Source organism: Talpa europaea, assembly GCF_964194135.1.
Source record: "Talpa europaea genome assembly, chromosome: X".
Lineage (NCBI taxonomy): Eukaryota > Metazoa > Chordata > Mammalia > Eulipotyphla > Talpidae > Talpa > Talpa europaea.
In genome coordinates this window covers 23,918,828-24,043,067 of record NC_140081.1, presented here as the reverse complement: position 1 = coordinate 24,043,067, position 124,240 = coordinate 23,918,828, and the positions used below count along the sequence as shown (strand labels likewise).

At 42.5% G+C, this 124,240-nt stretch overlaps 1 protein-coding gene across 1 annotated transcript; it reads right to left on the bottom strand.

The window, feature by feature from the left end:
• Positions 1–2,989: 2,989 nt before the first annotated feature.
• Positions 2,990–118,298, bottom strand: TSPAN7 (tetraspanin 7; the record flags this gene model as incomplete). Its single annotated transcript, XM_084258048.1, has 7 exons — positions 2,990–3,058; positions 6,814–6,897; positions 12,028–12,183; positions 13,594–13,689; positions 16,205–16,279; positions 20,195–20,383; positions 118,218–118,298. 7 exons carry the CDS (start codon positions 118,296–118,298, stop codon positions 2,990–2,992), a joined length of 750 nt encoding a protein of 249 aa, XP_084114174.1.
• Positions 118,299–124,240: the final 5,942 nt, after the last annotated feature.

Here is a 124,240-nt window from a genome sequence, read left to right as displayed (position 1 = left end):
GTTGGCGAGGGTGTGGAGAAAAAGGAACTCTTCTGCACTGTTGGTGGGAGTGCAAACTGGTCCAACCACTGTGGAAAGCTGTGTGGAGATTTCTGGACCTACTAAACATAGAGCTTCCATATGATCCAGCAATTCCACTCCTAGGTATTTACCCAAAGGACACAGAAACATCAATTCCAAAGAGCACCTGCACCCCTATGTTTATAGCAGCACTGTTTACAATAGCTAAGCTTTGGAAACAACCCAAATGCCCAAAAATAGATGACTGGATCAAGAAGATGTGGTACATATATACCATGGAATATTACTCAGCATTCAAAAAAGATAAACACATGCAATTTGCAGCAACATGGATGGCGCTGGAAGGGATCATGCTCAGCGAAATAAGCCAAAAAGAAAAAGAAAAATACCGGATGGTCTCACTCATAGCAGGAATCTAGAAAACTTAAATAAGGGACCAGGAAAATGAATAACTATAAGATAGTGAAAATCAAAATCAACAAAAAACTATGAACCAGAGACACTTTTAGGGGGGCGGGAGGGGAGGGATTGGGGTCAGAATGGGGGGGCTGCAATTGTATGGGGAATATAACAATAAAATTTATTTAAAAAAAAAAAAATAAAATCTATGCAAAAAAAAAAAAAAAATAAAAGCAAACTCAGGAAAGAAAAAAAAAAAAAAAAAGAGTTTACAGAAAAGTTTCATTTTAAATGAAAATTTTAAATGAAACTTTGAAAAGTTGAACTGCATGTGCAGCCATCAAAGAGATCTCCTTAATTCTCTAAAAATGTTAACCTTTGAAGAGGGATTACCTGAAGGGTTGGGGCAGTGCCTTTTGTAAGCCTTTTAGGGTTTACCCTACGCAGAGTTCAGGCTAATAAACGCATGAGCTGGAACACCCTCTCCAGCCTATTACAGGTCACTCTACAGAGAAGAGGGAGCCTCTTAGATACATTTGGGACAGATCAAAACATGCTTTTACTAGTTTTTTTTTTAAGGCTGATTCATTAAGAAGGAAAAAATAGGTGGCAGATAATACCTACCTCACCTATTGCTAAAATGCTCTTTAAATCAAGTGTGAAGCATCCTACTTTAGTAGACTGGGGCCCTGGGATGACTGAATGGTATATGATGTCATATCTTCTCTACGTTCAGTTTATTGAATGCAGAGAAGAGGAATACATACTCATTTCCTTTTCTATGATATCTAGACTTAAAAAAAAAACTACTGGAATCTTTCTCCCTTTGGCTTGAAATAAAATGAAGGTTCTATTTTTGCAGCCAACTATAGATCTTGTTCATGATAAAAGAGTCAAGTCTCTGAAATGTCTGTAAAAAAAAAACCTAACCCTTCTGTTTTTTTTTTTTTTAAGATTTTATTTATTTATGCATACAAGAACTGGGGTGTAGGCCAGAGGTGTGGGGGTTGAGATGATTCACCAGAGACAGAGTGGGGAGCAGAACATGCAGATCTACTGAAATATACTGCTGAGGGGAGCAGAGGGCTAGACTGGAGAGGTCTGCTGCACCATGTGGATTGGCTCCCTGGCCAGGATTGAACTCAAGCTGCCATGTTAGCTTGATAGCACTGAGACTTTAACTCCTGTGCCACCAGGGAGACCCCTAACCCTTCAGTTTTTACACTGGCTGGTGCTTGTTTTGGTGGGGTGAGAGCAGGTATGCGGGTGTCAGTGTGTAAAATAACCCACCTCCAGGCCCCTGTAGAATAAGATGAACTAGAAATATGTGAATAAAAACTTACACAATAACCAAAGAACAAAACCAGGACACACGATCTGTAATGATTCTATTTATTAATACATGTATCACAAATGTTCACAATATCAATGCATTCTTGTTGGCATGCTAGACAGAGGCATTATTTTTAAAGATCTTTTGAAATTATTTCGACTTCTGTTCCCCCTTCACACTCATTTTTAAATCGATTTGATGAGGTCCTCGATGTCTGTAATGTCATTGCAAGGAAAAAATACAGAAAGAAGAAAATAACACAAAAGCAATTAATTGGGGAAAAAATAGAACTAATAGTGCCTGAACAGGAAGCAACGGTACAGCTTTGTAACAGGATTATATAGGTTTCAACTGAGAGGTACGGGTGCACTAAGGTGGCTAAACACACCTAGGCAGGTAACGATAACGAGCAAGGTCACCTCAAGCTAACAATTTCCTCGATGCATGACACATGCTTTGTGTTCCTCATGGACAATTACTGTTGTACCTCTTCACATGTCCCAGGCAGCCTGAAGAAGGTAGGAAAGAGCCTTAGTAAAGGGAAAAGCAAACCAAAGGAGATTAAGCGGAAAACAGATAGCTATCTGCTTATCTACATCAAGGGGTGTAGCATTTTATCAATCAGGATGAAGGGCTAACTGGAGCCTCCCACACTACATGCAAGGCCCAGAGGGGCCAGTGATGGTGTGATAACCAGTCACCTACAATGAGCTGCGGTTGGACCAGGTACAGATGGAGGAGCTGGCACGCACAAGGCCAAGGGCGGGGTCCACTAGGACTAGATGCAGGGGGCCTGGCTACACGCTGGCACAACGGGGCTTCACAAAATGTAATGCTACACATGATGTGGATTGAAAGTTGGAGCAGAGATGGTGTGGGGGTGTCAGTTGCACTTGGGGGGCTTTAGGGGGAGCGGGGCAGGTGTATTATGTACTGCGCTCTAAAATTCTTTGGAAGTCTTTCAAAGATTGCTGCAGTTGTTTTTTCACACAGGTCTCTTATTCTGTCGTTCTTGAAAGACTAAGAGAAAAATGAAAACATGTCAGAGATTCATCATTAATAAGGGCTTAAAATAAGGTAACAAGCTGAAGAGAACATTAATTTCCCACAGCTCTTCCCCAGGCCCAGAGAAATGAGGTTTCCACACATGGACCAACACAACCAAGATCAGATTCACCACGTGAATGATAATCTGTGCCCCCAAGGAGAAGCTCCCCATGGCCGCTCACCTTCTCCTTACACCATCTCGTACTGGTTGGCCGTGATGAACCGCGACAGACAGCAGGCCAGTAGCATGCCGATGAGCTGTTGCCAGGGCAGAAAAGGAAAATGAGTCTTCAGTCACTGAGCTACATCCCTCTTTGATGCGCCCCTGTCCTGGTCATGTTTGACCACGAGGCTATCTGAGCAAATATGAAGAAAGGGTGCGCCAGAAAAAGTTCCAGCCCGATTTCAACTGTGGGATTTATGACTTAGGGAGCAGCCTAACTGCTGATGCAGGCCAACTGGAGGGTTCTAGTTCTAGCTTGTTCTGGCCATTTAAAAACCACTTTTGACACAGTGGTCTTAAAATCTGTTCATGTTCCGAGAGGAATGAAAACACGAAATACCAGAGAATTTAGCAAACTCTTAAAAAAAATGTCCCAAATTAGTTGAAAGCTCAATATAGTATGAGAAGCTGTTGGGATGCAATTTTGGGGCACCCCCAGAAAAGAGCTGGAGGTCTGGGCAATGGCCAGCATGGGTAACAAGTGATCCTGGGGCTCGGCGGATCACGAGTCAGAAAGGACTCCAAAAGGTGGAAAGGGGCAGTGAGAGAGAGGCCTTGTCAGCAAAGCAGTAGGTGAGAAAGGTGACAGGCAAAGGCGACCCCCCCCCCCCCGTGGTGATCCTGGGAGGTAAACGTGGTCCAGGCCCTGATTCGTGAGCAACAGAGAGAGGACAACAAACAGCTGTAAAGGGAATTTTCTTGATAAGACAGTGAAAAGCAACAAGTCAAAAATTGAGGCCCTTATAATACCTGTGCAGATTTTATGTTAATGACTTAACTGGGAAATTCAATAAAGCTTTTGTGTCTTTGGGAGAGTGCTAAGGAATTCAATTGGAAATGAAACTGTATAAATGCTATTAGGGATCTTCACAGACGATACTAGAGGAATAAGTAAATAGTTCCCTTAGTCTTATTTCGCCACCTCTCATTAAGGCGATCAACAGCGTTGTGCAGCCTGCTTATAGAAAAGGTAAACAAGTCCCCTCAAGGGCGCGGAAGAGAATTCTTGACCCATAATGGATCATACCAGTCTGCAGGGCTGAGGGCCAGGAGATGGATGGATAGCAAGAGAGTCTGTATTTTTGAATGAATACCCTTTTCCTTCCAATACTGCTGACTGAAACCCTTGCATTATAAAGGCACAAAATGAGTTTGCTTTAGGTACTACCAGAATTAAGATCGAGGGTGATCTTTGGCCTAAACGTTTAATACAGCACACCAGGGAGCAGGTCAGAATTGTCATTCTGGATCTTTAGTAACCACCCAGGCTCAGGCAAGTCACTTCATCTTCCTCTTCTAGAAAATAGCCCTAGGTCAATATGACTGACTCATCCTCATCAGCCAGCACTTACTGAGTTTTACTATCACACTGGTCCTGAAAGTTTTGAACACATGTAATTAAAGCTCTGGCTCCAGGTCAATGACCAGGATCAGTAGGGCTGGTTCCTCCTGAACCAGCATTGGGTCAGTGGCCTCTGCTGTTCTAGGGAGGCCCTTGAGCTACTGGCATCTGGAAGTCAACTTGAGCTTCCAGGGACCTGGAGGCTGCAGGCGGCATTAAAGCTGCAGTTCCTAGCATATCTGGCTAGTAAAAGCCATCCTCGGCTCTTCCTCTGCCAGTCCCACACTGAGCATGGCTGGCCTCGGGCCACTGTCCCATGACACCTATCCAGTCACGTGGGAGAACAGTACCACCTCCATGATGCCACCAGGCTGTGCTTGGTTTTCTGATGCCATCAATGAAGTGATACCTTGATGGGACCTAATCTCTCTGCAGTGGGTTTCTGTTTAGGGGTTCTTGGAGATCAACACTCCTCTATCACTGCCTCCAGAGGGTCACAGAGCAAACTCAACAATCCCCACATAGAAATTGATGCTCATCAGGCCAGATAACCATTCATCTAAGTGTAAATCCCTTCAGAAGGATGCAAGAGAGAAGTAGAGGGGAGATGTCAACAGATATTTTATGACTCAGTTCACCTCGCTGATGAAAACAGGATTGTCCCCCACTCCCTCATGGCCACATGGAAACAGTCTTCAACAATAAGCTATTGCATCTGTGAGATTTCAGACTCTTTAAGGCTCTCTTCTCTCCAAACAGAGTATCGCATCATGTCTCTTTATGGGACAGTGACAGCCATGCTGGGAGATCTCAATAGTCCTTCCTCAGAGGGGACAGTCTCCTGGAACACCAAGCACTGTGACATGCCTGTGGGTGCTCCCCTGACACTGCACGTACACGTGGAAAGTGAACCATGTGTGAGAGCTGTCAAGTGCATCCTGCACATGTGCATAGGACAAGCGATCCAGGATGCTCCAAAATGCCCCCTGGATGTGACAGGTCACTGAAGTGTCATTACTGAAATATAAATGCACCCAGAATAAAGGTCAGGCCATCAATGCTTTTTAGCTATTTCTGGAAACTGGGTTTATTGTCACTGTTTGTGACACCCTCTGATTTGACTGTGTTGGTGTGTTGAGGGTTTCAGTTGGTTCATGAGCTGCAAGAAACGAATCTGGTAAAAGAATTTTGAAATTACCACAAGAAATACACACTCAAGTTGGCTGAGTCCAAGGCTCTTGTAAGATGAAACATCACCCAGGTTTTTGTAACTGCTCAGAAAGAAAAGATTTTCATCCTCTCTTAAAGTTAAGGTTAAGCACTTTATTTACAAAAGCTACCAGGCTAATGCCTATTCATCTTGATCCAAGTGACACACAGTTACGTTCATTTTGTGGTAATTCAATAAGCTGTAAACTTAGAATTTATGCGCTTTTCTCTACATGCCATATTTCAATTAAAAAAGTTTTAGGAAGAAACTTGAAGAACATTAAAGTGCATCCACATTACTCAGTAGGAAGGAAAGAGGTGCAGGGGGAGCAAAAAAGTTAATTCTAGCCCGAGAGAGCCAATGAAGAATTCAGGCAGGGAAAATTAGAGCCTCCAAAACATTACTGAGATAACAAAATTGGGCTTTGTTGGAAAACAATCTGTTGGTCTTAAAAAGTTGTGAGTTAGACATACATATTTGTTATTTTTTATATATTCTTTGTTATTATATATAAGCATAGATGCCAATCTTTTTACCCACAGCAACTTTATAGCCAAGATATAGCATTTGGTTAGGGTATCAGAAGCCCAAGGAAAAGTAAACTGCCTGGCAGAGTGGGAAAATTTTTAGATTAAGCTTATTATGCTTCATTTTAAGAAGTGTGTCACTCCTTTAATTTGCATACTTCCTCCTTTGTTTTTGTAGAGGCTGGGTGGAGATAAAGCGATATAAAAGGTAATAGACAAAATAAACAAAAATTTGTTATCCTATTAAGAAACAGAAGAGTCAAACCTAGAGATTAAAATAATGATCGCAAGATGAAGTTTGCTAAATTTCCAGGGCGGGTTCTCACGCATAACCCACAGGAACTAAGAAAACAGTCAGCCCAGAAAAGCCATCCCCACCAATCCAGATCAGCCATTTAATATTTGGAGTTGTTTATGCTCCAATTAAACCAGCACTTTGTTCAGTTAACCTCCATCTGACCTACAGAAGAAGCAAGTTGTTTTTCTGGAGCTAGTCATTAGTTGAACTGTAACCAATATTCCCTTGATGGCAAAACTTCATTTAAGTTGAAAAAGGGAAATCAATAAACAGATGACCTGAGGACTAACGAGCAGGGAGCTCTGACCCCATCCATCAGGCCTCCCCAAGGCACAGGGGGGCGGGCAGGGAATCTGGAGGGCAGGAAAGGAGAGCTGGAGGCCGGGAAAGGACGGCACAGTCACGCGGGCTACCTGGGAGAATGCGATTCCAAAAGCCACTCCAGCGATGATTCCCATGTTAGTCTCCATGAAACTGGTCACCAGGTCATAACAACCCTGGAAACAGAGAGAGAACAGTCTCGGAGATGTGTTTTACTCAGGACAGACTGGGCTGTGTCCACTTGCACCCACATGCATTCCAACCTTAATTCAGCAAATACCTTAGGAACTTGCTAGCCTTCTTTGCCAACTTAAAATGAAAAATTTCAATAAGAAAGTATAGAGGGGGGCCTCCCCTGGTGGCGCAGCGGTTGAGCGCTAGGCTGCGAGGCTTCCCGCAGCCTCTGCAGCACCGGTTTGTTCCTCGGCCGCTGGCAAGGGTTCCCCCGCCCTCCCCCCCAAAAAAAGAAAGTATAGAGGGTAGTAGGATGAATTCCTAAGTGACACTTCCTCTGACATCACAATTAACATATGACCAATCTTATTTCATTTAAATCTCCCCAGCTCCCTTCCCGTGGCTGGATTATGTTAAAGCAAATCCTCGATATGTACTTTCACCTTACAGGTGTTTCAGTATTAAATTTAGCAAGAAATCTATAGGCTCTGGGAAGCAAACATTGCAGAGACACAGAAGTGGACCTGCACAGCTGAAAAGACATTCCCCACCCTTGAACTGGACGACTCAGCATCATAAACATAGTGACCAGCATTTTTTGGACAGCAAATGACAAAAACTTTGATAAATAATGTAGAATCATCTGAATAGAGAGGTGTTTGAATACTCGCCAAGTTCATTGAGTTCTAGATTCTTTCTAAGGAAACCATTATTTTTTTTAATAGGGAAAACCAATGAACTAGAGTAATCTTTCCCACTAACGTACTATTGGATCTCGAATATGTCACTTCCTCTTTCTAGATGTCAACAGCTTAATCCATAAAAGGAAATGAATTTACCTTTAACATACTATGAAATCTCCAAATGTTGAGAGGAGAAATTCATTCTCCAAATGTTGTGATTAAAACCAACACCAATTTTACCAACTGTAATGTTAGTTTGTTATGTCATTCACCTTTCCTTAAAGACAGGTGATCTTTAAAAGAAATAATCTGGTCAGTGTTCAAAAAGGTTGTTAAACAAGTTTTTAGTTGTTTTTTATTCTGGATTACATCTTATCCATGTAATTCGGGTAGGAAACAATAAATTTGGTGCATCACCCATGATGCAAACTCTCCCTGTTAAATATATGACTCAACCTAGGCTTCTGAATTGATGTATTCAGCTTTGGTAGACACGTTGTTTTCTAGCTTTCCAAAAAAAAAACAAAACAAAAAACTTCAACTTGAATGCATAAAGTCTAAATAAAAAAAATCAAGACATTAATTTCAGAGAAGGTAAAGACTCTTATTTATCAAAAAAAAGGCACATTAAAGTGTAACAATATCTGAAGAACCACCACCAAAAAGTGTCTCCCATCATTAAAGTCAAAATGTAATGTTTCTCATAAGGTGGGGAAATTCTGCCAGTGCTGTGTCTTCTGATAAGTGATATTTTATGCATTCAGTCTGTTTGCAGAGGAAAAGGCACATTAACTTAGCAGCAGTGCTTTGACACATGTTTTCAATGCAGTGGACAAACGAGTCTCCTTAGTTACCTGATAGAAATTTGAAGGCCAGGATGGGGGTGGAAAAGGAAATACATTATTGTGCTTGGAGAATTTTGGAATTTGATTTTCTCTTTATAGTAGAAGTTTGCTTGCTGATTTCCTTTTGACTGGTGAAACTACATATCACACTATTCTTCAAAAGGTAGTGAAGGGGGAGCAGTATGAATTCAGAAGAAGTTAAAGGGAGAAGAGAAGAGGATATTCTCATTTTTTTCCAAATGGTAGAGTTAAGATAGCATTTTACTGTGCCTGCCATGATTGAAGTCAAGTCATGTGTTGCTTCATGACATTTTGGTCAATGACAGACCACACACGATGGTGGCCCAGTGGGCGAGCCCATCCACCATATACCATCTGCCGGCTCTACCAGGCGGGTTCATGTGATTACACTGACATTCTCATGACAACAAAAATCACCTCAGGACACATATTCCCTGCATTAAGTGACGCATGGCTGCACCTTCTCCCACAGTGAATGGTAGGGTGAAGGAAAGACATTCAGAACACATGATGTTAAGACGAGCTCAAAATACAAAAACACAAACCCAGTAATAAAAATCAGAAAGAAGTGAGGTGGGCTGTTTTCTTATGCTGCAAAATGCCTGCCTGGCATAGGTTTGTGTTCCTGTGCACTTTAACTCAATATGTGAGCTGAATAAATTTTTTGAACTTTGATTTTTAATCTACTGTCTGAGATTTCAGAGTCAATCATATTATTTTTGATAAGAGCACCCTGACCAGTAACAGAAATCAGAAAAACTAAGTAGTTACCTGGTAGAAGCACAATGGGCCAGATCATTCTCTCTAAATCTTGCTCTTCAAAGTGAGGTTTTTCCATGAGCAGCAACAGCAGCATTCAGGATTTTGTTAGAAATGCAGAATATTGACCTACTAAAGTCACAATCTGCCTAATCTCTGGGTTACCTGTTTTATTGAATAGTAATGAACATGAACAAGATCTCGGGAAGCTTTACATGCTCATTATAGTTTGAGAAGTCCTTTATAGACAAAGAGTCCCCCCCATTACTTTTGACTCCAAATAAGAAAGCAAATTAATGAATCATAGCAGTAAGACTGTTACTTAAAATGAGAAGATGAAAGGGATTTAGCTTCTTTGTTGTTTAAATAATCCAAGACCAAGGCTGAAATAAAAGATTTCTAGTTCTGGATTTTTCTCTATTAGACTCAATGTGGACCCACAAGCATGGACCTGTACTGCAAGAACAGCTTTATACTGTACTCCCAGGCCAGGTTTGCAGTCCACCTAAGTTCTCCACTAAGCTGTGATTGTATCAGTCTACAACAACCTCTTCTAATTTCCTAAAATAAAAGCCTGGTTGTCAGGTGTGTGATAAATCAACAGAGATCTGCTAAGTGTCCTAAGAAGCGACCAGAAACAGAACAGGTAATTTGCTTACCCTTTTGACACATATAAATGGACATGGTCACCAATGTAAAAAATCTTCAATACTAGGAGTAGATAGTTGGTCCCAAGAAGGTTCTGGGAAAACACATCTCAGTAACTGCCAACCAGCTATCCCTTCTTCTTGCCCTTGCCCTTAAAAACTGTCAAGCAATTTCTAAGGAGTAGAAGTTCAGTCAATGCTACTAGCCAAATGAAGCTGTAGATATCCCATCATCCTACCAATAAAATCTAAAACAAAACAATAAATATCCTGCTTGGCTCTTCTTACTTCCTCCTGTTCTCTCTCAGTTATTTGTATAAGTCAGTGTTTAGGCCTACAGGTATGAGCCAAGGGTCATGTTTCTGTGCCATTAGAGAATAGAGTTGAAGACATCAAAACATATGCAGAGATTTAGAAGCCATTTATTCTATATAACAGGATTCCATGTAACTAAAATGTGGCCATAGTTATGCTTTCTGGGGAGGGAGCCGGGGGGTGGGGGGTGGCAGGGGAGCTAAAAGACACAGTGGGGGACAGTAGAACACCAACTTCACCATTGTGACGTTTACCTAACAGTTAACATTCAACGTTACAATTAATATTTCTCATGCCCTTACTGTGCGCCAGGCACTGCACTTTAGATGTTTTATGACATTTAATCCTCTTATCAACCCTAAGGGGCAGGAACTGGAAAATGTAGAATAACTTGATCAAGATCACACGAGCAGCAAATGGATGAACCAGAATTTCAACTGGAGTCTGACTCCAGACGCTGTTGTCCTGACCTCTAGATTCTCACTGTTTAAACAGAGAAGTATGGGTATCAAGCTTTCATCAACCATTTATGGTTGCTGCTTCTCCAAATGGCTGCCTGAGGGTCTGTTACCCAATGCCTCAATACCATAAGGCCCTTCTTGTCTTTTACGAATTGGACCATCTAACACAGGCTAGGTATATGCTTGGCACTCCAAAAAATAGCATAGTGACATGTAGGGGCACTCAGTGGGGGATGTCCAGGAAGAAAGCAGAAGCCACCTTAAACTAATAAGGGCTGAAGGACACTCTAACTTGGGGTTCACATAAAAATTCCAGTAGGAACTGATGTCCTCTTAGTTGGACAAGAAGTTGTCAATACTGAGCATCTTACCTCACCACACCAATGGACAAAATAATAAACTCAGGAAGACAAAAAGAGTTTCTAGAAGGGCAGTAATGCCTTGCGGTGTTTATGCTACAAATACCAAAATGAAATGAGAGAAATACAGAAAGAATCTTTTGCATTCTAATCTTGAGAGAATGGTTCTCTTCTCTCTATGAATTATTCAACAGTTGGCCCAGACTACATAGAAATGTGAAGACCTGAGAAGAATAGAATTTTATCTTAGGAAGAAAATTTACCCAGTGGCTGCATAACCACAGGTAAATTCAATAGTACATTTGGCGTCCCCTCCCTTTTGTTTTGCCAAAGGATATTTTCTGTCTGGGGGTGTCTGTAAATGTTTAAGAATCTAGACAGCTTCACACGCACATGTAGCATGTCTTCATCACAGTCTCTGTAAAGTGGGATACAAGACCGCTTCCCTTTTCTCTACTGGAATTTCATTTCCCTCATTTCTACTATGTACTAACTTTCACATTTCTGTTAGCCAATTTTTTCCCTCTCCAATTTCTTTGGGTTGTAGGATGTTGACAGTGAGTTGAACTGTGTGATTTCTTTTCCGGCAGCACTGAACTTCCTAAAATAAAGGCCACCCTCTTAGCAAAGGCAGATGCTGTCTATCAACTCTACTCCCCCTTCTTGCTAAGAACTGGCACCCAGCAGTGAATAATGTCATGTTTAGAAGTAGATTAAGCCAGAGAAAGACACCCAGAAAGAAGAAAGTCAACATTTTCTCTCTGACAGAAGCAGCAGAGTTAACAGGAATCACTCACTAAACCTTCTTAACTATGCCCGGTCAATTCTAAGGCAGAAGGTACAAGGCCCAGCTGAGACACAGCTTTCTCCCTCACTGGTGGGCAGCCTCCCGTGCCTCAGGCAATAAAGGACCACAAAGGAGTGCCCCTGACTCCCTCCTAGATTCCCACTTCTAACTTGCTTTTCATAATTTCACAGAAACAAAGAAAGCCCTCCCACCACCTCTCCCATAACCCCATCAGAGCTGAGAAAAAGCAAGTACCTTCTGGTTCACTTTGGTGGCAGCCACGGTCAGATTGTGTAGATCCTGGGGATTGCAATCAGTGTCATTCATGCAGCAACTTGGGGGGATGCCGTGCTCCAGGAAGTAGGGGCTGGTGCTCCAGTTGGTGTAGTTCTGCACACCACAGCAGCTCAGCTGTGAACAGGGAAAGGAAAAAAATCAAAGCAAGACAGATCTAAGACACTGCGGTCCCATTCACTGCCCTGCAACTTTTAAAAGAGAGACACCGGCCAAGCCCCTACGTCAACACGCATAGATTTAGTGAGTAAAGATGAGCTAAAACTCCACGAACTATTACACTCACTGCGAAGCCCTTCCAAACTCACAGAAGGAAGGGAGTCCTTGAATACATATTGTGTTGGCTTTCCTACCACCTCCACCAAGCAAAGCAGCGCTTCTCTGTCCTGGCTAAGCATCAAAATCATTTGGGTGAGTTGGGTGCTGTTAACAATGTTGACGCAGAGATCTACTATATTGGGATTGTCAGAGACGGGGGCCAAGGCAAATATGATTTTCCAAAGGTCTTTGCAGAAGCTATACTAATAAGTAAATAAACAGATTTTTTGGTGGGGGTGGGGTGGGGGATGCACATAGAGGAAGAGAGAGCTTGTGTTGGGCCACAGCAGCCCAGCTGCCTGGCTTTGTAGACCAAATTTTACTTGGACACAGCTCTGCCTATGGTTTACATGTTGTGTGTGGCTGCTTTCCAGCTTCAACACAGAGCTGAGTAGTAATGATGGGGACTACCTGGCCCTCAAAGCCTAAAATAAGTTACTATATGACTCTTCAGCAAAGATTTGTCAACCAATGACCTAGAGAATATTAAAGTGGGGCAAAAATATGATTAAGTGACTAAGAAAAAGGTAGACAGTTGTTTGCTCTATTCTTGCAACTTTTCTATACAAGTTTAAAATTTTATCAAAATGAATTACCAAAGAAATAAAAGCACCACTTGGGAAGTAAGCACGAAACAAGAACAAACACCTCCAACAGCAAACCTCCCCTGTGGATCCTGAACAATCAGGCTAGGCCATCAGTACGTGCCGCTCTGTTTTCCTCATTCCTTTGCAAAGCTCCAGGCAGGCTGGGCCACTCCACACTGGGGGAATTTCTTCTACACCTACCCTGCACCCCTACGATACTGTCCAGGGCAGGGAACACAACTCACCTGAGCTCACCCAATCGAAAACACCACTGCCAGAATGCCAGTCTTGGGGAATGGTCTTGCAGTAAGGCTGACATATTCTCACTGCCTGCCTCCTTCCAAGAGTTCAGATTTTTAAGGGCAAACCTGTTCACTGGGCTGCTCACAAGTTTACTGATGAAAGGCGCACTGCAGGCACTGGTCCTTGTTGACAATGATTACCTGCATCAGTGTACCTGGACAGGTGCCTGCTGTCCGACTCTTGGAAAAGGAGCTGGACCAAGACTTGGGGGATGGTAATCGACAGACCAATGCTACCAGCCCACCCTCACTGACAGCCCACATGTCCAAGGTCAGACCCTCGCAGGCACTTGGCAGCTGATCTCCTTCCCCGGACTTACGCTGCGCTGCACATGATCCACCGCCCGGCTCCGCTCATCATTGCCATTGTAGTTCTGCATGGCATCCGAGTAAGTCCTCAGGAAGGTGTTCTTGATCTAGGGAAGACAAGGAAGAAATGCTTCTGGCCCTCTGCAGCCCAAATGAAACTGGTTTCATATCAACTTCAACCCCAAAATAGCCTCTTCTGAAAGTCTCTGAATCAATATAGGTCAGGGAGGGCAAGATCTTTTGTTCTGAGACAAAAGAGCTCACAGAACTGACCAAGAAGCTTTCTATTAGTTCAGCAATTAAAGAAATGATCCCCCTCACGCCCACTCCAGAGGACGCCTGCCTTGTGACCAACTCAAGTGGTGAGTCAGCTTTTGAGAGGGTGGTGAGCTGCCAAAACTCAGGCCTGGGATTTCTAGGTATTTTCTTCCAATTTATTGATGCCCATCTGTCTTCTGATAATTTTTGCTGCCATCACTCAGGAGAATATTAAATGGCAGGTCATTGGGGATAGGAAGACTGGTGTTTTGGCCAGAAACAGATCCCTATTCAGGCTGGAACAAAACCAACTTTCAGGTACCTGTCTTCAATGAGGTGTAATGAAGAGGCTAAGGGCAACAGGCTTTTCTTGTTAATAAGTGGTTAACAAAGCCCTTTCTACTTCTGCGTAGAGCTAATTTGGCCCTGGGTTAACTTTCAAGCTCTGATCCCCTGGAAATCTGCTGAAGGTAGAGTGTCAGATGTGTTAGCAGGAAACCCTGCTTGCAAACTGCCCTGATTGGGGAAAGGCCACAGAGAGGACAGCATATGACATGGTGGGGAACTTAGGGTGAAGTATGACAGCGCCCGTGACGAGGCATGTTCCTTGCTGAAATACTGGACACTGGGTCCATGGGACAGTTCCATGAAGTAAAGAGACACTAATTACAAGGGTCTTCAAAGCCAAGGTGGCTATAGCACCCAGTTATGTCGTCCTTTTTCACTGCACCTGCGCTATCTCTCAGGGGTGCACGGGAGCACATGGAATGGACCCGGGCCCACTGCGAGGACTCTCCCTGAAGAAACAAGCCTGCTGATGCCTGGCAGTGAGCTGGGCTTCCTTTACTCTCTCTCTCTGAGTAAAAGTGCTAAGTGTGACCCAGTGTCCTTATGTGTGGTGACTGTTCAGCCAAAGTCAAGACCAGTATGGATTGTCAGAGTAGCCTTGAACTTGAACCCCATTCCACCAGTGCGCTAAGTCTTTCAGATGAGAAGAGGTGAGGTGCATGAGTATGTACCCTGAGTCATCACGAGAAAACCCCCGATGAGGAGCCTGTCACAGCCACACATGGGAGGTCAGTGGGCAAGCGCTCGGGTGGGAATGAGCCAGACTGCTCTTAGGGTTCACAGAGGATTGGGCTCTAGGGCTGTCAAGGCCATGACTTTGGGTTTCACCTCACCTCAAGAATAAAAACGGGGCATTTAATTCCAGACAGCAGCACCTCTATGGAATGGGTTCTAGAAGTCAGCTTTGGCATCTGAGATACCACCTCTGGAAAAGGGGAAAAGCAGGGCACTAGGGAGAGAGGGCAGACAGCACCCAAGGCCAGCTCCCGGGGAACTTTACTTGGCCAAGCAACAAGCAGGGACTGGGAGAGAGGACGCCACAGTAAGGCTCTCGCTCAGCCCATTCCCACAGTCCCCTGCTACCGTGCTCCTCTGTAACACGTGCATGTCTACTCTGGCATTGCTGCTACTGCAAGGGTACACTCAGACATTTGGGGGAGGGGAGATGCAATCAGAACTTTATTGTAGGGCAGACACTTGGGGACCTGACACCAATATACACATCTGAGAGGTGATATCGCGGAGGCTACTGGCCACGGGAGAGTGACCTGTGACCACAGGAGTAGATGTCCATACAGAGCAGCTACCGCACCCTTCCATGGAAGGATGGCCACACGTGTCACAGGGCAGCTGTCCGTGTCCTGGAAACGAGCCATGTGGCTCACAGAACACAACCCAAAATTATTTCCCTCCAGTTTTTTAAATCAAGAATTTTTACATGTAAATTAAAACAAAATGCTGTAGGGATTTGCGCTCATAACGGGCTTCGTTCCTTTTCCCTCAATACTGCACAAAGCAACAGGGGTCCTCATTACTGGGGGGTGAATTTTACCCCTGGGCAGTGGTGGTGGGGTTAGGGGGAGCCAACAGGGGCTCCAGGGAGGAGAGAAGAGAGCACAGGTGACTTTGTGCCTTGGGGCCACAATTAATTTGGCTGGCCTTTGCAGTCTCAGAAATCTTGCCCTACAGACACACACCCATATCTTGCTGAAGCGGCTATTTCAAAAGGAGTATTTCATCTCTATTGAAGGTCACTGCTTTCAGACAAGATGGGGAATCATTTTATGCAACAGCTATATAAAGAAAGAGAAGATCACCAACTAAGGTTTCAAGTTTTGCCAAATGCCGGCATGGAGAATGGTTTTGGCCTTCCAGCTCCTGTTTCAAGACATTTCGAAAACATCAATACCAGTGCAGATGCGAGCGAACCTATATGCAAGCTTTACACATGTCCAGGGGTTTCCAAGATCCTCCTCCCAAAGACCCCAAGTGAGTCCTCCATTTGTGTATACGCACCTCATGACGGAACACGAACCCCGAGATGCCAGCTACAAGCTCAGCCAGGAACACCAGGGACAGAAACATGGCATACTGAAAATCAAGGGAACAAGGACAAAATCAGGGATGTCAGGATGAAGCAGAGTGCGTCTTCAGGGCAGAGGACTAGTGACAAATCCTCACACTCCCTAGAATAAGTTAAGAAGAATTTAGAAGTTTTACCCACATGAGTCTTGACCTAGGAATGTGTTTGTTTAGTATTCGTAAGCATGTTGGGGCACAAGTGCCGAGCAGAAACCAACAAGAGCCTAGCATCGTGCCTGGCTGCTCAGCTCAAGCAGAGAAATCTGGAAGGGCTTTTTGCAGCTAAGACACCTGCTATATTTGGCATCCTTTAGAATCCTTAAGCTGGAAAGTAATGCCAGGGGACATTGCCCTGCCCTTCCTACCACCTTCCCGGTGACGGCCACCCGGGATCTGCAAGCTCACTCCTCCCCAGCCCACCCCTCGCAGCATATTCAGTGCTCAGAGGGTTCCAAGTGTGTGAAAGACTTCCTGTCCCCTAGCCAGGCAGCCTCCCCACCTCCACTCCGTGGTGATGGCTTTGCTTTCAGGAGATACCAGAACCAGCCTAACTGCTCTGCCGCTCAAGACCCTTCATCTCTGTGCGAACATGGCATGGCCATGCTGTGAGCCTGCTGCTTCTCTTCATCCCAGCAGACCACTTCAGTTTCCTCAAGTGCATCTCCTTCCTTGGGAAGGATCTTCCCAAAGACCAGGATGAGCACGGTTGACACTGTCTCTCACTGTGGAGGTCACGCTTCGATATGGCACTGGCAGTGGTGACCGGGGGCTGCTCACCTGTCTTGTTCTGCTCACTACCTGCATGTGACAGCCTTTCAAAATGCAAGCACACAGCACTCGTAACTAATGTGTGCAAGCACCTAAAATGCTTAGAATTTCGTACTCATTTCATGATTCCTGGACATTTCAAGTTGATTTTGTGCGTGTGCGGGCATGGGCATGCCCAAGTTCAGGTATCTAACCTGGCACATGTGAGACATTAAGGGTTTCCATGTTTGTAACTTTGAAAAGCAGATAAAAGAAAAGTGAAGTGATTCTTTGCCGACAAGACATGATTCATGATCTGCTGCTTCTCATCTCAAAGTGAAATACAACAGTCCTGAACATTTGCAATACCCGAGATAATGTTCTGGGATCTGTATAAACTGCATGTGGCTGGATTACTGACTTGTAATGTGAACATATGTCTTGCAAACATATGCTCATGGGATCATAAGTTATTGTTCTCAGCTGGTGACACATATATTAAAAGGAGGAAACACCGGCTTTAAATGCCAGTTGCATTTGGAATATTAATAAAAGCCTCTATACCCACATTTAACGCTCAGCCACTAAAATATCAAACATACAATTACGAGCAGGATTCCCCACATATGACACGTGTCTCTCTGCTTGGTACAAAATACAATCAGAAGCACACTGTAGCGAAAGCCTCACACCAGGCATTGACCCTCCCAGAACGTCCTGTGGGAAAGAACTGTCAGGAAGCAGGTGGATAAAAGGGCATCTGACTTTGTGTGAAGTCCTCCCAGGTTTGCCTTGTCTAGGTTTGCCTCCCAGACCCAGCCTTGTCCTGGACTAACAGTAAAGACGCAGCTTCTCTAGTTCTCTACAAAGTAGAAAGAATTGCTTTCAGTGGTATTGTAATTAATGAAGTTAAATGAGAACTGTAAAATTCCAGACTGACACTGAATCAAAAGGCTTCTTCTGTCAGCAGGCAGATCAGCAGCTTCCTGTCTCTGGGATGTTCCCTCCTTCCAGGAGCTTCCAGAGACAGTTGCTTCTCCTTCAGAAGGCCTCGGCCAAAGGTCTACTGAAAGAGATTGTTCTAAATATAGATGGTTGGGCTTAAGTTTTTGCCAAATGAAAATACTGTAGTAGAAATAGTCCTGGCTTTGGAAAGAGATATCCGCTAGTTTCAATCCCAGCTCCCCACTCTCGGACTGTGTGAACCTGGGCACACTGATTTAACCTCTGGGTCTTTATCATGTCGCATGAAAATATAATGTGCTCTTCCCAGTGGTGATGAGGCATAAGGAAAACTTAGTATGCACCCTGGAGAGTATCTAGTGGGTAAAAGGAACCAAGTGATAGCTTTTAAAAGACTGAAATCAAAACAACCCCCCCAATTCTCTATTCCCCAAAATATTCACCTACTAGCAAGCCAGCAAGTGTTAGAAGGAGAACAAGGCAGCGTGGAGTGAAACCACCTGCAGAGAGAACTCGCACTGCTCACCCACACAGTCTGTTTATGGCTTTACACTTGGCTATGGGGTAACTCTGTCCAAAAAACAAATCCAGGGCTTTTTGAGGGGTAGATTGGGTAAGAGTTTGGACTAACATTTTAGTTAACGAACATGAGGGGCTTGTCTGTGGCTTCATGAGAACGTCTCTCTTCCATCCCTCTCTTCGGTTACAGTATTTGGGTTGCAATGAACCTTCGTTATTTAGTCCAATACTATTCTTTCATCTTTGGACAGAAGCCCAAAGATGTCATATCCTTGCCACTAAGGACTGGAGTCAGTTGGTGTCATGGCCAGGTCTCTCCCTTCACATTTGGACAGATTTTTTGGCCCTTTTTCTTTTCTATGCCTCTGAACCTGATTCTCCCCTTGCTACTCATTGTATAAAGTCAGAGGTTGTCAGCGCTGGTTGTACAAGAGAAGCCCCTGGAGAGCTTCTAGGAAATGTGACGCCAGGGCCTCACCACCATAGATTCAATTGTCTGGAAGTGGAGCCCTGGCAAAAGTGTTCTTCAGAAGCTGCCCAGGTGATCTAAGTATGCGTCCAGAGTTGAGCACATGGCACTAGACCAAAACAAACCCTAGTCTAAAAAGACTAGAAGGTGGACCCAAGGTGCTAGCATAGACACCCTGTGATGACGGCAGTCAAAAGGCCTCGAAATGCCCTCACTATGGCTTTTCCATCAACCTGGAAGGATCACTGGTGGCCACAGGGAGCAGCTTCCTGCCTAGTCTGCAGGGCAGGAAGTGGCCAAAACCAGCACTAATCCCATGAGGTTACCAATGAAGACTGACCACTGCCAGTTGGGAAGGAGCAAGCCCCCCTCACACCTCTGTCACTAGATGGTACTTAAAGTTAGCACAACCTGGAACTAAACAAGGACAGGCCGCACAACACTGAGAGAATCTCTGCATCTCCCTTTCACGGGACGAGACGTCTGAAACAAATCCTTTTCAAACAAAATTTTCTTTTGAGCACAGGCCCATGCTAATTTTTAAAAATAAAATAGAGCATTGAGCAGGTCATCTACCAAAAAGTGAAAACCACAGTAATGGCTTCGACAGCCGGCTGACCTTTGATTCTCATGGCAGGGGTAGCTGGCCTAGTAAAGGCCTGGTAGAGTGAAGTGCTAAGTCTCGGCACCGCATCTACCCTCTCTTGAGCAGGGGAGGATCTGCCTTAGCTCAAGTCCCTTAGCCCCGGGAGTGCAGGTTTAGAGAACAGCACGCACATGCGTCCGAGCACGGCCAGGTTCAAGGAGGAAAAAGCATTGGTCCAATGAGAACCTGGAGACAAAGGGCCGTGCACATCCAGGACGCGGCCTTGCTCACTACAGTTGCACATCACGTGCTTGAGGAGATTTCTGAGTTCAAAACTGGAACAGGGCATTTGCCATGAGGCTATAAATGGCCTGCTGGAACCGTCAGCCACCGCTTTGTCATCGTCTGCCTCAAGGGACCAGGACTGGATATTTTATGTGTGCCAGGCTGTGTCTGGGATTGTTTTTCTCTCTGGGGGATGAAGGGGTGGATTAGGTAAGACGGCAGACTAAATTTAGAGTCAGTGACTATTAAGGTTTTCTCTGTGGCTTCAAGAAGGACCACTTCACTTTTATGTAACTTATATTTTTTTTTTATAAAAATGAACTGAAAATGCAGTTTTATGTTGCAACATACTCACCAGTTTCAGCATCCATGGGCTACCGCGGCACGTAGCAAAGCATCCAAACAGGCCAAAGACGACGATGGTGGTGCCAGTTCCGATGAGCACATAGGGAGCATTTGTGGAGTTCTCGGCAATGAGCGAGATATAGGTGCCCAGAGTGAGTTTGCCCCAGACTCCAACGGCCAGCAGGATCACGCCAGTGATCTGAAAAAGGGAGAGGGAAGTGTGAAACGGCTGCAGATGGAGGTGAGAATCAACCCAGAGCCAACGCGACCAGAATCTGAAGCTCCAAGTCTCCGTGAGCACGATGGCACTTGCGTATCGGAGGCCATTCACTAAAACCATCCAGTAGGAAAAGCACTTTGGTTTTCCACAATGAGATCGGTCCCTGACTCAATTCCATACGCGGTTCCAACATGAAGTGAAGTCGATTCAACACTGCCCGCCACCCTCTTCAACGGCACCTGTACAGGGTATCTCAGGGATATCTTACATGATGTTTTAAAGAACAAGGGGATTTTCTTTGACCGTTATCACAAAGAGCCTATAAAAGCAAAACATTGTAACTACTTTTGAATCCCTATTGATGCAGAGTCTTTGGAACACACTTTATTCAATTAAGACTGTGGAAGGATCTGAATAGTTCCTGGAGTTAGCTGTTAGGTGATTTGTCAGATCCCACTGACCAGTCAGACAAAGTCCCCAGACGAAGTCCCCGCCGTAGCATGTCTAAACTTCAGAAGCTCGTACCAATCAGGCCCTTACTTCAGGGGTTAGATCTGGGGCTACAGCTATTCCATGATGTCCTGTCCACCCTCTACTGCCCCTACATCCCCTGTAGCAATAGCTGCTGAAACCGGGGGTTGATGTTTATCTCTCTCTCTCTCTCCAGCTGGTCTCCTTCATTTTACCACTAGCTTAGTAAGTCATTCCACTGACAGCCCTCTGAGTGCTCTGAAGCCTGGGTGCACAAGGGAACACTTCCCCAACTGTGGCCCGCCCTCTCACTCAATGCCCCGTACCAAATGCCTCAGCACCTGTCTAGTCCACCCATTTAAGTGAGGGGGCAAGATGAGCAACCAGAGAAAACCAGTATGGGGCCAATCCATACCCACCCCACCACAGTTTCCCCTGCCAATCAACACAGTGGTCCTTAACCTCTGTCAGTGAACTCCAGCAAATACCTGCTACGCCATGAATGAAAGGCTAGGCAGTGAAGAGGCCTAAGCCTCTCTCCTTTACACTTTGAAAACTCCTGCCATTTGCAGTCATCTGGCTGCACCATCACATTTTTTCTCTATGCAAGAAGAAGAATGGGCCCTGCACTTTTCCCCATAGCAGGCGAGAGTGGATTCCACCTATTGGGGGGAGGCGCCCATGGAAACAAAAGCCCCACCTGGTAGCCTCTCTACTTTGTAGAGCCATCGCCAAGATAGATAATTAGAGGCTTCAAATCAGAAAAACATCAAGGAACCAGCGTTTTTATAAGGCAAAGGTGAATGGATATGATGCAGTCTTGAGATTACTTGATTACTTTTTAAGATTAATTTTATTTATTTATGCATTCAAGAACTAGGGTATAGGCCAGAGGGGGGGGGGGGCGGGAGAGGAGAGAGGATTCACCCGAGACAGAGTGGGGAGCACAACAGGCAGATCTACTGAAACACACTGCTGAGGGGAGCAGTGGGTGAGACAGGAAAGGTCTGCTGCACCATGTGGGTAGCTCCCTGGCAGGGGATTGCACCTGTGCTTCAGTGACTGCGGATAGCTTCATAGTGCTGAGACTTAACCCCTTGTGCCACCAGGGAGGCCCTTGAGTTGAGTTTTTGATGCTAGTATTTGGGAGAGGCTGGCCCAGTAGAAGTCAACTACCTTAGAAAAGGGCCAATGGGGGTGACCTTAGTGAGTTGAGAAAAGCCAAGAACACAGATCTTGCCCAGAGTTCTGTGTCCTCTGCTGACACCTGCTGGTTGCTAAAGAAAGTACCTCCTCCCAATGGAAACAAAATGCATTCCAGCCACTGAAACCAAAATGTCAGAATCAACTCTCCACTCATTAGGGGTAAGAGCATAGTGAACATATGGTAGAAAGCACAGTTCCTGGACAATCATTGTGCCAAGCGCAGTGCCAGGCACAGAATAAATGCTGACTGCATTATGTTATAGCATTCATTGACCAAAAAAAAAAAATTCTTTGAATGCAAAAATTCTCTGGTTCTCAAATCTTTATTTTGTGAAATAGAGACTTTCCAATGCCAAGTACTTATGAATCTCCTTTATCAGGTAAACACTGTGAGGCTACTTCAAATGAAACCAGAAACAAATGTCCCCCTTTAATCCCCACCTTAGCATCCATCTAAAGCTATAAATACATGATGTGACTGTACTGAACAAAATAAAAAAAAAAATCAGTTAAACCAGTCATAATTTAGGCTGAATATAATTCTCATCTAGAGACTTGCAATTTCATGCAATTGCCACCAAAGATTCGGAAGCCCTTCACGGATACAGTGAGCAGGTGCAGCCCAGGTCACACGAGGGCCTGTAGTATTGGGATACGGTCGCCTTAATGAAAATGGCCCAGGTGGAAGAGTCTGATGTTATTGCACTTCTGTGACCAATGATTTCATGAAGTTCAGTCACTACCATAACAAATACCACATTCAGTATGTCAGAGTCAACATAGATCTGATTTGAAGGCAAACAGTATTAAAACATTTGTATCCCTTCTCTCTTTTCAAAAAAGTTTCTACTAATGCAACCATTGCTTTGTATATGAAGCCTCTCCTCGTGTCATGCACAAAGCCTATAATAGTAATTTGTTAAAATATTCATATAATACACATGAAATTTTTTTGCATAAAGACTTTCTGCTGACTTCAGTGGTGCTTCTTAAAGAGTGCCAGTGGGCACAAGCCAACACAACACTGTGGGCACAAGATGGCATGGGAGAAGCATCATGTTGTATCTTGACTTTGACCAAGTCAGTCATCCTCTAAGGAACTCCTCCTCTGAATGAGGTGGGGACTAGTAGAAAGGCCCCTCCCAGCACCCAGCTAGGAATCTAAGAACCCCAAGAGTAAATGCCTTCTCTACTGCCACCCTTCTCATATTCAAGCATTGCTCTTAGACCAGCTCTGGTTTGGAAGCTCAAGCTCCACATATGCAAAGGCCTCCTGCATGCACCACGTCCACCCCGCAGCCTCATCTCCCTCACGCAACAGAGTCCCAGGAACACCGAGCTCTGCTCTGCGTTCCTCCCATACTTCACTGCTTCTCAATCTTTGCTCCTGATGACCCTCTTCCCTAGAAATCCTACCCTTCCTATCACTCCCTGTCTACATCCTAAATTCTTAGGGTACACTGTACCGACTCCTCCCAGCCTCCTTAAACAGAAATTACTCTATGATATGCCACCACCATACTGCACACTCTCCCTCACCCCACAAATGCACATCCAGGACTGCGGTCCCCTTGGGGGCAGCAGACAGCGCATGAATGAATGGATAAGCAGCCAATTGGAGAGGTAAGGAGGGGAATGAAGTTTCATGTTAGCTACACACCGGTGAGGCCCTCTGAACCCTTCTAAGAAATTATCAGAAATCTGAACAGATTTGGTCAGCTGGGGAAACAATGCTCTATGCAAAGAAAAGATTAATAGGCAAAGGAGCAAAAGCCTGGGCTGCCGTGTTCCTGAGGTGGGTGGAACCATATTGGGGAGTAGAAGTGGTGGTGGGCTTGGGGTGAGTGTCAAAATAACACCCATTGAATGAATGGGTTACAGAGCCATAAGGTATAATAAACTAGAGCTCTCTTACTTTTTTCCTACCATACTGATGCTTCTTGCCAAGGACAACATACAAATACAAGTCCCAGTTGGCCATATATTTTTCTCGGTTCCTGTCAACACCCACACACACTCACCCATTCACATACCTTTACAAGCACCCACAGGGTGAAAAGCAAGGGCCAAGTTCTCAAGATACCTGTCTTCTGCTCTGGGGTGTAATGAGTGTGTTTGGAATTCAAAGCAGTGTTTTGTATGAACCCCACAGAGCTCTCAAATTATGAAATCCACCCATGTGACACTGAATAGGTGTCCTTCTCATGAAAGTTTTGCTTCATTCTCAGAAGAATCAGATAATAAGCAGCTTCCAGAGGGGCTGAGGAGGTGACAGGTCAGAGCCCACAGAGAAACCACATGAGTAGCCTGGGGAAGGCAGTGCCACCACCGCCTTCCAGGCTCCCACATCCACCACAAGCCACGAGGACAGCCCAGCACCGCGAGCGCTGGCCAGGCCGAGGCTCTCTTAGCATTATTCCCAGCATCTCATGGCCCCTCAACGTTTCCGTATGCTTGCCACTCAAAACACACAGGGAGCAGCAAAAGACCTTCAGCTACTACTAACTCAGGCTTGAGAATGAGGCCGAAAAACCATCTGAAAAGGTAGATGAGAATCTGAAAAACTTCTGTGTGATAGTCCACATTACTTTAAAAATACACTGGGAAAAAAAAAAAGCTACAGGCAGACTTGGCAATATATCAAGGGGGGTGGGGATACCCTGGAAGGAACACACTGAGGTTCACAGTGCCTAGATTGGTTCTTGGAAAATGCCTCCTCAAGTGAAATGTCTAAGGAAACCAGGTCATCTGAATAACATCAGCGTCACCCGGGATTTCTTTATTCTTGCTCACGTTATAATGAAATGATGTTGAACAAAACAATGTTATTCAAGGAGGACCAGCTGTATTTGCACCCTAAAGTGGACACTGGGAGAGCAGACTGCAGAGACGAATGATTTCCCTTGCTCCTGCCAGCTCAAGCCAGTTTATGCAAGGAGTCTCCCTACTGTCTGGGCCACATCCTGATTCTTCGAGGGGAGCTAGGGATGGGGGCTTCCTTCTCTCACAGGCCCAGAGCCACTTCACTTAAGCCCACCCCCTTCCCTGCACGCAGACCCCAGACCTTCTGGTTAAACTCAAGTCCACAAAAGGTTGGGCCGGCATGGGTCTCACAGAGTAAAGTCCATATATTCTTCTAATGCATGAAATGCTAAATATGAACTTGTGTCATTAAAATAACGTGCATGTGTTCATAGAGTGGGTGGGGCTCACGAACCATGTATTAGTGCAAGAAGCAAGACAGTAGAAAGTGGAGTTCTAGAAGCCCAGGCTACCTAAAAGACACCCTTCTAAGGAGTCCTATGGGATAAAAAGCACAGCCTCTCAAACCAACTGAAAGAGACACAGGGAAGAAACCGTGGCTAGAGAGCATTTTAGGTGAAAACCACCATTCAGTCATCCCAGATGTCTGCAGGTGAATTCACTCTCAGTGGCCACCCAGCAAGGTATTGTTAAATGTTCATCCTCCACTCCAAATGATTCTAGAACCCAGAAAGAAATGCATAACTCACACTCTGTACACATCAAGAATTAATAGTTGGATTTAAAAACAAAAAGTAGCCAAACTAGGTGTTCAGCCTACTCTTGGTGCACTGGGAGGCTTAGCGACTGCAGGGCAGGTGTCCACACGGCGTCCCAACCTGACTCTGTAAAGGCAGATAAAGTAGCCAGAAAGGCCAAGAAATCAGCCGTTTCCATAGCGTCATGGTCCACCGCAGTCTTCACCATGCAGTGAAACAGCTGAGCATTTCCTAGAAATGGCTCCCGGAAGGCTGCAGTCCAGTAAACAGAGCCTCCTGCTCCAGATGACTTCCAGATGTAGCCACCAGCTGGCATTTTCTTGACTTAGTTCCTCATCTGTGAAAGGACAGCACCGGCCCTGGTAACACCCACAGGAGCTCCTCCAGTGCTGAAGTTGATGTTTCCTTGAATGACCCAGTACTCCTCAGGGGGGCTAAGATCGAGCCCAGCTCTTAGCCAGAATGCAGACATGCTGCTCAGCAGCATTTCCCAAGGGCCTGTGCTGGCTGGGCTGTGTACTAGGTGTGGGGGGAGGGTAGGGGAGGCTTCTAGCTGGGATGTGGCTCAAGCCGGTGGATGGCTGGAGACCGAAGAACATTTCATGTACTAGAGGCCAAAAGTGGTGAAAATGGGACAATAGGGTGACCATATTTTCTGAATTAAAAAACAGGTATGAACATGATGGAGACATTTGAAATAGGCCTGACAGGAAATCAGGGCCACCAGCTGCTAAATTTGTAATAAAGAGCACTTTTGTTAGATAGCCTTTTCTACTTGAATAGCTAAACCCCTTCGGATGAGGCCCAAGCAGTTCTACCTTATATGTAATTCCATTATTCAAACCAATAGGGCCATGGGAAATTTCCAAACAAATTATTAGGGATTCTGTATATCCCACTAGGAAATGAGAAAGAATGTGCAGTTCTGAGTGTATTTATTGTTTCCTCTACATTGCTCCAAGAGATTCTGGACTTTGGGTGTCTTCCTCCTTAAAAAACAAATCTCCAGAGCCTCCCTGGTGGCCTAGAGGTTAAGTCTTAGTGCTATCATTGTGAGAGCCTAAGTTCAATCCCCAGCCAGGAAGCTAACCCACATGGCGCAGCAGACCTCTCCTGTCTCACCCACTGCTCCCCTCAGCAGTGTATTTCAGTAGATCCACCTGTTCTGCTCCCCACTCTGTCTCTGGTGAATCCTCTCACCTCCCGCACTTCTGGCCTGTACCCCAGTTCTTCTACAAAATAAATAATTTTTAAAAATCTCCAAAGAAAGGCTGCTGATGCAAAAAGAACTTCACTCTGTGCTTGCTAGCACATTGGAAAATGTTCCATTTCATTAGGGAGAAATTTAAAGGGCTCCTAAATCTAAGTCTCTTGACCTTACTTTTTATTTATAAGTACTGTTGAGTTCTCCTTGAAAATATTTCAAACAAGACCTAGGTTTTTGATTTACACTAATAGGCAGTGTCTTACCTCAAATTCAAGTCTCCATCAGCAAGAGAACAGAAGTTGTGAGCAAAACAGAGGTTAAGATGGTCTGTGTGTGACGCTCACTCTTCAGTGTCCCTGATGGCCCAGATATATAAATAGACAGCATATAGGTGACTGTCGAGTAGGAATTGGGGCCAGCAAAGCCACTTATGAGGAGATTTATATACTCAGAAATCAGAACCAGCTGTGGTGTTTAAAGGGACAGAAATTCAGTGTTTGGGGGATTCCCTCTGTCACATCTCCTCCCTGAAGTTGATTGCACTCCCCAAGTTGATTGCACTCATATTTAAAATCTGTTGGCCCAGTTAACACAAAGGCAGGTGAGCTCCAGGAGTGCCAACAGCCTAGGTGTCATTAGCAAGTGCCGACCAACACCAAGGCAAAGAGCTGTGTCCTGGGCAAAGCCATGTCCCTGCTTCCATTCCTCAGGTGTCCGAGGACTGGAGCAGCCCTGTGACAAGACGGATCAAATTCCACAGTAATAAGAAAAGCTATCTTAAGAGAAGATCATTGTCAGTGTAAGCTTATAAACAAGAGCCACAATTATATTATTAATGCGTGTTGACAGAAAGTTTCTGCTGACCACACATGTACCCTGTCCTGTATTGTTAATTGTGTGTATATCAAGATTTGAAGAGTCTTGTGGGAGAAAATAGGACCCTTTTCTTTCTTGGTATCCACCAAAGCCTCACCCACATCCTGTGTCTGCTTTTCCAAGACATGTCGTTCAGACATTGTGTTCTGATACCCATTTAAGCAGAACCGCGGCTTGTCTGAGTATCAGTCCCAATTTTTTTAATTTTATATATTTTTGACATCATTTTTCATTTTTGCACAATGTATGCTTTTTCATCTTGGTTATAATCCCCATACAATTCCCACCCCCCTTATTTTGACCATAATCCCTCCTACCTCCCCACCCCATAGTGTATCTCTGGCTTATAGTTGCTTGTTGATTTTGATTTTTACTTTATTATAATTAGATGACTGAATCAAAAAGATGTGGTACATATACACAATGGAATACTACTCAGCAATCAAAAAATATAAACTCATGCAATTTGCAGCAACATGGATGGAGCTGGAAGGGATCATGCTCAGCAAAATAAGCCAGAAAGAAAAAGAAAAATACCGGATGGTCTCACTTATAGCAGGAATTTGGAAAACCTAAATAAGGGATCAGTCCCAATTTTTAAATTTGCAATTCAGACATGGTGCCCCCAGGGGACACGCAAAGGCAGCAGCGACTATGGGGATGATTTCTCCTTCACATTCAGCCCCCTGGCAGTGGCCATGTCCTCAGTGGGAATGAGCCTGGATAAACTAGCCCTGAAAGTTACTTCATAAGGGTGAACCCAAATGCCAATCTGCCACTGAGCAACATCTGGTCCTCTCTTGCTCGTAATTATGTTCTGAGCAGACTTCTTTTCTGTAGCGTTCCATACTTTTCAAGAGGGAAAATTTTCTTTCCAGGGTTTCTACATAGCATTGTTGTCTTCAAAATATCAACACAGAACATTGTCCAACCTCATACATACTACCTCATACATACATGTGTTCCATGTAAATAGGGAGAAGATAGAATGCAGAGGTGAAGACCCCCTGCGGGCCTGTGTGCTACTGGGCAGGTTCTCTACGGATTCGTGCAGACGGATAAAGGAGAGTCCTGGACCCGCAGGCTATTGCAGGCTTTTAATGATGTTTCTATACCATTTGTAATGAGGCAACCAGGTACAGGGCAGGCAGGGGAGCTGGGAGGCTGATAGGCCTCCCAGTCCCCCATGAATACATACTCTCTCTGAACTCTCTGGCCCTGTCTCGTTGGCCTCTCCACTGTTCTCCCCCGCTTTCCTCTGCCACACTTATAGCCTGTCTCTCAGCTCAGGTGTGCCCATTTCCATATGCGCACACCATGCTCCAGGTGTCTGCCATCAGGCATGCAAACCCCAAGCCAACACTCCCAAGGCCGCCTGTATTCAAGGCCATAGATGATAGCCCCAGAGGCTAATGGCGCAAAAGTCTGAGCTATCTTCATTTACCCTACACTGGCTTTGTGTTGATGCGGGCTGAGAGGGTGTGGTGGCCTGGTGAAGTCATGCTTCCTACCATTAAATGAGTACGATGACACTGTGGAAGACAGCACGTGTATAGAATTCCACACCAGGTTCTTTCACAGTGAGCCCATTTTCTCCTTTCCGTGGTCCTAACTTTCTCCTGAGACTTAAGGAGGAAAAAAAAAACCACTCCTGCTAGTGACTTAATCACCTTTCCTCTCAACATTCAAATATCCATTCTATACATTTAGTATACACTTAATATTACAGTATTGCAGGAAAAAATTCATTTTCAAGTAACACATGTCCTTGGTCAACAGAAACCAGTTTCAGAAAAGCTGAGAGAGGACACTCTGCCATCTTTACCACCACCTGGGCCATCTCTCCCATCTCCTCCTGCCTCTGGCCTTGTCCTTGCCTAAGTGCAATAATATCACTCCTTGGCTCCAAACTTCCCCCATGTTTCACTTCTCAGAGAGAAAGCCTGTGCTGATCCCCTGGTCTGCAAGGTCCCACCTGACCTGCCCCCTCACCAGTTCCTCTGATGTGACCTCCAGCATTGCTCGCCTTTCTTGCTCTGCTCCTGCCTCAGGAACTTTGTACCTGCTCTTCCCTCTGCCTGGGCTTCAGGGATCTCTCATTTCTGCAGGTCTCTGCTCCTCCTTCCCTCAATAACCTACTTAAAGTTTTTTAGAACCCTGCTTTCCAACATTACTTACTACCTTCGCTGCTTTCCTTTCCCCACTGCACTTACCACTTTTGAACACTATGTCTATGCTTGCTTAGTCTGCCTCTCAAAACGAATACAAGCTCCATGAGGGCAGGAATTTTGACTGGTTTTATCAACGTATGCCCAGGACCAAGAAAAATGCCTGCTCATAGCAGGTGCTCAGTCAACATTTGTTAAGTGATGGAATACAGGATGGTGAGTAAGTATAAGCTTCGGAGGCCGTGAGATCCACCATCACCAGCACCGTGCTAAGGAGGCCAAATAGGGAGCCCAACTCTTGGAAACATCAGGTAGTTGCACTCAGATGAAAATCTGTTCTTTGGCTAATTTGCTTCTAATCTGGCACATGGCTTCATAAAGGTCTCCTTTTGACCACAAGAGGGACTAAATGAGAGCGCATGAGAACAGTTTTGGCTAATCCATCATCACTAATGGAACCATAATTCAAAGTTCTGACATCCCCTAACTCTGTGAGGTCTGTAATTGATGGTTAGGACTCAGTGCCTATACCAGCAAGATTTCTGTTTCTCTCTAAAAAAAAAAAAAATGTAAAATCCGGAAGGGGATGCTTTCTGAGTGCTGGGTACTATGCTAAGTGCTTTGGTGCTTTGTGTAGCTCAGTTCTTTTAATAACCCTATGAAACTTGCCTGAGGCCATCACCTCTAAGTGGTAGAATAGGTACTCAAAGCCCTGGACCTCAACCACTTCCCTCCCATAGCATCCTCTTAAGTAGCCTGCTGTGGAGAAGGTTCTTTCTCCCCAACCCTCTACTCTGAGCCGTTCTATTAAGAACAGCTCAGAAGTCAGTATCATCCATTCTGGCACTGATTTGTCCCTAAAATAACCCTAGGAATTTGGCAACCACAATTCAAAAACTAAAATCTGCAGGTATGATCACTAGTTCACTTATTTGGAAACGCTATTATGTCTCTGCTTTTGAGCAGGCAAATCTAGAGAAATGGAACCCAGTTCCATTTGATACAGCTACAGCTTCATACTCTAGAGACCAGGGTGGGGAATAAACTGGAAATGTTAATGACCCCCAATGAGGCTCATATTTATGCAAAGACCCATCTGAAAAGTCAGTAAGTTTGACATACAAGAGAAAACCGTATTTCCACCAAGTATATTCAGGAAAAACTTAAGGGAACTAAGATACTGTGGGTTGGACCCTGAAAAGAGAAACAAGAGGCCACAGCTGAAATAAATAGAACACACTATGCTGCTGTGGAATCATTTGACTTTCAAAGTAGCTTCACCCCAAAGTAACAGGCTGCATCTCTGGCTAGGGCAGTGGGGGTGGGAATGGGGTGTTTGCCCACCCCGAAACGGAAAAGGGGGATGGGATCCATTCTTCCCAAACTAAGGGTATACTCTGGAAACACAGTTAATTGTGTATGTGCTTGGGATAAATGCTGGTTTTTAAACAGCAATGCCCTCCTTACATGCTCTGTCACTTTAACTCTTAATCTCTGTTTTGCAAGGGAAAAACATGTTTTGAAAACCGAAGCTTTAATGGGTTCATCAACTCGCTCAAAAGCACAAAGCTAGTAAGTAGTACACCCAGGTAAAATTCATCTCTGTCCAAACTGACAGCATTTTACCTGGTCATCATGGTTCTCTGCACTGTGAGCAGCACCCCACAGCTCCTGGAGCCCAGTGATCTTGGCCCAACTCAGCCCCATCTCTGGCCCTCTCCCCCATGTAGGTGAGTGATGTAAAGTGAGGCTGGCTTTCTTTAGACTCTGCGCTTCCTAAGAGAGGGTTATAAGGAAACCAGCGTTATTCTGAACCAATTTCATGATGAGGTTTTTTTGTTTGTTTGTTTGTTTGTTTTTGTGGTGTCTAACAGTCAATACACAGGAAATATGAGAAGAGGCAGGGGTGGGAAGAGATGGGCTCTACAGACAGAACCTGGGAGCACTGGTCCCCTTTTTTCCTGGGGACGTCTCCTGTGGGGCATGCTCCAATTTATCACCAGGGTTGTGTTCCAAATGATTACTTGTACATTATTTGTTTGGAAGGTAGAATGCATTCTCTTTTGGAAACGTTGTTAGACATGGTGGCTGTGTTTCTAGGGCAATCCTCAGAAATCTATATTTAAGCCAGTACTGGGGAAAGTTAGAAGGAAACAGATTTTTGGCTCAGTACAAGGAAGAACTTTCTAATAATAGGCTTTGTGCAAAGTGGAGTGGGAAGTGTGACAACAGACGGTAAAGACCTTTCTGGGCATTCCCAGAGTCTCCGGAGGCAACCACGGGACAGAAGTCCCACGGCTGGGTGGTAAGTGAGCAGGAAAGGCAGAATTGCATCAATTCTGAAAACTCATTTTGATCCTGACTGTGGTCCTGGAAGTCATGTTTTTCCCAGCCAATTACCTCCCTGGAATTTCATACATGCTGAATAGGAGTTCTCGCAATACAGGAACCAGGAAAACCATTTTCCCAGACTCCCAATTTTATTTCCTTTAATCTCTAAAAGAAAATGATCAGCCTCATAATTTTGTGAAACAAAGGAAAATAGAAATACCTGTTCAGTGTAATGAGGTTGCAACTAAAATGAACTATGTTCTTTAAAGGGGGATAGTGTAACACCTCTATTTTCCCCAGGCAAATACCTATCATTCCTTAGTTAGCCTCAGAAACCCTGGTTGACCTTCAGAATCGGTGGAGCCATGCAGTGTTGTAAACCAACGTTACCTCAATAAAGATAATTTAAAAAAAAGGATCTGTGGTGGCAGCTGGAGATAAACATACAAAAGCTCCAGAGGCATACTTTTCAGGTACAAAGATTCTGTCAAAAACGTGACATACACTGGAAGCAAAAAGAGACAGTGTCAAGTAAGGTGCTATTAGTAATGGTATATTGCACCAGAAATGATATGCCGCTTTAGAAGCGCTATGTAATTAGTTCTTGGTTATGGTTATGGAGGCAAACACAGCTCAACTTTTTACTGGAGATGACAGCTGCCCTGCCCACTCCCCCTCCACTGCCCCCCCATCATTGCCCAGCCACGCCTGCCCTTAAAGCGCAAATAAAATGCCCTTCCTGCCAAGAGGTCTTTCCTGACATGCCAAGGCACCTACCATGTCATCCCTCTCTGAATGTGCTTAGAGTTTTTCACATCTCTCTTAGGACTGACATTTTACTTTGTGTCCTGGGCCTTTGGGAACACCTAACTGCATCCCCTGTCGCCCATGCCCTAAAAACAGGTAGGTCCCGTGTGGGACTGTGTTGTTAAAGCTACATATCCTATGGCATCTAGTGCTCGCTGTTAACGAAATGTAGTCAGAAAGAACACTTTGATACATCCAGGCTCCCCCAGGACACACCAAGGGCACCACACTTCAGTGCCTGGGGCTGCTGAGAGGGCAATGCAATAGAAGAGGTGGTTCGGGTGGCTGATGGGTCAAAAGGGCTGGAGACACCAACCATCCATTGTAGAAGCTTTTAAGCAGCCGCATTGCTTCCACCATGTACTTAGAAACAAATATGACTGCTGTGGCCAGTTTAGAAGTTCTGGAAAGCACAACTTGGTCATCAGGTCCATCCCACTCAGAGGCCACTAACATAAGTCTCCTCCTTCCCTGAAAGTCACCACCAACTGCTAGGCCTTTTGGCAGACACTGACAGTGCTTGCTCAGTGTGACCAGCCTCCCACTACTCTTTGGAGAAGGCCACAGAAGGGACCGGAACGACCGCCCTCCCTGTGCTCCACACAAGTCAATGACCAAGGACATGTTTTCTTGAGCACGGAGGAAGCCACGGATGTTACTCTATGTTTGTGCTCAAAGCCAAGAGCTGTTTGAAGAGCCAGCGCACACGGTGAGTGACGGAGGCCACAGACTGCATGACCTGCTAGCAAGGGGGACTGGAGAGCGCTGTGGGGGATATTCTCTTTTTAAAAATAGACTTTATATTTTAGTGCAGGTTTAGGTTCACGGCAAAACTGAAAGGAAGGTACAGATATTTCCCATCCACCCCCTGTCCCCTACACGGCACAGCATCCCCAAAATCAACATTCTGCACTAGAGTGGTACCGTTGTGCCAACTGATAAACTGACACTGACACATCATCATCAACCCCAGCACAGAGCTTACATTAAGGTTCAGGCCTGCTGTCCTAATGTCCAGGCGTATGGGCAAATGTATACTATAGTAACATGTATCCACTTTATGGTATAAAGAAGACTTTCATTGCCTTAAACTGTCTGGGCTTCTTCTTCACTCCCTCCAGACTGGCCCCTGGCAGTCACTATTTTGTTTTTGTCTCCATAGTTTTGCTTTTCCAGGACATCATGGAGCTGGAATTATACAGTCTACAACGTTTTCAGATAAATTCCTTTCTCTTAGAAACATGAAGCTTTTCTGTTTCCTCTACATGGGTATATTCTGACCTCTGAAATCACTAGGGATTGAGCCTTTAGCTAAGTTATTTGTTTGGCCTGTGTTGTTCAGTCAGGAAATACTGTAACCAAGGACCACCTGGCCAGAGGGAAAAGCCACCCTAAGTGAAACGGGGGTTTCCAGAGGCCAAAAGCAAACTTGGGAGGCAGCCCAAGCAGCTGGGAAGGCCAGGGGCAGGGGCAGCCACCCTTTCCTCCCCTGTAACCAGGGCTCTGGGATGCACTTCTCTGGCCTGCCCTCAACATTCTCCTCCATCTGTGCAGACTGGCTCCCCCGACACCGTGACAAAGCCTCCTGCCCAAGCACCTCCCAACTCAACATCCAACGGAGACTGACAAGCAGCCTTGGGCACTGAGCTCAAATCATGGAAGAGAGTAAACTGAATGGCCCACCGCAGGTCAGATAGCCTCTCTGGGGCTATCGACTGTGATGGGGGCAGGACCATGTCCCTGAGCCTCATCTCATCAGCAAGGGCTAGGAAAAGAGAGGCCCAAAGGAAGCGGCAAGCAGCGCGGCCCACTGATGACCATGCCTGCCACTGAGGAGCAAAGGGGACCTGGACTGCCAGGCAGTCACCTGCTCAGTCTCACTTTGAATACTCTAGTCTGTGTCGCTTCAGAAAATTCTGGTGGGAGACAAGTCACTGTCTCTTGAGAGGGCCCTGTCACCAACACAAGCCTTTGCCCAGAAGAGGCCCTAGGGAAACTCCACTCAGGTAGCCAGACCAGCTTCCATGTGCCAAAGCCCTGGCCACCTTACTGGATGGCTGAGGGGAGGGTACAACTCCTCCCCAAAAGGTGGTTCAGGCTCTTGACCACATACCAGGATTGATGGCAACGAAGACCTCTCCTGTCTCACCTGCTGCTCCTCTCAGCAGTGTCAGTAGATCTGCCTTTTCTGCTCCCCACTCTCTCTGGCGGGTCCTCTCCCCACCCGACACACCTCTGGCCTATACCCCAGTTCTTGTATGCATAAATAAATAAATCTTTTTAAAAAGACACTATCCTAAAGGCATCAGCCTGTTGCAGAATTCACAAGCAAAGGACCGTTCAAAGAAGTTGTCTCTTAGGTGGCCCCATGGGGGAGGTGGGAGCCTCGGGACACCTCACGCCCACACTGAACCTTTCACCACATTTGCCTAATCCCACCCCTCCTATACCTGCAAGCTCAGCCAGTCCAGGCTTCCACTACTGCAGCACGGATGCAACCGACTGGCGAATGAGGGCTTGGCTGCTGGGAGGGAAATGAGTGAGTACAGACAATGCAGCACAGGCGGAGGTCTCACACCGTGGCACAATCTGTTGATGTATTTATCAGGGCAGAAGAAAGAATGTGAGTCTCAATCATATCCAAAAACAACAGCTTCCCAAATGGCAGGGGGTATGAAAAGAAGTATTTTTTAAGTAAATGATATGGTAAATAAAAAAACAAATAAGTTTGGGATTGCACCAGGCATCCTCCCGACACAATAGGGGTAACATAATATTGGCATCTGTTGAGTATTAAGTCAGCTTAACGTGCAAAGGCCTAAGCTAACCTATGGTGACAGAAATCCTAACAGTGATGATCACAGAGGGGACAAGTGACAGGAGGCAACACAAGGGATGATGGAGATGACGTTGATCTTGACTGAGGTTATTTTCAGGCAGGATTTCAAAACCAAGCAGAAAAGAATGAGTGATAAAATGCTATTATATAATATTAGAGACAGCAGGAGGAAGAAAATGGCCCATGATTTTATACAAGTAAAAATTAAAATACCATCTCACATTTATAATGTGCTTTACAGTTTATAAAATATTTTCATTCATAAAATTCCATTCAATACTTAAACTTATCCCCATGAGGTCTACATAATCAGCATGCTCACTATCAAAGATGAAGAAGCAGGCTTTGAGAAAACTAGAACTGAACTCCCACAGTCTGCAAGTGATCAAGACAGAACCAAAAACCCAGCGCCCTCACGGGCAACTCCTGTAGACTACACCATGCCAGGAACTTTGTAAATAAGCTTTCTTGGTTACATGGTTTAATTCATTTTATTTTGTGTATCTGACTTGTGCCTGACCTGATTCTCTGAACTGTAAGTTCCTTTGAAAAATGAGTTTATGATCAACATCATACAGGAATTAGAGCTGACAATTTGCCAAGAGCCATAGGACTCCCGTCTGTATTTAACATTCAGTGCCTTAGGCTCTGAGAAAAAATGCTGAAGAGTAAAGGGTTAAAATAAAATCTGTTCAATGAATAGCGCTACAATGATATCACTCTGTAGACTGTAGTTTCATCCATCTTAAAACTTTGCAAGTGTCCATCTTGTCATCTTTATAGCATGCAACCACTGAGGTTTGAACTGCACCACTGTCTTGATATTTCCGGTACCATCTACTTACAGTGTCCCACTTAGAGCACACTCTCAAGAAATGCTTATAATCTCCATAGATTTGGTGCACTCTAGAAATGAATTGTGTTAAAAACCAAATCCTGTGGCATGACAATCTAAGAAAAAGTTACTATGATGGCTTATATATTAATCACATGTGTTCTCTTCTTTAATCCAAGTGGGGGAATAATTTACAGAGCTTAACTAAAGGATGCTAGCACGTAAACCTCACCCACAGAAACTTCTATATTAGAACAGAGCAGTGAAGCCACTTTAAATGTCTGCATTTCTAGTTGAGTGTGATTAGAAGAAAATCTATGGCCAGGATGGCCCTTTTGTTTTTTAAAGATTTATTTATTTATTTATACAAGTACTGGGTATAGTCAGAAGCACGGGAGGGTGAGAGAATTCACCAGAGCCAGAGGCGGGAGCAGAGCAAGCAGACTGAAGAAGTTCACTGCTGAGGGGAGCAGCGGGCACGGCAGGAGAGGTCTGCGCGCCATGTGGGACCCTCGTCGGCGGCCAGGGATCCAACCGGTGCTGCAGAGGCTGCGGGCAGCTTCGCAGCCCATCGCTCAACCGCTACGCCACCAGGGGAGGCCCCAAGATGGCCCTTTTTAAACTTGGATGATATCTTCTCCTCCAGAGCACCCTTAATTCTCCCAGAAGGTCAGATGGTTTTCAAGTTGAGTTATCTTCAAGATACACATCAGTGCTCTAAGCGGAGTACAGGGAATGGCAGTGATGACCTCAGTGAAGGACTATGAACTGAGACAACAGCTCTCCTATGACCACCAATCTTTGGCAACCGGAAGACAAATGTCCCAGAAATAAAGATGGAAGCAAGGAAGTTGTTTGATTGCTCATGTGCTTGCTTGCTCAAAGGCAGAATTTAAATTGAGTAACAACCCAAATTTGTCAATTTCACATAATTTTTTTAAACTTAGGGACATTCATTCCATATGAATGTATATACTACAGCATGTAAATCACACATCACTGTGCACTACAGCTGTGACATCATTTGAACTTCTTAACTTCTAAATTTATTCCCATTTTGGTGAGCACAGAAAAAAGTTGTAAGATTTGGAATTCCACAATGGAATCTCACTGGGTTATTAAAAAAAAATGAAATACTGCCATTTGCAACAACATGGGTGGACCTGGAGGGTATTATGCTTAGTGAAATAAGTCAGATGGAGAAAGACAGACACTGCATGATTTCACCCATGTGTGGTACTTAGAAGAAGCCAAACAAGCAGATGAGCTAAATAAAACAAACCTAAACTCAGACTGTAAGACCAATGAGTGGTTACCAGAAGGAAAAAGGTCATGTGAAGGACTGAAGTAAACTTTTAGCAGTGAACTTAATATTGTATATACACAGGGCCTTCCTGGTGGCATCAGGGGTTAAGCACAGCACTATGAAGCTATCCACAGCCTCTGCAGCATGAGTTCAATCCCTGGCCAGCCAGGGTGCTACCCACATGGTGCGGCAGACCTCTCCTGTCTTGCCCGTTGCTCCCCTCAGCAGTGTATTTCAGTAGATCTACCTGTTCTGCTCCCCACTCTGTCCCTGGTGAATGCTCTTGCCCCCCTGCACCCCAATTCTTGTATGCATAAATAATCTTTAAAAAATATTGTATATACACATTGAGTTGCCATTATGCACACATGAAATTGCCACATTATAATGCAATTCAATTACCTCAATTAAAAAAAAAAAAACTGGAATTACAGAAAGCCTTCCAAACAAGAGCATTTATGAACACTTTCTCTAACTACACCTTTCTCCTATACCTTTTTGGCATCCCCTGCTGAGAATCCCTTCCCTCCCAATCTTTCCGCTCTAATCCATTTCTATCTCAGGGAGAGAGAAAAAGGAAATATTATCTTCACAAAAATCCTGCAGCTATGTGTGTTGATATTTATCTGAGTCAAATTGCCAAACAAAGTTTGCTAATCAAAGCCCTGGCCACATCTTATTGGCCACAAATCCTGTAGCCTTTCCTTTTTTCAGCAAACACATGTAATACAAAGGCAATTATCACAAGAGCTTGGCAGTACTGTAGCCATCCTTTTTGCAAGACTTTTTCCCAAAGGTTTAATATCTTTACAGGCTTCATTAGAAAGCACACCAACTATGACTGAAAACCAGAGCTGTAACTATGACCATTAAAAATCTGGAACTTACCAGATCAGTAACTCACTAGGCAGGCCTGCACATACATACCCCAGCAACTCTACTTCTTAGTTTGTGCGACAAATGGCTCTGCTTTATTATTTCATAGGGTTGATGGGTGGTTTAAATATATAATATGTCTAATGCACTCAGCAGGCATTCAGGTCCCACAAACAGGAAATGTGAAACAAAAACTGTGTTTACCCCATTGTTTTTATTATTAACATTGTTATTACCAACCTCTTCCAAGTATTTCCACAACCATAAATGCTACCAAGAATCTGTATTGCCTAGAACCCTTTGATATTCTGAGTTGCCTCTTGGGATGGCTTTTATTCTGTTAGGCATCTACACAATTATGAATCCTGAGGTCTGCTTGGCTTTTAGGGGAAAGAAACCATATTGTTTTGCAGGTAGAGAAAACCGATCTCCTCACATTCGACAGTCCATCTTGCCTTACCCTTTAGAGAAGCTCATTTTCATTCATTTTCAAAAGCAAGCCACAGTTGTTTTCAAGTGAGCTCCTGAAAGGGGCATGGAGCTTTCCAGCTCTTCCTCTGCAGGTCTGCCATAGGGTTCACTGGACAGAGACCCTGGTTAAAGGGATCAACCCCGGCCAGGGAGCAATGGGCTTGCAGAGCAGCAGAACAAGAAGCTTCTGGGAAGCAGCAAGGGTGCCACGATGCGCTCCTCCCCACCTTTCACCTCAGTAGAGTCCACACATCCCAGGAGCAGGGAGTGGCCTGAGACTGTCAGGTTTTGTCAGAGGATGAGTGTGAACGAGTAGGGAGGCTTCACTAGAAATACTGAGGTTGTGATATTTTCTACACCCCCACTAGATACCACATTAGAAGTCCCGCACTGTCATCAGGGAGAGAATTGACAGACAGGAGGCAGCAGTGGCCACGAGAACAGGCTCAGCAGCAGTCTGCCGGGTTAGAATAATCCTGTCTACACCACTGGCCTGCTGGGAAACCTGTGTGTGTGTATGTGTGTCAATTAAGTTAATCCTTAAAACAATCCTACTTCCTGTGACGTAGATACTATTTTTATTCCCCATTTTACAGACAAGGACATGGAGGTGCAGAGTGGTAAAATATGCTGCCTATGATCACAGAATCAGAACGCAGCAGGGCCAGGTTTTGAATCGAAGCAGGATGTTCTACTCTATACCTTCAGCCATGCCCTGCAACTGAACACTCCAGATTACCTGATTACTCTGTATTTTAATCACGAATTCCCACACCTTCTCAGCAGAAGGAGGCTTCCTTAGGTCAGAGGGGGGGGAATCTCATGGAACCTTTATACCCTCAATGTCTGCTGCACCTAAGCCTATTTCTCTAGCTAGATTATAAAGACCACTGCTTGGACTTAGTGAGATGCTTGCTCTTCTCTTGTTTCATTTAGGTCTTCTTTCTCCACATAGATTGTAGCTGGAAGGTAGAGACGACCTCCCAGTCTTAGTTCTAAGTCTACCACAGCACCGAGCACAGTGATGAGTAATGTGCAATTGTCCTATAATTATCCAGGAGAGACTGGGTGTGCCCCCGTAATCATATTGTCTTCTTGTTCTTAGTTAACACTATTCTACTCACTTCAATTAGTCACAGTCACCCTGAATCCTAAGGTTAGCCCTGAGAGGTCCAGCCATAGCTGCCCAATTTAACAACACCTATAACCTTGAGGTGTGTTCCTTTCAATCCCCAGGAATCACCACAACAGTGTGGAAGACAAGTTATAAATTCATTCCTGTAAAACAAATACATGCATCAAAGCATGCTGGAGAGAGAACAAAAGAAATTGCTAATGGATTTCAGGGGAAAAATGTGACAAAAATCTACTGTAATGGGAGAGGGACTCTTCACACCCACTGGAAATCAGTACTGTGTAATGGAAAGCAAGGGCCAGTAGCCACAGAGGCAGAGCGTGGAGACAGACCTCACAAATCCCAAGACAAAATGGTAAGGGGACTTTCCAAAAGACTAAATTCCTCCACTTAGGTCCAACCTCTGCCATTGTGGATCTGAGCCTGAACCACCCACCCCCATATGCAAATGAAGCTATCATCTCAAGGGGATCCACTGGAAAGCAAACAGGAAGACACTCTGCAAAGTACCCCCACTGACTTGGAAGAAACTTGAGAAGAGTGGGCTGGAGGGTGGCTACTGCCTTCAGGGAGAGGTTTTAGACTCCTTTGTTTCTGGATAATTCTGTTAAAATCACAAAGTAAAAATAAGCCAGCACTTGGGGTCAGCAACTTAAGAATGAAGCATATGCCTTCACCAAAGTAGTTGCAACTTATCATTTTCTTTGTTCCTTAACTGTGAACACATATTTGCAAGGAACATTCACTTGAGGAAGTCTAAAGCTTCCTTTCAAAATCGCTAACAGAAGTCTTGAGAGAGGGCGTCTGCACCATGAGCACCAACATGCTACAAACACACTCGGGACTGCTCACTGGGGTGCACACTGGCCTCCAAGGCCAAGAGTTGACACACATATCTTCCAGCACCCAGTGTGAGCACGAACTTTGCCCTCACCTGACTGGACACACGACTCAGCTCCCAGGACAGACTACCTATGTGTGACCTTGGGTCAAATGGGGATAATACACTTATCGCCCGCAGGTAAAGTGCGGAGCAAGTGTAAGTGCTTATACTGCACCTGAAACCCAGAGAGTGCTCCATAATGTGTTGCTCGCCGTTGCTACTGACCCCCCAAAGCTGAACAGTCTCCATCCACAGGCACACAGCTCCGACTTAATGTAATCTGAGAAACATGAAGTGTGATCCTGCTCGAATCTTCCCTCCCCATGTGTCAGAGCTCCTGAAATTTCACTTTTAAAGGTATAGTTTGTAGTGAAGTTTTAGCATTTTAAAGTGAGGAAAAAATACCCTTAATAGGCAATAAGATCGCAATGCACCCCAATGTATGACTTCAAACATGTCAGCCTTGGCAACAGAAGGGACTGCTCAGGAGACACTAATTGAGGGCCTCTCTCTTACCAATATAGAATACTCCAGGGATTCTCCTTGAACAGCAAATGGTATGGACAAAGAGCTTTGAGGAAGATGGGTCTGAGTTCCAATTCCAGTTTCATCAGAGAGGGACTGTTGTGACCTTAAGCCCTACCTCACTGAGCTGTTTCCACTTCTGTGCCAGCAGTGATATAAGATACAATCTTGGGAATTGTCCATTTGTTCCCACATTTTACTGTCAAGCTATTTATGAGGGGCTTTTGTTCTATTTTCATTAGCTCCTTTATTTCCTATGGAACTATTAAAGACACCTGATTGACAATTCCCAGGCTTTACCAACATGCCAGGTATTCTCTCTTTACTTAAAAAAAAATAAAGCATGATCTCCTTATGACAATCTGAGACATATGAGTTAGTATCAGATGTGGGTATATCAATTTATGTATCACAAGATTTAAAACATGATTCGATTTATAGAAAATGCTATTTTTTTAAGCTTCAATTTTTTCATTAATTTATTTTTATAGAAGTAACACTGTATTAACATTATATAGACTTCAGGTGTGCCTCATAAATCAATGTGTGTATATACTACATTAACTTCACTGTTAACCATCCAATTCTATCCTGTACCAGATAATGGACCCCCTTTGCCCAATCCACCCACCCCCCTTCCTTCTGGTACTCACTAATTGGTCTTACAATCTAAAACTTTTTGTTTTATTTAGTTCATTCAATGGTTTTGCTTCTTTATGAGGATGCCAGGAGGCACAGAATCCTGTCCAACTGTGGAGCCCAGCACAGAACAGGGACTCAAGAAATGGTAGTCTCCCTTCCCCTACAAGGCAGCCACCCAAGAAATCCAATTCTGGTAAAGCAAGTTTCAATGACCTTCAGATTTTTAACATGCAGTGAAAATCCAATTTGGATAATAGCATATTTTAAACTTCTATCCTTCCTGGATTCCTCCTTCTTGCTTTTGAAAACTCATGCAGGTATGCGAGACTAAAATACGGAACGGATCTGTCACAGAACAAAAGCTGTGGATTTTTCTGTATAGGTTTTTAAAAGTCTGTGCCACTCGTGGATGAGGTTTCTAAAAGAATCACTTTGGCAAATAGTCACAATTTAAAAAAAAAGATCCCCATATAAAATTACTTCACGGTGATTACTACGAAGGTGCAGGGAAGAACTGTCATTCTTCAAGGACATGAATCATTGTGCAAGGATGAGGGAAAAGCTGGTCTTGAAGACAGTAGGTGCCTCCTCGCCAAAACCAAAGCAGCAGCAATGGAACTAGCCTTTGAGAACTGCAATGCAAGTATAAGTGTCACACCTAACAAGAACCCCAAAATCTGACAAATGGGGCACCTGTGTACAACTGGAGACCACATCTCACACTAGGCAAAGCAAAGAGGGCTTCATCAGAATTAATATTCAGATTAGGACTTGCTGGATGGAAGAAATTCTGAGGGCTAGGGGTGGAGAGGAGAGAACATTCCAGGCAGCAGCAGAAATACAAACGCCAAAAAAAAAAAAGAGAGCATTAAAGGGGGTGCCTGAGTGGCATGTGAGGGCTGAGCTGATGCATGGAACCATGGGCTCCCCTACCCAGCATCACCTAGGTAAGCGACCTTGGAGAAGTCCCTCAAGCCCAGTTATGTTCTCTGTAGAAAAGGGGACAACGACAGCCACCTGGGAGGGCTAGAAAAGCGGATCAGACAAGATGTCATAAACTAAATCACTTCAATGTAGGCCTAACAGTCAATGCCCAATAAACTGCAGCTGCTACTGCTCTCGTCTCATTCTTCTAAAGACTAAATAAATACCCCTTTGAGGAGACTCTCTAGAAGTGACATGGATGTGCTTGCTAGAACGATTCCTTATCCATGCCATGGGTCAGTGGCAAAGGGTGTTGTAAAGCTAGCTAAATGCATTTCTCCAAGGACACTAGGAAGCTCCTACCTATTAGGGCATGAAAACAAAGGACACCAAAGCCTGCCCTCTTCCCACAGAAGGTCCCTGCTGGCTGTTTGCTTTAAACTCCTGCCTTCTAGAGAGCGGCATCAATTAACCAAAACGCTTACCACGCGTCATGCAGGGGTTCATTGAGTTTTCTTATTAACTGAGAATTAATAGAAAACCAATTTGTTTTAACTCATAAAAAAAAAATCTTAAGTCCATGAGTATATCCTTTGCCTCAGAAAGTGCAGTGTGTCCATAATTTAATGTCTTTGATGATTTAAGACCTAGCAGTCCCCAGGTGCACATAATTAAGAGGGTGCCACATGGTTGAGGCTTTGCAAAAGGGAGTTGGCCAACTGCAAAAGCAAGGTGATGGAGCAGGAAGCACTATGAGACTAAGGAGAGGACTGGGGACTCCAAGTCTAGGGCTTCAGCCTCAACCATAATCTACATAAGAAAAAAGATTTACATGGCACATAAATGAAGGTTGCACCTGTCATTATGTCCATCATACAGGGGGTTCTCAAGGCAATGCTCACCCTCACCATGCACACACATTCTGGTATTTTCTACTGTTTTGAAAACACTTTTTACAGGTAGTGCCCAGATTGCTCCCTAGAGGGGCCTTCCCTACGTTTGTGGAGAGTCAAACAGAGGGAAGGACATAAGTCAATAAAAGTGCAATTTAAAACAACGGACAGAAGGATAAGGGCTGGAGTGTTTTGCCAGAACTGGGGAGCGAGTGCAGAGGGAGGTACTGCTTCCTGAGGTGTAATTCTAGAGAGATGCCTTTTCATCCCCCCCAGAGTTAGCTAGGGACCCGTGGTGCCTTGCAGTGTTGTACCACATAATGGGGAATCCTTACAAGTCCCACATAATGTGAGACTTACTTCAACAGGCCAATCCAAGGTGCATGGCTCAGGGGGTAGGTGCCTGGCTCTGGATCTGATGTAATAGCCTTCCAGCCCTCCTGGGCCTGAGGCAACCTGTCACCTTTGCGGAGCCTACAGTATAAGCTAATCTTGACACCTGCTTCACAGTATGCCAAAAATCACTGCAGCAGGAAACCTTTTTTTTTTTGGTGCCACTCAATTATTAGAAATGTCTGTGGGGACCCCAAGCACGCCAGAGGCACATCTTCACAAAGAAACTTCTATCAACGAGGAGCCTGCTGTGTTGTGGGCTGCCTGTGTGGCACAGTGCTGCCGTCCAGGGAAAATTAACTCTGCACCTAGGAGAAAACTGCTGGCAGCCACCCATGCTGGCAAAGTGCTGTGTGTGTGTGTGCACGTGGAAAGATTTCCTACCAGCAGGGGCTTGCTCCCCCGTGAGGAAAGATGGCTGTGCTTCCAGAAGCACCAGAAAGCATCTCCCACAGTAACTAAGCAGCACAGGAAGGAAAACAAGTTCTGCTGAGCCAAGCCACCCCAGAGAGTCAGAATGGAACTGAAGTCGCCACTGCCATGGCATGTCTAGGTTAGGACCAAGGACACAAGCTTCGATATATCTTAGAGTCGTGGCCTTGAGCATACCGGACCAAAGCCATCTGGGGAAGGTGTCTTAGAGGAAGCGACTGTGTACTGTGGTGAACAAGGTTAACACAACACGGGAACTCACAGGTCCAGCGAATTAAAAACAGCCCTTTCGGAATTTTACAGGAAGGAAATCTGTCATTTAGAATACCCGAAGGCCAATATGCAGGATACCAAAAGCAGCAGTAAGCTGCAATCCTACCGGGACACAGGAACTGCTCATGCAGTCTGCAAAGGAAAAGCCTCCCAGTTCAGGATGCAACAAGGAATGTGGACGATGAGGGGGTGATTTCTTACAGCCATATGCTTTGTGACATCTGGGCAATTTGCCCTGTGATTTTTTTTTTTTCCAACAGGACTACAGTGTTATTAGAGAAGTTACGGGAAAAAAATCCCTGTCCGCCCCTCTGTGGACTCTGCTAGTCACCAGGGGCTCCCTGACCCATCCCAGCAGGCGCCTCTCCCCAGCACTGCCCCCTGTTGTTGGTGTCATCTTTCACTTCTGCTCTGTGTGATGACCTTGGGGCTGGAGTGCTAACTTCATGACGGTCTACCCTTGGCCCTGATTCTCATCTAAAACTTCCCTCAAGGATTTGCTTAGTGGCCTTCATGATACTGAAAGCTGATCATGAACAGGGACAATTGTTTTGAACAAAGGCTACAATTTTAATGTTTCTCTATGAGACAAGAACAAATGATAGTTACTCACCCAAGTTAATGGCCAATGAAGGGAAAAGAAAATAATAAAAGAAACAGTTTTTATCCTACTGCTAAGTGGTTTGACTTATTAAAGAGTGGAGGTGCAGGTATATTGAGCTATTATTATCATCAAGGTTTTTCATTTATTTGGATCAAAATTGGTGTATCTGAGGGTGGGTTACAATCCACGTAAGTTTTGCAATTTTTCCCCCTGTAATTAGCAAGTACATATGAATTAGTGGAGCTACCAGTGAGGAATTTCAAAAGTTTTGTCTGAAAAATAATTGAATCCTTAGCTAGAAATCGGAAGCCTGCAACCAACTTCATAGAGCCTTATTTATAAGCTAAGGCCTGTGTGGCAGCCCCTCGGCTTTGCAATGAGGTCATGCATACCCACACCCCACCTCACCCAAAGGGATCTATACAGAGCCCCCCTCTGCAATTTATTGCTGTGGGACTTTGAACGAGTGACTTATTCTCCACCTTACTTTCCTGTTAAATGGAGATAATGCGGCTATCTTTTTCAGGGTTGTATGAAGAATGAAGCAAGGTGACATATAATGCAGGGCATATAGTATGTGCTCAATAAATATGTAGCCACATCACTGTTTTAGATTCTTCCAAAGCCTGCTTCAGTTTTCCTCTCTTTCTGGCAAGGGCATTTCTAAAAATGAAATATCATTTACCCTCCTGAACAGAGAATGGACACAATGTCTATTTCATAAGCAATTTAATCAGAAACCTAAGTCATGTTCCTCAGGAAATGGAGATACTATAGAAGCAGCAAGATCCTTTTATGACATTATCTGCTCCCAAAAGTCTTGCCAAAATATAACAGAAGAAACATTTCATGACATTTAAAGGCATTTCCGCCCCTGCTAGAAAACCCTTCCACCCAAGTTAAAGTAGGAACCTCAAGCTAGGTCTTGGGGTATGTTTCCTTTGAACTGATTTTAAAATTGATTTCACTGACTGGATGAGTTAGTTCTTTTCTCTTCCAACCTTCAGAGTTCCAGGTAAAGATGTAATTTGTTTTCTCAGAGGAAGTCATACTCTCCTATCAAGAAGCACCCCCAAATACACTCCTGTGAGAGGTTGCTAGCAAACAAGGAGAGGAAGGATACCCTGAAATGGCAGCAAGAGTCTGCATGGAGCACAGTCAGCAGATACTGAAAGTTCCAAGGTTCACTGCCTGGAAGTTCACTGAGGAGTCAGAATCAGGGCTAAGGCCCTGCCTGGTGGGGCACGTCCTCCTTCTCTCATGGCCTTTGCCCTACATAAGTGGCCTCCCACTTGTGTGTGGGGAAAGAGCTCACTTCCCAGATCCCTGCTGACCACAGCCTCTTATCAGCCTGAGCACACAGGCAGTGGAGGATTAGAAATATCAGACAGATAAGGTTCAAGTGCGAGTCCTTGCACCCGTGAGGCTCAGTTTTCTCACGTCCCTGGCCTATCTCACAAAGCACAGAGTCTGGAAAGCAGCTTTTGGAGGTTCCTGGGATGCTATAAAGAACTGACTTGATGAATGTGAGGTCCCTCATGAAGGAAAGGGAGCAAGAAGGAAAAAAAATCTAGATATTGAGAATGAAGCCCCAGGGGTTGGTCATGTTGCCCCCCCCCCCACCGCAGCTCTCTCCTGCCCACTTCGAAAACTCAACCCATATCAGAAGGGGTTGGCGTAGAGCCAAATAGAGCAACTGGGTGGAGATCTGCTGGAGAAACAGACACCAGGGTAGTCACAGCCCCTACGGGAGAACAAGGCAAGTGCCAGATCCCAGGAACATTGGTTCTGTTTTTTTAAATCAGCTCAACACAGATCTCCAAAGTGATAGAGACAAACCTTTTACAAAATCCTAGTTATTCACACATACACGAGATGTGGCATGCTAAGGGAGTGTTTGACAGTATTTATTTTCCAAAGTCTTTTCTTTTTGTCATATTTAACTTTTTAAAATTCATTTATTTTTAACATGGAACTGCCATTCAACCCAGTAATTTCACTCCTAGCCATCTACCCAAAAAGTTCAAAAACACTAATTCATAAGGAAACTTGCACTCCCATGTTTATTGCAGCACTATTTACTATAGCTAAAAGACAGAAACAACCTGAGTGCCCCAGAACAGATGACTAGGTCAAGAAGATGTGGTATATAAACACAATGGAGTATTACTCAGTGATCAAAAAAGATAAACTCAGGCCATTTGCAGCAACATGCATGGAGCTTGAAAGGAAATAAGTAAAATAAGTGAAATAAGTCAGAATGAGAAAGATAAATACCACATGGTATCACTAATATGTGGAATATTCGTCAGTCTCCTGTAAGTCTGTTTGGACATTTAGATAATAAGGGTGTGTGCCAACTAGCCTTTTCCTCTTTCCAAATCTTCACATCCCCAGGAAACTTTTCTATCAGCTACCTGATTTCAATGACCTTTCTGTCAGCTACTTCTTTGCCTGAAGACCCTCCATATGCATAAGCAGTTTGGATTAAAAGTGAGGATTACTGATTTAAAATTTTTGATTTATATAGTTTCAAGTATGAACCAGCATGAACTAGGATAACAGCACCATCTTGCATTGATCTTCTACTAAAATGAATAAAGTAGTTCTGACACGGGCCACTAGCATTCATCTCAAATATAAATTTTTTTTTCTTTATTTTTTATTTTTTTAATTTTATATATTTTGTATTATTTTTCATTTTTGCACAATATATGCATTTTCATCTTGGTTATAGTCCCCATACAATTCTCACCCCCCTTGTTTTGATCCTACTCCCACCTCACCCGCCCCCCTCCCCACAGTGTGTCTCTGGTTTTTAGTTGCTTGTTGATTTTGATTTTGATTTTGTTATAATTAGTCTTTTCCCTGGTCCCTTATTTAGGTTTTCTAGATTCCTGCTATGAGTGAGACCATTTGGTATTTTTCTTTCTCTTTCTGGCCAAATGCCCAAAAATAGATGACTGGATCAAGAAGATGTGGTACATATACACAATGGAATATTACTCAGTAATCGAAAAAGATAAACTCATGCAATTTGCAGCAACATGGATGGAGCAGGAAGGGATCATGCTCAGAGAAATAAGTCAAATATAACAAAATTTGAGGTTAGAAACTAGTTAATACCATGTTAAAGAAAATTAATAAATTGGTGAATATCATCTATTAGATCATTAAAATGATAAACATTTTTTTGAAAAAAATAGCAATATAATCTACAGGTATTAAAGATATCAGTCTAGCAACCTATGAAGCTATCTGCAGCCACTGCAGTGCGAGTTCAATCCCTGGCCAGGGAGCTACCCTCATGGTGCAGCAGACCTCTCCTGACTTGCCCACTGCTCCCCTCAGCAGTGTATTTCAGTCAGTCTGCCTGTTCTGTTCCCCACTCTGTCTCTGGTGAATCCTCTCACCCCAACACCTCTGGCCTATGTCCCAGTTCCCCCAGTTCTTGTATGCATAAATAAATAAATCTTTGAAAAAAATAAAGATATCAATCTACTAATGGCCTACACTAGGGAAATTGAGCAGCACTTGGAAATGTAAAAGGAAAATAAAAATCAAGAAATCAAATGACAATAATCCATACATAGAAATGCTCAATTAACTCTGTAACCCAATAGTTATTTCATGCTGACATAAACAAAACATCAAAATATCACAAAGAAAGTGCTTTCTTTGTGAATGTGTATGTGTAACATAATAAATTGAAGCTATTCAGTCGGATTTACTCAGTCGATTGGTTTTGGGGGTCCACTTTGTAAACATCATTTGTGTACACAGCTTCTATTATTGGACCACTCCCTTAAATCCAAATTCAGGCATTGGCTAACTTTGTAAGACCTTCCTCAAAAAATAGTTGAAGCAATTAGAAGAACCTACTTCTTAGTAGAAAAATTAATTCTTCTCCTTGACAAATAGTTTAATACTGAGTTTAGGATCGGGAAAGCAGCATGGATATCTTAAGAAAAAAATATATGGTTTATCACATGCAAGTAACAAGTAGATTTATTCTGCTTTGCTCCCCAAACCAAGACCAAAAAGATAGATGTTTCAGGGAGGCACATTTAAGAAAACTTCTTTGAATGTAAACCCATGCCACACTACTTTAGCCTAACTGGTGGGGCTGAAAGCAGCCACCTTTAGAGGTTAGACTCGCCTTGATCCAGGAAGTGACAAAAGAGATTCCCATAGTACATGAACTGGGCCAAAATGACCTCTAGTTTTCTATCTCTGTGTGGATGCCCATCCTCCTAAGGTTTATCCTCCTACATATGATCTTTGTATCTCTTTGTAGTTTATTGGTCTGGTTTATATTCTTAGGTATTATAGAAAAATTTTTTCTCATTCACGGTGATGACAAGAATGAAATTATCACTCATATTTAAGCCTTGAAGTGTCCCCTCCCTGATAAGAGCCACCTCACAGATATTCACATGTAGAATACTTAGTAGAGATACCTTCCTGACAGTGTGATGCTGACAAGTGACAGTCAATGAATAACATGGCATTCAGTCATGAAATCAAACTTCAACTTTTTTCCAAGATTAATTAAAATGCCAGAAGGCAACCACTTCAAATCTTCCTTTCTGGCTGTCAGTGGGAAAATGGGAGTGAACTCTTGAAGGCACACTAGTTCAACAGAACTAGTAGTTGAAATTAACTCTGGTTCTGCTTGTTAACACCAATCTCTTTGCCTACAGGTCAACCAAAATCTTAATGATTGCACTTTTTAGAATATCTTACAGTAGGGTTGCTCAGAAAAATAAAATTTTCTAAAAGAGGTCAATAGTCACTGATTTCAGAGCAGAGGGATATAGAAGGAGAGTTGTATACAAACTGAACAAATAGTAACTGAGAATCCTATAGCTCTGTCCAGTGGAATGTTACCAATTTAACATCATCATTGCTACAAGCATAAAATGATGGTCAGTTGTCTGGGGGACTTCAGAATGCCACACTGTTGAAACTCTAACAACATTCACACAATTGGGAGGCCAGTGAGTGTTTACACCAATTAAGTCTTTAATAAAGACTATGTTCTAATGATGAGTCTTCTCCACGGTTTTGCCACAACCATAAAATCCACAAAAATATATCAAAATCCACAATAAGATTATCAAAATTTATGAGAATTGCAAAGGCTTTAGAATTTTTACACCTGCCAAAAGCTTTGTACCAGAGAAGTAATGTCACAACATGAAAGCTGAGTGGCTAAGCACATGCAACTTTACACTAAGAACCACGGACCACTGGGCCAAGACCCAAGAGTTCCATCTTCCATCTGCATCTCCCAAATTAGTGGGGCAAGAGAAGAGGTGTCTTAAAATTGTAGTATACTCCATTTCAAGCCTGGGGTTCTAGAAAAAACATCATAAAAAAGAGTAAGGCAATGCTTATTCAAACGGTCTTTATGCAAATAGGAGGGGAACTGAAATTTCCGAAGGACTGTGGCAATCCAGAGATACACCTAAGCAGATCCTCATCAGTTCTCCTTTAAGTTGTTTCCCAAAGTTCCTGCCACAAAATGCACTGAGATCACACCATGAGGATGCCAAAAAAAAAAAAAAAAGTAAAGAAAGAAAGGGGTGGGGGAGAGAAAAGTAAAGTAAAATCATAACCAGCATTGAAAGATTCAGAAGAATATTTACTTTCAAGCTTGGCGGATTAAAAAAATAAAATCACTTCATATTCACCTATGACTAATGAAGAACTCTAGCACTGATCAGTTATTACTCATTTTAAAAGGCAAACAATCTATCCATCGCACTTTGTCCCTAAGAAATGAATACATGGCAGCACAGGCAGAAAGGCTCATATTTTAGGTTAATCCTATTCTCGATGTTCGACTCTGCTCTCGTGATGTGCAGGTGTGGGCATGAACGGCACCCACTTGTCATCACAGTCTGGGCATTTCTGTAGAGGTGCAGTATCACAGGGACCCTCTTAGGATGACTTGACTATAAAAAAAGATCATCTGACCACATCAAAAGGAGCTGCCAAAGTTGAAAGGAAAAAAACAAGAGGGATTAAAAAAAGATGTACTGGTTCCCCAAAAGGCCTAGAGATACACAGTAAACATAGCAGTCATTACTTCAGAATAGAGAGGTACACAAAACTGTCTGCATTTGTAAACAAGTTCAGATTTCCAATTACGTTGCACCAAGATCATGACTCTACACACACAGTCTTTACCTGGGCATACCGATGTGTGATCTTCCACATTAAGTCCAACTTTGAGTCTAGATGGAGGTCAATCCAATCCCACTATGGGGGACACACACATCTCAAACAAAATCATTTAGAGTAAAATGTGTTAGGATCTGTGCACTTACCATCCTTTAAACCTATGGCTTGTTGATTTTCACTGCTACAGACCAGGATGGAATATCAAGTACATATTTTCTCCAAGAAAAAAAATCCCACATTTGATAATACATCATCAAAACAACAGTGCATGGTGACGCTGTTTAGATAGCGTGAAGGACACAGCCATTTTCTAAATTGACTTGGACATTTTAGAATGTAACTAGGCATAAATAACTAAAATAGGTGAATTAGTTACTACTTTCTGTTCTTCTTTGTATCAGTCAAAATTTTGAAAATGCCTCATTTTCCTCAAGTACAGCCAAAAGAATCTTAAACCTTTCACAGTACAACTTGCAAGCTGAAAGTCAAACTCATTTTGGCCATAACTATGCAATCAGGCCAGTTCCAGAATCCTCCTTCCGCTCTCCTCCACCAAAAAAAAAAAAAAAAGTCAATGCCATTTAAAGGACAATGGGCTGGTTTCCAGAGTTTATAGACAAGGCTATAAAGACACTTTATCATTGCAGAACAAGATACTAAGTTGAGCAGAGACCTCAAGATGAAATAAGTCTGGGGACAACAGACCATGACAAGGTCCCACTTCTGAAAGGCCTACAGACACACGCAGTGCTGGCTACTCTTAGGACACTGGAGGCCCTCGGCCCCAGCAACATTCAGCTGCAACAAGTTCTAAGACTCTTCTATTCTGACCCTGAGCATCACATCTTCTGTGCTCTGTCATGAAAGGAGAGACCAAAGCGACAAGTTTTTAATGGCAGGTAAGCAGTCGCAAACACTGTCCTGCACCATATGCAGCGAGCTAAACATTTCTGCTTAACTTTCTATTCCAAGTCTCTTTCAGAATCAGCAGCGGTTCTCCACAAGTTCTCCAATGCTACTCAAAAAGCAACAGGTGTGGAAAGGTAATCAGGCAAAAGGTATGATGATCATGGATGCAATTGAAGTCCTTCAAGTGAATTGCCTCAAATTTAATTGAAATGATATTCTAGCAACAACAGCAACAACAAAATACAAGCACTGTGCTAGAAGATGCTCCATACCATATTACAGCACCATCTCAAAGCTGTAGGTCTCTGCTATCCATCAGAGTAACCAGCAGAACTGCCCGTCAGAGTAACCACTAGCTTCAGTGGCTACTGAGCACTCAGAATGTGGCCAGTGCAAACTGAGATGGGCTTTAAGTGTGTAAAACACACAGCAGATTTCAAAGACTTAGCATGAAAAATAAAGAATGTAAAATATGTCATGTATTTGACCTCTTCCCTTTCACTTTTTAATGTGGGCACTAGAACATTTTAAATTGCATAGAAGGCTCACATTATATTCCTATTGAACAAAACTGTTGAAGACTTTCTTTAAAAAGAAAACAAAACTGGGCCTCCCCTGTGGCGCAGAGTTTGAGTGTTGGCTTGCAAAGCTGCCTACAGCCTCTGTAGCGCCGGTACGATCCCCGGCCACTGGGCAGGGGTCCCACATGGTGCGCAGACCTCTCCTACTGCCCGCTGCTCCCCTCAGCAGTGTACTTCGTCAGTCTGCCTGTTCTGTTCCCCGCTCCGGCTCTGGTGAATTCTCTCACCCTCCAGCACTTCTGACTGCACCCAGTGCTTGTATAAATAAATAAATAAATCTTAAAAAAAAAAAAAAAGAAAAGAAAACTGTCAAAGGAAAAAAGGTATTGAAAGATACGGCATAGTTCTTGACTCTATCTATGCTATGTAGCCCAAGTGCAGAGACTAACTAACGGCCTAAAAGTTATTGATCACTAAAAATAGCTATAAATATGCAAAGCATCCTACATCGCACCAGTTTCCCTAGGTCAGATATTCTCATCGTTATCAGCAAAATTCGGGAGTGATGTTGATCTCTCCCAATATAAGGCCTTTCTCCCTGTTGTCAGTATTGCATCCCAAGAAAGCCACTATGTAGGTGGTCTAAAAGCAAGCAGGAGCATCAATGGGGTACATAAATTAGGAGGAAATCCTGGGCCCAAGTCAAGCTAGGTCAGAGTTATCATCTCAGCAGAGGATGGTTTCTGAGAGGTCGACATGGGGCTGACTCCATGGATGCTGAGGGAGAAAGGGGCAACGTTTAGTCTCTCACTCAAGTGGTGAGCACCGTCTCCAACCCCTGGGGACACTGGCATTCCCCACCCTGATTCAGATACATCCTATTCCAGGCACCTTTGCTCAGTGGTAGACACACTTCCTTAAACAAACAGAGAACAAGCTGGGTATAATGTTGGAGCTTCTGAAACTGTAATCTATCCATAAGGAAATGGTAAACAAGTTGGCCTGGGGTCAAAATTGAAAATCCCACAGTAGGTATCTGCATTGTCAACTCTGGGCCAATACCAGGCTATATTGCTGATTTCTCATTACAGATCTCTGTGTTTAGACATATCCCATGCATCAATTTTACAAAAAGAACCTAAATATGACCTAGTGAATGGGTCAGTAAAAAAGGACTGAAGATTCTTTTACAGCAGAATTGCCACTGCAGTGTTCCCTGGATGTCCAGCCCCTCTGAAGCCGTGTGAACCATCACAACGGGGTCCTTACAAGAAGGGAGCAGGATCACTCCCAGAGTCACCTGTATAACCAGGCAAGGACCTGCAGGTCTGTTAACCAACACAATGCCCTTGGGCAGGCACCGGAGAGGCATGAGAATAGCACTTGGGATTCATGCCAATGGACCCCAGTTTCTGAATACCATCTAGGATGGGGCCCTTGGGTCTGAAGCCCTGCCTGGGAAGACTCTCTGAGACAGAAGGGAAGTTCACCTTTAGCTGAGACAAGTCAGTGAAAGCCACCCCAGGAGGTGAGCAGGCTTGTTCCCAGATTCCAGTCCAGGGGCTCCGAGCAGGCTCTCTGAGAGCCCTGAAGTCCTTCTATGGCCACCAGAGGACTGAGCAGGGGCTGCATGCAGGGCCTGCTCTCTGAAGGGAGGCATGCTCTGTTGCTCAGTGACAGTCTGTTCTTTGTCACCTGAGAGCAGAGTGTCATCCGTGGCATCCATCCCAGGGGAAATGTACTTGGTTTGATGCTCCCCTGATGACACAGAAGGCCTATAGTTGCAGTCAAGGGAGCATTGGGAGAGAGTTGAGACGCCTGTGTAGACTTCACTTTTCTCAGTGTGGCTGCACTGCTCACATGCTGGGGGTTAGCTACCTGTCTGCTGATCTATGCACACCTCCCATATTTTTTTTTAAAGATTTATTTTTATTTATACAAGAGCCGGGGTACAGACCAGATGCACCGGAGGGTGAGAGGATTCACCAGAGACAGAGCGGGGAACAGAACAGGCAGACTGAAGAAACACACTGCTGAGGGGAGCAGTGGATGAGACAGGAGAGGTCTGCTCGCCATGTGGGTTGCTCCAAGGCCGGCGGGGATCGAACCGGCACTGCAGAGGCTGCGGACAGCTTCAGCGCCGAGCTCAACCACCTGCGCCACCAGGGAGGCCCCACACCTCCCATATTTATCATTCACAAAATGTTTCAAATTATTTTGCAAATATTATGTCCTTGTAATATAATACTCTGAAAAATTCCCCTTTACACATTGGGAAACTAAGGCCAAGAGAGTAAGTGAATCTTACTTTACCTGAAAGGCCTCAGATTATCCACTCCCCAATGGATCAGAGGCCCAGTGGAATGGATGCTTCTACCAGTCACACAGCATGCCTTACAAGTCATCCCCCACCCCATGTAAACCCTTCTGGAAACAGTCCCTTCAGTGCCTTTCTTATCCACTTTCCCAAGTTGCGGCAGACTGCAAAATGATTGCAAAAAATGACCCCAATTTTTTATCCGTCCTTACATCCATACCGATTACCATATAACTTTATCACTTACTCTCAGCCTAGCGATATGACCTGCATGGACCGGCAGGATGTTAGTAAACATAACCCAAGCAGAGACTGGAAAAGCACTTGAGCAATTGCACTTGCTCACATCCTTGCCTTCTCTCACCACTATGAGAAGGCCAGGCTCAGGCTAGCCTGGTGGTCTCAGGCAGGAGAGGAGAGATACACACAACTAAGATGAATTACCCCAACATGGATCAGTTGACAGCTAGCTACCCCCCAGACAATTGAGTAAGCCCCACCAAGACCACTGGAGCCACCTAGGTGACCCCCATCTGACTCTAGAAACAAGTGAAATAAGTAAATTTTGTTATATGCCCCCAGGTCTTGTAGTTAATTATCAGGCAGCATTCACATGGCAAAAGATAACTGATACACACTGCAAACTCCCCCCAACAGCCTCCCATTGTAACTCATTTCTCCTGTGCGCTCTGTAGAACGCAGCTCCCCTCTGAGGAGACTGTGTGTTCTGTGGCCCTTTCTCAACTCCCAACTCACTTGTGGCCATGAAGCTTGTTAGCATTTTTCTCAGGGCCCTATACAACTTACCAACCACTGTTCTTCCACTTGCAAACAGCCAATCTTTCTCCCCTAATGTTCTGACCATCTGGCTACACCATATGCCTCTCTACCTCTTCCTGTTAAAGGACTAGTCCATTTACAGATTTAGAGATTGGGGCTATCCTCTGTCCCACGCCTGACCATCAAGGCTGGCTTCTTGCCTTTAGCATCAGTTCTGATGTATCCCCACCCCACCCATGACAAGGATGTTCACCTCCATTTCACTCAGTCACCCACTCCCATTGCCACAACATTTAACTTGTCAGCACCTGAAACACTCTACCTTCAGAATAGTAAATAAAACATCCCATTCTCTGCCCATACCTCCCAGGGCTCCCGGCTCTCACTTCTTTAGTGCCACTATATTTACTCTGAGGTTGGCCATTTATTCAGAATCTGCCATGTTGCAGGCACACTGCTGAGCACTGAAATAGCTGTGAGAGAAAGCAGTGTTCGAAGTGACAAATTCACATGATTTCCATCTTCAGAGGATTCTTGGTGCTGACCTCTATCAACTCCCTCATATCCTTTCCCACTCTCCATAAGGCCATTTGCAAACACTCTCCTCTCAAACCACCTACCCTGTCCCACAAAGTTCTCAAAGATGACTTATCTCACATACATCACAAAAAAAAAAAAAAAACTAAAGCTATCAGAACCAAAAAAAAAAAAAAAAAAAGCCCACCTACCTTCCTGCCATACCTCTAGATATCCCTGCATGCACACATGCTTCTCCCTCCTTCCCAATGCCAAAGTCCAAGCTGTGTCCATTCACTTCTTTTTTAAATTTTTTTTTAATGAATTTATTTATTTATACAAGCTCTGGGTACAGTCAGAAGCACAGGAGGGTGAGAGAATTCACCAGAGCCAGAGCGGGGAGCAGAGCAGGCAGAAGGACCGAAGTACACTGCTGAGGGGAGCAGTGGGCGGCAGGAGAGGTCTGTCCACCATGTAGGACCTGCATCCGGTGGCCGGAGAGCAGCCGGGGATCGAACCGGCGCTGCAGAGGCTGCGGGCAGCTTCGCAACCCAGCGCTCAACCGCTGCGCCACCGGGGAGGCCCTCCATTCACTTCTTCAAGGCTAATCCTTCCACCTCTGCTCTGGATCCCACCTCCCAGGATGTCTAACTCCACTCTTTCCCCTTCTTCATTTAATCTTCATCCTTTCCCTTTCCACCAAGCCATTAATGCATATTAGTCATTTTTGGACAGGGCTAGCTGCTCAAACAGATAAACACACAGAGCTCTCTCATAACATTTTCCTTGTTTATGTAGAATTACACTCTGGGTATTTGCTGGGCGGACATCCAAAGGGGGTCCTCACTTGTAGCCAACAGACAGGTAAAGAACGGAGGATGATCCAGAGAGGCCAAGCCTGGCTCTCCTTGCTTGGCGAGAGCCCAGTCACATGGCCACGCCCAACTTCAAAGGAGGCCGTAAAAGACAGTCTAGCTATGCACCAGGCAAGATGACCAAATGGGGTTCAATGACCCCTAGTGGACTTCATCCCAGTAACTAGCAAAGGAGTTTGGGAGTCAGGAAGATCAAGGTTCAAAACTCAGGCCTGCAACTCAAGATTTAGACACATTAAGGAAAATAGAATCTCCTAAGATGAACAGGGTAATAAATGTATCTGCGCCATCCCTGGTAACTAGCTATGTGCATGTAGCTGGTGCTCTGGGGCTGGATGACTATACCATGTGAAGGCAAGGGGAACAGTTTTACATTTTCAAATCATCCACAAATAAGTAAAAGATACAGAAAGATCCAAGGAGGTTCTTGTCTCCTCCAGAAATCAAAAATGAGGACAGATGTCTGCCAAGTATTCTCGAGTCACCATTACAGGGATTCTCAAGCCTTGGTTGCACTTTAGAGCCACTTGGGGAGCTTTTAAAAATCCTGAGCCCTGGGTCACACCCAAAACCAATTAAATTAGACTCTCTGGGGGTAGAACCCCGGCATCAGTGTGCCTGAAGCACCCAAGTGATACTAATGAGCAGCCAAGGTAAAAACAACAAACAAAAAACACCATCTTAGGAGCATGGAAACTATTATGTTTTTGTTTTTTAATTTGAGCAAGTCAGCAAGAGACAAAAAGATTACATGATTTACAATCAGGCAAGATCATTTTGTCCTGATCATTTGCTTCATTTTACCTTAGTCTTTTAGGCTCTAGGAACTATTTCAAGGCAATGTCTCTTAGGTTTCAGGTATTGTTTTCTAAACTATTTCGAAGAACTTGTGAGCTTACCAAGAGAGCATGAATTGGGAAACCTGGATGTGAGACCTTGGGCCTGTGTCCTAAGCTTAAAATAAGCAAAGAGGATAACAAGGTGTTTCTCTTCTAAAATTGAGATGCTTTTTCTCTTCCATGTGCCTCTACCTGAAACAACATAACTAGCACATTAATTTGGGATAGAAAAAATTGGAAGTTTGAGGGTGCAGCTACAGGTAGAACTAGCTTTTTTGCTTTTGTTTTCTTGTTTTTGCAGAAGTAGATCAGTTCAGGTTGGACACACATTTAATTTGAGATATCAAAATAGGGAAGGATGCAGGACATGAGTTTGATTTTTAGGAGAAAGGAAGAGAGTTTTCCAGTTAGGTGGTATCACAAAAATACTTAAAACAGTTATGAGATGGGATGAGGTCATCAAGGGACTAGTAAAGAGGAAAATAAGCACAGTCTAAGATTTGGGGCCCACAGACATTAAGAGATTGGGGAGAAGTAGAAAAACGAGGAATGGAGGTTGAGAAAGAAAAGAAGTGAAGTATAAGGAAAACCAAGGGGGTAGAGTGCTTTAGAAGTCAAGAGAAACTCCTAGAATGTATAGCAAGCTTTACAATTTGCAATGATTGAACTGTAATCTTCTTGCTTAACTAACTGGAAGAACGGAAGCTGAGCTCCAGGAAGGTCTTTGATCTTCTTTTACCACATGGCATTCGTTTCAATAGTGTGTCTCATCATTCCAATGAAAGCCAAGTTTCTCTGAAGCCATAGTGTCTGCCAGTAACACTTATGAAAGGGGATAAATAAAACTGACGCTCACACTTCAATGTTTACGAAGTGTCGTCTCACACCAGCTCTCCTTGGAACTCCACAACCTTCCTGTGTTGTGAAGAAGGGTTGCTCCCAAATGTGCAGATTGAAAACAAACACAATTCAACTGAGATTTGCTCAAGGTCAGACATCTAAAGCTGTAGAAAACCTAGATGAGAACTCGGCTCCAATCTTTGCTTCTGTCTCCCACACCAAATCGATTGTTATGTAAATGAGGACAAAACCAGCTTATTATCCTCAGTGGGCCTGGCTGTCCCAAACACAGAGAAAGCAGGGGACAACTAGAATTTGCCTACTGTGTTATGGAGGATCACAAGATCCTCAAGATGCTCAACAGCAGGAAAGACCCTTTCAGTCTCAGGCCAATCAAAGATAGATTCCGTCCTCGAACTAAGCATGAAAAATTTCAAGTAGTGTGTCTTACACATTATTTACAAAGAACTACAAGAATCAATATACTGTGGCCTGGACAAGGAGAAAAAAAAAACAGTTTTGGACTCACTTAGGAACCCAGAAGCGGAGTATTGAATTAAATCAGCTCTTTTTGCCTCAATAAAAAATCTTAGATATTTAGGGACTGTTAACTATAAAAATGGTAGCATGAACATGCTCCATATGCATCTATGCAGCACAGCCTGGGTTAAAATTTTGCATCTTTGTCTCTTTGTGAAATAGCCTTGTTGGGAAGTAATTTCATTAGCGAAGCCAAGGTGAAGGGTCAACACCGTTACCATCATGCTCGAATGCTGTGTTTCTGAAAGACACGTGACTAAGCAATAACACCCCTTCTCTTATCAGGAAGCTGCTGTATTTTGTTTTTCATTAATTTCTGAAAGATTGTAACAGGATGTAATACAAAAGCAAAAAGACACCAAGCGGTCACAGGGTGAAGAGACTCTGCTTCCACCCAGAGCCCCTAACTTCCAGCTTCCCTTTCCTGGAGTCAAGCATCGAGGCCAGTTTGTGTTCAGGGGCATGCTGGAAATATCTTCAGAAATGCTGTGATCTTCTGCCCTTTTCCTTATAGTCATAAGTCCTATTATTTTACTCTTTGTCCTTTCTCTAACTGGGTTCCTGCGGTGGTGTTCATTTGAGATATGTCTTTAAAAAACACCATGAGAAGCCAGGCTGTACTAGCTCCTAAAGTGACAAAGCCTGGGACAATATCTCAGTCGGAGCTCAGGCTTGGTCTACCAGGATCACTTCCTGAAAGTTAAAAAGCCTGCCAGTGACAAAACCACCACGCACACTTGCCCAGGATTTCTTAAACCACTGCATGACATGAAGGTTAAAAAAAAGAAAGTACTGCTTTTAAAAATACTTGCTGAAAAATCCATAACATAGTATGTTTGCTCTAAAGGGAAATTAACATCTCCAAATGTCTCTCTAAACTCATGTCATCCTTGAGATAATCCGATCCTCATGTCTTAAACCTGCATGTCAGACACACCTATTTCTTAAAATATAGACAGTGATTGTTTCTTGGTTTTTGGGTTTTTTTGGTAACTACCTAAATGCCCCAGAATCAGGAGTCCTGGGTTGCCTATGCTATGCCCCCAGGATCCCTGGGCTGTCCCGGTCTCTCCAGAAGAAAACACATTCCTAATTCTGGCAAACTCTAGGTACATATGTACCAGGCATCTAATGTAGCAGAGAATGATGGAGAGCACAGGCCATGCACCCCATGAACCAGCAATTGCAGAGCACAAAAGGCAGACACCCCTCGCAAGTTTGCTGGCATGTGTTTTTTCTCACCAAATGTCTTGCCAAAACATGCTCGGATTCCACCTGCCCTATGTCTAGTGCCCCGTGGGTGGCGGGTTTCCTCACTGCCCTGAGCAGTCGGGGTCCCAGAGGTAGCCTTGCTCCCTAGAACACTGAGAGGGGACAGCGGAGGTACTTCCCACACCTCATGGTCACATCTCTGCAGTCAGACCAGGCCACTGGGGTGCAGGGAGAGAGGCTTCTGACCTCTTCTGTAACTCTTCACTACACAGAAAGCGTAGGTCCATAGCAGCAACTTCCTTGCTTCATTTGGGACACAGAACTAAGAAAAATCTGGCTGTCAATCTCAAACAGACAAGGCAAGTGATTTCTAAAGCAAGGACTCTAAAAAGGGGACTTTGGAAAGCTGCCTGTCTTCCTCTGTTGCAGCTCGCAGTCTCCTGGGAAAAGACTCAGGGACCAAGGTAGGGCCTGGCTTGACAACAGGAAACAAGTAGGTCTGGCCGTCCCGTCTGCTTCCACAGAAAGGAGAATTCTTTACTTAGTAGTGGGCAGGGTAGTGAGATCCAGGAAGGAGATTCTCCTGGTGGTCTCTCATCACTGATGGGTTAGAGTTGCAACCGAAAGGCAAGATGTCAGAACTGTGTCCCGCAGAAGTTAGCTGGCCTGTTCACAGCTCCCCTGTTCTTCCTCTCTGTGTAAATATTTCTCTCCTAAGACATGGCTCCCACCTTGCTACCCAGGCAGACAGGTCCACCCACCTTTGCCATGTCTCTCCAGAACATCCACAACAGTCTGCCTCATAGTCAGTACATCACTCTCATTTTACTAGCCCAGAAGATACCACTGTTTTCCTTAGAACAAAGAATGGGGAAACATTATCTTTAAGTTAGGAAACTCCAGGTAGCCTCATTTTAGGTTTAGATAGCTGTCTGCTTTAGTGATTTTTCTTCTTCATTTCATCTCCCAGTGTAGACTTCTAATACTCTCTCTAACCCCCAAATAGAAAGATGATGTTTACAATGCAAGACAGCCCCAAACAATCCATACATTCCAGTCTTAAATGGCATAAAAGTTTGTAGTTTACTCTCAGCATGCTCTGTGCTGGTAACCCATGAATACAAAGCAGAAGATGTCAATAGGGTACAAATGACAGAGCGCCTCAGATTTCCAGTCTAAATTAGGAACTAAGGTCAAGGATCTAAAATGACACCATGTCCTGCCTAAAAAAGGGCTCCTGCCTTGCCCACATTGATCGGACCCTCTAAGGCTTCTGTGGGTGACTCCATGACTAAGAAGCAGAGGGTCATTTGAAAAACAAAACAAAGGCCTTTGGGTAGTTTTCCCAGAGATACTCAGCTTTCCCAAGGCTGAGGCCAGCCTGAGCCAATTCACACTGCTAACCTTCCCCATCTCAGGTGCGGAAAAGAATGTCTCTGCTAAAAGAGCACACTTGCTGTGTTCTTTTAGGAGGCACCAAGAACTCCAGGCAGTGAACACAGCAGGGTTCACAAGTGGGCACCCCAGAGTCCCACAGGGCAGACTCTAAACCTACATTCCCAGGGTGAGGTAGGCCCCCAGATTCCTGCCACGGCTGCTGCCACCTCTTCCTACTGGTCATGCAGGAGGCCTGGGATCTCGAGAGGCAGCAGCAACCATCCTCTTGGCTGTGCTTATCATTTAGACTCTTGACACTGTCAGAAACTGGCATTTCTGGCCTCAGATTTCAAAATGAATGGTAACTTGACATGGCCAGCAAAACTGGCAGGTTCTAAGAGATAATCGCAGGGCAAAGACAATGGCTACGGGGTCTAAGGAAGACACAGCTGTCACAAAAACATGGGTGAGCTCAGAGCCAGCATTTCAATGTCAGGAAGCAAAGCCTCCCAGCTTTCAGTACAACCCCACAACCTGCCCCCTCTGTCTGTGCCACTGTACACCCCCCCCCACCTACCACCACCCACAGAAAGCACTGAATAACCACTCCCAATCTCCCCCTGGCAGCCAAGATCAGGGTCCCTTGTCCCTTGAAACCCCCAAAAAGAGCACATCTTTCAGAGAATTGGGTGATTAAAAAAAATGTCCTCCCTTTATACTGGTAGCCTCTGTCAGCAAGTGAATTGACAGAAAGGCTCTCTTGCCAGCGGGAGACGCTGCCATTTTGAAGGTAGCTCTGACTAGCCTACAGTCTGAGACCACAAGTGCTTGAGTAAATGACTTGTGTGGTACTGAACCTCCTTCCTCGCCCACCCTCACTCTCAGGCAGGCGGCCGACGACACTGCAAAGAAATCTGAGGGAAAGTGCCTCCGCTGCCCTGATTCCAGGAACCCTTCAGACGCCCCGTTGCAAGCACATCCCCATCCATCCCTTCGTTTTCTCACGCAGAGAGACAACCTAGTGAAACAGAAGTCGGTGTGTGGCAGTCTAGGGCTTCTCTGAACGTCTCCACACTCCGGAAACATACAAGCCAGGCTGCCGTGGGGTCCGAGGAGCCACAACAGTGGATGGAGTAGAACAGCTGCTGGCAGTTAAGCTCCGCAAGAAAGTAAGTGTGTAATGGATTTCCGACTTAATGAGTCCTGACTTCCCCAACGTGCTTATTGAGGTCTCTGTACTCCTGATTGTTTAAAATGCATGCTTCCTGCTCTCCCAGTCAGTGCCCACTCTGCAGTGCCCCCTCCCCCGCCCCCAGCGCTGGCCTAATTCTCCCTTCCTCCACCTTCTACAGCTGGCACCAAGAGCACTCAAGTTTCACTTGTCCTCTATTGCCAACTCTTTTCGTCAGTTCATTGAAACGATTTTTATGATGGATTTGGGTTAAATGTCCCTCCTTCCCCTTGCTCTTTGTCCGGACATGTGCCAACAGAATAAAGAGATGATGAGGGATTCTTGCCCCTGTCCAGGCGTCCCCTGTCCCTACCACATCCTACCACAGGGGCACTATTTGTCACCCATCTGGTCCAAAGGATGGGTCTACCCTCACCACATGAGGGCTGGTTTCTTCAGGGGAGGGGAACACAGAGAAGGGAGTCTCCTAGGAAAAGGCGGGCCCACCAGCAGTGGAGGGTGCGCACCGTCCCTCAGAGTGTCACAGGAGCCCTCTTGCGTGCCAGCCACCTTGGATATCTGCTCCAAACACAGAGGTCAGGGTCCAACAACAGACCCACAGAAGCTGTCTCTGCAGGGTGGAATGTGTTTCACAGGCAGGCTCTGCACTGTCTCCGCACAGCGTATCCCTGCAGGAGACCAGGGCTGAGCTTTCACTGCCTTTGTGCTATTTTGCAACTCTCTAAGTGGCAGTTGACTGATAAACATAAAAACTCTGTCATTGTCCACTTTTGACTGACTTCCCCCCACCTCCCACAGAGAAACAAAATCAGTTTTGCCTCCGTCGGCAGTTAAATTCCTCATATCGTATAAACGCATGCCTTTTGACTTCCCCCCTTTGAACTGCTTACAGCCTCTTCCAGGCTCCCTCAGAAGAGTAAAAGAAAATCTTTAACATGTGTTCATTGTGAGATCTGTCTGAAAGAAGAGATTTTTTACTCTTCTCTGAATAGGGTCCTTTCCTGGGGCGGGGGGGGGGGTGGTGCCCAGAAATGCCTAGATGATCTTTCAGACGCCAACACGGGGAAGCAGCACACGGGTGGTGCTGACAAAGACAGCGCTCAGGTCCCACGTGCTCAGCCAGCTTCTTTTTGTATGTCAAGTTCCCTTGCATCCAGCCGCACCTGTTCGTTTATTGTCTGTGGCTGCTTTTGGGCTATAGCCGTGACTGAGCCCCTCTAGCCAGGAGTCTCTAAAATACTCACCCCTCAGCTCTTTACAGAAAGCCTGGGCCAAGCCCTGCTCTAGGAGAACAACTTTCTGCACCTTTCAAACATGCCTTCCAGGGCCACATCAAGGCAATTTGGGCTAGGCTGGCTACTGGGATCAGCCGTGCTGTGGAAAGCACAGAATAAACACTAACACGGGTGAGGGGCCTGCACTCCAGGGTGAAAGGAGCTGCATAGAGGCTCAGGGAAATTGAGATGAGTGGCTTCGAAGAAAAACAAGAGTGGCCACCCCAGTAAATTATGGAAACTTCTTCCTACAGTTCACTCAGCAAGCACTGAGCAATGGGGTGCCTAACTCCACCTACAGCATGCAGTAGGCGCTACGCAGATGAATGAGGCAAATGAGGCAGAAACTTGCCCTCCAGCTGACCGCAGCCCAACACATCATTATCAGCTACCACTGTGTAGCACTTAAGACACGGCAGTTAAGACAGAAGCTCTGGAGTCAGACTGTCTGGGTTGAAAGCTTGGCTCCACCCCTTAACAAGCTATATAACCCCAAGTACATGAAATTCTCTGTGCCTCAGTTTCCTCATCTGTCAAGTGGGGATGTGAATATAGTGCCTACCTTAGAAAAGTGTGAAGCTTCAATGAGTGAATATACACAAATTTCTTAGAGCAAAGGCTAACAGGCAGTCAACACTCTCAATCCAGGCTGTGTTACAATGAGCACCCCCAATTACACATCAGTTGCTCTAATAGGCCCTCCATGTGCAGTCTCCCTAAACCTTATAATAACCCATCAAGCTGGAAATTCTGCCCATTTTACTGATGCGGAAACAGACTCAGAAACTTTTCTAAAACACAAGGTGCGGGCAGAATTGAAACCTCTAGCCAGCTCCATCCAAAGCCAAGGGTTAAGGGTTGTTTGTTCTTTTCAGTATAAAAGTCCTCACACAAGGTCTAAAGTGATGGAGACATCAAGACTGTAGGTCTGAGTTGACCAGGTCTTCCAAATTTCTCTTTTCATCCTGAATCTGGCTTTGGTAGGGCAGGTTTGTCTGATATGAGGCTCCTAAATATTTTCCTTTCAATAATAAGAATGGAATGATGATATCCCCATAATGAAAATTTAAAAAATAAAATATTAGGTAAAGCATTTTATTTTTCTCAACCCACTCAAGGTGTATGTTATCCGTCTTTTTCTAACTTAGGTGAAGAGAGTGTTAAAACTGAAAGCCAACACTCTAAAGCAGTTTGCAAAGTGTCCTTATATTCTTTTCTTTAGAACTTGAGGGAACATAAAAAGGCCCCAAATGTGCATTTTAAAGCAGCTGAAATTGGCCCAGCACTCTTTTAATCCTTTCAAATGAAAAGGGTTCTCTCTATAGAGACTAAAAATAATTTGGCTCAAAACACTGTATTAAAATGGAAGCCCAGCTAATTTCAAGGACTTATAGGCAGAGGTAGGTTGATACCACTTTGCATTTTTTTAAAACCTTATTTGCAGCTATTTCTAAGTGTTTCATATTATATTCTTCTAAGGAACAGTTATGGGAAAGAATATAAACAGAAGCTTATTCTTAACAACCAAGCAGCCATGCTTAGAAAGCTCACTGAAGCTGAAACTTGTTATATGAATAACACTGTCAACATTCAGAAAAAAGGTCTCTGTTTACCATATTTCCAATACTCTAACAGTCAAATCTATCCAGTCCATACTTAAAGCTATAGGCTACTTTTTAACTTTGAAGTATAAATTTGATAAATAATTTTGTTTAAAAGGGGCTTACAAAAATTCATAATAAAATAAAAACATTAAATCTGTAAAGACTCCAAAGAATTCCCATTTTTGGCTGCATTTATTTTGCAAATCAATGGCTTTATACTGTTGCAGAAAAAAAAAGCAAAACTGTTAATAGGGAATAGAGCTGCTATAGCTCATGGCTTTGAATGGGCAATGAGTAACCTAGCCTTGTGGCCATACAGAAAATAAGTCCTTCATTACAGCACAGTCTCACCAGTAGGACGCATACTCTACTGGGTGGGCCAGGAAACCATGCACGCTTTGTTCTTAAGAACAGATGGCACAACAGCGCCTGTGAATGACCTTCAGCCACACACCACGCTAGCAGGGAGGCACTAGGCAATGCAGCTGGGGAGAGCAGGTGCTTCTCAGGCTCTGTGGGTGCCCCATTCACTTTTTCAAAGGCCAGGCAAGGTTACTCAACCCAATACAAGCCAGAATACTTTTCTCCTTCAGAGTCCAATTAATTCAGAGATCCTCATAGAATTCACAAGCATTAGTTCAAATCCGCTCCTGGTATAAGAAAAGCAGTGTGCTTATGTAAAACTTTCACAGGGTTTCAAAAACCAAATCTTGAACTGGATTCAGATCCCAGCCCTGCCACTTTTGAGCAGTGACCTTGGGTGCACTGCTTAATCGGATTGTCAATTTTTTTGTCTTGTGTAAATGAAGGACAACATCCATTCCTACTTGCGTGTCCACACATGCAAAAGACTCCACGGCACCTGACACAAAGGTGTTCAATAATTTATCAGAAACCTTGCTAATGGACTTGGCTTCGAATAGTCAAAATGCACTGGATCCAATTATGTTAAAAAGAAAAGAAGTTCCAGCTTCCGGGTTAAGTTGGCAGACAAGACACATGCATCTAATTTACTCTCTTGCAACCCAACAAAACCACATAAATCACATAAATTGTTTTTTTTTTTTTTTAAGACAAACGCAGGAGAAAAGGAGAGGGTGACAACAAAGTTTTGCAAGTTGGAAAACAGAAGATGAGTGGTAACCAATTCAGCAGGCAAGAGAAAAAAATGATCTCAAATCAGTAATGAGGAAAGCCGAAAATGGACGCCAGGCTCCTCTGGGACTGGGGATAAAGAGGATGGCAAAAGTGCAAAAACTGGAGAGAAAGTTGTTTTGGAAGCTGTTACTTCTAGTTCCTTGTTCCATTCTGCTGCAGGCCAACATCCGGAGGATTACTTCCCAGAGACGTGGAAGCTGGACGTCTGGCTTGGGGCACAGAGTTGGGAGCAGAGAAAAGAGGGCCATGGCATGACCAGAGGCACAATGGACCCTGAGTGCTCCCGCCCCATCTTCCTCCCCAAGCAACTGCCAGGCTGCACAACAGAACCAACCCTCCCAGCAGGAGACTGGCAGGCTTCTCTAGGGCATCCAAACAACCAAGAGGACAAACCTAACGATTCCAACATCAGAGTTGCCCAATAAATGCCCCACATAATTGCTCTATAGTGAACCAAATTCGACAAGCTCTATCCAGTGCTCGGAGATTCACAACAGCTCTCTAGTCCCCAAGAAACCAAGGATGACCAGACATCTATGAAAAGTCACCACCAAAATCAACAGCAAGCAAAGAGAAAAGAACAACTTGGGGGGAACAGAAATGACAGAGCCCTGAAAAACCTTGCGCAAATAGTTATCAACAATATCCTTGGAGAGATAAGATATTGCATTCATGAAATCAGAAACAGCGTTCCCAAATTAAAGCTACCATAAACAGTCTCAGAACTGAATATTGGGAAATTAAAATAGATGAAGTAGATGTCTTCCAAAAAATAGAAAATCAAATAACTGCTAGAGTCCAGCTCTTGATTGTTAGTTGCAGAATGAGAGAGAAAAATGGAGACTAAAAGAAATATTCAGTATGGGTTTCCAAAAACTGAAGGAGTTGAGGCATCAGAATGAACAGGCACACGTACATCACAGACCATCGGGCACAGTGGATGAAAACCAACCCACGCCTTGGCCCATTAGTGTGACATTTCAGATCCTTGGGGACAAAAAGACTTTATTAGCTTCCAGAGAGGAAACAATAGATCAGGTTGCAAGTAGCCTCACAGGAATGGGAAGGACTTTCCGCTTCTCGCAGCAGTGGTAGGAGTGGACAAGGGAGCAATGTGTTCATTTGCCTGCTGAACTTTGATTTCTATTCATAAACTGCCAATCGAGTTGGGGATGGTAGCATAAACATGTCCAGACATGCCAGGCCTCAAACAAATTTACTTTTCATGTCCCCTTTCTCAGAAAGTTTCTGGAGGATGCACATCGCCAAAACAAGCAAAGAGGAAGATGAGATAGGAAGAAAGGTCAAGGGAAATCCCTGATGAGTGAGGGATGATCAGGGGATGGTAACTGAGAACCAAAATAAGCAGATCACCAGTCCAAATTGGAATGGGATGATGCCAGAGGTGGGCACACTGAGGCCTGTCTTTTCAAGACACCTGCTGCCAGGACAGAAAGTCAGGTGTGCAGAGCCCAGATCCTTCCTGTGTTGCTCTTCCTGGCAGTGGAGGGATGGAGGCTGCACTCCCCACCGTGCGCTGCTGCATGCACAGGCAGAGGGCTCTCTGTTCACTCCACAGCAGCGGTCTAACTTGCCCTGTTCCTGAGACCTGGAGGCAGACCCCAGCAGCTTTCTGAAAAGCAGGAAATGCAGTCACTCAGGCCTCCCAGCCACCTTCCTGCCCTACACTCCAGCACCAGCAGATGTCCTGAAGGTGGGGAGCACTGTTTTTCTGAGGATTCACTCCTGCCCACCATGTCACCAGAATGACCTTATGGAACCTGAAGCCAGACTTCTCCCAGAGACTTGGCCCAGCTTGCCTTCCCTGGGCCCTTCATCAAGGAGAAGCAATGTCTCCTTCCTTACACAGCTAGGTTTGTGCTCGCTGCTTGGTGTTCAAAACAAAACAATCTATCATTGAGGGACACATACATGCATGGGGACATTGAAAAAATGAATGACGCAAGCCAGGGTAGTGGTTATCTCTGGAGGGAAGGATTAGCACACAGCTGGGGAAGGGTGCAGGGGAAAGGCTTTTAAGGGAGCTGCTAGTGTACCATTAAAGTGGGGGGTGGGTGGGCAAATGGGTGTTCATTTTATGTCTAGCTTTAGTACTATAGCTATTAAACTTTCTTCTGCATTAAGAAATGAATAACTATAAGAAAGTGAAAATCAGAATCAACAAAAAACTATGAAACAGAGACACTTTTGTGGGGGTGGGGGGCGGGAGGGGAGGGATTGGGATCAGAATGGGGGGGTTGCAATTGTATGGGGAATATAAAAATAAAATTTATTATTAAAAAAATACATTTTACAAGCGAAACAATGACTGGGTCACAGATTATATTACAATTCCACAAGATCTGTATACTTAGTCTGTTGTCCCACCTCACCCCCCACCAACAGCAGTAGACAGTCTATTCTACTTATCACAGTCCTTTTATGTGCCCCAAGACAGTAGCCTTAGAAATGTGATTCTAAAAGACCCTTGACGACAGGAACCCACAGAAGTGGGGCCCTCTGTAATGAGCTTTCAGGCACAGTCCGAGAAAGGCCCTAGCGCTCCTCTACCAGTGGGATTCCCATGAGCCGACATGCTTCTGAGACAAACTGTCAAAAGAGATTGTGCTCACCATTTCCCTAACACGTTTTTGTACTTTCCTGAACAGACGGACAATTCCAAAATAAATACCCCAAGCAGCAGGTGCACTTGCCCAGCACGGCTCAGATGAAACAGCAGAAATGTTTACCATTAACCACTGACCTATGTTGGGTAGATTGCCTTAAAGGCAGTGCACTCGAGGCTCTCGCGCCACCATGACTATGTGTCACTCTTCTTGAAAGGCATTTTGCCATTCGATTTCACAAGGCTGCTCCAGCACAAAACCTCCTCCCAATGCTTCCACACTCAGTGCTCTCCCTCTGTGCCCAGTGAAGGGGAGCAGGTGCCATCACGCTCGTGGAGGACAGAGCTGCCTCAGCGCGAGCCTCTCACCGCCGCTCACCCACCTGCCTAGACATGGCCTTCTTCCCCCACCGCGGAACGCTAGGTTACCTCTAGTGGGAGTCGCCTGGTGGTTCAAATGTAGCGGATCAAAACCTACTGGGCTGTGATTTGAGTTAAGGGCATCCATTCCAGACACCCAAGCCATAAAGTGAAACAGCTGACTAAATTATATTAACCCACATGGATTCAACCTCCCCCGCCTGCCCGCCACACCAAATTTTCTAAAATATTGTCAGAACCAGAATCTTCAGATGGAATCATTTCGTCCCCATACTTTAACTGCCTCCACTCGACATAAGATTGCTCCTCTGTGAATCAGCGCACCTCTCAGAAGACTTGGAGAAGTGAATCAAGACATGGCCACGGTGGTCTTTTTCATCAATGTTTCAGGAAAAGTAATGGCCATCAGGGATGTATCTTCTGAGATCAGAGCTTCTCATCCTTGGCTGCACACTAGAATCACCTGGGGAGCTTTAAACACTCGTGGCACCTGAGTTGCACTGATTTACCAGGTCAGGGGTGTGGCCAGGGCTACTGGAGTTTGAAAAGCTCCCAGGCGATTCTAATGTGCAGTCAGGGATGAGAACTACGATCTAATCAAGAATGATGGTGATCACTTTCTTCCTATTAAAAACACAAGCCAGCATTTCCTAAAACCCTCCCCTGTCACACCAATGTTTGCTTATACAGGCCGGGCAGCACAGCTAAGCAATTGAGGGTGCCGAAGTTTTGAGTCAGGCTGCCTGGCTTTGACCACCACCTTTGTCATTCACTGGATGAATATTCTTGGACAATTTATTTAACTGCCCTGGAACTCCATTTCCTCATTTGTAAAATGGGCTATACATCCCAGGACGGCAGGTACTAAGTGAGTTGATATTTACAGAATATGTACAGCTACGGCTGTGGCACAGAACATGGCTTCAACATGTCAAAGAAATTTCAAGTGTGTTTCTGTCCAGCTCCACAGAGAAACCAAAATGTAAACTGGCAATTGTGTTAACTAAAAAATTTCACAACGAGGGGGCTCCCTGGTGGCGCAGGCGGTTGAGCACCGAACTGTGAAGATATCCGCAGCCTCTGCAGTACGGGTTCGATCCCGGCCGGCCAGTGAGAATCCCACATGGCACAGCAGACCTCTCCTGTCATGCCCACTGCTCCCCTCAGCAGAGTATTTCATCAGTCTGCCTGTTCTGTTCCCTGCTCTGTCTCTGGTGAATCCTTTCACCCTCCCGCACCTCTGGCCTGTACCCCAGTTCCTGTACAAATAAAAAAAAATTCTAAAAAAAAAAAAAAAACTTAAAAAAAATTCACAATCAGATCAGACTTTCTTCAGGATGTCAATTGCACATTTGAGGAACAAAAAAATATCCTTAAAGTTTTCTGTGTCACCTCTTCTTTTCAAAATGGAACTTTATCCAGCCCCGGCAAAGGGGCATTTTGAGATCCAAGAGAGGAATTTAACGTAACATAGCAACATTCTTTCTTGTTGTGCCCACCCTTCTCTTCATCATTTCAGACATCCGTGTCTTTGTTAATAACCTGGTGTGAAATCTGAGTGCTGTATTTGCAGGACTTGGCAAGAACGGCTTTAGAATTCCAAGTTTTTCTTTCAAAGGAATACGTCTCTGTCTCCCTCAGAAGATAAAGGAGTATTTTTTCAAAGGGTTCTCTGTACTGTTATAGGAAATGAGATCCCTGAATCTTTCTAACTTGAATTTTTTAAAATAGCTGCATGCCAAGAACCATTAGAACCCTGCACAGAAATCCATTTATTCTAAGAGATATTTAACGCAGATCAACAAATGTAGTCCTGACATGTATGTATGAACAGATATTTAGCTGCACAAGCTTTTCAACAAGAATAAATATAAAATAGTATTTGAGGAAAGATATTTTCATACAGGCAGCTTCTAAACTCAGGAAGCCTGGTGGTAAATATCTCAGAGTCTCGCCCACTGTCTTCCACTAATAATAGAACTAGTTCATCAAGGAAGTGCAAAAATGCTGCAAAAAGGTTGTGTGAAGAGAGCGCTCCAAATAATATTCACCAGCACCACTTCAAACACATTCAGCTTACTAATGCTTTCATTCAAACACCAACACTTAAATTCTTTAACGCTATGAAGTAGCTTCTTAAAAATATAAAACCTCATTTTGAAGCATGCAGATTACCAATCAGACACTGCTGAGAGTGTGTAAACAAGCTCAACATTTCTACAGGGCAACGTGACACTGGCAGAAAAAGCACTTATGGAATAGAGCTGATCCTTGCACACGGGTTTGAATAGTGCGGGTCCACTTGGGCAGAACTTTTTTCCTGACCTCTGGTTCAGCATTCAGGGATTCAGCCAACCATGGATGTCCAATGAGCAGAGGGCCGACTATATGGGATTTGAGCATTCACGGATTTTGATATGAGTGGGAGGTGTTCCTAAAACCAATGCACCAAGGGATGGATGGATGTTGTTAAGATTGCGGGGAATCAAAAGTCATATACAGGGCCTCCCCGGTGGCGCAGCGGTTGAGCGCTGGGTCGCGAAGCTGCCTGCAGCCTTTGCAGCGCCGGTTCAATCCCCTGCTGCTCCCCGGCCACAGGAGGAGGGTCCCACATGGCGCGCAGACCTCTCCTGCCACCCGCTGCTCCCCTCAGCAGTGTACTTCGGTCCTTCTGCCTGCTCTGCTCCCCGCTCTGGCTCTGGTGAATTCTCTCACCCTCCCGTGCTTCTGACTGTACCCAGTGCTTGTATAAATAAAAATAAATAAATCTTTAAAAAAAAAAAGTCATATACAGATTTTTAGCTGTATGGGGGGAGGGAAGTCAGTGTCCCCAACTCTACTATTGTTCAAGGGTCAACTGTATATATCCCCTGAGTCAGGATTCAAGCTTCTAAGAAGAGAGCAGATCACTTTTTAACTTTTCTCTGACTTCTCAAGAGCTGTATACAACAATTGTCAGAAATAGCCCCCAGGAAAGGAAAGTGCTCACCTGAGTCTTCTCCACTAAGAAATGGTGAGAAAACAAAGGCAGGAGGATGGGACATTTTACAACCAAACACCATCTTTTAAAATGAGGACTGCCCACACTGGGTTCTGCTGTAGAGGTGGTTGGCAGTCAAGCATGTTGGGGATGTTTGGTGCTCAAAACCCTAACTGTGGTATATGCTAACAGTTCAGGTACCCTAAGATCCCTGTAAATGGGATTTCAAGAACTCTCCTGAAGTGTGAATTGCCTATAGGAAACAGATGTTTGAAGGAACTAAAAACTTGGTATCTCTAATTTACTTTAACTTATTTCTTCTCACAACACTCTGCCTTCCTCCCTTTTGCTTAACTGCTTCAGTTCCCTAATATTTCCTAAAGACTGGAGTCATTCCCCACCAGGGACCAGGCGAAATCAGGGAAGATTCAGGGGACACCCAGGAAGCAAATAGATGGAGCTTTGACGCCATTCAAGACTCACTTGGTATTCTTAATTGCAATTCAGGATTTGCTTCTCTTCTTTCCCACCTTTTTCCCTCAAGGCTAGAATTAGACCAGAACCCAGAACCCAGTCCTTCTGTGGACCCTCTGATTTCTTCAGGGTCAGGAAGAAAGTGAGTACTAAAGATCGTTGAACGATTCGATGATCAATGCTCTCTTCTGTTCAGAGCACATGCCTCAGATGTCAGGACACGAAATCACAGCATTGTAGAATATTAGTTTTGAAAGTAGCTTTCTAAAATGTACAGGTGAACAGAACTGGAAAAAAAGTGTGGTCATTCAGCAGCATTGCTCAGTGTAGGGTAAGGAAAAATGTCAGGCTTTTCTGCCCTCCCGCCATCAGGATAGATGAGGGAACCCTGTGGTCCTGAATGCATGCCTGATGGCGGGCACCTGGAGTAGGTACACCTGGGCTAAGACTGTGCTTTTAAGGGCGGTGTCACGGGGACGCCAAGAGAAGCCATGAAAAGCCGAAAGAGAAGCCGAGAGATAAGCAAGAGAAGAAGAAGCTGGGAGAAGGCCTGAGAGCCCAGAGTGAAGACCTGCTGGGGGCTGGGAGGCCTGCCAGCCTCCTGGCCCCCCAGCACCCCTGCCTGCCGTGTACCTGGTAACCCCAATAAAAGACCTGCAAAATGCCACTGAGGACTCTGACTCCTCCTTTACCTGGTCTGCATGGGATCAGAAAACCTGCACTATGTCTGTTCCTGACACTTTACACTCAGGTACTTGTTAGAAACCTGAATCTTCTGCTCCCACCACAGACCTACTGAACCAGCCGCCCTGAGGGTAGGCTCCAGATAACTGTGTTTCCTAGCTCTCCAGGGGTGTCACCAGTCTATCTCAGTGAAAACTGCGATTATAGAGGAAGAAACTGAAGCACAGTGAGGGGAGAAATGTTTGTCTTCACAAAACTAGAGGGGAAAAGCAGTTATTTTAAGTGAGACATCTAAATCCAGCTACATTATTTTTCCCTGGTTCAACATCTCCAACATTCATTATACCTGCGGGTTTATGGATTGCCTTTCCTTCCTAGCTGCCTTTCCATTTTACATAACTGCACTTGGAGAAACTGTGGCAACCCAAACAGAGCAGCCCAATGCAGTCTCTCGTGCATGAAGAAGCATTTAATTCCAACTCTTTTTACAAATCACTGAATTAATGAAATTCATCATCCACAGGAGTTCTGGGATGTCGACTGCATACAAATCACATTTAACAAGCTAAAGTGCAGACTTCTACTCCGGCTCCCAGGAAATCAGAGCAGCAAACATTAGACTAGGAATTTGACTATGCATGAATCTCCAAGAACTGGAGCTCTTTATCTTATTTCTCAGGCTGTTCTCTTCAACATCCACACCAAGACTCAGAGAGGAGCTCTGAAATGTAGGCAGTTCTAATCTCACAAAAAAAGCTGGGCTCCCAATAGATCTGTTCTAAAATGTTTGTTTGAAACTTGGACCCATTTCCTTATAGAAATTGTGCTACAAGTGGCCTTAGCTGTCTAATCACAACAGATTTACAACAAAACTGATTACTATAAAAAACTAATCATTTAAAAACACTTCTATTAGGCAAAAAAAGAAAAGGTTTCAAGCTCCGATTTAGGGGGCTTCTTCACAAAGGAGGCTTCTCTAGCAACAGTGGCTCCCCCTCGGTGTGTGGGGGTGGGGGGTCAAAGCAGTAGATTCTGGTGAGGCAGACATGTTGGGGGCAGATGTCTGTTGCTGCAGTCATCACTTCCTGACTGTAGAGTACCAATATTATTCAGGTTCAGGATTCCAGGACCAAAGACTTCACTTACCACACCAACCACTATACCAGAAAACCCTGAACTGCTACCGTGAAGAAGGCTGTAGCTATGGCTCTCCTAGGTACAAAGACCAAGTCAACGGAAGCTTTATCATGTACATATTCCAGCTACCTCTCCCCTCCCTCATTTAGGTGAGGTGCTGCCTCTTTGTAATTCTATTCTCCATTTATCACTGATTTTTCTAAAGCAGTCCTATTTCTATTCCCTTTTTGAAAAGATTAAATGCATAATAGGATATTGACATTTTTAAATTAACATTGAAGAAACCGCCACTCCTTAGCTGTTGCTCTCAAATTGTCCCATTCTCCTCAACTCTAGGCAAATACTAATCTACTTTTTGGTTCTACGGATTTGCCTATTCTGGATATTTCATATAAATGCAATCATACAATACATGATCTTTTACATTGACTTTTTCGCTTAGCATGTGTTCAAGCTTCACCCACATGTAGTATGATTCAGTATTTCATTTCTTTTAATTGTCAAATTATATTCTATTGTAGGGATATATCGTATTGATCCAATCCTCAGTTGATAGGCATTTGGATTGTTGCTACCCATTGATTATTAGGACAATGCTGCTATGAACATTCATGTACAAGTTTCTGTGTGCAAGCACATTTTCATTTCTCTTGGGTATATGTATATATGAGCCAATGGCCTGAACACAGGGTAACCTATATTTAAATATTTAGGATCTGCCAGACTGTTTTCCAAAGCGGCTGCACTATTTTCCATTCCCACTAGTAATGTAGGAGGGTTCCAGCTTCTCCACATCCTTGCCAAACACGTGATATTTCTGCCTTTTTTTATAATAGACATTCTAATGAGTATGAAGTGGCATCTCAGTGTAATTTTCATTTGCATTTCCCTAGTGGTTAATGATATCAAGTCTTTTTCATTAATTTATTGGCCTTTCGTATATCTGTTTTGGAGAAATGTCTACCAGAGTCCTGGCCCACTTTAATTGTATGATTTATCTTTTTATTAATGATTTGTAAGGGTTATTCGCATATTCACAATCCAAATCCCTTTTCAGATACACAATTTACAAAAATGTTTCCCATTCTGTGGGATGTAACATCTATGTTTTCACTTATCACAGTGGATGTAAATGATTGCATGCATCCTTTCATCTATCCACCTACCTACCTACCTGTCTACCTACCTATCTACCTACCTATTCACTCTACTACTCCCCAGTTCAGGTGGTAACAGCCACACACAAGCAGGCTTTCCCATTACTTGGTCCCACCACAGGACCTCATCAAGACTATGCAAAACTGATTAGGTCTTAAGAGGCTTTTAAGAAAATTCCTTTGCTGGACTGTCATATGATTTCTCATCCAGAAAGCACATTTATTATCATACTACTACAGAAACTAAGCTTCCCTCCACCCCAGCAGCCAGCCATTCTATTTCCATGTTACTGAAAGCACTTGGCAACTCAAAGGTCCACGGTGAGAGACTGTTACATTAACACCACCAATAAGTCACACCTGCTGATATCCACATTTGGGGGGTCTTCCCCTCCCATGAAGACTCTGGGCTTGGCCATATGGCTCATGTTGGCTAGTGAGACACTGGCAAATATATAGATAGAGGCATAAGGAGTGTGTGTGTGTTAGTTCCAGGAACTCTTCTGCTCAGATGTGCAAGAGTCCTGGCTGGCTCTACTGGATGGGAGAGAACGCAGAGCTGGTGCCTATTCCTATTAGAACGAATACAAAGCAGCTTTCCTGCTAGCTAGAAGAAAAACACATCACTTTTAGTTAAAACTTAAACAAATTCGGGCCTCCCCCAGTGGCGCAGCAGTTGAGCGCTGGGCTGCGAAGCTGCCCGCAGCCTCTGCAGCACCGGTTCGATCCCCGGCCGCCGGGCGAGGGTCCCACATGGCGCACAGACCTCTCCTGCTGCCCGCTGCTCCCCTCAGCAGTGTACTTCGGTCCTTCTGCCTGTTCTGCTCCCTGCTCTGGCTCTGGCAAATTCTCTCACCCTCCCGCGCTTCTGACTGTACCCATTGCTTGTATAAATAAATAAATCTTTAAAAAAAAAAACTTAAACAAATTCAATCAGGCAATAAGTCTATGACACTTGCTAGCTCTGTGGACAAGAGAAATGAGACTTGGCAAACACAAAGACATTGCTAAATTATACTCTCCCCGGCCTTCTATTTATAGGTCATCAAATAATAAAATTCCACTCTTAGCTGAGCTGGACAGACGTGACAGAAACAGCCTATCTCTGGCAGTGACAAATAGCTGGCAGAGAATAAGTGCTTTCCTTGTAGATGGAAGAAACCAGAAAAAAAAATAGCCTAAGAAGAGGATGGCAGTCAATAAACCCTAAGTGAGAGGCTTTTCACGAGTGGGACTTCCATTTCTGTGCTTTACAAAAAAAAAAAGAAAGAAAGAAAAAGAAAAGAAAATAGGGGGTTGAATGACGGGGTTTGAGGAGGCAAGATCAAGGGAAACGTAAGACTCTTTGTCTGCTCAGCCTCTGCCTCTGTTGCTAAAAATACATGGAATAGTTCTTCCAGGAGGAAGCGGTCACATATCACCCAGGAAAAGGAAGCCCTTGTGATACAGTTTATTCAGGGACTGAGGAATTCAAGTAATGCCTGCTTCTTCTTGCTAGACAGCCAGGAGGATAACTAAAGCCCCTGCCTATAGAGAGATTTTATTCTCTGATAGAATTTGGTCTCTTTACATCTGATACTGGGAATCAACTGAAATCTAAAGTACCTTAAAAATTGCTCATTGTTGATTTTGATTTTTACTTTATTATAATTAGTCTTTTTCCTGGTCCCTTATTTAGGTTTTCTAAATTCCTGCTATGAGTGAGACCATCTGGTATTTTTCTTTTTCTCAGCAATCAAAAAAGAGGAGGGAGTAGGATCAAAAGAAGGGGGTGAGTGGGAATTGTATGGGGACTATAACCAGGATGAAAATGCATATAATGTGCAAAAATGATAAACAATGTAAAAAATATATAAAATTTTTAAAAAATTAAAAATTTTTTTAAAAATTTTAAAAATCACTCATTGTGGGGCCTCCCTGGTGGTGCAAGGGGTTAAGACACAATCTATGAAGCTATCCACAGCCACAGCAGCAGGAGTTCAATCCCTGGCCAGGGAGCAACCCACATGGCGCAGCAGACCTCTCCTGACTTGCCCGCTGCTCCCCTCAGCAGTGTGGTTCAGCCAATCTGATTGTTCTGTTCCACACCCTGTCTCTGGTGAATCCTCTCAGCCCCCATACCTCTGGCCTGTACACATAAATAAATCTTAAAAAAAAAAAATCGCTCATTGTGAAGGCAAACACTCCGGCATGAAAATGAGAAAAAGCTGCCACCAGAATAAATGCACATGGTCTTGCACCAACCTCTACTAGAAAGAGATTTCAAGGATTCCAGCAGTAAAGGGGATGTCAGATTGACATGGAATGGAGCAAGAGAGTGAGTCCTGTTGGGACTCGAATCATTTCAAATAAAGGCTATCTCTCATGGAGTTGAAAGACAAGGCTCTCTTTCTGTGGTATACAACATGGAAGAGACAGAATGCATATTCTTCTCACAAGCCTCACACAGTTGCTTTCCTTTGAATAGTGCCCTTTGCTTTCTTCCCCCTGCCAAGAAAATGTAGGACAAGCTAATACAAGCGCCACAAAACGGGAGCCTCCATGAAAGCTGATTGCAATTCATCTCCACGCCTCCAGTGCTCAGTTGATTCAAGACAGGCTATTTGCACATTGTTCCCATTATTTTCTCGTTTTCATAATGCCTAATGTACTTGAGTTCTACATTATTATTGTATTTAATGTTTGGTCATTTTGCTCACCTTCTTCCTCATATAAAATACTTAAAATTCTTTCATAGATGCTTAATTCATCTCCAAGGGGTGGAGACTCCCCTAACACTTCCAAATACCAACATTTCTAAAATGGGGAACTCAGGTAAAGAGAATCAGATAAATCATATTAGTCAAAATTCTTGGTTCATGACCACTTATCACGGCCTTCTTGTTCATTAATTATTTATGTGTGTTTATTATATTAACACACACATACACACATGAACCCACTACCTACCATGGAGACCAGTAAATAGACAATAATTTACATTTCCCTGTGTGGTGAGCGCACACCTTCTTCAATCCCCCCCCTCCAAAAGTGACCACAATCTGGAATCTTATGTTAAACTTGGAAGTATTTTTATCATGTAATCTTGAGGGACTTTATTTATTATATTAATAAGATTCATCCATAATGTTCTATATTTCAAAAGTTTATTCATTTTGACTGCTTTATATCGCTTATTGTATGAATCAGGGAAAGGAGAGAATTAAAATCTAGAGTATTAATGCTGTGTTGTATTAATTCATCCTTTCTTTGCTTCTTAACAAATGCTATACTCACCATCACTTGTTTATTTTTTTTATCCTGCTAGGATTTATTTTTTGTTTTCTATTTTTTAATATTTTATCTTATTTTATATAATTCTTACATCATTTTTTCACTTTTGCACAATGCATGCATTTTCATTTTGGTTATATTCCCCATACAATTCCACCCCCCTTATTTTGGCCCTAATCCCTCCTCTCCTCCACCCCCCTCCTACCCCCCATAGTGTGTCTCTGGTTTATAGTTACTTGTTGATTTTTTTTATTTAAATTTTATTTTTATATTCCCCATACAATTGCAACCCCCTTATTTTGACCCCAAGCCTTCCCTTCCCCGCTCCCCCACCCCCCATAGAGTGTCTCTGGTTCATAGTTGTTTGTTGATTTTGATATTTTCTTTCTTATAGTTATTCTTTTTCTCGGTCCCTTATTTAGGTTTTCTAAATTCCTGCTATGAGTGAGACCATCCGGTATTTTTCTTTTTCTTTCTGGCTTGTTTCGCTGAGCATGATCCCTTCCAGCGCCATCCATGTTGCTGCAAATTGCATGTGTTTATCTTTTTTGAATGCTGAGTAATATTCCATGGTGTATATGTACCACATCTTCTTGATCCAGTCATCTATTTTGGAGCATTTGGGTTGTTTCTATAGCTTAGTTATTGTAAATAGTGCTGCTATAAACATAGGGGTGCAGGTGCTCTTTGGAATTGATGTTTCTGTGTCCTTTGGGTAAATACCTAGGAGTGGAATTGCTGGATCATATGGGAGCTCTATGTTTAGTAGGTCAAGAAATCTCCACACATCTCTCCATAGTGGATGGACCAGTTTGCACTCCCACAAACAGTGCAGGAGAGTTCCTTTTTCTCCACAACCTCGCCAACACTATCACTTGTTTAAAAATAACTGACAATGGAATACAAGTTGCTGCCATTTTCATTGTATTTCATAGCTAATCTGTTCACCCCATTTTTAAAAATATTTTCCGAGATTGAATGTTCATTATGTATTCTACACTGTGTTCTCTTAAAGATTACTGATACCAGAACTGGTGCAAATCAGGGCTATTGATAAAAAGCTGTCTATTGTAGCACTGGTCAGATAAGACTCATCCCTGAATTCTCATTCTTCCTGTGGCCACATGGCAAGCACTGCTTTCCATCAAGGCTCCCACTGTCTAATAGAGAGGGAGAAATCTACAACCCCAATACGACAGGTAATTTTCAGCATCTTAGACACAGAGGCAACTACCTTGTAGATGAAGAAAAGTAGTAGCAGAGGGACAGAGCATGCAAAGGCTGAGGTGGGAGAGTGTCAGGTGGTCAGGGGTCCCCAAACAGTGGTGAGGAAGTCAGATGTCAAATCTTGGAATCCTTTTCTTGAATTTTACCCCAAGGTAACTGGGAGCAACTGAGAGATGTTCCACAGAGGAGGGATAGGATCAGATATACTATAGAAGAAAGTGGGCTGCACTGAACAGGTGGGAGTGATTGGAATACCAATTTAGAATCCAAAATTAAACGGCGGGGACCTGGACTAAGGCAACTGCATGGCTTGTCAATGCAGAAGGAGATGACATGGATTTCTATTTTATACAGCAAAAATTGCCTGGAAAAAAAAAGTTACAGACCAAGGAGAAACTGAGCTTAACACAAACTGGTAGTCGAAAAGTAACTGCACTTCACACACCATGTCCAAAAGAATACAACCTCACCCACAGGAAGCGAAAAGCCTCCCTAATGTATTGCTTCAATCCCAAGTCTGTCTCCAAATACTGGTCAAGTACATTTTTGTAAATTACCAGGTTTCTTTACATGAAATTGTACTCACAGAGTACAAGTAAACATTTCTTGTAACAAGTCACTCTCACCACCATCCATAAAAGAGAAAATGATGTCCGCTTGGAATCTTAGCCTAATTATCCTAGCCTAATCCTAGCCTAAAGCTTACATTGATACTCATTATTCATAGCACTTATGCTCATGAACACTGAATTAACAAATACTGACCCATCTTCTAGGTCAGTGCTTCTCAAACTTTATTGTGCTCGTGAGCCTCTGGGGATTTGATGACTGATGCAAATTTTCATTCAGGAGGTCTGGGGTGAGGCCTGTGGGATCTTCATCTCCACCAACATGGATTGACATCCAATAGATGTTAATTACTTAGATAAAAACAAGCACTCAGTCCAAGACTTTGTATTAGATACTGAAAGGTAACTATGCCTTCAGATTATCAGCAGTTCCACACGTAAAAGAGTCTAGAGTAGACAATGCCACTCATTTTCCTATCTAAGATTCTCAGTGTTACATAGAAATTATATATATATATATATATATATATATATATATATATATATATAGTGATCTCAATATTGCTTTCCAAATAGGACCTCAGATTTGGAATTAATTTTCTTCTGTTCCAATGGACCATCAACAAACAGCTTAAGGAAGTGAATGACCAATCATCTGAAAAGCACAAAATTCTTCATCTGTAGGAAGCTGACACACAAGTACGCAAAGCATCACTGGTCCATTTTAACATGCAGATAAAGGCCAGGATTATTAGGAAGCTGTTATCTGCAGATAAAGGCATTTGCTTCTCATTGCCTCTATGCTCTTAGGCCCAGATATACTCTATAAATCAAAGATGACTTTGTGAAATAAAGGGCAGTAGAAGTACAGATCCGGTAACCTGTCATTTTGGAAGGAAATCTGGCACCAAAAAGCCTGTGAGAAGATCAGTTTGATGCAAAAGCCCAAGTGGAAATTTGACTTTCAAGATACGATTCAGAGGAACATTCATCTCCCACAAAGATTTGCAAAGCTATGACAATAACCACAAAGCAGATAAAAAGGAGAGTGCGGTGACTGGTGCTTCAGAGGGCCAGACATATGTGGAAGACAGAGAGTAAGAAAACCTTTGGACACTCCAGTCTGATCCTTCCAAGCCACTGATTTCAACATGATAGTTTGCCTTTAAAAATTTTTAAATTCCAGTTTCTATTTGAGATCAAGCATTGGGTTCTCCACCATTTAAGCAAGTCTGGTTCTCCACACCACTTGAAAATTGTCCTAGTTTCTTTCAGCACACATGGTATCACTTGCAGTTAACAATTGAGTATATCATTAATGGTACACCAGTTCTGTAGTACTTTATAACTTGACAAGACACAGACAAAATGAAGTTAAATTATATGTCAATTAGCAAATCTTAGCTCAAACTACAAATTAAGGTCATTTCAGAACATATGCAAAAGAAATCAGAACTTATGCAAGTGAGTTCTGTGAAAAGAAGTATTTAAAGAAAGGGGAGGGGGCCTCCCCTGGTGGCACAGTGGTTGAGCGCTAGGCTGCGAGGCTGCCTGCAGCCTCTGCAGTGCCAGTTCCTTCCCCAGTGGCCACCGGTTAGGGTCCCACAAAAAAAAGGGGTGGGGTGGGGAAGGATGATTGTAGGAATCTAATAATCAAGGAATAAAGGTTGGGTTCTTGAAATACCAAAGTCTACCTCCCCCATCCCCATATTCCGCTACAAATTTATTTTTGCTTCACTTGAAATCATGGAATAAAATGCAAACAAACAAACAACAAAAAAAAAAGCATTGCTGTTTTCTGATACAAATTGGAAAATTCTTCAAGCAAACAGGGACAAAAAGGGCTATTTGACTCAGGAATTCCACCTTTGGGAATCTACACTACAGAAACACCTCCAACACAAAAATATATATGCACAAGGTTATTCACTGCAACTTGTTTGCACTTACAAAATACTGGGAAAAACCTAAATGGCAATATGTAAGAGAGTGGTTAAAAGAACTATGGTATAGCCACACAACAGAGTACTACATCACTGTAAAAAATAACAAGGGAGGTCTCTAGGAACTGCTAAGGAATGATTTGCAAGATAAACTGTTAAGCAAAAAAAATGCATCTATGGTACGCAAGCCTTCATGTACAGAAAAGGGATGTAAGAAAATGTTCATGTTTTTTCATTTGTGCAAAAGAAATGCAGTCAGGATAAACTAGAAACTAAATTCATTATCTAAGGGAATGGATGAAAAAAGAGGGCAATGGAGGGCCTCTCCGGTGGCACAGCGGTTGAGCGCTGGGTCGCAAAGCTGCCTGCAGCCTCTGCGGCACCGGTTCGATCCCCGGCTACTCCCCGGCCACCACAGGAGGGTCCCACATGGTGCGCAGACCTCTCCTGCCGCCCGCTGCTCCCCTCAGCAGTGTATTTCAGTCAATCTGCCTGTTGTGTTCCCCACTCTGACTCTGGTGAATCGTCTCACCACCCCCCCACACACACCTCTGGCCTACACCCCAGTTCTTGTATGCATAAATAGATTAAAAATAAATAAATAAAAATAAATATTTTTTAAAAAAAGATCTTGGGCCTCCTCGGTGGAGCAGCGGTTGAGCGCTGGGTGCGAAGCTGCCCACAGCCTCTGCAGCGCCGGTTTGATCCCCGGCTGCTCCCGGCCACCGGAGGAGGGTCCCACATGTTGCGCAGACCTCTCCTGCCACCCGCTGCTCCCCTCAGCAGTGTACTTCGGTCTTTCTGCCTGCTCTGCTCCCTGCTCTGGCTCTGGTGAATTCTCTCACCCTCCTGCGCTTCTGACTGCACCCAGTGCTTGTATAAACAAAAACAAACAAGCAAATAAATAAATAAAACATGCCTCTATAAAAAATAAAAAAGAAAAAAAAGAGGGCAATGAAAAGCACTAGCAGGGATGAGGAAGGAGTGACACTTGCAAGTATACATTTTTATACAGCTCTGACCCTGAGAACCATAACAATGTTTAACACAAAGAAAATATAAATAATTAAAATTAATCAGGCTGAGTGTACTTTACAGGAAGAGGGCAAAATGGAATGCAAACACTAACGAAAGCACATAAGTGAATCACAAGGGGCTATCATAGCCACACTGAAGGGCATGGGGACGAAAAGACCTAACCTTAGTCACTGAGGAAAACAGTATCTTCGCTGAATACAGTAAATTAAGATAAAAAAGAACTATAGTACAAATGAGAAGAGGAAGAAGGAAGGAAAGAGAGAGGAAGGAGAGAGGAAGGAAAGGAAAGAAAGGCAGACAGATATAGATACATGTGCTTGCAGGTTTAGTATCTTTATACATGTGTCCTAAGTGGTGGGCGGGGCTATAATCAATGACCCTTTAAGCACCGAATGAGCACACCAAGGGCCTAGGCCCAAATTTCTAATATCATTCTTCAGTAAAAGAAACCAAGAAAGGGTGGAGAAAGAAAAAAAAAATAACAGGCAACAATGAATCAGGGACATTCTGCAGGGGAGGGGGAGGGGGAGGGATCAAAACAGGGTAGGGAAGAGCACAAGGGACTATAGGGATGGTGCAAGGGTGAATTGGTGGTAGGAATTTTACGGAGACTGCACCTAAGAGGAGAAAGCAAATATTGTACAAAAATGAACAATGATGTAAAATATATATAAATAAATTTAAAAATAAATAAATAAAACTATATGAACAGTTGCATTAAATATAAGTAGTGTAAACACCCCAATTAAAAGGCAGCTTCTGTCAAACTGGATAAAAAAGCAAGACCCAACCACATGCTATCTACAAGAAACATATCTTTCATATTAAAGACACAAATATGTTAAAATTAGAAGGATAAGGGAAGATACATCATATTAATACTAGTCAAGATAGAACCAAAGTAGCTATATTAACATTAAACAAAGTGCCTTTTAGAGCAAAATATCACCAGGGATAAAGAAAGTCATTTCATAATGAAAAAGAACTCAATTTATGACACAGGCAGTTAAGAACAGAGTTTCAAAATACATGAAGCAAAACTGACAGAACTTTAAGCAGTATCAGGTAAATCAGAATCATAATTGGAGAGTTCAAGAAGTCTCTTTCAATGGATAGAACAAGTATTGATAAAATTTGTTAAGGATATTAAAAATTTGAATATTATCAATAGTGACATACACAGAATTTTCTATTCAATAAGAGCAAAACATATACCCTTTTGTAGCACACACAGAATATTTGCCAACACGATGTCCTGAGCCATTAAATAAGTCTCAATAAACTTTAAAGGGAGTCAAGTCATATAAAGTATGTTTTTCCCACAAAGAAGTTAATTAAGAAATCAATAAGAAAAAGATCTCAGGAAAATCTCCAACTATTTGAAACAAAATACCACACTTCTAAATCACTCATAGGTCAAAGAAAAAGATCAAGAGATGTTAGAAATAATTTTGAACTGTATGAAAATAAAAAGACAAAATAGTGAAATTTGAAAATGCAGCTAAAACAGCATTAAGAGAAAAATTTATAACATTGATTATCTATATTAGAAAAAAAGAAAGGTGTCAAATCCATTCAGCTCCTACCTTAAGAAACTGGAAAATAAAGAGAAAATTGAAGTGAAGGTAAGATCAGAGCCAAAATCATTAAAATAAGGCAATTTTAAAATACAATAGGGAAAATCAGTGAAATAAAAACTTGCTTTTTGAGAAGATCAATGAATTGATAAACCTCTACTGGAACTGATGTGGAAAAAGAGAGAAAAGACACAAATTACAACATGAAGATTGAAAAAGGAAACATCATTATAGATTCTACAAATATTGAAAGCAAAAATCAGGAAATGTTATTAAAATTTTATGCCAATATGTTTGATAACATACATGAAATGGGTTATTTCCTTGAAAGATACAAACTACCACAGCTCACGCAAAAAACAAAACAAAACAAACAAAAAAAAAAAACCTTGATAACCTGAACAGATCTACATATATTAAAGACATTGGATATATAGTTTAAAACCTTCCCACAAAAACAAAAACAAAAAAATCCCTCTAGGCACAGATGACTTCAGTGTTGGAATCTACCAAATATTTAAGGATGAATTAAAACCAATTCTATGAAATCACCTTCAGAAAATGGAATAAAATGGAAGAACGATGTTGGAGGACTCAAACACTATATTTCAAGAGTTATTATAAAGCTTCAGTAGTCAAGGCAGTGCAGTCCAAGAGTAAATATAGATGAATACATGGAGCGACATCAAGGGGAGACATGGCTCCATACAGACAATTGATTTTCAACAATGGTAAAAAGGCATTTTAGTGGAAAAAGGAGAGTCTTTTCAACAAATGGTGCTGAAACAACTGGATATCTGTATGGAAAAAGAAATGTCATTTGATCTACGCTTTGTATGATACCTAAAAATCAAACCATAATGGATTATAGACCTATATGACAAATATGCAGAAGAAAACATAGGAGAGAATGTTTATGACCTTGGGTTAGGCAAAGATTTTTTAGATATGAAAGCAAAACATGATATTTAGAAGAAGAAACTGATCAACCAAACTTCATGAAGATCATATACTTAAGCTCTTCTAAAGGCATTGCTAAAGGACAAAAAACAAAGCAGGGACTGGGAGAAAATATTGGTAACTCATACATCTAGTAAAGGATTTGAACCCAAAACATATAAAGAACTCTCAGCACTCAAGTGTAAGAAAATAATCCTCCAAAAAATAATGGGCAAAAAGATCTGAACACTTTATCAACGAACATATGTAGATGCAAATAAGCATCCATGAAAAAAATGTTCAACATCATTTGTAATTAGGAAAACACAAATTAAAATTGTAACAAGATACAAATTTACTAAAATAAATAAAATTTCAAACACTTACCAGAGTGTTGGAGAGGAGGCAGAGAAACTGGAACTGTAGGTGTGAAAGTACAACCATTTTGGAGAGCAGTTTGGCAATTTCTAGAAAATTTAAGTAGATACCTACCATATGATCCAGCCATTCCACTAAATATTTACACAAGAAAAATGAAAGCATATGTTCACAGAAACACATGTACATAAATATACATACCAGTTTTGTTGCTAATTACCAAAAATTGGAAAACACGAATGTCTGTCCATCAACAGAGGAATAGGTAAACAAACTATGATACAACCACTTAATGAAAAAGCCTTCCTGAATAAAAATAAAGTTTAAATAAAACTGAATGGAAAATGAAATAAATACACATTGATGAATTTCAGAATAATTATACTGAGAGAAAAAAGACAAAAAAGCACACACTGTATGATTCCATGTTTATAAAATTCCGGAAAACACGCACTATAGTAATGGGAAGCAAGTCAGTAGTTCCTAAAAATCGGGAATGGGAAGTGGCATAGTGATAGAATAATCAGGGTATAGCGACCTTTTGGTACAAAGGACAGTCTCACTTTCTTAATTGTAATAGTTTGCCATCTATCTACATATGTCAATATTTAAATTACATGCTTTGATTATGTCAGTTTATAGGATGTCAATTATACTTAAATAAGGTTGTTAAAAACAATCTACCAAGCAAACAAATATGTGTGGCAAAACCCTACCCTTTATTCCCATTTTACTGTATGCCCCTCACCACTAGCATATAAACTCCTTAGGAGCAACAACTATCTTAGACATTCACAGCCAGGCTAAGCAACAGGAACCATTCCCAATAAACATGTCCACAGCAGTGCGAAACTTGGGAGAAAATGTCTTAGAAATTAAAAGACTCTGTTCATTAGGAAACGCTGATCAGAGACTTAAGTAACAAAGACTAACAACTGTCTGCAACTAAATGAAGACCTTAAAACAGTAACATTCTAAATCAGCAATGAAGTGCAAGGCAATTAGAAAAAAAGAGGGCACGGAGATTACAAAAGTGCTGAAGAAAAGCAGAATCCAGACCAAAAACTCTCAGCCACAATGCCTAAAGGAGTGTGTGCTGTTAGGTTCTTAGAGAGAAGTAAAAGGGCATTGATACCAATTATTTATTTTATCAGATTCGCAATTTAAAAGGCTCCTATTTCATAAATCATCTGCAGCCAAAAAAATGGATTGATAACTTTAAATTACAAACACTGTTACAAAATAATAAAACCAGTAAAATGGCCAGAAAAAAAGCAGACATTTCATAAAATACAAGTAGCTCTTTAAAGTTTCACCTTATTAATTTCATACATATATAACTTACCACTTTTTAAATACATGAAATCTAAAATTTTTAATTGTGTGCTGTGATGGACATTTTGTTATACAATGAGCAAGAGCCTATTAGCAAATAACTTTTCTGAAAGCTCTTCTAGCAAAAGTTTTCAATATTTCAAAACATTCACACTTAATTCCACCATGAGGAAGTTAGCTTGAATACATACTGAAATGTGAAGCCAAAGATTTAAGTGCAAGGCTACTTAATCACAGTCTTTTAGTAGTGAAAAACCAGAAATAACCTATATATGCAATAGAAAGGCAACTGCTAAATAAGTGAATCTCGGGATGGAAAAATACAGTCAATTAATGCAATTTTTAAAGAATTTTTAAAGACATGGGAAAATTCTGATTGAATTAAAACCAGCAGGACCAAGTCTATTTAGTACAGCATGATTCCAAATTTGCCTTACTCCTCCAGATTTTGAACATTTTGCAGTGTTTTTAAGCACTTTCACCAAATTGCAGCCTTTTGGTGGCTCACTGCCATCTATGTGGCTAACCAACTGAAGGCTTGAACACCACACCAAACAGAAATTCTGAACTCAGTCCATCCTTCAACTGCTAACCTGGCCTCAGCCTAGGGGCTCAATAACCACAAACCCATTAGCAAAACACATTCCCATGTCCAGAGGGACAGTAAAAGCAGATAGTAGGGAAGAGTATGTGAGCGGTTTAAAAAAAGCACAGAAAAGATTTAAATGCCTGACATTTTGGTGCATGTTCTAATCCATTATCAAGAATAAACTGAGATCATTCTACTAATGCATTTTTTTCCAAAAAAAGATTAGGCCATTTCAAGATAGCACATCTTGTGGACAAGACACCCACTTTTGCAATTTGATTGCCAGTGGTAAGATGGCAATTTAAAAGAAGACATTCCCACAGACAAATCTCCTTAGCAGTGAAATGTTGTCCTACAGAGTCCTGTTTTTCTCAGGCTGGAAGGCTCTCTCCATCATGAGTTACTAACGTTACCATGACGGGCGATACAAATGATCCCAAGATTGCATGGTAGAATTGGCAGGACTGTTCTATGTGACTTCTTTCTCCAGAAATTCTTGATTGACCTGTAAGCCCAAGAAAGCAAAACCTGCCAACACAGCATTTTAAATTTGCGGGTACTTTTTTTTTTTTTTTTTGCCTTTTCACAGAGTATCAATTCAGTGCTGCTGATAGCTTGCCTGAAATAAGCCTGCAAATAAAGCCAGGGCGATTACTGGGGCTGTTCTGCGTCATAGCCTATAGTATTAACGGGTAGCTAAATACCTCTAAAAGTTGCAGTGCTCCAATACCTCATGTTTTGTCATTATGCAAGAATTGTTACCCTCTCATTACAGCACAATAAAATGAACATAAATCAAAAGTAACAGCTGACCACCCTTCTAACTCTTCTGTGGCTCTCTTTGAAACACATCAACACCCTATGAAGTCCTGGCTATGAAAGCCATCTCGACTGGAAAGGCAACTAAAGGGGAAAAGAGAAAGCACTTGCAGGCACTCAGGCTCACTTAGCACTCCCAGTCTCATCTCAAACCATCTCCCAAACTCCAGTTACAGCAATTAGCGGGCAAGCGAAGCTCCCCTCTAAGAATGTGGTTCAGCAATGTAAGCAAGGATTTCCACTCTCTCTACCACAGAAACTACTACTATGAACTGAGGCTAAATTCAACCAACAGTGTAGCCAACCTTCTGGAAATGAACTTTTAGAAGAGAGTATATATTCTGGTTTTGCTTTCAAATATCCAGTTTTAGCTCACCCTGCATGGACAAGAAAACCTAGAAAATGCTAAGGGAATCCCGAAATTTGTGGAGCTTCCTACTTTACAATGTAGAAGCTACTCCCCAAGGCAGTCATTCAGAGGTCTAAAGGTGACCCTCCCAGTAGTAATAAAGCACCCATCAGAATAATATTAAAATAGAGTAAATGCCAACACTCAGCTCAAGGGGGTTTTCCTTCCTCGACTACCATCTGCAGGCTATTTGTCACAAGCTACGTATCAGTACCTGAATTTAAGTTTCTTCCTGCCCTGGAATATATCATTTAATAAATGCATATTTTAAACTACAGAAAATTGAAATATATTTAACTTGATTAGAGTGGTAGTTCATCACTGTACATATTTGTCAAAATTCATTAATTCATACACTTAAAATTGGTGAATTTTATTGCATATATACATAGAGCTACATAATCTCCCCCAACAAAGCTGATTAAACAATATTAATCATGTTAGGGTCCCATAAAATATGAATGTGAACTGACAATTCACTCACAAAATAAGGATATAACTGCAACTGAGGAGGAAACAAACTTGTTTATACTAGAGCCTCAGCACTATTGGCATTTTGGGTCAGATATGTCTTTGTTGGGGGGGAAGTTGTCTGGGCATTATAGCTTAACAGCATTCTTCTACCCACTGGATGTCAGTCTCACTTTCCCTCTTCACTTGGGACAACCAAAAATATTTCCAGATACTGCCAAATATCCTCTGGGGTGGCAAAACCACCCCTTTGAGAATCTCTGCATCAGATCCTTATAACAAGATCTATTATGTAAATTCAGCTAAAGCTAGTGGGGAAAGGTAACAATCTCAGAGAGGAGAAAATGAAGAATGTTGATGACAAGAGTTATTTAGGACACTTCCAAACACAGGTAATCAATGCAATCAATGTCTCCCTCCACAGATAATGAGCACAGGTAATCTAGAAACAAATACATTTTTTCCAGGAGTCGCCATTAAACTAATATATTAGGTTTCATAGCCATAAATCACTGCTATTGACCAACTCTCTCAATGACTTCATAAATTGGTCATTTGTTCCAGTAGGACATAAAGGAATTAAAGGATTATATACCCTTAAGACAGACTGCAAGTATGCATTAGACTTTCGATATACGATTTTTCAAGTTGACTTTTTAAAAGTCAAGTCCCTAAATACAACATTTAACCAAATTAAAGAAAAATCTATACTACCTCTGCCTATTAATTAAACTAACAAAATACATATGAAATAAGGTTTTATGTGAGGCAGACTGTGGATAAACAACCAGCTTAAACTCTTCATCTCAAGATGAAGTACCAGTTTAAAAGAAATAAACCGTTTAATAACTCCAAATGTGGAAATCTATTCAAAGGAAATAATCCCCCAAAGAAATTCAGATAAAAAAATGTCAAAGCATTCTTGATGTCAAATATTGCACAACTCCTAATTCTGCAAACTGAGGCAAAGTGGCAGACATCACACTTTATCAAACATATAGATGACAGTTGAAAGAAACCGGAGTTTCTAGTCCAATACCAAGTCTTCCAGCCACTGAGAGAATGCAAAGGAGGAAAGAAGTCCCACTGGTCATTTTCAGAACTTAAGTGCCTAGGCCATGGCTCCTAATAGTGGTGCTAAGCTGCTGAGTTCAGAGAAATAAAGAAACAAGCACAGTTAGATGGATAAATGACCCAATTAAAAACTATGTATTTTTTTGTTGTATACAAATCATTATTGGTGTGTAAATATTATATACAAATATATTGTATACAAATACAACTAATGACATTTATAAAACAAATTCTTAAAATGCAATTTATTAACCAGAAATCTTTCAAATCATAAGAGCTGGGAAAAAATAAGATGCCTTTATGAGGGTAGAAAATATGACCCAATATTGATAAAAGAATGGGCAACAAACATATAATTATATATGTTTCCTCCTTACTAACCAGAGGAACAAATTTAAAGTTCCATGATACTATTAAAATTTTACCAGACTGAAAAAAAATCAAGAAGTTTAATAAGGTTGAGTATTAGTTAAGATGTAAACAACTAGAATTCTCAACAATCTATAACCACTTTATAAACAGTATAATAGTATCTTTTAAGCTAAAGATGTACCTTTATCTTCACAAATGTTCAACAGAAAACTAAGAAATGGTCATAGCAGCATCACTCATAAAAGCCAACTGAGAACTACCCAAGTGTCCACTAACAAAATGGGTAATATGTAGTATAGTCATATGATGAAACGCTATATAGCAAAGAAAAAAGGGGAAATGTGTACTGAAACCGCATGGATGGGCCTCACACAAACTTAACTCAAAGAAATCACAGGGAATCTTTCGATTTTCATAATGTCCAAAAATAGGAAAAAAACAAGTGACAGAGAAGAACCAGGTCATTTAGGAATACGTTCATAGCTGGTACAACTATAAAGAAAAGCAAGGAGTTGGTAAATAAATCTGTAGTTTTTCTCCAGAGGGGAGATAGACATGGGGGGAGAGAATATACACAGCAGAGGGTCACTCGGGAGGCTTCTTGGGGTACTAACAATGACCTATTTATTAACCTGGGAGGTGAAGTACATGAGGATTTGTTTTTAAATTATTCTTTATATGGTACATAAGTATTTTCACAATCCTTTGTTTCTCCCACACATAAAGGCTTAATTTTTTAAATGCAAAGCAATACATATAACCATTTTGACACAGGCAAAACCGCAGCTGAAAACATTAATTGTGAGAAGCAGAACTCAGTGTATTTTGATTACAATTGCACAGATATGAAAGTACAATGACAGAGTGCACAGGCTAATTGCAAGTGGTGTAATAAAATCATGTTCATTAGTGTTTTTCCCATAGGAGTACTGAGGTTCATAATTTCAAAACTATTTGATTGATGTCACACTACATATTAAATCCAGAGCTGGTGGTGTAAAAAAAATCAATATACAAGTGGTACAATTGGCCATGGGTTGAAAAGAACCACAAGTCTCTGAATGGATGCTTAATAGGCATTATCAGAAGGTAAATACACAAGGGAGGGCTGAAAGACTTAGGATTGTGTACACAGCAAGTCTTTATGTAGGTTGATTCTATGACAGATATTTATCAGCCATGGAAAATTTTTGGTTGACAATTATGTTTCATGGCAAAAGATTTTACTGTTATTATGAAGCAGGGTGCTATATATATATATTTTTAAATTTGTGGTAATAATCACCAAAGTAAAGATAACAATTGTATGTATGAATAAGCCATAAAGATAGTCCAGACAAATGAGTAGAGAAATTTTCAAAGTTAGATATAAGGGAAATGAGAGAGAAGGACAGGGTCATGCAAATGTCAGGAAATGGCAGAATGGCCACCCTATTTTACTAGCTCATCTCAATCACAGTGATAGTTAACAACAAAGCACTTTATAGCATGACCATCTATAACTGCCCATCTGAAGATGAGCCAAGACAGTCCTTTTCCATGTCTACTCCACTGTTTAAATTCCTCTCTTAAAAATATTTTGAAATCAACTTCATATTTTTTGTGGTAAAACAATTACTAATTAGGAAAGCAAATCTGGTACTTCTGCTAATGATGGGGGGAGGTGACAGCATTCCAGAACAGTAAATTGACTTCTAAGTTACGTCCTTCAGCACAGATAATTGGAATGAGCAGGTTAACAATAGTCAGCAAAGAGCAAAAAAAAAATGCACTGAATTCTGTAGCATTTAGATTCCAAATCATGGATCCTGCTTGTTCTTCAGGTCTCAGCTCAAATGTTATCTCCTCAGGGAGGCTTCCTGTGATTACTCTATCAAGTAAGCCTCTACACTACCCTTCCATCAACTCTTTCCTTTGGATCACTGGCCACTGTTTGAAATGATCATATTTGTTTTTGTTTTGTCTATTCTCCTCGCTTCTTAATAGATCATTTTGTTATTCTGTTTATAGTTAAATCCCAGAACCTGGCACAGAGCAGGCATTCAATACTCCTGAAACATTCCTTGAGTAAATGCAATGAAGAAATGATTACTACACGATACTGGCATGAATGGGCAGTTTACAGAGGGCATGAAAGATCGATTAGGGTGGCAGAGAGCAGCTGTCAAGAAAGGGAAGGCTTGCTACAGAATTTGAAATTGAAATTAAATCCTGAAGACAAGTGAGATTCACTAAGCAGAGGAACTGGACCTGGTGACTAGAAAGAAACTTAAAAAGGTCTGTGGCAGGGGTGGGTTGGATGCAATGAAGAACATAAAGTGTCCTTTACCAGCACACAAAAAAAATTAATTTAGTTTATAGGTAACATGAGACAACTACTAGATTTTATCAGATTGCTTTGTTTTAAAACATATTTCAACAAATAGGTGGGATGAAATGAGGAGGCTAGAGATAGGGAACACAGTCAGGAAAATGCTGCAAGGGTCCTAGAGAGAGAAAAGACAGTGGCAGTGAAGTGGAGAGAAGGAAAGAGATGTGAGATCTAACAATTTGAATCAACAGGGCTTGGTGATTCATGCGATATAAGCAAGGGTAAGGCCAGCAAGAAATCTAGCATTGCATCTTAGGCAACTGGTTACAACACACACAACAAATCTAGCATTGCGTCTTAGGCAACTGGTTACAACACACACATATGTAAGGATAGATTTTGGGGAAGGCAGGGATAAGAGAAAAAAGACAAAACTCCATTAATTAATTGCTGGAGGGGGTGCAGGGGGGACTACCTTACATGCAAACAACAACATAACTTTGCAGTCTGCTCAACTTAGACTTGACCTGAATGCAGCTTGTTCTGCCTCTGGCCAATACCCTCATCTACAAGTAGACTTTAAAATTCTCCATAATCCTTACTAGTCAAACCTTACAATTACAGGGAGCTGATGCAGAGGGCAGTCAGAGGCCCTAAAGCAGGATTAGGAAAATGGCACCATGATTACACGGGACACTAGATTTAAGCCAGGTCTGTTGACAATAGACCCCAAGTCAATAGGTCTCAAGTTCATGACAGAAGTTTATGATTGGCCCCAATTATTTTTTAAAATTACACCATTGTTCATTTTTGTACAATGTATGCCTGTATGATCAAGACGATGTGGTGTATATACACAAAGGTGATTGGCCCCAATTTTATGACAGAAGTTCAAATCACTTCTTTCTGCCAGCTGATAGACCTGGCAGAGAAAAACAGTACACCAGATTGGGTGATGGTTGAAGCAGAACACATGTGTACTAACTTACTAATTTAAGGAACAATCTATGTTCACGAACTTTGTATCCATAATGTACGGTGGATTATTATCATGGCTGTTGGCACATGGTTGGTCTTACAAGCAGAGAATGGCCTTTCTACAGGATGTGATTTTAGCAGCCTCAGAGAGATTTGCTTTTAAAATGACCTTCTCCAGTGCACTCTGCTGGCAAAATTCCTCTTAACATTCATACAGAGTATAAACAAGTGAGATTATTGCCTGAACGCAAGTTCAGAGCAGGAAGTTGACCAACTTTTACTCAGCAATTGTGCCAAAAGTTTATCTGCGTGTCCGTGTCCATGTATGGATTAGATAACTGGGTTGAAGCTAGTGTCAGCTCCAGAGGAAAATGCCTGCAGATTCCTTTGTTTCTTTGAAGCTAAGAAACAACTCCCTATCCAGCAGGTTTTGGTTTTTTTGTTTGTTTGTTTGTTTGTTTTGAGGCCTTGGCTTCTTTTTTCCTTCAATTTGTCTGTCATTTACATATCTATTTAACTCTGGGGGTACATTTTCATACCTGCATATGTGCACATGCTTCACTCACCCCCCCAACAATATACCTGTGCCAGTGATCTATTACCCCTTCCTTCCCCCATCCACTACTCCCTCCCACCCCCATTCCCTCTGGTAACCAGTATATTTTTCAGTGTCTAAGAATTATTTTTGGTGTGCTTTGCCAGTATGTTCTTTGGTTAGTTATATTCCATCTGGTATCTATCCTTCATTTTCTGACTTATTCCACTTAGCATAATCTCCTTAATATTCTTTCATTTTGTTCCCCAAGTCACTATTTCATCTTTTTAATACCTGAGTAGTATGCCGCTGAGTGCATATTCGAAAATTTCTTTATTGCGTCATCTTTTGTTGGGCTCTTAGGTTGGTTCCACTTGTTTTGACAAGGTGGACATTGCTGCTATGAGCATGGGAGCACATCAATCTTTTTATATTTTAGTTTTCATATTCTCTGGGTAAATACCTTGTAGTGCTGGATTACATGGCATTTCCATTTTATTTATTTTAAGGTATGTCCATACCATTTTCCAATAGAAGCTGCACCAAATTACATTCCCAGCAACAGTAGATGAGAATTCCTTTTCCTCCACATCCTCACCAACAGTTGTTGGCTTCATTTTTTTGATATGGCCATTCTCACAGAGGTGAGGTGCTATCTCCCTGTGGTTTTCATTTGCATCTACCTTATATTTAGTCTGCCTGTGGACATCTGCATGTCTTCTTTGAGAATGGTCTAGTTATTTTGCTCATTGTTTGATTGGGAATTTTTGTTGTTGTTAGGTTGTGTGAGCACTTTGTATATTTTGGACACTAATCCTTTGTCAGATGTGTGATGGGCAGCAAATATCTTCTCCCAGTGTGTAGGTTGCCTTTTTGTTTTGTAATTGTTTCTTTTGAGGTCCTAAAGCTTTTCAGTTTGATGCCGGGTCCCACTTGATTATTTTTGCTTTTGTTTCCCTTGCCACTTGGAAATGAAGCTTTGGCTAACTTACAGGCACCGAGGCTGGAACAAACGAGGTCTTTTACCTCATTTGTACCTCAGGGCAACGTGGATTCTCAGTACCTCCCACCCACCTACAAAGGTCTACCATGAAGGACTGTGCCCTGGGCTCTGAGCACCAGGCCCACTGTGGGTGCAGGGATTTCAAATGAAAGCCTTGCGGAAACATGACCTTAAGCTTAACTCTAGGCCTCGCCTGCCTTGTCTCAAAATAAGGCACAGTAATTACTACATCAACAGGCTGTTTCAAGGATTAAACAAGGTAATGCATGTGGGGTGGTTAATACTATCTTTGTCCTTGAGTAAATGCTCAATAATCACAGTAACAGCTACTGATAGCAACCACAGTAACATCACCATGGCATAATTCAGTTACCTGCACCCCCCCTTGTTGCTAACAGAACCACTCGTAACTCTTGCTTTGTTCCATATGGGCCACTCAGCCTCCTCTCTCTCTAAAAATCCACTTTGAGAAAAACCATCTAAATCAGTGTAAAAATAACTTTTTTTTTTTTTACCTCAAACCACTAAATACACCCAACAGCTAACAGGGCCCACGTCTGCCTTTGATATTTTTCATTTTGCTTAGTATGAAAACAAGACTAAAATATATCCAAGTTTAAATTGTTTCATGATCAATGTGTTACATAAGCAACCCTCTCACTCACATGCTAAGGAGATAAAGATACCAAAGTTCATTTCTTACAAATAAACAGGAAATAAATGTCCATGGGCAGGAAAGTGGGTAATGATATATCCACACAAAGAATGAACTAGATCAGATTGGCAAACTTTTTTTGTTTGCTAGATAGCAAATATTTTAGGCTTTCTGGGCCATACAATCTCTGTTGTAATTACTCAACTCTGCTATTTTGGTGTGAGGGCATTTACAGACAACATGTAAAGTCTATTTATTTAAAAAAAAAAAAAAAAGGTGACTGGCTCGATTTTGCCCATGGGCCATAATACTTTGTCAACCCCTAAACTTGAGTCACATCTATCAACATGGAACCATACCAACAATATCAAGCAAAAATGCTTTGAAACAATATGCATGGTATGATTCATTTATACAAAGTTTAAAAATGTGAAAGTAATCTGTTATAACAATTATGGATATGTATATATCCACAAATGTATAAAAATAGGCTCAACTTATAGACTCTGAATTTATGATAGTGGATGTAGGGAATCAACTGTAATTTGTTCACATTTCTTTAAAAACCAATACCTTGGGCCTTCCCTGGTGGCGCAGCGGTTGAGCGCTGGGCTGTGAAGCTGCCCGCAGCCTCTGTAGCGCCAGTTCAATCCCCAGCCGCCAGCGAGGGTCCCACATGGCACGTAAACCTCTCCTGCAGCGCCCGCTGCTCCCCTCAGCAGTGTGTTTCGTCTGTCTGCCTGTTCTGCTCCCCGCTCTGGCTCTGGTGAATTCTCTCACCCTCCCGCGCTTCTGACTGTACCCAGTGCTTGTATAAATAAATAAATAAATCTTTAAAAACAAACAAACAAATAAATAAATAAAACTGCTTTCTTTCCTTATAAAAAAATAAAAATAAAAAAAATAAAAACCAATACTCAAAGCAAATAAGGCACAATGTCAAGGTCTGATAAAGCTGGGTGATAAAAATACACATAAATATCATATTCACTGTCATAGATTATATTTGAAATATACCCTGAGAAATTTTCAATACTCAATAGGAACAGGCATTTTCCTTTATTTTCAAAAGACAAGGCTTAAAAATCAAATTAAAGGTCTTTTTGCTCTGCATTAATTTAATCCAATTGTTTATATGAACGGGATAGAAGAAATGCTGAATTGTAGTGAGACAATGTGGTAAAAATAGATACTCCATCTTTGAGAAACAGAAGAAAACTATATTCTATAAACGCCCAGAAAAATATATTTTTAAAATAATATGTACTGTTTTCTTATTTACAGCAGTAATCTATGTTATAAATGGGCAGATAAAAAAGAATATAAAGAAAAAGGCAACCCATGAATTATCTCACCATATACCCACACCATTAACCAATCCCCTTCAGGATTTGTTCCAAACATTTTTCATTCTTTACAAAAATGATATACCATATATATATATATATATTGTGGTGTAGACAGCTTATTTGAACAGCTTTTTATAGGAATATTCATTTATGCACCTCTTCTTTCAGTATTTTTATCTCAAAATAATTTGCATGCTCAAAATAATCTGCTCCAAGATGTGCAGAGTTCACTCTTGACATTAGCTTCAAAGACTTTGCTCTGTGTTTCCCACCATGTAGAAAAATGCCTTTCACCTCCATTGCTCATCTAGACCAAATCAAAGTCCCCAGGGCACTCAATGAGCCACCTGTTCAGTGCTGTTCTAAGCCCTTTAAAAAAACTATCAGGTAAGCGACCACCTCTGTGTACTAGAACTATCTTAGGAAGAACATAACATTCAAAGCAGTTGCTTGTCCTCAGAATAACTCTGAAGGATATAAACTAAAATAACTATCTGCCTCATTTCACAAACAGATCAGCTGCTGTTAAGGAGATTAGTAAGTAACTTGCTCCTACCCTGTAGCAGCACCTTCATCCCTTAAACGAGACTTACTGGAAACACAGGCTTCTGTTAGCACTGCTGGTTGAATGCTTTGCTACACCTATTATCAGCAAGCAATTTAGCATCAACTGCACTTAGAACTCAGCTCACTGTGATGGAAAAAAACACTTTACTATCTCTCATGCCTCTTACATGAGTAAATAAATGGGCTTTTCTCAACTTCCCATCTGCACGCCAACCTCCTTTTTTAATTCCACATTTGTCTTTCTAAGCACTTCAAACATCTACCTAATCACTCTGCTTAGTGAACCAAGGAGCTTTACTGTTAGGAAAAAGGAGGGAATATGGATAGGAATCACACTTCTGGGGCCAGGCCTCATCAGAAGCATGAAAAGCTAGGCTTTCAGGCCAGAAGGGAAAAGCCTGGGCTGCGATAGAGCTGTCCAGTGTACATGATCTAGTGACCAGGAGTTCACTGGTTCCACTCAGCTCTCCACCACTCCCGTGACTCAGGTTTTCTCTGTCCTAGCCACTTCCCCTGTGTTTCTTTCTCCTTCTGCCTCTATGACAACCGTGTCTCTTATATCTCAAGTTCAAATGCTTAAAAAAAAATGCTCCAATCAGATCTTATACGCCTGATCATCACAAGTTCCGCTGACCAATCAACCAGCAAATATCCAAGGATCAGATCCTCTTCCTGAATGAACTGACCAAAGTGGATTGTGGGAAGGATCAGGAGTACGGAGATGGCCAAAAGTAAAGAACTGCCCAAGGTCACTTTTGTCAGCAAAAACCACAAATGAAGAAGTTTCTGAGAGTTGACCCACCTTTTAAATCTACTAATATCTCAAACTGAACACAGGCAAAATGGAACACATCATTTTCATTTCCCACCAGTGTCTTCTAAAGTCTACATTCCCGTGAGGGCATCCCATTATTCAGGTTCTCCAAGCACATAACACTGGGGTTCTCATTCATCCACAAACACCCTTGTCTTATCATACAGTGGCTTTCTGCTGTCCTCCATTCTCCATTCCTACTCCTTTCTATATTTCACTTCTGTTCTTACCTAATTAACCTGGTTCCATCACATCTTGCTTTTTGTATTCCACCCCCACTAACTTACTGCTTCTAAATTAGATCTGTCAAGCATAGCTCCTGAAGTTACTACTCCTTACTCCAAAATATGGACTAGTATCCCACTGCCCACCAGCCAAAACAAATCCAAAGCCTTACCCAATGCAGTCTATCCACAATAACACCTATGCCTATGCATTGAGACTCATCACACACCTTGTCCCTTATACAACTAAACTCACTCCCACCCCAAATACAGAAACCATTCTGCTTTCTCCAAACCTCTACTCACGTCACTTCCTCCATCCAATGGCCTTCATTATCCTCTCTGGGCACCACTTGTCAAAACCCCAGCATTCTCCAAGGTTGATTCTGTCCATGCGACCTTCCCATTCCCCAGCTAGATGAGCTGTCCCTTGGTCCCACAGCACTTCATATAAACTTCTAGTACTTCTAGTGCTGTCCAACAGAGACATATTGGCATGCTACATGTCTAAATTTAAATTTTCTAGTGGCCATATTGAAAGTGAAAAAGAAACCCGTGAATTTACTTTTAATATTGTTTTCTTGAATTCAGTATATAAAAAGTATTACCATTTCAACATGCAATCAATATAAAAATGGGGATATTTTACATGCTTTCACATTAAATCCTCAAACTCTGGTATGTCCTTTATACTGACAGCACATCTCTGTTTGGACCGTCCTCGGAAATGCCCGGATGGCTGCCTTATTGGATAATGCATGATGAGCTCTTTTTTTTTTCTTTCAAGACATACTGAATTAGGTTCAACAGCGTCCTAGTTTTCTTGGAACTTATGCTATAGGGGTGGATACACATAAATAAAATCAGGTATAATACAGCCTTATACATGCTGTGATTTGTAAGTGCTTTTTTACTTAGGAAGTTTAGTCTGCTATTCCTCAGAACCATTAGCATTGACTTTCATGCTAATTTTCACTACCACCAGGATTCCTTCAACTTTCTGACTAGCTCTTTCAAACTAAAAATTGTGAATTTTAATTCATTACCACTTTCATGGGCCAGATAAAATATCAAATGTGTAATTCTTAAGCTACAGATTATACCTTCCTTATGGTGATGTCTCTTAGAACAGGAATCAATAAACTACAGTCCATGGGTCAAATCTAGCTGTCACCCACCTTTGCAAATAAAGTTTTATTGGAATATACCCTTGCTTATTCATTTATATTTTGTCTATGCTGCTTTCACAGAATGGCAGAGCTAAGCAATTACAGCAGAGACCTTATGGCTCACAAAGCCTAAAGTACTTATTACCTGGCCCTTTATAGAGACTGTTGACCCCTTTCCTAGATAAGTAATCCACAAAGTGTGGTGTGGGTCATGCTGGACAGCAAACTGTTAACAGTCCAAAATGAGAAGGAACTTGCATCAGAATATAAATATACTTTTATATTTTATAAGACTTAATAAAGATAGCAGTATATATTAATTAACAGTCTGGCACTAGCTCCTTATTTCAAAGTCTTTTTTTTTTTTTTTGTGGGACCCTTGCTGGTGGCCGGGGACCGAACTGGCGCTGCAGAGGCTGCGGGCAGCCTCAGAACCCAGCGCTCAACCACTGCACCACCGGGGAGGCCCCTTATTTCAAAATCTTAATCAAGTTTTATTGATTAACCATTTGTTTACAAATCTATATACTTTTGGGGTACAGCTTCACACCTTGACATGTGCACATGCTTTACCCACCCTCCACCAATGTTCAGTGCTACTACCCTATCCCCTTTATCATCTCTATGCCCTCTTTTTTCCCCTTCTTCCATCCCCCTCCCTTCTGGTAACCTCCAAATAGTTCAGAGTCTAAGAGTAATTTGTGTTATGTTTTGTCAGTTAGTACTCTTTGGCTATTTGTATTCTAGAAATGGGTGAAACCTTCTGGTAATTGCTTTCACTTTCTAACTTACTTCACTTAGCATAATCACCCTGAATTCTATCAAAGGGCATGATTTCATCTTTTTAATGCTAAGTAGTATTCCATTGAGTATACATACCACAATTTCTTTATCCAGTTGTCTCTCAGTGGACATTTAAGTTGAATCCGTGTCTTGGCTGTTGCGAATAATATTGCTATGAACATAGAGGTAAACAAATCTTTTCGTATTAACTTTTTCATATTCTTTGGATAAATACCAAAAATGGCATTGCTGAATCATCTGACATTTCCATTTTCAATTTTGTAAGGAATCACCACACCATTTTCCAAAGAGGTTGCATCAACTTGCATTCCTACCAACAGTGTGTGCAATTTCCTCTCTCTTCACACCCTCACCAATACTTGTTGTTCCAAGTCTTTTTGACACAGGTCGTTCTCACAGATGTGAGATGATATCTCATTGCTCAATGAAGTATAATCGATTTTATTGTACCTTTTGCCATACAATTCAAAACTTTTGTGAGTAATTGCATTAATTTTTTAAATTTAACTCCTTCTCAGTCTCCAGGTTGGCTAGGGCAGTCTCTCTGACTTCTACATTGTATAGAACACCTATTTTTATAGGATTTTGTTTATCTTTTATATTCAAGCATTTAAACCAACTAGAAGTTTTAATATAATTTAAGGGAAGCCTTCAATTTTGTTTTCTTCCATATATCCAGCATCATTTAAACCTAGCTTTCTCTTGCTAAAATAAATGTCCATTTTCACATACACTAGAATTTATTTCTGGATTCTCTGTTGTTCCTCTGATCTATTTATCCATGTCTGTCAAGATCTTATTGAATTAATGACTTTATAGTTGTATTACTTATGCATCACTAATTAACAATATTACCACAAATGTAGAGACTTAACATGCAATTACTATCTCATAGTTTTTGTGGGATCTGGAGCCTAAGCACAGCTTAACTGGGTCTCCTGTTTTAGAGTCTCCCAAAGCTTCAATCAAAGTGTCAGATGGCTGCAGTATCCTCTGAGGCCCAAATGGACAAAGATCTGCTTCCAAGATCACTCAATTTTTCACCTTATTCAGTTGCTTGCAAGCTTCCAAACCCAAGGCTTCAATTTCTTGCAGGTTATCAGTCAGAGACTGCCCTTGGTTCCTTGTCAAGTGATCTACTCAATAGGGCAGATGACAAGAGGGAAGTTTGTTTCTTCAGGGCCAGCAAAAAATAATGTCAGCAAAACAGAAGTTATATTCTTGGGGCCTCGCTGGTGACACAGGGGTTAAAGACACAGCGCTATCAAGCTATCATGCCAGTCACTGCAGCATGAGTTTGATCCCCAGCCAGCCAGGGGGCAACCCACATGGTGCAGCAGACCTCTCCTGTCTCGCCCACTGTGCCCCTCAGCAGCGTATTTCAGTAGATCTGCTCGTTCTGCTCCCCACTCTCTCTGGTGAATCCTCTCACCCCTCACACCTCTGGGCTACACCCCAGTTCTTGTTTGTGTAAATAAATAAATCTTTTAAAAAAAGAAACCTATCTTTTTTTAAAAAAAGAAGTTACATTCTTATCTAATATAATCATGTACATATTCACACACATTCAAACACCTCTGCTGTATTTGATCAGTTAGATGCAAGTCACAGGTACTGCCCACACCCAAGGGAAGAGATGATACAAGGGCATGAACACCAAGAGGATGTAGGGATCAGGGCAGCCATCTTATAGTCTGTCTGCCACAAGAGGATCTTCTGATAACTGATAAAGCACTGGTAAAGCCCTTTCTTCTTTCAAATTTCTCTTGATTTCTCAGGCATTTATTCTAAACAATATTATTTTATCAAGTATCACTCTCGTTCCTCAAAAAGCCCTGCTGGGATTCTATTTAGAATTGCACGAGACACAGTTTTAGAAAGCTGATATTTTTATATTAAATCTCCCGACTCCAGAACACAGAGTCCTCTAATCTGTTCAGATCTTATTTTGTGATCCTCAATAAGATTTAGTTTTCTTCATATAAGACCTTGCCTTTCCTGTTAACTTTATTCTGAGGTACTTATGATTTCTATTGCTACTAAGATTGGAATGTTTTCCTCCCTTTTATTTTCAAAGGCTTGTGCTAAGATCATGGGAAGGAATTAATTTTTATTTTTTTTAATCTTATACCCAAATTCTCCTAGTAGCTTTTTAAAACTAGAATCTAAGTACACAAAATTGCATCTGTGAAAACATAATTTATCTCTTCCTTTTCCATTTTTTATTGTCTAATTGCATTTGCTAGATAAACCAAAATCAAAAATAATTACCATAAGTATGAATTCCTGTTACCATGTGACTTGAGTGACTCAAATATTTTTAGTATTTTATTATTTTTTTGAAAAAATATTTACTGTTGGTTTTGACATTTGTTGAATGGAAATCAACTCTCTTAATAAAAAGAAAATGGGTACATACACCACCCTGAAGGAAATGGAGCACAACTTCCCACTCCTTTACCTAGGCACAGTGACTTTCTTCCAGAAAGTACAGTACAGAAAGAGGAGAAAGAGAGTCACTTTAAAGTGGAGAAGCCTGACAACTATCTCAGCCAGGTAACCAAGGTTAATGTCACCAGCAATAGATCATGTTGTTATATACATGTTTGATGTGATGAGAATGGCACTTCAGCTCCCAGAAACACACAACTCCATTCTAATCATGGGAACACATCAGACAAATCCTAATTGTTGGACAGTGTACAAAGTACATGACAAGTATTCTTCCAACCTGTCAAAGTCATCAATAACAAGGAAAGTCTGATAGTCAAATGAAGTGTAAGGAACATGACTGCTAAATGTAATGTGATAATAACCTGAATGGGATCCCAGAAAAGAAAAAGGACATTAGTTAGTCAATCTTGACTCATTAACATAATAAATATACCATACTAATGTAAGATGGTAGGAAAAACTCTATGCTATATGTAGGGTAAAGAAAATGTCAGGCTTTCTGCCCTTCCGCCATCAGGATAGATGATGGATCCTTGTCCTGAATGCATGCCTGATGGCGGGCACCTGGAATAGGGTGTGGGCATAGGTAGATGGGATTCAGCTGAGCTAAGACTGTGCTTTTAAGGGCGGCGTCACGGGGGGACGCCAGAAGCAGCAGCAACAGCACCAGCAGCAGTAGAAGCCGAAGCAGAAGCCGAAAGAGAAGCCGAGAAGAAACAGAACGAATGCTAGAGAGCCCAGATAGAGTGAAGACTTGCGCTGGGGGCTGGGAGGCCTGCCAGCCTCCCAGCCCCCCAGCCAGCACCCCTGCCTGCCATATGCCTGGTGAACCCCAAATAAAAGACCTGCAAAACTACTGAGGACTCTGACTCCTCCTTTACCCGGTCTGCATGGGATCAGAAAACCTGCACTGTGGCCAGTCCTGCCCTTACACTATACAAGGATTCTATATACTATCTCCGCAATTTTTTCTGCAAATTTAAAGCTGTTGTAAATTTAAAAGTTTATTTAAAAGTTTATTTAAAAAAAACAATTCCTATCTGATGTTAAGTGACATTTATACTTATTCACTCTAAATAGGGATGCCCTTATCCCAATGACAGGGCAAAATTGAGAAACAAACTTATCATATTTTTGATTCCCATTTAATCCCTTCTACAATCCGGGATCGTTTTGGCTGCAAACTATAAAACCTCAAAAGTTAATCATCTTTAACTTCCAAAGAGAGAGTTCTGATTAAATTATTCATTTAAGAAATAGTGATGTTGCACCTCCCATGTGTAAAAATTAAGAGAAAAGTCATAAGGAGTAATGGTGCTAAAACATGTGTGACACTTTACAAAGCATCTAAACATTCAACACTTTAACCCACTTTAACCCACTTCACTTGGGTCAAATTTCAAATCCTCTGCAACAGAAGGCAATAGTAAAAAGAATGTGAAATGAGTGGTACTTTGAGAAAACGAAAAAGAAATTGGGAGGAGAGGTCCTCAGAAGCTTCACCAAAAATAGAAGACAAGCAGAGATGAGGATGCAGAAGGGCTTTTTAGGAATATTTACCCCCAGTAGGCTGCCTTTCACCCCAAAGGGGTCTACCATGATGATTTAACTAAGGTAAAGAAGCATCTCATTTCACCAAAAAGCAAGAATTAGTAGTCTGAAGTAATGGAGATCTGTATACTCCCAGGTGGGGAAGAAGATTGATTATTCAATAACCATGCTAACTAGTAACCACCAGCACCCACTTTTAACCTATTTGATCAATGGTAATTCATCTCAGTCTAATTATCAATGACAACTCAACTTGCTTCAGGGAGCATACTTCTGCAAGCCAATTGCAATGACAGCCTCACACAACTCAAGGTCAACCAATCAGCTGCAGACTCAATGCAGTAAACTTACACCTCAGAGACAATTAACAAGAGTCTTACCCAACTATCCAAGGCCAAGGTCAACCACTCATGCTTTTGTAAACAAAGCAATCCTCCAAACACCATCAAGCTTCCAAAAAGATTAGCAATATGCTTCACTCATAAACTGTGCTTGAATAGCTCTCTTACTTTGGTAAGTAGTGAATTCAACTCTTGGTTTTACATATTGGATGATGGTCTCGTCTTTTGACAGAGAGCACAGCAAGACTCAGCCTAACTTCTCAGAGCAATATGAAGAGCAGTAGATTCCCTCTAAGTAATGGAAACTACTACAAACTCCACGAATTCAACGGGAGACCTTTGCTGGAGACAAGTAGGTGGGTGAGAAAATTAATAGATTAGCTACATATTGCTTGTGAAATCTTTTTCCCCAAACTAGCTTTATGATGCCACAGATTATATCACAGGAAAGCACTCATGTGCTATGTCTTTATTTATAACAAACTGCATCACAGACCACAAAGTCAAATCTCAGGAATCAAAATCAACTTGATTTTTTCTTTTTTAAATAAACACCCCAGTCCCTCTTCAGAACAATTAAAATTGAAAGTTCATGAGATAGGGTAGAACATCTGTGTTTCTAAAAGCCCATTCGTAACTAGAGCACTCTAGTTAGGAATGACTTACAAGGTCTCCTCAGAGTGATAAGGCCCTTTTGGTTTACTAAGAGATATTGGAGACCTACAGTCAGACTTTTGGGCAAAGCAGATCCAAATCCATAAGGCAATGCTAAATATTCAACAGCCAGATATGCCAGTAGCTCCCTACAGATCCAGGAGACTCAAAATGAATCAGGTCAGCTACTGTGTACTGAATGCTCTCTGAATCAATGGTTCTCAATCCTACTTACACAACTGAATCATCTGGGAGATCATTTTAAAAATGCAAATGCTAGCACCTCACTCCAGATCAACAGAAACAGAATGTCTTAAGGTGGGCTCTAACGATACATGCAGGGCTCCTCAGGCAATCCTAAAGGGCAAAGAGGACTGGAAAGCACTCACTGATCTAGATTGCTCAACTAGTACCTGCACCTCATTCACCCTATCTTCTAGTATAAAACACCTGCAATTTCTCATAAAATAATGATGGAAAAAAAACACCATACCTTACAAAAAGCACTGAAGAAAATCTTCCCCAGTAGGTCTTTGGCCCTTAATATCATAACCAAACTATTTATCATATTTATATGTTCAAGTGAATAAACAACCAAAAGAGAAAACAAAACAAAGCCCTCTCCTAGAGGTCCCCCCTACCTCCTTTTCTTGATGAATATTGTGTTCAACATAAAAGAGGACAAAAATGCAACATGGATGGTGCTGGAAGGGATCATGCTCAGCGAAATAAGCCAGAAAGAAAAAGAAGAATACCGGATGGTCTCACTTATAGCAGGAATCTAGAAAACTTAAATAAGGGACCAGGAAAATGAATAACTATAAGAAAGTGAAAATCAAAATCAACAAAAAACTATGAACCAGAGACACTCTATGGGGGGTAGAGGGTGGGAGGGAAGGGATTGGGATCAAAATAAGGGGGTTGCAATTTATGGGGAATATAAAAATAAAATTTATTATAAAAAAATGAAAAAAGAAAAAAAGAAAATGGATTATAAAACTAGGAAGAATGTAGAATAAACTACTAGTGACTTGTAAAAAAAAATGTTCATGAAAGAATGAAACGTATTTTATCGTAGCCAAGTAAGATAACAGCCAAAAGAATCGGTTTACTAGCAGTAGAGCAATAATCCAATGATCTGCTTACCAGGAGGAGATAACCCAAAGTGGAAACTGCTGTAATGCCACCAAAGAGGAAAGACATATTTTTAAAGTGTGCTTCAAATTGGTTCAGCAGTGTTAAGTCACCTATTCCAGGGTTTAAGATGTCTAGTCAGAGATGAGTTTCAATTCTCAGCACCTTCTGAGATGCTTACTTAAAACAGTATAAAATGCTGAACAGTCAATGGAACGTAAATATTGTAGCTCAGAGTAAGGTCAAATAAAAAACTCCATTAACATGGAGGAAAATATTTCATTCTATTTGAGCAAAAATTCAGCTCATTTCTAAGTAACTAAGTGGAAAAGGGTTAATGTCCCCCAAATGCTATAAAAGGTAATACACATATCCTAACTGGATCGTGTGTATGGGAAGTAAAGGTGATTACAAAAAGAATTTTCAGATTATAACGTTAAATCCTATAAAAATATAAAGTCATCATAATAGAAACCAAAAAATATCAGTGCAATAATCTATTTAATGTCAAGTACTCTTCACCATATTTAGAATTTTGTTATTTCCACATTAAATTAATGCAGCAAGGAATGAATGAAAAAGATACATGGGCCTCCACCTGATGGGAAGAAATGAGAGGGCAGAAAAAGCAGCAGCAGCAACCTTCAGAGCTTCATTCCTATTCATCCAACTCCAATTGATAACCATCTGATGACTGAATGACCTTAAAAAGGCACCCTAGTAAGCCCATTTCAACCCAGAACACGCCCCTTGACACGCAAAATATTTTTGAAAAGTAGATACCAATATCTATTCGAATGGCCCAGGTACTGTCGTTTTCGATGCTCTATTTAATCACTCACAATCAAGTACGTATTTAATTAGTACCACACAATGTAGAGATACAGATATAAAGGACTTCCAGTTACAGATGATCGATTGAATACATCCATTTACCTTGGCTAGCTCCCAAAATTCCAATGAAATGACACTAAAAGGAATTTTTTAACCTACAATAAAAAACAGAATAGAAGAGCAGACAATCACAACAACATTTTGGAAGCTGAGGAAAAAACAAATCTGTGAGAAAAGCCAAGAATAAAATATCTGCACCCAAGTCCTCCCCAAAGGCAGCTCTGTGCACACCTAAAACTAGAAATAAGGAGGACCTGGTAAAGGCTATTTTGAAAAGAAATTAGATTCCTGTCAACTTCCTGTCTCTTGTCTAGTCCTCATTCCAGCACAGGTTCAAAGACTATTCTAGAGAGGGTGAAACAGAGGATCTCTGAAGTGGGAAAAAAAGCACAGTACACATGGATTCTATACTTGAAGTAGGAGCTTAAAGTTTCACATACTGCATGTGATGATGTACATCCAGGGAGAAGATTGGAAGATTGTTCTGTGGGAAATCTGATCAGACCAAGGGAAAAGACCTAAAGATATTGACCTTGGTTTCAAAACTCAATGGCCTAGTGAATAATCCAACTTTCAGTCAACAAATTCCCTGTTCGTGCTAGGAGCTTCCAAACAGCTTTCTGGTGTTCTTAAATCATGTACAGAACAGAGGGCAAATGGTTACCCAAAAGTTTCTGGGTTATGCCCAGCAATTTGCAAAAAGAAGCAAGCTTTTCAGTATTATCAGAGGGATTAAAAAAAAAAAGATAATACACTTATGAAACAAGATGCTAGAAAAAAAGGAACATTGAGAAAAGAGCTCCTAGAAGTCAACATATAAAAGTGAAAAAGAGCAGTTAAGATAGTGGAAGAAAGCTCCCAGAAAGTAGAACAAAAGAGCAAAGAAGTAAAAAATAGAAGAGGAGAAAATCAAAGGATCCAGCTAAGAGGTTGAATACCATAAAAGAGAAAAAAAATCTTCGAAAATTTCCTCAAAGCAAAAAACCTGAGTTTCCAGATTGTAGAGGAAAGAGATGAAAATATATATAAAGACTGGGTATGGGGAGAGAATGACTGACAGCACATTTCTGAGGGTAAATGATTTACAAACTAGAATTCTATACTTAGCCAAACTATGAAATTAAATGCAAGAGTAAAATGAGATTGCCAAACTATCAAATTAGGTGGGAGAGTACAATAAGGCTTTCACTCTTGCCAGGCTGCAAAATGTTAACCTCCCGTGTACTCTTTCCCAGAAAGTTACTAGAAGATTTGTTCCACCCATGTGAAGGAACAAACCAAGAAAGACAAGGCCTCTAGAAAACTAAGGATCAATATAAAAGGGGAGAGATTCCCCAAGATGAAGATGAAGGGAGGTTATCATGATGTCCTCTGTTTCAAGTGCCCAGAGAACAGTACCCAGCTCAAAGGTCAGAATGATCTGGGACAAATGACTCCAAGAACGAGAAACTAAAGGACACATGAAGTGTTTTTGCACTGAGTGAAGATGTACGTTCTTAGGGAGTGGGGATAAATTAGTTGGAACCCAGAAAACTAAGCAGAAATTTTTAACTACAGGAAAGAGAGAAAACTACGCAAGCAATTTTAATAGTCACACTATGTGGCTCAGATGTGAAAGGCTTACCTGGTCACAATGTATGTAATCACTGACACTGCACTAATCAAAATGATGTATAATCATGAGCTATCTTCCCAATATAGGAAAGATGTGAGTAAATGGGGAGGAAAGCTAACTGCTCTTCCACAGTGGGAAGACAATATCTAACACCTAACACTAAAAATCGAGAAGTGCAGTTACCCAGAAAAGAACCTACCAAATTACACCAAATAGGAATGTTCTACTTTCAGATGGTGAAAGAAGCCTGTAGTAGAATAAGTGGATTATATATTTCTAAAAGGTTATACTAAAAGCTGCATCTAATGAAAGTTGATAAACATTCTACTGAAACACCTAGCATATAAAAGACATTCAATGCATGCCTGTTGAATTGCATTCACACACGACAAAGTATAAACTTTAGTATGTGCCCAAATTCAAACACTCTGTAAAACATAGGGGCTGCTCTTTAAGATGTTTTCCCTTCTATTTAACCCAAATCTTGAAACTTTCTGGATGACAAAAGAAAAGAAAAAAAAAAAACATTTTGACTATTACATTTGTTTAAATCCTCCCCAGAATAGTTTAGTGATGCGTCCTAAATGAAAAAAAAAATCATCATTGGGATTTCACCATAAGAGGATTTGATAGCACTTTTGATAAGCTAATTACCTCCTAGAATAATCAAAGAAGAAACCAAATGCAATATACTCTGGATTGAAGCAAGGTATATTTCTCTTCACATATTATTTAGTAGGTTTAGATGCAGTAGATTTGAATCTTAGAACTCAGACAAGTGTTTACAATATATAAAAATAACATAAATCAAAATAGAACTCATTGGCTAGCTGCACAGTTATAGTTTTCCTACTTGTTGAAAAAAATATTTATCATAAAGGAGTGATTTCTGTTATATTAGAGCAAGATAGGTACCTTTTTAATTCAAGTTTAAATTATAAGTACAATTCTAGATGAGTGAAATGCCGGGGACACTAAATGATCAAAAAATATTGTAAGTCAACAATCATTAGGATACATGGGTCTTTATAAAGTCCTCTCTCCTTTTTTCCACACATCGATGTCAGGAAGAATTTAAATCACCCATAGGTAGACTAGGAATAACATTGTTTTTAAAAGCCTCCCAAATGAAGTGAGTGAAATAAATAAGTGAGCCCAAGAGTGGTCAAAAATTGCATTTATTCATTCATACATTCGGTAGATTTTTACAGAGCAAACCTACTATGTGCCAGATATTGTGTACAGTCTTTAAAGCAGAAGGTAACTTACTCCTAGGTGTGTTTTACCCTCCTCGTCTATAAACCTGAAAATGAAACATACAAGTTAAGGAAAATAAAGGATCCGTGTACTTGGCAGTCAGGTGATGTTATTTAACTGAAAGACATATCATCCCATCTATGTGAACACGAGTATATAAAGAACTACCTACCTTTTATCTTGAAATAAAGAATTGCAGTACACCAGGGAGGATGTTTTTCTTCTTACTTGGAATTGTGCAGAGCATTATCTGGTAATACGGTTCCAAACACCAGTAAATATAGTGAGTTTGCAGAAGACTATTTCCCTTTGTGGGACTTACTGCTATGTTAAGTCCAAAAGTGCAGAGGTTGCCGGCACTGTTGACATTTTGAGCCACATTATTCTTTGTTGTGAGAGCTATCCTGTGCTTTGTTGGATGTTTGGCAACGTCTATGGCCTCTACCCACTAGATGCCAGTAGCACCCCAGCCCCAGCTGTGATCAAAATGTCTCCAGACATTAACAAACGGTAGGGGGATGAGTGGGCAAAGTCACCCTGTTTTGAAAACCATTGCTTTAAAGGGACACTTGAGGGAGGAGAGGGATTGTAGAGAGAAGAAGAGGTGAGCTACCCCAAAGATCTCTTTTGTAACTGTAGATCTCTGCTTTAGATGTCGAGGTACATCAGCCTTTTATACTACTGGTCTACCACCACTGTAATGTCAAATGCTTTCTAAATCTAAACTGAGGTAAGGGAAGAGAAGTCTTATTAAAACGAAAAGAACAGCAAACCAACAACTCTGCCTAATCTTTCCTCCATCTTCCACTTTAAGAGAACGCCAAGCTTCTTTTTTTGTTAATCGCTTAACATAACCCCAGAAATCTGGACAAATATTTGAACACCTAAAATGTGCCAGACATATTTCTAGGCATTAGAGAAAGATGAATTTATCATCAACTGCATTCACTGAATTGATAGATCATTCTTATAAACAGCATAGGAAAATCTTCATGAGCTTGGATTTGGCTCAGGATTCTCAGATATGATGCTAAGAGCATGAGAAACAAAAGGAAAAGCTTTTGTATTTGAAAGGACATCAACAAGAAAGTGAAAAGAGAGAGAGTCAGTACAGGAGAAAATATTTGCAAATGTTATATCTGATAAGAGATTTGAATCCAAAATATATAAAGGACATTTACAATTCAACAATTAAAAAAAAACCCAAATAAAAACTGGGCAAAGGACATGAATAGATATTTCTTCAGGGAAGATAGACAAAGGGCCAATAAGCACATAAAAAGATGCTTGAAATCATTGTTCATCATGAAATTCAAATAAAAATACACTGTGAAAACCTATTAGGAGAGCTAGAATTAAAAAGTCAGATAATAATAAATGTTGGCAAGGATATGGGGAAACTGGTACCCTCACACAATGCTGGAGGGAAGGTAAAAGGGTGTAAATGCATTGGGAAACAGTCTGGAAGTTCTTCAATTAAATGCAAAATTATCATATGACTGAGCAATTTGACTCCTAGGTATTTACCCAAAGAAAGGGAAACATAAGTCCACATAAAAACTTTTATAAGAATGTTTGTAGCACCATTATTCACAAAAGCCAAAAAGTAGAAACAAGCCAAATGTCCAAGGGACAAATAAATAGACAACATGTGACAGTCACACAATGGAGTATCATTAGCCCCTTAAACAGGGATGAATCTTGCAAACATGATGCTAAGTGAAGCAACCATTCACAAAGGACCACATATTATATGATTTCATTTATATGCAATGTCCACAATAAGGAAATCTAAGAAGAAATAAAAGTCGGCTAGTGATTGCTTAGGGCTGGGAGGCTGGGGAGCTAGAGGGGGTAAGATATGATAGCTAAAAAGTATGGGGTTTCACTTTCAGATGATGAAAAAATTCTAAAATCGACTGGGGTGATGGTTGCACATATCTCTGAATATACTAAAAACACTTAATTGAACACTTTAAAAAGGATGACTTACAAGGTATGTGAATTGTATCTTTATGAGCTGTTTTAAAAAGGAGCATTTAAAGTACAAAAGCAAATATGACACTTGGACCATGATTTGTTAACAAAAATGCCCTGTTCAAAATACTTCAAAACGGTTGGGACGTCATTCTTTGCATTATGAAGTAGGAAATGATTATTGAATACTATTTAAATTACTGACAGTGCTCCAGGTAAACATTTTATTTAAAACTATAAAAATCTTGAAAGTAGAAAGAAATTGCAATGCAGGCATCAAGGAGCTTCACAGGACATGAAATGCAGTGATTAAGATGTATTAAGGGGCATTAAGTAATTAGATGCACAGGGTGGAGAGCAGGTAAGCAGGAAGAGTTAAAGAGCTCATGTGAAAGCCCTCACCTACAAGATTCCCTGCTTGGGCTCACTGCAGTGGTGCTGAGAGAACACTCCTTCATGTATACTGAAAACCCTCTTTTTCAGGCAGCAAAAAAAAAAAAAAAAAAAAAAAAATCACCCATATGATTTACTCCAATAACAAATAGGAAGTAAATACTAAAGGGCCAAACACAAAGAGATTTGAGGAAATAAATAAAAAGCTAAATCAGTTGCCAGGAATGGCTACGGGGAAGTTTCAGCAACTAACATGCATTATTGCTCTTTGCAGCTGACGGTAAGATAGGATCCATGCTCAGCTCACCATTGCACTACTGAAAATTTTTCGGTTAACCTGTGTCGTTTTCAGTCCAAATAAAGTCGGTCTCTGTGTATGCCCTGTGTGATATATCTGTAAATCTAGCCAAGCTCATTGCAGAGCTCCTAGTATGCCTGGTCTCCAGTGTCCCTGACCTGAAGAATCACCAGAACCAGTGACAAGGAAATACCCGAGGGGCTGTTTGGATGGGGCATCAGCAGGTTTTTTTAATCCCTAATAAATCTCAGCTCTTCTCTTGGTCATTACAAACAGCCTGGTTCATCATCAAGTCGAATCTGGGTACCTCATAGAGCACCCAGCCCCAGTTTAAAAACAAAAAAAATTTGGGCTAATTTTGGGGTGCGGTGGCAAGGAGAGAAACAACCAAAGGCGGGACTGGCTTTTTCTACAGAGCCTTGGATTTCAAAATGACTGCCTTGGAAGCTGAAATGACCTAAATTATTGGGAGGAGGGAGGTGACAGACTTTCATTCCCCTTCTGGGTGGCTGTGGCTTGATGTGGGAATGGATAACTTGGGCTATGGGGTCGTTTACCTGGAAAGAGAAATAACGGGAATGGTCTTTAGGTACCACCCACTTCCAAGAGAATCACTGCAGTGTCAGTCTGCACCGATTCCACGAATTTCCAAACAGGATGAGGTAAGGCACTAGCCAGGAGCCTCCCCCCACCTCCTCCTGCGTGCAGAAGGGCGCATCCTTCGACGAGGTGCACCACGCAGCCCCCCGAGGCCTCGGCTAAGGGGCTGACGTCACCCTTCTGCATTGAGCTTCGGGGACCGGTAGCAGCACCATTTAGAAGGGGAGTAGAGCTGGGGCGCTACTGCTGTCACCAAGAGGTGGGGGTCCTTCCCAGGGCTCTGCGGATCGGGTTCATGCAAGGACAGAAAGACCAGATGCGGAGTGTAAGATGGAGGGGAGTGGGGAAAAGGATGGTAAGAGTCATCTCCTGGGTCTCCGAGAAAGCTTAAAGACGCCCTTGTTTATGTAAGACCCTCTCCCCTCCGTGCGTCTCCCCACCGCAGCGCCACCCGCCCCCCATCTATGCGCTGGGGTGAGGGGGGGGGCGTTCTGATGGCTCTTGCCCAGCCAGGCAGGCACGGGGCTCCGGACACCTCCTTCTCGCAGCCGTGCGGGGTCGGGAATAAATGGGAATTTGGGATCAAACCCTGCACTCCCGCACCCGCTCCCAATCGGCCACAGGTTAGCTCTGACAGGCGCCGCGGACAGGCAGGTGAGGAAGGATGTTTGTCTAGAGAGGAAAATAGACGAATAAACCCGCAACTTTCCCCAGAGGCTGGCCCTATCCCGTGAGCGTAGAAAATAAATTGATGCATTAAAAATGTTTTCGAAAGGTCTAGCACCTGCAGTCCCACCCACCACGCCGCCCCTTGCACCCTGTGCCAGGCGGGGTCCAGGTCCAAGTAGCCTCAAGCCTGCACCCCGTCATCCCGCAGCCCCGGCCGAACACCAGACGCCTCAAGGAGGGGGCTGAGATTTGATTTGGGGTTTGGTTTTTTTTTTCTCTCCCTTCTTTTTTCCGAGCATCCCTGCACCCAGTGCTGGACGGCGGTCCGGCCCCCGGCCCGGCGTGGCCACTCACCCAGAAGACGAAGGAGTAGATGATGAGGAGGGTTTTGAGACAGGTTATCACAGGTTTGGTCTCCATTCTCCTCGATGCCATACTACAGAGCTCCGGCGGCGGCGGCGGCAGCAGGCGGCGGGCGGGCGCGGGAGGGGGGGGAGGCGGGGCTGGGCGGGGCGGGGGCGCGTGCCTCCCGAGGCCCTGTGCGCGCGCAGACGAGGCCGTGCGCGTGCGTGTGCGCGCACCCCTCAGGATGCCCGCGGAAGGAGCTGGGCCCGAGCGGCCACTGCGCATGCGAGAAGGCACGCGCAAGCTCAGACCCCCTCCCCCGCCCCCCGCCACCCCTGCTGCAGAGCGAGGGGGCTTGAGAGGCCTGCAGGGAACGGGAGATCCTGGAGGTGGGGGGGTCACAGGTCAGGGCAACCTCTCCCAGGCCGCCTGGGTCCGTAGATTTCCACATTGAACAGGATAGGGTCTGTCTATATCTGGCCATAAAACATTTGTTGGTACCCACGAGAAGCAATCATGTGTCTGCAGTTGGACCCCCCCACCGGGCTCAGATGGAAGTGCCTAGTGGTCATATCTTGGGAACAAGCAGGCCTGCGTGTGCCAGGAACTGACTGGCAGGTGGCCGGAGATAGAGCTGGAGGGATATTCAGGAACCTAGGAGTCAGACAGAGACCCCAAATCCTTCCCACCACAGGAGCTCCAGTTTTTAGGTTTCTCCATGTTTTGAAACAATGAAGCTAAATGAAGGGAAGTGTCTGTACAAAGGCTGCATTCTTACAGCACATAAAATGTTTAACAGACAAAATGATTAAAGTCACCCCTAAATGAAAAAAAACATTCATAGAGAGAATACTGCTGATTTGAAAAAGTCAAAAGAGCCACAAAATGCATATAATTAACCCAAAAATTGTCAGCATGGATGCACATTAAATTTAAGTGAGAATTAGTATAAAATTTAAAACAGTACACACGGGTTAAACTACACTCAGGAAATAGTAGTACTATACGCTTGGCCCATTTATGGGCACTGAAGATAGGAAGTGAACAAAGAAATCCTACTCATGAGAGTTAAGTAAACAGACAATGAACTAGATGGAAAAATATAGAGGATGTTAGAGGAGAAAAACTAAAGCAGAGAAATGAAAAAAAAAAAGTGCCTGAAAACAATTTTCCCCACTTCACACCCAGGAAGCAAAGCTGTATTCAGGTCAAAAAATAACACTGGGAAACATTTCAAAAGTTCCTCAAAAAGCTAAACATAGAGTTACCATGTGACCCACCAATTCTACTCTAAGCTATATACCCGACAGAAATTCATACAAAAACTTGTACATGGACTTGTCCATAGCAGTATTACTCACAATAGCCTAATCTTGCAAAAGACCCCATGTCCATCAATGATGATTAGATAAACATAATGTGGTATATCCATACAATGGAAATTCAATCAGCCACAAAAGGGATGAAGTACTGTTAAGTGCTACAACAGGGGGGGCAGGGAGTGGTGACCTTGAAAGCAGGCTAAGAGAGAAAACCCAGACAAAAAGGACCACCTAAGGATATTGTATGATCCATATCTAGGCAATATGCAGAATAGACAGGTCCACCAGGACAGAAATTGATTAGTTGTTGCAGGGGGGAGCAGCAGGAATGAGTGCCTATTAATGAGTAGGAGGTTTCTTCTTGGAGTGGCAAATAGGCTCTGGAATTAGATAATCATGATGGTGGCATAATTTTGTGACTATACTAAAAGCCACTGAAGTATACACTTTCAAAGGATAACTTTCATAGCATATGAATTATATTCCCCCCCAAAATAATATACTCTCCACCCAGATTTCCTGTGACTGGTTTGTGGAGGAACACACAGTCCAGATCCTGTGGGAGATTTAGCTTGATTCCTGAGAGACTCTGGAATCAAAACAGCAACACTAGCCCAGGCTAACTCATTCGTGGATGATGTTAAGGACACGTAGAAGAGTAAAAAACAGAGTCAAGGCTTGGGAAAAGCCTGCCAAGTTCAGTTGTTGGAGGAGTAATTATTACCTCCAATGAGTTGTACATGGCCCCAAGGTCAGTGAGGTCAGTACATAAACAGGACACAAATATGAGGAAGAGGAGAACCTGGTTAAGGACATAATCTATCATAACAAAGGGTATGTGGGCAGAGAGGGAGCAAGGATTAGGAGCAGATGGGCAAGGTGTCTGTTACAAAGGAAGATCTTACACAAAGATTCTTAACTCTGCTTGTTCATTTGCAACACTTGGAGAGTTTAAACAAGAAAGAAAAACTGGAGGATTATGGGTGTTTTGGTGATAGCCGTGGTGCTGTGACAATGAAAACATGCAATCATAAGACAACTGTAAAAATAGGGGAAAAGGAAAAACTATGATGGCAGGGAGCCTGGGTGGAGGGTGGAGGCGCAGCAGTTTTTAAGTTCTTCAGGTGATCCTAGTAAGAATCACAAGTTGAAGAACACTGCCCTATTGCAATCAGCTTTCTCCCCAGGTTGAAGCCTACTGTTACAGCAGCCTGAAGAAGCTACTGAAGACTTCAAACACAGCAGGGACCCTTAGCTTCAAAAGGTCTTGCCGTGAATAATTACTCTATAAAGTTGCCAGATATTTCAATTTTCACCCCAACAGGGACACTGGTGAATAGCATAGATAATTTTGTGAATTAATATAAGATATTCACAGGTGGTCCCAGTCAGCTTAACTAACTCACTATTTCAGTTTGTCTGGAGCTTTCAGGGGATAGCTATTAGGTCCAGATTCTTGTAAACTTGGAGTGTTCTAGCAAAAAATAATTATGTAAGTGATGTTGTCATTTTTGGGAGTCTGTGGGTTTGGAGTGCAGGGTCCTTGGGTTCACTCTGGGAAAGGATTCGCCAGAGCTCCCATTTCAGCGGCACGCAGCGAGTTTCCCGGCGAGTTTCTCCACAAGATAGAGATGTTAGTTGTATTTAAAGAGCAGGTTTATTAGGGAAAGGGACAGAGGAATAAAGAAAACTTGTATAGACACAAGCAGGCAGGAAGAGCTGCCCCAGAAGGGACAGGTTTGCTGAGAGAGACCTGCATGGTTGTAGGCGGGTGGCCTTGACAGGTCACAGGCAGGCAGGAAGGCTGCGGCCCTGCAGAGGAGAGAGTTGGTGAAAAGAGGCACCTGCATTGTCACAGGTGGGCAGTGGGATTGCTGCCCCCAGCCTGTGCAGACACTGAACTGATAGAGTCTTCTGTTTGGGAGGGGCCGCTCCTTATGAGTAGTCAGTTGGTTGCTAATTTGGGGGTAACTATGTCAAATTTGAAAGGGACCAGAGATTCTACAATGAGCTCAATTTCCATATCTTTACCTTTGGGTACGCCCTCAGATACCTGCTTGGATGTTATGCTTTGTAATCTAGGTGTCTGTGCCTAAGGATACTAGTCTGTGCCTAAGGATACTAGTTTCCATAGCTGTGTTAATCTCTTCTACCCTGTAGGGTAAGGGAAAATGTCAGGCTTTTCTGCCCTCCCGCCATCAGGATAGATGATGGATCCTTGTGGTCCCGAATGCATGCCTAATGGCGGGCACCTGGGGTAGGGTGTGGGCATAGGTAGATGGGATTCACCTGGGCTGAGACTGGACTTTTACGGGCGGCGTCATGGGGACGCCAGAAGAAGCCGGAAGAGAAGCCGAAGAAGCTGAGAAAGAAGCAGCAGAAGCCAAGAGAGAACAGAGCCATGAGAAGAGCAGAGAGAAGCAGAGAGAAGGCCAAAGAGCCCAGATAGAGTGAATACCTGATAGGGCCTGGGAGGCCTGCCAGCCCCCCAGCACCCTTGCCTGCTGTGTACTGGGTAAATCTCAATAAAAGACCTGCAAAAACCACTGAAGACTCTGACTTCTCCTGGATCATAGAAAACCTGCACTGTGACCATTCCTGACCATACATCCTGACTGTACATACCCCCACCTCCTTGTGAGCCAGTTTTCTAGTCTTGTGGCGCACCTCCTTTTTTTTTTTATTCTTGTCCTCTATTATGAATGTAAAGGTAAATGTGAATATTCAGTAATTAAAGGACAAATTAACATAGTCTGTAGCTAGGTCCTTGCTACTCAAATTGTGGTCTCTGATATAATCAGGTGACAAACCATCTCGGTTTTCATAGTACTGAGGGTTTCCCTGCACTAGATTTTCACTGGTAAATCTGGGAAAGTCTTGGCCAAACCAGGACTCGTCGGTCATCCTATCCCTGAACTAAGTCTTGGCCTGTGCTGAGAGAGCTTGTTGAAAATGCAGAGTCTCAGTACCCAACCCAAGATCCCCAGGGGATTTAAATGCCCAGTAAAGTCTGTCATCTGTCACAGGTTGACTTGTGTCCCCACAAAAGATATGTTAAAGTCCGAGCTCTGGTACCTCATAATGTGATCTTATTTGCAAATAAGGTTGTTGCAGATACACTTATTTAAATTCAAACGAAATCATACTGGAGTGATTACCAACCAGACTGTAATCCAATATGACTGGCATCCTACAAAGAATAAGGCCACAAGGAGAGGGGCCTGTGACAACAAAAACAGAGATAGGCATGATTCAGCTACAGGCCAAGCAACACCAATGATTGGCAGTCACCACAGAAGCTAGAAGAGAGGAGGAAGGATTGTGCACATTCTTAGAGGAAGCGTGACCCTGCTGACTCTTTGAATGTGAACTTTGGGCTTCAAAACTGGGGAGAATACATTTCTGTTTTAAGCTGCTCTTTTTGTGGTTCTTTGTTATGGCAGTCACCGGAAACTAATACATGTCTAAGATTCACTTATCTCCAGTTCCTCAAAATATAACCACAGCAACCAACCAAATCACCTAGCAATCCCATCGCTAGTATGCACCCACAGTCAGTGACCACAGGTGTTCCAACAGTTTAAACTTGTTTGTGAATGTTCACCACAGCGCTATTTATAGTAGCTGAAATGTGGAAATGACCTAAATAAATATCTATCGGCAGAGCTATCAATAAATGGATAAATGTGGTATATCCATGTAATGGAATATTGTTTAGTTGTAAAAAGGAATGAAGTACTGACACATGCTAAAATATGAATGAACCTTGGGAAAATTATACTGAGTGAAAGAAGCCAGACACAAAGACCACATATTGTTTACTTCATTTGTGTAAACTATCCAGGGTAGGCAAATCCATAGAGACAGAAAACAGATTAATGGTTTCCAGACCTGGGGGAGGAATGGGATGTGACTGATTAATAGGTACAGATTTTCCTCTTGAGGTAATGAAAAAGTTCTGGAGCTAGATCATTGTAGTGGTTGCAGAACACTGTGACTAGACTTATGGCACTAAATTGTACATTTAAAGTGGTAAAAATGGTACATTTTATTTTATGTATACTTCAGCATAAATACAAATAACATAATCACAGCAAGTTCAAACGCACTGTGACCTGAAAGAATGATGCATTGGGTAAATTGTAAATAAGTCGATGAGGTTCAATAGCAGGGCGAAGGGGTGGTATATAGGAGACTGGGCAGAGGTCAGCCCATTCAGGTCCTATGAGGTGATAATAGAAACTTTAATTACTTTGCCTAAAAACAATGTAAACTTTTGATTTTTATTTGCCTTCAACTCAGCAAATACTTTAAGGAGAACTGGACTGCCATCAAAGGATCTACATGGTCCTTGCTCCTATGCGTATCTCCTCAAATCTGTTGTTCACATAAGAACCAGTGATCTTGTTCAAACACAAACCATGTAATCTCACTCCCTTGCTTAAAATCTTCCAGAGAGGGCCTCTCTGATGGTGCAGGGGTTAAAATCTCAGTGCTATCAAGCTATTGCCAGCCACTGCAACATGAGTTCCATCCCTGGCCAGGGAGCCGACCTCTCCTGTCTCGCTTGCTGCTCCCCTCAGCAGTGTATTTCAGTCAGTCTGCCTGTTCTGCTCCCCACTCTGTCTCTGATGAATCACCCCCACACCTCTGGCCTACCCCAGTTCTTGTATGCATAAATAAATTTAAAAATTCTAAAAAAAAAAAAAT